Source organism: Onychostruthus taczanowskii, unplaced genomic scaffold (genome assembly GCF_017590055.1).
Source record: "Onychostruthus taczanowskii isolate IOZ18803 unplaced genomic scaffold, ASM1759005v1 scaffold10, whole genome shotgun sequence".
In the NCBI taxonomy this organism is placed as follows: domain Eukaryota; kingdom Metazoa; phylum Chordata; class Aves; order Passeriformes; family Passeridae; genus Onychostruthus; species Onychostruthus taczanowskii.
In genome coordinates, this window is record NW_024496526.1 from 2532964 (window position 1) to 2671021 (window position 138058).

At 55.3% G+C, this 138058-nt stretch overlaps 6 protein-coding genes and 1 non-coding gene across 7 annotated transcripts; 4 read left to right on the forward strand and 3 right to left on the reverse strand.

Moving 5' to 3' along the window:
• Positions 1-13236: 13236 nt before the first annotated feature.
• Positions 13237-21677, forward strand: LOC121335786 (motor neuron and pancreas homeobox protein 1-like). Its single transcript, XM_041404269.1, has 3 exons — positions 13237-13672; positions 20693-20853; positions 21369-21677. Exons 1-3 carry the CDS (start codon positions 13237-13239, stop codon positions 21675-21677), a joined length of 906 nt encoding a protein of 301 aa, XP_041260203.1.
• A 3808-nt stretch (positions 21678-25485) lies between these two features.
• CFAP65 (cilia and flagella associated protein 65) lies at positions 25486-56489 on the forward strand. Its single transcript, XM_041404000.1, has 32 exons — positions 25486-25554; positions 25839-25993; positions 26662-26764; positions 28183-28349; positions 29439-29638; positions 30312-30457; positions 31537-31756; positions 32065-32330; positions 33557-33757; positions 34174-34536; positions 35272-35409; positions 36277-36522; positions 36938-37162; positions 37405-37557; positions 38912-39077; positions 39636-39764; positions 40247-40472; positions 41398-41526; positions 41802-41978; positions 42674-42740; positions 46559-46669; positions 47465-47656; positions 48406-48564; positions 49894-50031; positions 50461-50577; positions 51167-51304; positions 51800-51865; positions 53497-53708; positions 54064-54213; positions 54720-54998; positions 55658-55795; positions 56363-56489. The coding sequence occupies exons 1-32, from the start codon at positions 25486-25488 to the stop codon at positions 56397-56399; spliced, it is 5283 nt and encodes a 1760-aa protein (XP_041259934.1). The 3' UTR covers positions 56400-56489.
• Positions 56490-71100: 14611 nt separating this feature from the next.
• On the forward strand, positions 71101-74118 carry CRYBA2 (crystallin beta A2). Its single transcript, XM_041404279.1, has 5 exons — positions 71101-71132; positions 71705-71878; positions 72272-72413; positions 73466-73608; positions 73889-74118. Exons 2-5 carry the CDS (start codon positions 71718-71720, stop codon positions 74034-74036), a joined length of 594 nt encoding a protein of 197 aa, XP_041260213.1. The 5' UTR covers positions 71101-71132; positions 71705-71717; the 3' UTR covers positions 74037-74118.
• Positions 74119-78193: 4075 nt separating this feature from the next.
• FEV (FEV transcription factor, ETS family member) lies at positions 78194-83440 on the forward strand. Its single transcript, XM_041405148.1, has 3 exons — positions 78194-78245; positions 79083-79286; positions 81825-83440. The coding sequence occupies exons 1-3, from the start codon at positions 78194-78196 to the stop codon at positions 82334-82336; spliced, it is 768 nt and encodes a 255-aa protein (XP_041261082.1). The 3' UTR covers positions 82337-83440.
• A 7003-nt stretch (positions 83441-90443) lies between these two features.
• On the reverse strand, positions 90444-91474 carry CDK5R2 (cyclin dependent kinase 5 regulatory subunit 2). Its single transcript, XM_041404233.1, has one exon. The coding sequence runs from the start codon at positions 91472-91474 to the stop codon at positions 90512-90514; it is 963 nt and encodes a 320-aa protein (XP_041260167.1). The 3' UTR covers positions 90444-90511.
• A 29399-nt stretch (positions 91475-120873) lies between these two features.
• On the reverse strand, positions 120874-137381 carry WNT10A (Wnt family member 10A). The gene is made up of 4 exons (XM_041404163.1): positions 137323-137381; positions 134339-134601; positions 126122-126498; positions 120874-121341 (listed from the first exon to the last, which is right to left on the reverse strand). Exons 1-4 carry the CDS (start codon positions 137379-137381, stop codon positions 120874-120876), a joined length of 1167 nt encoding a protein of 388 aa, XP_041260097.1.
• Positions 123786-123858, reverse strand: TRNAV-GAC. The gene has a single exon. It is a non-coding gene; the product is annotated as a tRNA-Val (tRNA).
• Positions 137382-138058: the final 677 nt, after the last annotated feature.

Below are 138058 nucleotides of genomic sequence, written 5' to 3' on the forward strand. Positions count from 1 at the left end.
GGGCATCCTGTGGGGCTGCTGTGACAACGTGGGGCACTCTGGCTGGCAAGAGGGGCTACAGAGGCAGACACATGGGCAGAAAGGTGCAAATGCCAGCCAGGCATAGACACACTGGTAAGAGCAGGGGTGGGGAGTCAGGGCTGCAACCCCAGCCTGCTGGAGCCTGAAGAAAGAGGCAGTGGAGACAAAAGCCTTTCCCCACCCCAAAGCTAAAAAAACTCCTCAAGCTTCATGCCCTGGCTGGCCTGACCTCCCCAAGTCCCCAGTACCCCGAACCCTCAGGGTAATTCATTGCTGCTCACCCACTCCTGGGAACTGGGGAGAGTCCCATCAGAGCTGCAGCCACAGTTCCCCCACTCCAAATCCTAGCTAGAGCCTCAGCCCCCTCTAGCTCCACAAAAGTGGAGGGGAGGGGGCTGAGGGAGGCAGTGACCCGTGTCCCCCCTGTAGCATCACGCGTCTTTATTTATTTATCTGCTCTTTGTATGTACCATAGATGGGAGGCAGTGTGGGCGCGTGCTTGACTGCAGTGATGGTGACCTGAGGCCAGCTGACAGGCAAAAAAGCAGAAATTATTTAAAGATTATTTTAAAGCACAGCTTTTATGGTGTTTGTTGTCCAGGATGAAGTGAGGGAGCGTGAGCGTGGCCGATGGCAAGTGTGTTTTTGTCTCTTCACTGGATGTACCTCTCCTGGTTGGGGACACAGCCCAATAAATCCATTGTCTCCCCAGTGGGAGCTCAGAATCTGGTGTAGGGAGGGCAGGCAGGGATCAGGGGAGTTTACTGCACCCATTGTTAAAGGGCAGGTGGGGCTAGAGGGCATCATGTGCTTCTCTAGGAGCAAGGTTTGGTCACCCCGCTGCCCTCCACCAGAAGGGTGACATCTCTCTCCTCACTATTTCATCCATACCCAGGGGAGGTGGGCAGCTGCAGGCTGTGGGATTGACCCAGTCTACACGGGACCAGTGTCATTAGAGCCACCTGGAAACTAGGGCAAGTGGGGCAGGATGTAGTAGGGCCAGCCACTGTGAGACTGCCAGGGATACCCGTCCACCCCAGTCTGGACTCACCACCTCAGTGCCTGTCCATCCTTCTGTAGCACCCCAATCACCACAACACCCATAACCCAGAAGATGGAGCCTGTATCCTGTACACAGATTTCCAGTGTCACTAGAGTTAGTCAGTGCTGTCCCCCACGCCCTGTCAGCCCTCTCCCTCCTCTACCCCATCCCCATGCCAGCAGAAGGAAAGTCCACCAGCCAGCACCCCACAGAGCCTCCCCACACGTGTCCCAGGCACACATCTCTCTGAACACCCCCTGCCCCATCTCCACGCTGCCCCGCCGTGGTCTCCTGGGCCCTGCTGGGATCAGGATCTCCCCAGGGCTTTCCCTGGACCCCCCAGCACGGCAAGTGTGAAGCAATTCGGCAGCAGGCTGTCAGCGAGGGCCCTCATCACCGCGCTAATTTAAAGGCTCTGCAAGGCGGCAGAGCTAATTTAATTAGGTTCTTATTACAGAGAAGGACAAATTGGTCCCCGGGGGGCCACGAGGTCAGGCTTTCGAGAAGTGCTTTATGGAGTGAAATTTCAATCAGGCTGTTGTCGCAGGCAGGGGGAGCCAGAGGCAGAGGATGCATCCGGAGGGGATCTGCTCTTTGGAGCGCCCGCTGCGGGAGATCGTCTCCCGGTCCAGGCTTTTAGAGAGTGAGTGTGGGGGAAGAATTCTTTGCCCCATTAGGAGGATGCTGCAGGGTATATGGCAGCTGCTTTGGGATGGAAGCAGGGAAAGCAGGGAGGGCCTGGCTCTGAGCTGGCTTCAGGGCAGTGAGAGAAGTAAGTAAGTAAGATGCTAGGGTCTTTCTGAAGCTCCATTAACTCCCCTACAGCTCCATATCCCCACATGAAAAGAATGTTGAGGACAAAATGATGTCCAGCTGACGGACAGGACTTATGGGGGTCTCTTCCTTGCCTGAATGTCATCCTCTGTCTTGTCACTCAGCCCCAGGAGAACCAGGACAGCCTGGGAGCTGCCCCACTGCCGGTGGGTACGTGAAACAGTCCCATCTCCCAGCGTGCCAGGCGAGGGGTTATCCCAGCAGGGTCCCAGCTGGGCAGTGATGGATGGGGATGCTGGTGGGTGGCCGGCAGAAGGGCTGGGCTGGAGTGTCCCACAATGGATGTCTCTCCATCAATTTGTCCTCATTACCATATAAATGGTGGGTGGGAGGGAGAGGAAGGGCATGTGGCGACAGGAGACACCCCCACATGTTCCCATCTGGGGTACATGTCCCCCCTCCCCATCCGTCCAGCCCTGTTAAACCAGCTCCGACAACTCCGGCCTCTAATTCAGCAGAAGAGAGGTACCACCCCCTATTCAGAGCCTTGAAAAGGCTACAGGGTCCGGCGCTGTTAACAAGGGGGGACATGGTCCCCGTCCCCGCCTCTCCCGTCTGTCCCTCTCCCCACGGCCTTCTGCCGTGGCAGCGCCCGCCAAGCTCATTCCCGGCTCCCGGCTGACCCGCTGGAAGCTGGGATCCGGGCAATGGAGTGCCAGGGCAGCACTGGGGCTGGGGAGTGGGAGCGGAGCCTCCTGAAAGAATCCCGTTTGGGGCAGCTTGGGTGCACGAGGCCGACAGCAGGGTGGGGTGCTGCCAAAGCTGCCCTGCCGAGGGGCCGCGCGTCCGGGCATGGTGGTGCTGTGTCCCCATCGTCCCTGAGCTCTGGGTCCAATCGGGTCCCTGTGGCCCGGGCGGTGACGTGATTGGGGAGCGGGGGTCACCCCAAAAGATCTGTGCCTGCGGACACCGGTACAGAGGTCCGCCCCATGGCCCGGGCGGTGACGTGATTGGGGAGCGGGGGAAAAGATCTGTGCCTGCGGACACCGGTACAGCACAGCAGCTTGCAGGGCCCCTCCTCCCAGCGAGGGCTGACCGAACCAGAGTCGCCCCCCAGAAATCCCAGGAGCAGCTGCCCTGCCCGGCCCAGCCCTGGCACTGCCCGCAGCAGGGGCTGTGCCAGCCCCCCGCTCTCACTCGCATCACGGAATGAACCTGCTGGCTTTTCGGGGCGCTGCTGCTCCGGGAGCCCTGCCAGCCCCCCGCTCTCTGCAGCGCTATTCCGGGGGGAGGCGGGGTGTCCCAAGACACTGTCCCCGAGCCCACGGAGCCCCGGGGCAGCGTGATGTGTGCTGCTGAGCGCATCCTGCTCCCCGAACTTCCTCCACCAACCCCTCTGTCCCGAGCCCCCCGCCTCTTGCCCCTCTCTCAACCGTGGCACCTGTGTGACAGCCCCACCACAGGTGCTGCAGAACCCCTCTGCCTGTGCGTGGCAGCTTCTCCCGGGCAGGGATGGAGGTGTTTTAGCAGGCAACAGCCTCTGGGTGTCAACCGGAGCCTGCTGTGCCTGTACAAACACGGCGGACAGACAGACACATGCACGCATCCCGCCCCCTACACATACCTTTATCCCCCGGACAGACACCTGCCCACCACTGCACTGGACACCCATCAGCTCTCAGAATCGCCACCCGATGCCACAAATTACTTTCTTTTCAGCTTGTATCCTTTATATCCCAGGAGCACTCACATGCCACTGCATCCCTGTGTCCCTGATCTCTGTCCCCTCCAGGAATAAGCTGGAGGGTACATGCTACTATAGGGACAGCAAGGCACTGTGAGAACAACAGGACGGGCACACCGTGGCAGTGCCCACCCCTGCAGCCATGCCCACCCCACGTCTGCCAGCTGCAGAGAGTACTCTGGACCCTTGGAGGGGCCTGACAACCTCTCCCACCACACAGGGCGAGCCCTGCCAACCCTCCTGCTGGTGGGACACTCCTTAGCTCCCGCTCCCACAGCTGGGGTACACAGCTAACAGGTCAAAGCCACCCTGTCCCTTCCCTTTCCCCCTGCCCCGTCACCAGGACACACTCAGTACCCACAGTGGGTCCCTGCTGCAGAATTGGCAGAACTGGGGGTGATGCTGGTGGTCCCCACCCTCCAAAGGAGTGAGAGGCAGGCAGAGGCGGCTGGGGACAGTGCGGGGGGCAGCCGGCATCAGTTGCTAGCTCATGTCTCAGTAGGAGCTGGGGACTCCCAGTGCTCTGAGGGCACTCGGCAGGATACAGCCCCAGGGAAGCGTCACCGCCATCCGGCACCGACTGCCACGAGCCGCTGCCACAGGGGGCGTCGGGATGGGGGCTGTGTGAGTATGCAGCCACACGCTGGGGACGAGTCAGAACCTAATCAGGGTCCTTTTCCGTAATAAATCATTTGTCTTAATCCAACGCCCTCCCTCCTGTTCTAATAACTCCCAGCGCTGGGCCCCACAGCCACAACAATGCAGCTAATGGAACAATTTATTTTCATAATGGTGCTGGTGGGGAGAAGGGGCGGCCGGGGTGGGGGCAGCATGGTCTAGGGCAGGAGTTTCTAATTAGTGAATGAAATTTGATGTAAGGCTGGAGGAAGATGGATTTGCTTCCTGACAAGGGGCCTTTCAGCTCATCAAAGCACCCGAACAGGGAGGTAAATTAAATTATTTCTAATTCTTCACTAACCTCCAGGGAGTCACCCTTCCACCAGCAAAAGATGGGTCCATTCCTGAAATGAAGAGGCACTTGAAGGACTGAGGTTAGGTAGAAGGGACCGAAGTAAGAGATGGGGATGACAAGATGGGATGGGGTGGGACAGAGGAGCAGGACAGGCTGCCATTGACTTTGCTGGAAAAATAGGGAGGGAAAAGGTGGTGATGGAGGGAAGAGTTGCAAATGGTCAATAAATAAACAACTCCAAGGACTAATGACTAATTTGCTGTGAGTTTTCCATCCATCCCTGTCACCTAAACTAGACCTGGAGCAGGGCTGAAACACAGCTGGTGCTGGGATGGAGCAGAGCAGCCCAGCAGGAAGGAAACAGCACCCCAACCCTCAGGGAATTTGAGCAGGGACAGCACTAGACTGTGAAGGGGTGACTGATGCTGACGTAGGCAAAGGGCCCAGTGTAGGGGATTGCTTCAGCAAAGGCTCTTGTTCTCATGTCTTTGTATAATTTAAGGCAAACACCAATGAGGTTAATTAAAACCTTGTGGCAGAGAGCTGTTCTTGGGACGCACAGTATTTTTTTCGAAATGCCCAGCTCCTGCAGTCCCATGATGGAGACTTGTTTTACAGAACAAGTGCACTCCCTCCCAGCTCTCCCTATTTTACAAAGAACAAGGGCACTCCCTCCAATTTTCTCCCTCTTGCAGAGAGACCTTCCAGTGTCAACCTGCCACTAGCCCAGATGTCCCCAGTTCCAGAGTGGAAAGAAGTAGTCTTGGTGCTGTGCTGAAGTCAGCCCCTGGCTCTCCGTGGAGCAGGGAGCATTACAAGCTGTCCTGAAAGCAGCCAGGGCTGTGTCACAGCTCCCCTCCCTGCAGGGCCAAGGAAGCCCATTCAGGAACAGCAGGTGGGTTCCTGGGGGACTTTCCCTGTGAAATCATGGGCTGCATTTCCTGCAAGACCTGCTCTCGCAACCATCCTCAGCACTGCCAGGCAGTCCCACTGCAGCACAGCCCAGTGAGTGACACAGGGGGATTCGGGGGGCTGTGTCTTACTGCAGGGAGTGGGGAGGCAGGGCAGAGCCAGGGCCCCGCAGCAGTGCCCGGCTTTGCTGCAGGCTGGGCGGCACAGTCCCCTCCCCACCACGAGCTAGGTGGAGCTGGGACAGGCGCAGAGCCGGCCCTGCTGACCCAACACTCCAGGAATTTAATTTGTTTAATATATTCCCTGGGAAAGAAGAAAATAAATAAGTGGCACCTTGCTTGCCCCCATGTCTCACTCCCACAGCGGAGGTGTCAGCTTAACGAGCCGAGGCCCTCAGCCTGATTAAGCAGCGCCGCTCCCGCTAACAGGGGCGGCCGAGCAGCGTGATTGATGCACGGAGAGCATCAGCCCAGCCTGGTGCTGCACGGCGGCACCATGCCTCCCCACACCTCTGCTCCTGCACTCCGTACCCAGGCCTTGGTCAAGGGCATGGCAAAAGTTTCCTCTTGCCCCAGAGATTATCCTGCCCCGTGGCTCTGTGGCACGGACAGTACCCAGGAACGTGAAGCTGGGGCTGGTTTTGACTCTGGAGGCAGGGATGGACACACTGGTGGCTTTCCACTGCTTGTTGGTCTGTGTGGCACCTCATCAAAATAGGGGCTGAGGACCAGAGGTGTGCAGGGCCTTTGTGCTGGGCTCTAGGTCTGATCCTCACTGTCCCTCGTGGCTGGGGTAGGGACACTTGGGGATACTGAGGCAGAGGGATGTGCTAGAGGTGACGGCGACAATCCAAGGGGATCCCACAACTCTTGGTAGTTCCTTCAAGGCTTTTACCAGTGAGCCCTTGCCAGACTGCTGGGGAAAGACACTCCCTCTTTTCCCCATCAGCTCCTCACTCAGGCTCTTCTGCAGTCCTGTTTGCTGATGCCTTCATCTCCCCCCTCCCTGGTGTCCCTGGTCTCACTGCAGAGACACCACTGTCTCCCAGCATTCCTGCCCCATGGCATCACCATCCCCTGCCCCCACCTTGGGAAAGGGTTAATCAGCAGCCAGGGAGACAGGGTAATAAATGGCTGTTATCTTGTTAATGAGCTGACATTAATTAGAGCCCAAGGTCCCAGGAGGAGCAGCTGATTTATTCTGTCATCCCGGGAGCAGGTTAGGTGCTGACTCCATGGAAAGGCCATTAACAGCAAAGAGGTGAGGCTGTGTTTTTGGGGGGGAGTGGTGTGTGTGAGGGTGTTTCTCCCCCTCACTCCTTCACCCCCAGACTCCAAACCTGGCTCTGTCCCCCCACAGACAGCAGTTCTGGCTTTAGGACAAGACACAGTGAAGCCAAACCAGAAGATTGTGGAGGTGACAGGAAAGATCAGAGCTGGGGGATCCCCCTGGTGCCAGGGGGAAGGTGAGCCTGGCTGTGCCAGAGATGTGTGACACTGGACACCATGTGCTGGAGTGCTGTGCAGGGCAAGGGCTGTGGAGTGGGGCCGTGGGGAAGCAGCAGAAGGGACACAGGGCATTCAGTCACTTCCCTGCTTTCCTGGATGATGCTGAGCTATGGAAGATGCTGGCTTGTTTAGTCTCTCCCCCCAAAAGACAGGGCCTGGGGTGAGGACAAACACTGAGGATGAGCCAAGGTGCTGCTCCCTCATTTGGGGGCAGTAGGATGAGGGAGATCTCTCTGTGCATGCTGTGTGCTCATGGTGTTTCAACTCAGATGTTGCAGAGAGGTCAGGGGCCAACAGGATTGGAAATGAAGTGGTTATACTCTGAGTCCTTATGAGAAATGGATCCAAGCTGACTGTGTCCCTGTCACTCCAGCCCATGTGTGGATGTGTCACCCCATCCCTGTATGTCCCTGTTGCTCCATCCCCATGTGTTTCCAAAGGGACAAGTCCTCTGTCTCCACACTTGAGTACTTTTGCAGTGCATTGCTAAATCCTGGGAACCTAACAGCCCTAGGGCATCCCCTGCAGCCCTGTGGCTGGTCCTGAGGGATGCTGGTGCTGGCAGTGTGGCGGGATCAGGTGTGACACTGGATCCAGAGCTTCCCTGGCTGTTTCTGCTAGGGCAGGCACCCTCCTTGCCCTGCCAGCGCTCCTGGTCTCCTTGCTATCCCCCTGCTCCTGAGTGGGAGCTGTTAACACGTTTTTCTGCTCAGCCTTGCCATGTCCCATCAGAGATGAGGCTGCTTATTTGAGGAATTGCTTGGCTAAATAAACAGCTGCCCAGAAATCTCTGCAGGAGGCCTGTCTGGGAGGGACTGAGCCCTGTTTGCTTTGCCTGTTAACCCCTTCACTGGGGCCGCTACCTGGGGCTCCCTGTGCTTGGAGGGTGGGTGTTGGGTACAGGGCTGGGCAGGGGGATGGAAGCACGGGGATTTCTGCATTCCAGCACAGATCCCCACCTGTTGGACTGAGCAGCTGACGTGGCAGGATGAAGAAACCCTCAGGAGCCTGTGGCTGGCTGGGAAGTCTCTGAGGTGGGTAGGGTTAGGCCAATCCATGTGAGAGGGGATCCAGACAGGGACAGAACATGGCAGTGACTGAGCACAGGACCTTGGAAGCAGGCAGGGAGGTGGCTTCACTGACTTGTCCTCTGTCACCATCAGAGCAGGGGGAGTCCCCTACAGACAGATGAGATGCCCTATGAGAATGCCCCGAGAGCATTTCTGCAGGCAGCTGCTCTGCTCCCATGGCAGTGGTGTGGATGCTTCTACCAATGTTTCTGCAGAGGGGACAGCCCCCAAACAAGCTGGGACCTCAGAGCTGGCTGTGCCAGATCTGACACAAGGTAGACTCAGCTCCCACCACTGCAGGGCTGATTATGACCTATTATCTGGTTGGTTAATGGCCCCAAGCCACTCACAGGTGACTTAGACTGTTCATTTAGCCACAAATCATCGCTGGGCTGGCAGTTTATTTACCTTCCCCACCAGCCTCCTGTGGCTTCCCAGACTCTGGAGATAGCGGGTGGCCTGGCTGTAAGGGGCAGGGCAAAGGCAACATCCTGCCGTGGGCAATGGTTAGGGCTCCCACAAAACCTGGGACACCCCTAAAAGGGGCTCTTGCACCTAGCACTTCTTACCAGGGGCTCTGCCTGCTCAGGGATGAGAGTGGGGTGCTCCTACAGCCTCTCTCATGGAGGAAGAGCTAGAAAAACACTTCTGAGCAGGCTTACATCCTGTCTCCAATATTTGTGGTGACTCCAGGCTGTATTTTTCCACTAGCTGGCTACAGACTTTAGAAAGGCACAAGATGACCTGAGGCACCAGGTCCAGAGCAGCGAGATCTCTGCTTCCTCAGAGATGCTTTAAACAAGATTGACACACCGTGGGTTTCTTATTGAGAAGTAATTTCTAAAGGTGGAAAGCTCTTGGGGCTGTGACCTGGTGAGTAGTTAATGCTTAGCAAACAGGTACAGCCATCCTGGAGACAAGACAGGGAGCTCTTTCAACACCTGAAAGCCTAAATGGCCTGGTTAGAAATCAGGGTTTCTGTCATCTCTCTGGGATGGGCTAAGCACTGATTCCTCAGTCTCTGTGTCAAAGGTAACTTCTATTGACTCAAGGCAGGAGGTGACCCAAAGCTGACAGAAGGACCTGGTGCTAAATTGTCTGCCTAGGAAAGTCCAAAATGAAAGGTTAGGTGAAAATCAAGACACCCCAGCATGGGTCATGTCATATATTGTGTGTGGGATGAAGACTCGATCCTGGGAAAATGGAAGTCTGGTCCCAGTTGGGAATTTTTTTATCAGGGTATGGATTTTCCTCGGCACCCTTGGCTTTGATCTTGGGGCAGTTGGATTTGCTGAGGGACATTACGTTGCTTCCCAAGGTGATACTGAGGAAGTAGTGGGGCTGTAAAACTGAACTGTGCTCCCAAATACTACCTGTGATCCCCGTGGCTTGTTTCTGAGAGCTCAGGAACTGCTGGCAACAAATTGGGGAAGTATGTGAAGTGCTGTTGGTAGTGTTGTGGGACTCTAGGGCTGCTGAAAACTTGTGTACGCCAGACCTGGCTGTCTTTGGTGGCCGTGTGGGGGTTTGTCCTTTAGTTTTATTCCTGGTGCTTGACCTTACATGGATGGGAGTCACTATGGAGTCAATTCACTGGAGCCTGTGGACACAGTAAAGAGCTCTAGTTGTCTAGCTGTGTACCTTCCCCACTGCAGTAAAAGGCTTTGCAGGGCTCATGTGTACCTGCAGGGCTGCTGCTGTGAGTGCTGCTTTCAGGCCACTGACGGGGGACTGAGCTCTCAATGTCCAGCTGAGACACAGCCAGAAAATTCCCCCCAAAACACCTAGTCAGATGAAAGAATCCCAGGAAGCTCTGTGCTGTGTGAACACTCCTGGTGATGCCCATTGCCCAGCGTGGGATGCTCTGATCAGGGTCTGCCCCAGAGAGGGGGAGGAACTCTGGGGAGGGAGAGTTCCTCTTCTCCCTCCCCAGAGTTGAGGGAGTTGAGGAACTTTGCTGTTGCCTGGGTAGCATGGACCTCTTGCTGGTCTGCACTTTCTGGACAGAAATAGTCTGAGTGGTTAAAAGTGGAGGTACTTTCAGGGCACACTGAACACGAGGTGCATCAGGCAGGGGACAAATGGACATGTTCATGGGGTAGGTTTTAGCACAGAGGAGCTGTGGGGGGACTGGGAGCAATATGATGCTGACTGGGAACATATCCCCTTGAACTCCACCTCTTGAACATCCTGAACTGTGGTGGTTTCCTGGGAGAGTTTCTGTCCATAGGGCCCTGAACCCTCAAACTGGAGATGTTTCTCTGGCTGGTATCTTGGGGTCTGCCACCTGTGGCTGATGTTCAGGGTTGCCTTACACCCTCCTGTGGAGGAGGGATGCTGGGCAGAGGTGAGGGACCAGGCCACAGTCACATTCACTTATTACAATCCTCTGATTTAGTTAGCAACCAGGTGAGCTGTCACTGGAGGATCTGATGGATGGGAAAGAGAGTTCCCTCCTTCCTGAGGCGGGAAATGAAGCTAATCAGACCTCGGACACCTTAATCCAGCTCTGATCTGATTAATGACCCTGAAGACTGTGAACTCATCAGCACCCTGGCATCTATCACTGCCTTGCATCCTGCCCCTTCTGCTGTCCACCAGCCAGCCCAGCTCTTCTGCACACAGCCGTGGACACCATCTCTCTGCCCTGCGTGTCGTGGGCTGTGTGCCAGCTGCTGTGGTCCTGGACAACCCTCTTGTAGGGTCTCAGGGTCTGCTCCAAATATCACCACTCATCATCCCTCCATGATTTCTCTAGATTTCTTTATTCAGGTATCTCCAAATAAAGAAATAAGCCAGGTTCTACAGCTCTGTCAGCAAAGATTTCTTGCTTGTGCAATTCAAAGGCTGCAGCTCGGCTGGTTGCACTTGCATCACCCTGCCATCAGTGAATTGGGCACTAGCATGAGCTGCTGATCCTTGGGAGAGTCGCTTGTCTTTGGAAAACCTCCTTGGGTTTTGTAGGGAACTTCCATGAGGACAGTAAGGCTGTGACTAAGAGCTGTGACCCAGACCCCTCATTCAGGCTCTCCTCCCACAGCCTGAGCTATACACTGGGTACAGTCACAAATGGTCTCAGGGCTCACCAGGCGTTACCTGGGCTGCCTGCCTGCCTGCCTGTTACCCCACGGGGGTGATTGAGGTGGTGATTTCTCTGCCCAGTCTCTGCTCCAGGTCTCAAAGCACATTCTCTGTACAGAGCTAACAAACCATTGCAATCCTTGAAGGCAGTCCTGAGGGCTCAGGTGAGGAAGTGATGGCTCCCTCCTTCCCATGCAGGCTATTGACCTGCAGTGGAAGGCTTGTCCTTCCTTCACTGTGCTCTCTGTTCCCTGGATATTTCTTGTAGCTTTCCCCTGTGCTAGGGAGTCTGTCTGCTCCGTTCCTCCCCAGGTCTTGTCCCATCTATGCCTGCTGCTTGGCTGTGCTGGCACTTCCCATGGGGGGCAGAGAGTTCTTGGTGTCCTTTTGCTTGTGGGGACATTGGCTTGTGTCCTGGGAAAGCAGAGGGGGATGGAGTGGGGGGAGAAGAGGGGAGACCTACAGCCTCCCTGATGACAGACAGGTTGGAGCAGCAGGCACAGCTGAGCTGAGGGGAAAGGGGCTTTCCATGAGGCTAATTCCTGCCCTTCTGTTTCCCAGGGAGGCATTTGGCAAAGGGATATTGTGTGTTTTCCCACAGAAGGATCTTGGGCCACTCAGTGAAGCTGTTTGGTGCTGGGCTCAGGCAATGGAAGGAAGAAGTTGTTGCACACATTGGACCTTTGCAGCTCCTTTCATCAGGGTGTGTGTGTGCAGGGAGATCAGCAGGCAGCATACCAGACTCTGTTGGTGCTGGGAAGAGAAGTCCCTGGGGTTACTGAACAGAGAAAGCAGAGAAGGCTGAGGAAGGCCCAGTATGGTCCTGCCTTTCTCCTCTCTGGGCATCTCCTTGCCACCTCTGTGACACACAGGATTCAGTGTGGTGGACCCATCTCTTGCTCAGGGAATAGAACAGTGCTGGAAATGCTGAAGGGACAAGAAATACAGGGACAGAGATTTCCTTCAGCCATTATTATATTTAGACAGGGCAATAGCAGCTGCCCTACTCCTCTTCCTAAGAGCAGGACCCACCACAGGGTACAAAAAATCAGAGGCTTGTGTCACTGTGTCAGAGGACACAAAAAAGTGGGAACCAGAGACACACAGGTACAGACCCTTAATGACAGAGATTCCTAAAGCACTCAGATGCACTTTGCCTCTCCCTGAAGGCCAGTGCCAGGGGATCTGGACCAGCTCTGCTCCTGCTTACCCACCATTCCCAGACCAGCCAAAGTTTTCCTCTCCGTCCTTTCCAGGTGTTATTCTCTAAGCTGTGTCTTGCCTAGGAAAGGTGAGACCAGGCAAATGAGTAACAATCTGCCTGTATGCACCTGCTGGGTTGCATCTTGGACAGACATGGGTGACGGAGGGTGCTGGTCCTTTGTGTGTCCAGCTCAGGCCTGTTGATCTCCCTGGATCGCAGCAGTGCAATGGGAAACAGCACAGCTGGGCACAGGATCCCAGAGCACAGGATGCAGAGGAGCCTGCTGGTGAGCGAGCGCCTCTCCTGCCCTCCCAGCTGTGCACTCTGCCCTCCAGGTGCCTGGGGGCTCCACGGCAGCACTGGAGCCCAGCAGGGCTTTGCCTACATGTGCTGAAGTCTGTCTGTCTCTCCAGATCTCCTCCAGTTGCTGCAACCACAGACCTGCTTCCCTGCCATGGGGCGCTGGATCAGGATGATGGGCTCAGCGCCCTGCGTGGGTCCTGGCGGCTGGGGGACCGCTGGCTGTGGAGGGGCTGGGGAAGGGGCAGAGTAGCCCGAGTCAGTCCCCGGCGTTTGCCCACAGCCGCGTCCGGGGGCTGCGGCAGCCGGGGGAGGGCGGCCGGTGTGGAGGGCGGCGGGGCGGGGGTCCGGAGCGGAGCCAATGGGGAGCAGGGGTAGGTGGAGAGGGGGTTAAAACCCACCCCAGTGCCGTCGGGCGAGCGAGTGCCCGGGAGGCGGAGCGGAGAGGAGGGCTGCCCTCGAGGGCAGCCCCGCTGAGCGCGGCGCGGCCCCGCGGGTGAATGCCCGCCGGTGCCGGGGCTCGCCCGGGGCTGGCCGGCCGGGCTGTGCCCTGGCAGGGGAGCGGTGGGGCGCCGGAGGGCTCGACGGCTCCGCACGGGGCAGGGCCATGCACAAGCCCATGGAGAAGTCCCAAAACTTCCGCATCGAAGCGCTGCTGGCCGAAGAGCCGGCGCGGAGCGCCTCCCCGCCGGGGCTGAGCCCCGGGAGCCCCGCGTCGAGCCCCGGCCCCGCCGGGCGCTCCGACACCCCCTCACCGCGGGCGCCCCCGGCCGCTGCGCCCCTCGCCCCGGCCGGCTTCGTCCCCAAGCCCGGCTTGCTGCATCTCTCTGGCCCCGGGCTCGGCGCCCTGCCGGCCCTTTACCCTCCCGCCGTGTACCCGCTCCCGAGCCTGGGGGGCCAGCACCCCGCGTTCGCCTACACCGGCATCCCGCACCTGCCGCCGCCCGGCGCAGAGCACCTGAAGGCGGCCGTGGCCGGCTCCTTCCCGCTGGAGCACTGGATCCGAGCCGGGATGCTGGTGCCGAGGCTCTCCGACTTCAATGGTGAGTGACCCGGGACCGACCCTCCCGTCGGGCGGAACACGGCTCTGGGCGCTCCAACCCCCGGGGGCAAGAGCAGGGTGCGGGTTCCCTTTGACAGCCCGGGACTGAGCTTTCCCGGCCCCACCCCTTCGAGGCCCTCCGGTGGTGCGGGTCGGGAGCCCGCAGGGACACTGAGCCCTCCGCGCTGACCCCGGTGCGTGGCTCTCTCTGTACCCAGACCCTCTTCCTAGCCCGGCAGGGCTGGGGTGGGGAGGCCGGGTGTCCCACTGCTGGGGAGAATCTGACTGGCCCTCCGGAGACCTCCGAGGGCTGGAGGACCTGGGGAACAGATCCGAAGGGCAAAGTCTCGCCTTATGCCGGCCCGGTGTTCCGGAACAGCCACAAAAAGCACTGCCCACGCCGCTGCGGGCAGAGCCGGACCGCGCCTACCCAGGCTGCTGGCCCCGCACGGTGCCGCGGGTTCCTGCGGGCCGGGAAGGAAACGAAAAGAAAGGAACGGCGGCAAAAACCTGCACTGGGAAACGAATAAATCCCTCCCGGCGCGGCTGGGAACGAATCCGCCCCGGTCCTGCTGGATGCGCGGCCGGATCGGGCCCCGCCATCGGCGCTCCGGTCCTGCTCGCCCCGTGGCCGTGAGGGCCCGGTGAGCTCGTGCCTGGCGGCAGCTGCGGGAACCGGGCGGCCCCGCGGTGTGCTCGGCCCCAGCCCTGTCCCGGTCCCTCCGGGGCTGCGGGCAGGCACCGGACCCCGCACGGCTGCGGTGGGTCCTGCAGGGCACGGACGGAGCAAGAGCTGACTTCAGGCGCTGGTCCCGATGGGGTCTGGCACCCCTGGCAGCGTGCCCTGTGCTCCTCAGTGCAAAGATGGGCATTAAACCGAGAGTGACTGGTTAATAAAGCCCTGTCAGTGTATCCAGATTTGTTAGCCGAGCGTAAAAAAAAAAAAAAAAAAAATCTAAAAATTTGGAAGCCCATTTGCAAAATAATAATAATTTTAAAAGGCTGGATAAACAACAGTGCAAAAAATACAGATAATTACTTGAAAAAAAAAATCACATTTATTACTCCTATCTCAAACTGTTCCTGGTCAGGTTAAAGGGAAACAGGCTGGTTTTTTTTCCCACACCGTCTCCCTTTACCTGGCTTTCCTTAGACTTTAGGAAGGATCCATCTGTGAATCTAGAGGTGTAGAATAAGCCTGCAGTGCTATGGGTTACATACAGTCTTCAAAGATGTCACTAAGACAAGAAAAAAAAATCTTGATTAGTTAGAAGTCTTCATTATTTATTACATCTTTCTGCTCCTCTGCCGAGGCCATGTTATCTTTGAAAGGTCTGGGTTTCTTGGTCTGTCTCAGCATCCTGGTAGCTTCATACAGGGCTGTGTTTCACCATAGTGGGAATGCTCCTCTGCATCTGATCCTGTATCCCAGCTTCTGGCTGGGATAACAGAGATATTTGTACATCAGCCCCATTCCTTTCAAAAGCAGGATATTGATCTTCAGCTGGTTGTATCCAAAACCTCACCAAAAGGAAACAAATCCCAAGTTATTGGCATGAGAACAACTTGCTCTGCAGAATGTGCTGGACCAGAATGTCAGTGGGTCTTGTGGGAAACACTGAGCAGAGCTCCTATGGAAGTTCAGAGGGGAGAAAAGCAATTTCTGACCCAAGTGTTACTTATCTGGGTTCTGGAGATCCCAAAGCAGGGTAGACACGTGGAGGTGTAATAAGGATGCAGCAAAAGCTGCCAAAACTGTGAATTTTTTAATCAGGATGACCACTGCCTCAGTCCATGTCCTTACTAAAAGGTGTTCCAAATTGCAGGGAGGCCTTTGCAGTGGGGATTCTTTCTCTCCAGAGTGTCTTGTCAAATACTTCAGCAATTCTTCTGCTGTGCAGAAGAGAACCTTATCCATCTTCACATCCTTATTTCTGTCCACTGCTAACCTTAGGGTTCTCAAGTGTGTCTTCAGCCCTTGCTCCTGTGGGTTCACTGGAGCTCTGAAATCAGGGTCATTTGCAGCATGCCTTCTCCTTGTACTCACCAGGACTGGCTCCAGCTGCAGGCTGTGCCTGTGTGTGGGCTCAGATTGCCCCAGTGTGCTGGCCATGCTGGGGCAATCTGAGCATGATTTCCAATCGTGAGGGACAGGAAAGGGCACCTGATTAGGATGTGCTGCCTCCACAGCCCTTCCTCATCTCTCTGAGGAGGGTGGTGGTCTGAGGGACAGGATTAGGATTGGAAATCATGCTCTGATTAGGATGTGCTGCCTCCACAGCCCTTCCTCATCTCTCTGAGGAGGGTGGTGGTCTGGGCAGGAACTTTCCTTCCATTGCTGGCACAGGGCTCCTGGGCTGCCTGTAGTTTGTGGGAGCCCCTGTCCCACAGCCCAGCCTAGACAGACAGCTGGACGGACCTGCCTGGCTGAAGTTTCCAGAGTGACCAAGTACCAAGTGTCAGGGATGCTGGTGCCAGTCGTGTTTAACTCTCCCAGGAGCAGTGGACAGATGGCTGTAAGAGATGAATCTGAAAGCCTTCTAGAACATATTATGGATCATTCCAGGAGGTGATCGCCCTTGGGATTTATTTAAAAGGAATTCCAGGAGTAAATTCTGGAATAAATTCTTTGGGTGCATGTGTAGCTATGTTTTGCAGGTGTGGTCTGGTTCAATCTCCTGAGGACAGTCAGGAAGGGGGAAGCAGCAAGACAGCCCATGAACTGTAAGCTCTGTGGGTATTCATTGCACACATTCCCCCTGCTATCACCTGTGTCTGGGGAGGTGGGATGCCAGGGAAGTGGTCTGAGACAGTTGGTACCCCCAGGGGCCTGGGCTCAGTGAGAGCAGTGCCCTGCTTGAGGCAGGGTGAGTGCCTCCCTCTCCAGCTGCCTGTGCAGAGCCGCACGCGGTGCCTGGCTCTCTGCTGCAATGCGGACTGAGGGGGCTGTGCAAGGCCTGGGTGCAGGAGCAGGCGTGCCCTTGCTGCAGCAACAGGGATGCTGCCTGCCCAGGTTCTGCTATCCCCAGCCTGGATCCCTGTCCTGGGGCTTTGAGCACCTTCTGAACCACCCAGGGGTAGCATTTGGCACTGCAATGCCAGGCCTGTTAGTTTTTTGGGGAGCTTTGTTTTATTTGCCTTGTTTGTCAGTGTGGTGCAGTGGTGGGAGCCAGTGCAGAGACCCACTGCAGCTGAGAGCTGTAGAAGTGGGGAGCAGTGACATACAGCTGTAGATTCTCAGGGAGAGCAAAGGATCCTCTCCGAGGGATCCGGTGCTTAGATGGCTTTCCTCGCACACCACTTCATTGCATCACCCACTCACTAACTTGATGGTCTGGAGCCCAGATCAGATCCTGCCCATGATGGCAGAGAGCTTGCTGATGGGCTGTGCAGGGATAGGAGAGCAGGCAGGATAACTCTTATAAAATTGTGCAAAAAGCAATGCCTTCCAAGGCTCACCAGGTGTACAGTGGTCTGGTGTCCGCTGGAAATCTGGGCTGGGAAACAGCTGGCAAGCAGCAATGGAAATTTAGTGGTGGAGCAAGCAAGGGGCTTGCAGAGGTAGCAAGTGCCCTTACTCATGATGCCCCACTGATAATGGCCAGGGCTGCTGGCAGGTCAGAAGAAGCCTCTGGTGATGGCCATGATGCTGAAGCTACCTCCATCTCTTCCAGCTCTGACATCTAGAAAAACACCTAAAGCAGTCAGGGTGTTAATTTCCTCTCCTTTATCTGCCAGACCACAAAGTTAAGTGAACTATAGTTAAACAAACCAAATTAAAAACAAGTGAGTTAATATCAACCTAGGATTACCCCTGTTATCAAGTAGGCGGAACTGTATCAAATAAACCAACAATTCTTTATAAGCTTTATCTAATTATCCAGGAGGCAGCTGCCTTGCAGAGCTCCTGGCCTCAGACTCAGAGGGCATTCCTGGCCCCAGGCCAAGCAATTTATTTACTGATACTGCAGCCAGATGCCAGGCACCCATCAGGGGGTCCAAGCCCTGCCAGGCTGAGGGATGTTGAGACAAGCTCTGATCCTGGATGGAGTGGTGGAGGAGGTGGCTGAGCAGAAAACAAATCCTTTGGCAAGCAAAGATGTGACACTGGGGCAGTCACTGGTCTTCTGGTAGGAGCTGGATAAGATGGAGAACCTTCCCAAAGGGTAGTACTTTCTGAGATGCTGATTGTGATAGGGATGGGTTCATAGTTTGGTTGAGTGGAGAAGGTAAGCCCTGGAGGCATGCTTGCTGTGCACCCCTCGGGAGGATTCTTTGTCCGTGTGGCAGCCTGTCACAGGACAGGGAGGGATGGGACTCAGCAGAGCATGCTGGCAGTCTCAGCTTCTACCTCCTTCCTTTTTTCTTTTCCCAGTGAGAATCTGTGTATCCTCTTCTGCCATACTCTCCACACAAAAGAGCTAGAGCCCTTTGGGAAAGGTAACAGCAGAGCTGATGCCAGAGATGTTGATCATTCATGTCCATGAAAGCCTGCTGCTGTGGGTGGCTGAAGGTCAGCTGCATTGCCTTGGGCTTACTCCACCTGGTGTGGAGGCCAAATCTTGAACAAGTCACATTGGGGAGCAGTGGTGATGGATAATTATAGCTGCTGAAGGATTGTCAGAGGATGTCACAGATAAGGTGGCCAGCCACACTCTGTAGGCTGGGCACTGGACTGGTGGTGGCTCAGGCTGTCTGACAGCATGACAGAGGGGTTTGAGGATTGGGTTTGGTGTTGGGGTTTTTTTGTCAGCACTGGGGCAGGAGGCAGGGTGAGTTTCCAAGGAAGTCAGGCTCTGTACAATATTTGTAATAGGCACACTGCACTGCAACTGAATTGGACACGGAGAAGGAGGAATCAGGGCTGGCAGCAGGGCCATGCTCCAGAAATCAGTCCCGTGGATTGTTAGTAATTTGGGATATATCCTGTATGGATTTATTTGACTTTTGGACAAACGTTCTGTTCTTCTTTTACCTGCTAGACCAAGCAGTCCTCAGCAGCTCACCTGGGGAAAAGTGAGTCTCTTGAGAGAGTGTTGTCAAAGCAGGCTGCCTTCCAGGCTCCTCTGAAGCTGGACAGACCAAACTTGCATTGCTTTTAGCATTGAGATTCTTCTGTGAGGCACTTCTGTGCCTCTGCTCTTCCTGCATCTGGTTTTAGTCTGGTCACATATGACCTTCTAGAGGAGGCACAGAGGAGTCTTTCAGGTTGATCTGAAGGATTTCTGTGCTCCTTGGAACCAGGACACAATGCCTTCAGAGCTGAGCCCTGGACTCTCCACTTTGGAGTGCAGAATTCAGACTGGGAATATGATATATCTTGACTCCTGGACCCTCCAGCTCCAGAAAGCACAGAACTCCTGGATTATTGGATGCTGAGAGGGCACAACATCTTCCCTTCTCTTTCCCCAAAACATTTTCTACAGACCATGCTCAGAAAGAGGAACTGCTCCGAGGGGCTCTTCCCTGACCTGGTACAGCAAACTGCACAGTGTAGCCTCATTGCAAAGAGGGATTCTGGGGCTCCAGATGCTCCAGCCACCCTCCTGTCTCTGTCAGCAAAGGAGGCTCACTGGGATCCAGAGTCTTTGGGCTCGACACTGCCTGGGGCTTCTTTGTGTTGTGCCCCCACCAACATAATGAATTTCCCCTCCAGTTGTCTCTGATGCATCTTTGGCCTTTCCCTCCCCGAGGAGCTGCAAAGGGTGTTGGCTTGGGCTGCCCCATCCCTGCAGATGCTAGTTCCCATAAAACCTCCTTTTCTTAGCCTGAGGAAGCCTTTGCAGACCTGTTTGGTCCCATGTCTCCATGGAGGATTTGTACGGCCAGAGCATCCACAGCCAGTCAGAGCCCAGATGCCAAACTCTGCAGAGCTGAGACATCTCTCATCTGTATTTGTCCTGGAAATCTTTTGAACCTCTCATTCGGTTTTAGCCTTGAATATGTTTCATATGCAAAGTAATACATCCTGTCAGAATCATTGGCACAGTGTGCCTCTGTTCAGTCAGTCCCTCGTTTAACTGGCCAGTGGCTACAAGGTGGGTTCCAGAGACTGTCTCTCCTAGCACTGAGGGGCTACAGGCAGAAGAAGGGACTGTGTCCATCCTGCTCCCATGAGGCATTTGCACAACCCTAGCCCAGCCTGTGTTCCATCTGTTTGACCCAGCATCCAGGTACTTGGGATCAAACCTGTGTTGTGATCAGTTAATGGCTCTTTCATAAATTCCTGCCTCATGCGTCATCGCTGTGTTTGTGAAGGGCTTGGTGGACACCTCAGGAGATGGGCAGGTTGGGATCAAAGCTGGAATCTGGGGGAGATAACATGAATGGTGCCCCATGCCCAGCGAAGTGGGTGAGTTGGAGTGGCCCTTGCCAAGCACGGCACACTTTTGGTGCCAGGATGCTCCAGGATCTTGTTGCCCAAGATGGTTCAGCAGGGATGTGCCAAGGTCCTTTTGCATTAGTGCCCACCACCACCACTTTCCCCCTCCTCCCCCACGCCCCTCCCTGCTGCTCCAGCACCTTATTCCCAGCTGCAAACCCCTGGGTTTGATTGCCGCTGTGGTGCTGGGAGAAGCAGTAAAAGCTGAACCCCAGGGGGACAATAAAGCCAGTGGAGAGGAGATAAGCAAGGATCAAACAGAGTGCGGCAGCCACCCCATGCTGGACTCTGAAAGGTCCCTTTGTTCTGCTGCCTCCTGATGCAGTGCCGCTGTGCCTTCAAGGGCTGCAGGCGAGATAGCGGAGCTCACGGGCAGCCCCAGCACAGCCCCTGGCCGTTGAGCTGCCACCTGTGCGGCCCAGCAATAAAAAAAGAGAATTAATTTCAGTCACAGCACTGATCCCAGTTGTACACCGAGGCCTGATAACGTATCTCACTGGTTCCTATCAGGCAGTAAAGCCATTATTGGGGTGGGAGATGATGGAGACATTCACCTTCTTCCTCATCCTGGGTTTGCTGAGGGGTTGTGCCCCTACCAGTCTGCTGTCCCCTGACTCCCACCCACTGTCTGCTCCACAGCTGCCCCGCAGTCTGCTTTGATGGGGAAGTGCCGTCGGCCCCGCACAGCATTCACCAGCCAGCAGCTCCTGGAGCTGGAGAACCAGTTCAAGCTCAACAAGTATCTGTCCAGACCCAAGCGTTTTGAGGTGGCCACGTCGCTGATGCTCACTGAGACACAGGTACCTTGGCCCTGGGGGGATGGAGCGTTGCGCCGTGGAGCTGCCAGGGGGGCAAGGCAAGGTCATGGGCAGTGCTAATGCCATCAGCCCCACACCCCAGTGCTCCCATCAGTGCCCCTTCCAGGGCATCTTCTGCAGAGACCTGCCTGGTGGGCTCCAGCCTGTTCTCTTGTGGAGGGCACCCTAGAAACACTGCTCCTCTTTTCATGGCACCCCCAACTTGGGTTTCAGAGCCTTCCCATCCTTCAACGTGCTGTGGGAGGGGTCTTTTTGTGGGGGTAATATGAAAATGTACCTGTGCATATCCTTGGCTGGAGGCCGGATGGGGGAAAGGCAGCAGCCCACATTATTCCTCCCCCGTGACAACCTCATCCTCTTTGTACATAGTTGTAGCACCATGGGATTCCCCATAATGAAGAGGTTTTTGAGGGACCCTCCATGCAGGGAAGGCGAGGGGCTGAGTGGGGACAGGATGCAGCAGGGTAATCCTCTCCCCTGGGGCGTTCCCTTGGCAGGTGAAGATCTGGTTCCAGAACCGCCGCATGAAGTGGAAGCGGAGTCGCAAGGCCAAGGAGCAGGGGGCTCAGGTGGAGGCTGAGAAGCAACGAGGGCTCAGCAAGACCTGTGAGAAGCTGCTGCCCAGCGAGCCCCAGGGACAAGCTGCCGAAAGCCCCGAGTTCATGGGGCACAGCCCTGACTCGGGCTTCCTGCACTGCAGCACCGCCGAGCTGAGCTATGGCCCGGACTCGTCTTGCTCGGGGGGCGAGGAAGAGGAGGAGGACGAGATGGGTGCCACAGAGAGGAAGATTGGTTCTGTGTTGTGAAAGGCAAATGGAGCCAGCTGGGGAGAGGGGCCAGGCTGTGTTTTGGGGGTTCTCTTTGCTGGCAGACACAGACTGTGCCTGGAAGGAGCAGGGGGCTGCAGGGCACCTGCCACCCTTTAACTTATGTATGTTTGGATCCTATTTAACTTGTAATTATTCCTCTGTGTGTATCTGGAGGAGTCCCTAGATCCCTCCCCTATAAAGCTGTTATCTGGATGCCTGTGCTTTTCCTTAGGGGACAGGAAAATCCCCTGTCCTGCTACTCTGCTGTCCTACCAAGTTTCTGGGGAAAAAGGTGGGGAGAGCAAACTTGGACAGCTGGCAGCCTGTTGGCACAGCTGGAAGAGAGACCCAGACTCTTCTTTGACTGCTCTGCCACTTGCCTACAGATCTGACAGCGCCTGGAGCAGCACATCCAATGTGGTCCCAGCTTGTCCTTCCCCTTCGTGGCATGAAGAGCTGAGAAGGATGCCCAGGTTGCATGCCAGCCTGCCTTGCCTCCTCCTGCAGCAGTACATCCCTGGCAGGGTCTGTGCTTTGCAGGGCAAAACTGTCTGGGAAGCAAAGCTGATGCTGTTTTCCGTGCTGCAATTAGCCTGCTTGCATTGGTGTGGCATTGTCCCAAATAAACGGGGGGGAGGGAGGCAGGAAAGTGCTCAGGCTGTAAAGGATCAGTGCTGTGGTGAGCTCCCCTTTTCCCAAGGTGATGCTTAACCTCTCTTAGGTTATTTTCTGGGCTTGTTTCATTATGCTCTTGGGATCTTGCTCACTCTGAGTGGGCTGAAATCAACCCTTGGTGCCAGGATGATGACTGACACCCTCTACAACTTCCCTAGAAATGCTAGGGGTAAGCACTGACTCCCCATAAGTAAGCAGGCTGCCCATGTCCTCACAGGATGCTGGAGGGTCCTGGAAGGCCCTATAGATCTGCCATGCTTCTTGTGCCTTACTGTCTCTCCCCTTGGGGTGCCGAGGTGGCCGTGAAGGCAGCGGGGGCAGCCCTGCTTCACCACTCCAGTGCCCCAGGAGCTGCAGGGGTGGAGCAGGCTGGGCCATTCCCAGACAGACCATGATGTCCCTCCTGTCCCCCTCTCTGCCTGAGAGTGGCAGGGAGGGCTGTCTGCCCCGGGACTCGTGGTGGGGGTGGGAATTGCTGAAGCACAGCAGCCCCTGTGGGATCCTGGCCATCTCTGGCAGCCAGTGCTGGAAGGGACAGGTGAGCGTTGGTGCGGGGCTGGCACACATCGCAAGGCTGGGGAAAGCCTGTCAGTGTCTGGGCAGGGGGACAGATGTGATGGTTTTGGGACGGAGGGGTGGGCAGGGGAAGCAGGTGACACGAGAGAGGAGCATGGAGACGGACGGGCGGATGGACGACGGTCCTGTGCAGGGGGACAGTGACCCGCAGTGGCTGCTGGCAGCTCGGCAGTTTCTCCCTGGGTACATGGCATCCTCACTGCCCAGGTTCCCTCTCCCCAGGCAGTCCATCTCAAGACACGCCGGTGTCCAGACCCCTGGGATTGCCCAGTGGGGTGCTCTGGTTCTGGGGAGGCTGCAGCCCTTGCTCCAAGGGGTAGGTATGAGCTAGGATAGCAGCAGGTGCCAGGAGCCTGCCGTGGTTGGTGTAACGTGGGGCAAGAGAGAAATAAAGGTGGTGTGTGCGGGGGAAGCATGAAAGGATGGCACCTAATTCCCTGCCATTGCTCCAGGAGAGCTGTGCCAGCTCCCTGCAAAAACACAGGGCACAGGAATGCTGGCACCTACCAGCCCATGGCTGCAGGAGCATGAGGGCCAAAGATATTTATCACCTGATGTGCAACCTGGCTCAGCAGGAGACCACAGGGAGTGCCACACACTGGAGCAGGGCTGAAACGGGGGGACAGGAATGGTAGAGGCAGAGACGAAAAGGCAAGAAGGAAAGCAACAAAAGTGCCAGGAAGGAGGAGGGGAGCTGAAGGCATGTCACAGGCTTAAAACGTTCACCTTGATGGGCCGTGACAGGTTTAATTTGCAGAGTACAATCATTAAAGTGATGGATGGGAGGCGTTCATCTCGCGCCTGGTGCACTCAGGCCCACCGTGGCTGCAGGAGGGTTTGTTTTGTTGCTGTTATTTATGAGGTTGTTTCTGGAGGAGCCAGGCACTCATCCAGAGCTAGGGGGACAAAGGAGGGGACACAACTGATGCTGGAAGAGTTCGAGTGCTGATTTACAGCTGAGCTGCTTAGCTGGATGACTCATTTGTAAACATCGACAAATGCCATTAAAGCTGCATCTCCTTCCTGCCTCTGCCCGGGCACCCTCCCTGTGTGGTTTGATGCAGCCAGCCCCACTCTCCACCACAGCTGCCTGTGCATCCCGGAGGCGCTGTCTGTCCCTCCCCACCGGAAAAATGAAGGTCCTGTCTCCTTGAGGGTCACGCAGGGCACTGGGAAGATGCAGGACTGTCCCATGGGGGTGGTGGTGCCCCATGAGAATGGCACCTGATGGGCTCATGCAGCCAGGGCTCCCCACCCTCTGTGCCTTTGCTGGTCTGGGCCCCATAACTATTTTGGCAATGATAACCACTTGTTACTTGTGCCACCAAGGCTCCAAGGAGCTTAGGGTGAGCTGGCCCCATTAAGGTGTCACTCCATCCCTATGAGAGCACTCTCCAGCCTGCTGCAGCCTGCGACCCCTTGCCACCCTGCAATCCCCGCACTGTCCTCACTCATCCATCCCATGTACTCACGGAATCCACGGCCCCTCTTTGCTGGCTCAGCTTTATGCTGCCGTCCCCCTCCTCACTAATCCTCAACACCCCTCGCCCCATGCTCTCTCCTGCATCCCTGTATCCCGGTATCCCTGCATCCTTCCCTGTTCCACCCGCCCTCCTCCATCTCCTTGCCCATGAGCGTCCCATCTGCCCCTAATCTCTATCTCCCCCCTGCACCCCTGAGAACCCCTCACCGGCCTCCTTCACCGCTCCGTGCTCTCCTGCCCCGCCTGTCCGCGCCCTCTCCCTGCGCCGCTCCCGTTCCATCTCCCGGTCCCTGCGCGTCCCTCCGCCGCCCCCTGGCGGCCGCCGCTGCCCGCGCGGATTGGCCCGAGGCGGCCGCCGTCGTCTCTCCGCGAGCCGCTGCAACCGCGTCCGGTCTCCACGGCAACGCGGGCCGGCCCGCGCGGCGCCGAGCGGTCGGCACCGGCACCGGCACCGAGGTGCCCCGGGCTCCCGGTGCTTTAGGGAGCCGGGCTGGGATCGAGGGAGCCGGGCTGGTGGTGACTCGTGTCCCGAGCTTCTGCTCCGCTGCGGGGGCAAGCAGGGTCATGATGGAGCGGGCTGTCCCCAGGGAGCTGGGCAGGCGCTCGCTGAGGGAACAGGGCCCTGCCAGGAGCGGGCTGTCCCCAGGGAGCTGGGCAGGCGCTCGCTGAGGGAACAGGGCCCTGCCAGGAGCGGGCTGTCCCCAGGGAGCTGGGCAGGCGCTCGCTGAGGGAACAGGGCCCTGCCACCCTGATCCGTACGGGGCTCGAGGGGCCAGGCCACAGAGCACAGCCCTGCTGTGCGGGGCTCCGTGGGCCGATAGTGGGCAGGGCTGTGCTGCCCCGCAGGGGCTGGGCTGTGGCCCACAGGTCATGGGGACAGCCGTGCTTTCCGGAGAGGGCTGCACCCAGCTGGGGACACAGCGGGGGCTGCTCCCCTGCGGGGAGGGGGCTCAGCGCCACCAGGAGCCTGAGCAGGGGCGTGGGGTGGCTGGGAGTGCCCGGCTCCTGGCAGCAAAGGCTTTGTGGGTGCGGGAGCAGCGCGTGTGAGGACTTTTCCCTCTTGTTTCTCAGATGCTTGCTCAGACGCATGACGAGCTCCGAAACTCTGACTCTTTTCGAAAAAATGGCTATGGCAGGAAGGTGAGCGGATGAGCAGAGAGTGCTGTTGACTTGGGTGGGTTGTCTGGCAGGCAGGGAGAGGAGAGAAACAAAAAAACGTCCTTCGTCACAATTTTTAGTATCTGCTGTTTGGGCTGTGGCCAGGAGGTGTCCTCTTTGGACTCCAGAGCAGGACTTTTGGAGACTCGTGGAGTTTTGCCGCGGGGTGGCTCCTCTTATCCAGAGTCAGAAACCCTGAGCCTAGAGAAAGGGCTGTTTGTTTGAGTGATTTCTCCTCCCTTCCTCCCAAACTGCTACTCCCTAAGGTGTCTGCAAGAGAGGCAAAGAAGAAGAAAGTCGTATTCTGTGGCATTGAGGTGCCTGAAACACTCAGTTGGCATGACTGGGAACTTGGAAAAGAGACAATCAAACACCTGACCTTGAAAAATGTTCATGGGAGAGCCCAGAAGCTGAGTTACAGGTGCGTGGGAAGTTTGTTTGTCCTTTGTACTGCTAACGCTCTCTCTGCATCTTCACTCCCCCTGCTGTATCAGTCACGTCTGAACCTTTTCTCAGATTCACCTTCCCTCTCTCCCCTTGAGTGCTGTGCTGGAGACAATGTGTGCACCCTTATGTTGCAGGACAGAAACCTGCTAATTCAGAAACACAGGCCTTGTTCCTGGCAGAAGTCTGTTAAATGAAATGCCTTGTTTTAAATTCTGTTTTGCTGATACTTCTGTCTGTGAGGCATTTCCAGTCTAGTGAGATTTTAATTGTGGATGCATGCCAGCCAGTCACTAGTGTGACCTAAAACCATTGCTCCCGGAGTCCCTCTGGGTGCTGAGCCATTCCAGCAGTCCCTGTGACCCTCCCTGCTCTGAAACTCAAATGTGTCTGTCCTATGTATTTTGTTCATACCCATGTCCTGAAAACATAAAATATTGTTCAAGGAAGGGGTACTTAGAGCTGGGAATAGGTTCTCAGGACACCTGGGTTCTGTCCCTCTCTTTTGCTACCAAAGTACCCTTGGGGTCCAGTGTGTAAAGTGCTTCTAAATTGTGGGGTCTGGAGGTGTTGGTTATTCTCTTTTCTGCTAACTTAAGCTGCCCACCCTCAGACAAAATCTCTTGTTTTGATTTTGTTGTCTAGAGCTCCTTCCACGCCATTCTTCTTCACTGTTTTCCCGCAGCCGATTACTCTGAGCCCTGGTATGTCTGTAAGTCTGCCCGTCATTTTCCGGCCCAGTGAGAAGGTAAAGCAGCAACATCACAACTGCCCTCAGTGCTCAGGCTGCATTCTGGGCAACAGCAGCGGGCCTCTGCCTCTCTTGTCCTTTCTTTTTGTTTTCACTTGAATGCATGAGTCCTTGGGGAAATTCTCGCTTAGAAGGAGTAGGCAGAATGACCTTCCTGATCTGTCCCCATCTTCATTACCCGAGGGAGCCCTAATCCCTGACTTCTCTGCAGAAGTTATGAGAGGAATCCTCACAGAAAGTATTATTCCCAGTTTTTCATGTAGTACTTCTGCCTTTCAGCTCAGTAAGATAAAGTGCTTGAACTGTCCACCCCTGGTTTGATCCCAAAAAAACACCTCTGGGTGGTTTTAGTGCAGAACCTTGAGTTAAGTGGCTCACTTTCTGCCTTCCTACAGGAGACTCCTGAGCCTCTACATTCGAGGGCTACCAGTTTTTTCAAGGGATATGTCAGGGGCCACCCTTCTTTAGGATGGAGGGTGTTTCTGTAAGCTTTATTTTAAACAGCAATGATTCTTTTCATCCAGACCCTTTTCTTATTTTTCAGGTTGTTTGTAGTGTCTGTCTTGGCTCTGAGTGTTGATCTCTGGCTCTTGTCGATAGCTGTGTGTCTTTGATGTGTATCTCTGTCCTAGCCATAGAGCATGGTCATTGGACAGATTCCCAATACCCTGCTCTCTTAGTATCATGATTTTCTGATGACTGTTCAGTGTTCCCTTTATGAAATAAGCTGCTGGCCTTGTTCCATTTTCAGTGAATAGTTTGTCTGCAGCACATCAATTGCTAAATCAGGAGGCTGCCTTTCTTAGAGAGAGCAAGGACTGTGTGTGCTGCAGTGTCCAAGGGCTCTCCTTACCTGTATAAGTGTTACTCAGGAGGGATGACAAATGGGAAGCATAGAAAACACATATCTTTCAATTCCTTCTATCTTGGCTTGTTTAGCAGATGTCCTGAGGCTATTTCTACACAGTGCTGTCAATGCTGCATCTTTAAGTTTTGTGTTATCTGCTTGGATCTCTAGCTGACAAAGCATTTAATGAAAAATTGATACTTCTGTGCTCAAAGAAATGGTGTACATGCTTCAGTTCAGCTGAACTGGGATCTTGAAAATACTGAAAGAAATCTATCTGCCTGAAACAAACCGGGTGAAACTAATGTGGCCTTCAACTGCTCTTCATGAGAGTATTTGTGTGTTCTCTGACACAGGAGTATGCTTGAGTACCTTCCACACTGCCTGCCTTTTCTGAGTGATTCCTATGCTCTCTGTCCTGCACAGAGGCCTCCACTGGTGCCTCTGTTGCCAGCATTTTTTTCCCCAACCCTTGCAGTGGTGAAGGTGACAGGTGTTCATGGGGGAGCTGCAGCACCTGCAAGGTGGAATCCATCTAACTGCTGTCTCCCTTTGCTTCTCTGTGCAGAGGGATTATGAAGACAACATCCTCTTAAAGAAAGCTGAGGGCGAGTTCTCTGTGACCCTGCATGCTCTGCTTCCACGCTTCTGTCTGTCCGTCCCGGCCGCTGTCCAGCTGCCTGTCTGTGCTGTCCACAGTGCTACAGAGGCGGCGTTTCCTGTGTGCAACGTTGGGTGAGTGAGAGGTGGCTAAGCAGACACTCTTTCTGTTTTGCCAGGTGTTTTGCCACTTTCTTGGACTCTCCAGCGAATGCAGCTCATTCCAGTGGTTATTAGTTCTGTTGGCTGCCTTAACAACAGGCAACTCTGCCTTCCCTAAAGTCTTGGCAGAAAAGGCAGCAGAATGGTAGTAGAGGTCATTGTGGGCACATCTTGGCATCTCACATCTGTTTGTTGCCAGCACAGGCAGAGAACAATTCATACACAGGAACTAGGTGGGGACAAGCACAGAACATCCCACATTCACTGGAGAGGCCTGGGCTTCCATTTAACTGAAGGCAGCCTGCCCAGCATGAACAGGGAGAGATGAGCTACCAGCTGGAAACATTTTAGTCATTTAGGAGCAAGGATGCTCCCAGTTACCAAGGTTTGTCCTATTTTAATGAGGAAGGTCAGTAGTGTAGAAAGGAATGCAGTGAAGTTCCCAGGCAAGGAGGAGGTGTACCTCCAACCAAGTGATTCCAGCCATTTCAAGTGTTTCAGTCTCCACTTGGAGAAATAATTTGCTACAAGTGATAGGCCCAGGATGTTGGAGGATAGGGATGGTATCAGCACACATCTTAGATCAATAAAATAGAAAAAGCTGATGGCATATCATGTTCTTTGCAGAAATCAAACAAACAAAGGGTTTTCTAGAAAATTTAATAAGGTATTAGGGAAATGGCTCAATCCTCTTTTCTCACCTGAGCATATAACACAGGAACAAATAGTCATTTAAATTAAGCAGCTGCAAATTTAGATACAGTAAAAGCAAATATTTAATTGTGGAACTGATTTGCTTGCTATCACCTAATAGTCATTAATAAAGTTCTTAGCTGTAATAACTAAGATTCATTAGGGTGTGAACAGAGCATTTGCAGAGACTAGGGACAAATTTCTTCACAGCATCACATATTTGTCCAGCTGCATTTGGGGTTCTTCCATTCAGCACTGGTTGCTTCACATCCTAACTGAATAACCCATTGGGAAAGGCCCACCCTATGCATGATTGCACAGGCAGCAAATGATCCATTGATCTGCTTAAAATGTGTCTCCATTTCCTAGTGATCTCGGTAGCATCTTTACCTGGGAGACTTCAAGTCCTTTCTCCATGGATCCTGAACGTGGCACACTGAACCCAGGTGCTGAGTGCATGGTCAAGGTGATCTTCCAGCCCGAGGTGGCTGGGGTGCATTATGCAGCAGCAACATGCTGGTTTGGAGGTGAAGTGAAAGAAAAGAGGACAATCATGCTAAAAGCCCTAGGTGAGTCCTTCTTGCATTTAACCCTCAAAGAAATGTGTATTACCCCTAACTCTGGAGTAGCATTCCACAGGGATACATAGAGGGCTTGCATTCTGAGGCTCTGCCACACTTGGCTCAACCCAGTGATGAGCAAGTGAAGCCCACAGTTTGAAAGTGGCCTGTGGAATTCTGTAATGTACTTTTGCCAATTTGGAAGTGTTATCTGAAGAGACAGAGGGTCCAATATGCCCTGTGGCATGTTTTGGCCAAACCAGCATTTTTAAGGCCTGCTTATGTTGACAGGGGGGAAGAAATGAGAGGAATTCACTGGAAAAAGCCTCCACAAAGTCCTGGCTTTGTCTGCACTCAGTGTCTCCTGTCTGTCCCTGCTAGACAGAGAAGCAGAGGGAAATTTCTAAAGCTTTCTTGATGCAAGCTAAAATAAGCAATGATTTCATTAGCAAGTGCATGCCTGAAGTGACTTGTATGGCCACTGACAAACAAAAAATGTGATTCTGAGTTAAGTAAATTAGATCTAGAAGGGAGTTTATGTGGTTCAAAGCAGGGCCAACTTTGAAGGTAGATCTAACTTCAGAGTTATCTGAGGTTCTTCCTTGTCCAGTTGAGTGTTGAACATTCAAGAGTAGAGGTTCCACCTGTCTTTTCTAATCCAGTATACTATTCTCTTTAACAGCCAAATACCCCTGCCTGTGTGTGAACGTGACAGGAAAGAAGTCAGAAGATGTACAGCCTGAAAAGTTTCAAGATGTCCTGTGTTTTGGATCAGTACCAGTGGGGACAACTGTGGAGAAGTCTGTGGAAATCTTCAACATGTCTGTGGTATGGGGAGAAGAAGATTGACTTCTTGTGAGAAGCTGGCAAGCTGACACATTTCCCTGGCTTATGTGGTCTTGTGTATCTCCCTTAATGCTGTGAAAATAACCTAAGTGTGAATGTGAATGAAGCAGAGGTGATGAGCCTTCCCATGCCATTCACCCTTGCCTTCCAGCTACAGTGCAAGCAACTTAGCCATTTGCAGCATGGTAATGCAGTTTCCCCCTGCTTCCCTTCTGTGCTTAGTCCAGATCATCAGGTCCTTTGCATCCTGCAGCTCTCCTGCCCACTCTGGACAAGTCCATCAATCCTGTGTGGCAGTTGTGTCAGTCTCTAATTGGTGTGTGCGTGTCCCAGGCAACTGATGGATCTTCCGCTGCCCTCTGTGGATTGCAGCCCAGTGAATTGTTCAAAAGTCAAATGGATTTGAGCACTTGTTACCTGTGCCAGCTCAGCCCATCCCAGCCTCTTAAGTGATGGATGTACTCAGAGACTGCTGACATAGATGACAGCAATGCTGACTCCTCCACAGGCCCTGCAGCTTGGGAGTGGGAAAGACACACTCATTTTTGTACTGTTATTATTCACACTGCAGGTGTGCTCAGCATTGCCAGGCAAGAATCAGAACAGTTTTTTAAAGGGTCTTGAGTAAGGTGTCAGAGCACCAGCTTTGTTTTTTTGGGAAAAGAAGACCCATAAACAGGGTAGAACTGTGGATAGAGGGAAATAAGTTACCTGCCTGCATGTTCCCCTGGTCACAGCAGTCATTTATGCTTTTTTGGCCCCATGGGACACCTTGAGCCATCTTTCCACCTACCAGGAGGGGCATTCCAACCCCAGAGCTCACCAGGAGTTTTGCTGCAGCCTGCTGATTTCTGAGCATGTTGAGGGAGCTTGTTGCCACCTGTTCTCCATCAGAACAAGATGGCAGAGGTTTGCTGCACAGTGGTTCTGTGGTGGCCTTGGTGTTCTTGGTGGTGTTCAGCACTGCTGAAAACTACAGTTCTTACCTGATTAGTGTCCTTCATTCAGCCATCCTGGCTCATGTTGGCTCCTTTGTTAACCTGTTGCTTTTCTACTTGTAGGTTGATGCACCATGTGAAATAAAACGAGCAGAAGACCCTCTTCGTGGTTATGTTTTCTCCTGTGATGTGTCCCATGATGTTGTCCCTGCCAAAGGGAAGTTGGTCTTGTGGATACGGTTTCAGCCCCAAGTAGTAGGAGAGCACAGTACTGACTATTTCACTATCACATCTGCTGGATGCCACTTGAAGACTGTTCTGAAAGTGGTTGGCTCATGTAAAGGTACCAAAGCCTTTCCCATTTCTCCCTGTCAGCTTCTCTGGAGGGAAAAGGTTAGTGCTTGGGGAAGGACTTGAAGTTATCATAGCCTGAAGTCGCAGACTAAACTCCTGCTGGGATCTGTCTGTCCCTACTGGGACCTATACTTGCTTGACTGCTTTAAGTGAATGTCCAATTGTTTGCTAGGATGAGTAGGTTTTCTGAGGAGTTTAATCTGTTTGGGAATATCAGTTAAGTGCAGCAGTGTCTTGTGACATGTTGGAAGAAACAGCTATCACAGGTCCAGGATCTTATCTTGCATGTTGTGCCAGGTCCTTCCGTGACCCTGCACCAGCATTCTGTGGACTTTGACTGGATCAATCTTGGAGAAAGTTTGATGCGGACACTGAAAATCAGCAACACGTCAGATGTCCCAGCCTATTATCAGTTTGATATTGATTGCAAAGGGAGCGTCTTCTCCTTGGATCGGCCCTGCGGAGTCTTGGAGGGTGGAACAACACTGACACTGAAGGTGACCTTTCGACCTGCTCACCCGATGAACTATCACCGCAGAGTCGCGTGCCTCGTCCACCACCAGGTACGGGAGGCAAAGGGTGGTTTCATTGCTGTGATACTTTAGAGGCATCTTCAGTGTAATCCAACAGGACTGACCTGTCTCACTTAGTGGTCCCTGCAAATCTCTTCCCACTGCATTTTCATGGAGAACTATCATAGAATCATTAAGATTGGAAAAGACCTCTAAGATCATTGAGTCCAACCGTTAACCCAGCACTGCCAAGTACACCACTAACCATGTCCCCAAGTGCCACATCTGCATGTCTTTTAAATACCTCCAGGGATGATGATTTAACTACATCCCTGGGCAGCCTGGGGTGACAACCATTTTGGTGAACAAATTTTTCCCATTATCCAATCTAACCACTGCCCAAACACAACTTGAGGTCATTTCCTCTTGTCCTATCACATCTTACCTGGGAGAAGAGACCAGCTTCCACATAGCTACACCCTCCTTTCACGTAGTTGCAGAGAGCAATAAAATTCCCCCTGAGCCTTTTTTTTTCCCCAGGCTAAACACCCCCAACTCCCTTTCCCATTCCTCATAAGATTTGTGCTCTAGACCCCTCACCAGCTTCATTGCCCTTCTCTGGACACGCTTCAGCTCCTCAATGTTTTTCTTGTACTGAGGGGTGCAAAACTGAACTGATAGTAGTCAAGATACAGTCTCACAATTGCTGAGTGCAGGGGGACAATCACTGCCCTGGTCCTGCTGGCCACACTATTTTTGATACAAGCCAGGATGCCCTTGACCTTCTTGGCCACCCAGGCATACACTGGCTCATGTTCAGTTGTTGTCAGCCATCACCCACAGGTGCTTTTCTGATGAACAACTTTCCAACCACTCTGCCCTAAGCCTGTAATGCTGCCTGGGGTTATTGTGACCCAAGTGCAGGACCTGGACTCTTGTTAAGCAGAATCCCGATGGTGCAGGTTCCTATCAGCACTAGGATGTGGACAGTCAGTAATGCCTGTGGATAGAGTGAGGTGCATCCTCTGTGGCTCTTGTCCGTTTAGGTCTCTCTCCTAACTTCGGCTGCATAGCTGTGCACTGAGTGCCTTCAATTTTCACTCCAATTTCAAGAAAGTTCTTGTCTCACATTGAGACATAAAGTAAATGGTAGCCTAAAACTGCAGATGCTAAGCCTTTCCCAGCATGGTTATAGAAGTGAGGTACTGGTATGGTGAAACTCTCAAAGCAATCACAGGACAGTTTATTTCTTATTATCCTGTCTTGTGTTTTCCCAGGAACCCCTGTATGTGGACTTTTTTGGTACCTGCCATTCAGACACAGCTAAGCCAGCCACCCTTCAGAAAAGACACCTCTCCTGGTACCGAACCAACATGGTGAGGGGACTGACCTTCTACGCCCCTGATATCCTGAGTGAAATGCTGAAGGATGGGAAGTTGCAGATGGATGAAAAGGGAGCCCTCATGCTGCCCCCTGAGGTATGAGCTGCCCTCATTGGAATCTAAGACACTTCCAGCTTTTCTCTATATATGCTCTGTTGTACAGAAGACAGATTTAGAAGGGCTGTGCCAGGCTTATTTCTTTAGTATTTCTGCTGTTGATGTTCCCAGTACACACCAACGCTATCTTTGTCAGCTGGCTTTTACCCTATCTCAGCCACAAAGCTTCTTTTTGGCTTTAACTCAATCATGGGGTAATTTTTTGCTTCCTCTTTCATTTCAGATTGAGGCTTACAAACAGAAGCCTCCTTTAAGCCTAGACTTTGAGCTGTCCTAGGAACTCTTGCTGAAGTGCATCTTGCTGAAGTGTCCTCTTGCTCATGAAGGCAGTCAGCACCTGGTGTCTCCCACAGGCACATTTTCCTTACTCACACGGAGATGTTTCCATCCTGTAGATTTCTGAGGACCAGCCGCCCAAGGAATATGTTGAACCCAATGCCATGGATGAATATTTCTACAATGGTGTAAGCAGCGACCTGGCCTTGTTTCCTGCTCATGTTAGTGTCAGCCCCAGGGAGTATGATTTTGGATGCTGCATGCCACTACACAAGGCAAAATCTCTTTCTCTCTGTGTGACCAACCACACCAAAGGAAATATCATTGTTGCCTGGACTCCAAGCGATGGCAGTGCCTTCCAAGTGCGCCCTGAAATCTGTGACATGCCACCATTGAAGTCTTCAACCTTCCATGTATTTTTCAGGCCTACTCAGGTCAGCAGTCTTTATGCAGCAGAGCTGGAAGGTTTTGCTGTTTATAAGGTTAGTAGGAATTACTAAGACTAGAGATGACCTAGCAAGAAACTTTTTGCAGAATAAGTATTATGTGAGAGTTAAAATTCAGCTTAAACCCTTAATTTTGAATTTGAAAAACTAGCACCTCTATTAACTCTTTGGCCACTATTTTGATACACTGTTGGGTTAAAGTTTCTCTTTCACCTGTGTCCTGGCAGAGAAATGACAGAACAAGTCACAGCTCGTGTACATGCACAGGTAGACTTGCTCTTACCCTAGGAAACATGAAGCATGGTACACCTCACTGAAGGAGGAATTACTATGAATTATTGCACTATTAGTATAGATGTGAGCCTGCACAAGAATGGTTATTGTGGCCTGGGTGAGGGGCAAGAACTTGGTCTTTGTGTCTGGCCCTCCACAAGTAAAGCTGCTGAGGGCACTGTCTCTATTTTCCCAAGTGATGTGGGATTCGTGTTACACGAGTCTGCAACTACAGGAGATTTAGCTCCCAGAAATGTCCTGGTAAGTGAAACTTAGCATTTGCCAGTTTCTCTCTCTTTGTTTCTCATCTGGCACTGGTCAGTCCTTCTTCCCTGAAAATGTCAATTCCTTAGCCCCAGGGATGTCACTGAACAAGCAGCTGCTTGAGGTAGTATGTGCACTTGGTCTCTTCCAACTCAGATTAATCTGTGATTCTGTGAAGGCACCTTGCCACCCTCCCTTCCTGCACACACTGTGTTGTCCCTTGTGTGTCTGCAGGTGATGAGACGCTACAACAACATTGAGAACGATGCCACCATCTGTCCGTCGTGGTGCCTGACTGTGAGGCTGAGAGCACACACATATGAAGCAAAACAGGAGCACATGATTCCACAGTACATCCTGGATATTCCCAAAGTGTGTAACTGGTTGACCTTTGGATCTTTGCAGAGACACTTGCTGTTCTGAATTCTTCACTTTGTCTCCCATTGCACTGAGATGTGACTTTAGTGGTTTCTGATGGTGTGGAGGCTCCTGCTGTGGTACAAGACTCGTATACTGTTTCTCCTGCATTAGCTTGCCAGCCTCCACCATGTCAGCTGTACTAACCATCTCAATAGCTCTGACAGAAAAGCTGTTGGGATCACCTTCTTTTCTGTTTTGGTGGACCTAGGCACTAACAAGGGTGTTGAGTCCCCTCCCAGGAGCCTCAAAAACTGCATGCACTTGGGCAAACAGAATCCTTACTTACGAAAGAGAAGTGGTTGTAAGATAGAGGGGAAGATTCTCTCTCTGTCTTCCTGCTGTTTCTGTAGCACAGTAAGGTATTTTTCCTATGAGGTAAAGTGAAATCTGATCCCAAGACATAAGAAGAGTCTTGAGAAATCTCCTCAGCTAATCTAGGCCATGCAGCCTTTATTTGATGTGCATGAAGTGGAGCAAATTCTAGTCTGCTGGAATTCTTCATCCAGGATGTCACTGTGCACACAGAAGCTGCAGGCACCAGCAAGTAGCTCGCTTAATGGATGGGCATAAAGCATGGCATGATGGAAAATAGGTTCACTAGTCCCATGAGCCCATGAGGGCCACTGTGGGAAGGGAAAAGACCATAATTCGTGTACCCTTAGGTGGTTTCATTTCTGTCCTTGAAAAGAAGCAGTTAGAAAGTTCTCCATAGACTCAGGATAATGCTTATTGGAAACTAGGAATTTAATATAGTGAAAACATTTTTTAAGCTGGTTTTTGAACCCAGTGAAAGCAACCCTTTTTGCTTGTCTCTACCAGAGTTTTCCTCCTGTGGTTTGTTACAATGATACCCACTGCAGCATGCTGTTGTCCAACACGAGCACCTCTTTGCTAACCTTCAGTGTGAACCAAACTGCCTGCCCCTCTGTTTTGGTCAAGCCCAGCTTAGGACACATCATTCCAGGAGGCCACCAGATTTTCTTTCTCTCCACTCACCCAGTTAACACAGTCTTGCAGCAGCATGTCCTGCCTTTGGAGCTGAACTCTTATCCTGCATACACCAAGGTAAGGAGAGGGAAGTGAAAGATGGTGAGCAAAGTTTTGTTCCCTTGTAGTTGTCCCTTTTCACAGTGACTTGCACTGGGATGCTTATTATGTCTCCTAATGGTTAATTTAGATTTTTCTCTTTGGAAATAGGAATGAAAGAATATTTTCAAAATTTAATATGGAGTCAACATTGCAGAAGGAAGGCCTTTGTGTTGCCAAACATCCTGTACCCCTTGTTCCTTGCATTTCCATCTTTTGGAATACACTGTATTATGCTAAGGGCCTGACTTCACAGCACAGCCTAAAGCCCTTCCCCTCCTTATTAAGATCCAGATTGTTCTTGCTTCTGTCTCAGAAGGAGCAACATCTTTGTAAGGTTCCTCCAGAGGTAGCTGAGACTTCTAGCTAATATCTTTTTCTCTTAATTCCATAGGAGATTGTTCTCCAGAGTTGTGGCCAGTCCCTTCTTTTGCTCTTAGAAGATGATGGAATTCTCTACTTCAAGCCTCTCCATATAGGGACCTCCTCTACACGAATGTACACCATTAAAAACTGCACAAGGCTACCCATGGTTTTCACATGGAAGATCCATCAGTCAGACAGTAAGATCCTGTCTGTCAGCCCCACTGCAGGGATCCTCCAGCCCTATGAAACCATGGTAAGTTCAAATTCTACCAAAGTTGTAGTTTGCTCTCTACAGCTCAACCTCAGCCTGGCTTTGAATATCTGGATGTTCATTCCCAGTGTGAATCTTTGACACAGATGGAGGTGGTGTGTCTGTAGAGAAGTAGGTTAACTATAATGGAGGAAGGGACTGTGCATTAAATGCAACTGTGGAGGTGTTTGGGTTTATCTCTGGACTGGAGCTCTTGTGGGCACTCTTCCCTCTTGTGGTTGCAGGCTCAGGCATGGACTTTTACTCCTGACAAGGACACCAAGTACGTGCTGCGAGCTAGGGTGTTTGTGAAGTGGAAAAGCCCAGAGCCTGTGTCTCCCAGAGATGTCCATTATGTCTTACGGGTCATTGGAGAAGGGGCACTGGGCGTGATCAGGGTAAGGAACAGGGGCCCACTGACTACTAGTAGGGGGGACCAGGGTGGGATGGGGGTCTCGGACTTTCCCTTTTTGCACAATCTGTACTGGAGGCGGCCAATAAGGATTCACAGCAAAATTCCCAGACACTGTTTTCAGTGTAAATGACAGTACTCATTCTAGTGGCCTAATGGCAACATGTTGTAAATGTCCTGCCAGTTCAAATATGACCTTAACAAATCCTCTGGGATTGCTCTGCTCCAGACTAAACCAAGCAAGACATTTGGCTCCTTGGGAATCACTGTTCTCTCCTCTCATTCTGTCTGTTCTCCTTCTCCATTTGTTTTGCTGTTAGTATGATTTCTAAGTGTAGTGGACCTTTTAAAGTGGTATAGCCAGCACACCTCCACATGGCTTTCCTCCTGTTATCTGCTGGTCTGTGCAGCCACCTTCATTTTTAGTCAGGTTTCTTAACGAACCAGAGATAAATAAAATAATACTTTGTAAGTCATTGCCCAATGTCAGTCATGTTGATTGATAGGTGATAATGTCTTCGAGGTACTTAGTCATTATAAATTGTATGTGAGTGCACAACTAGCCAGAAGAGAGGCACACTCTTTAAGCAGTCACAAAAGGAGCAGCAAAAATCTCTCAGCCTTGACCCAAGTGCAGCTGGCCAGCTAGTGTTCTCACAGCCCTGAATATGCTACATCCTTCCCAGTAAACAGCCTGAAAAACTGCAGGAGAAAGCATTTGGAGGAGGGATTAAGTCCCTCGCAGACCTGTTCCACATTTTATTGTGCTTCAACTACCTGAAAGGAGTTTGTAGCAAAGTGGGTGTTGGTCTCTTCTCCTGAGTAATAAGCAATAAGGCAAGAGTAAATGACTTAAAATTGCACCAGGGGAGGTTTAGATAGGATGCTTGGAAAATTTTCTTCAGAAAAGGGATTGTCACTCATTGGAATGGGCTGCCCAATGAAGTGGTTAAGTCTTCATTCTTGGAAGTATTTAAAAGACACGTAGATATGGTACTCAGGGACATGGTTTAGTGGTGGCACTGGCAGTGTGAGGTCAATGGTTGGACTCAATGATCTTAGAGATCTTTTCTGACTGTAGATATGGTACTCAGGGACACGGTTTAGTGGTGGCACTGGCAGTGTGAGGTCAATGGTTGGACTCAATGATCTTAGAGATCTTTTCTGACCGTAACAATTCTATCTCCCAGGGCATGCCAGGTCCTACACAAAGCAGGGAGTCCTTTGCACTGCACTGCATGTGCCCAGGGATCAGCATGTGGTGAGATAGGTGCTGGCTACACTCAACCACTATGCTTGACATGTAAAAGTGACCTCAGCATGGTGGGTTTGTATTCCAGGCACAAAACCAGTATGTGGACCTTGGAAATGTTCTAGTTGGTGATCAAAAAACCTACAGCATTGTACTGCTAAATGATGGGATCTGTACTCTGAATTACATCCTCATTGTGGAACAACTCTTCACAGGGCCCCATGACCATGAGGAGGTCTGCAGCGATCTTCTGGGTACTGTAAAGGAATTAACATGGGACAGGACCTTAGTTTTCCCCTCTTTTCTCCAAAACCAATCTAGAATTAACTTGGAGGTTGGACTGCTTGCTGGTTGGCTAGCACAGATTCTCTCAAACCTTAAGTTGTCTGCCCCTTTGCATAGGACATGACTTTTATATCTTGCTGGAAAAAGCATAATCCAGAGTCTGACAATTGAAGTTAGACCAGTCTGGACCTTGAAATAAGATAAAATTTCCCAGCAGAGGAGGAAGTTAAATAAAGGACCTTAGCAGAAGAAATGTTGGAGCTCAGCTCTTAGCTGCCTTTCTAGAGGACCTCCACTTGGGAAGTTCCCTGCTCTTTGCTGGCCAGAGGCAATCTGGGTACTCCCAATGAGCTGCCTACAGTTGTAGTCTGGGAATCCCAAATTCAGCAATTGAAGCTAATCCTAACTATTAGGCAAGGGGTGGCAGTGGCTAGAGTGCAGGTAGACTTAGTGATCCGTGTGCCACAACATGTGTGTCTTAAGAGACAGCAATGCCAAGAGCTCATACCACCTCTTGTATCCTACAGCTCTAGAGCTGGAACACTCCAGAGGAACAATTCCCGCAAGATCAAAAGCTTTTGTACGAATAAAAGTAAGGCCAGCCCGTCGGTTGCGTTACACCTGGAGAATCAGATATGATAATTGCACACGCAGAGGTGAGATGGAAGTTTTGGGGTGTTCAGGGTTGGGGGACAGTGTTTGTAAAAGAAGAGAATAGCAAGATAAGGAGTTTTCAGCTTGGAAGATGAAAAATGTAATGCCATATGAATGAAAGGGGAACACAAAATATAAATAACTGTTTATGATTTTTCAGTGTGAAAACAAGGGGCACTTCATAAAATGTTTAGGCTGTAGGTTTAAATCAAAAAAGGTTTTTCTCACATAGTGCAAAACTAAATTGTGTAAAGGCACTGTTAAAAAGGATCACATTCATAGTCTTTTGGTGATGTCTAAATGTAGAAGTCAAGGTACAACTAGAAGTCAGTGGTTTAGGGGTTTTGAGAACTGCCAAACAAAAGATTATGTACAATGCCCATTCTTTTGTTGTTCTCTTTCCTCTTTGCTGCAGTCAAAACAACGCAGGCAGCAGCCCCTTAATGGTACATGACTACTTCTTGGTGTTTCTTTCTCTCCCTAGCTGCAGGTCTTGCAAATTCAAAAGAGAAGAAGCAGTTCCTCTGCTGCATTGCAGTAACAGGCGTCTACCCCACTTTGCGCATCACAGACGCTTGTACAATAGGGACTGCCCGCGGTAACAGCAAGATGCACATCTGGAAGCTCTTCTCCTTGGACACACTGAATGAATTCTTGGAGCAAGACCCAACTCCTGGCGAGCTCACCTACAAAGTCCCCACAAGGCACAGGTGAGATGAGGAAATGGCTCAGTGGATCTTTGAGTCCCTTGCATGAGCCAGACAGAGATGCTGTGGCTTATTGGCATGTTTGTAGCTCCTTGCTGCGTGGCACCCTGTTTTTCTATCCTAACTGCTGCAGGCAGTTGCTCACTTTCACTTCTCTGCTTAAGCTCCCTTGAAAGGAGCCACAAAAACAGAGAATAATTTAATTGCAATAGACCTCCAGAAGTCTCTGGTGTAGTCCCTTGCTCAAAGGAGGGACATATAGATCAGATTGCCTAGGGCCTTATTCAGTTCAGTGCTGAATATCTCTGAGAATGGAGAAGCCACACTTTGTCTGAGCTCCTGTTTAACCATTTCCATGGTAAAAAGCTTTTTCTTAGTATCTCATCAGAATAACTTGTATTGCAACTTGTGCAGTTGCCATCCCTGACCCCTTGCTCCATAAGGCTGAACAAATCCAGGTCCCTTTGTCCATCTTTGTAATCACAGAATGGTTTGGATTGGATGGGACCTTAAACATCATCTAGTTCCTACCCTTCTGCCATGGGCAGGGATGCCTTCCACTAGACCAAGTTGCTCAGAGCCCCATCCAGCTTGGCCAGTGTGCTCCAGCTCTTAGCCATTTTAGTGGCCCTCCATTGGACCTGCTCCAGTATCTTAGTGACTTCCTTATACTGGGGAGCTAAAGAGAGATTTCAGGCTAAGCAGGACTCTCTTATATCACTCTCTCATTAGACATACATAAAAGATTTTGAAAAGAAAATCGGGTCTGCCTTATGCCCAGTATCCTTTCTCTCAAAAGGGTTAAGAACATAAGGTCAGACAAGAATTATAAGAAAGACAGCTAGTGTGGAATGACCTTTCCCCTGTCATTCCCTGATGACCCTTCCTCCTGTTTCAGTTTAATATCTTCTTTCTCTCCTGTGACCAGCACATGCTTGATCCCTCCAGTGTATACCCCTCTCCTGCTGGATTTTGACTTTGGGTCTGCCCCGATAGGCTCAATGCCTACCATTGTGCTGCTTCTGCTGGAGAACAAGGGTGTGGTACCTGTGGACTGGTAAGCAGTGCTCACTGGAGCTCAGCCTTCTTTTTGGGGGTCTGGAAGTGCTCAAAGGGCTGTGAGAAATTTGCAGATTAATAAAGTGGGCTTTGTAGGGACAGCTGCAGCTGTTGATGAGTCTAGGTGGGGAAACAATCAGGGAGATGCAGATCACACCTGATGAAATGTGATGTGTCTACTAGCTGGGCTGAGCCCATTTGGATTGGATATGCTGACCATAGCCCTGGGGAAGTTGCATGTCCTTGTTGCTGACCAGCTGATTGGTTCCCTAGGGCCTTCTTGTTTCCTTCTGATCAGAAGATGGACATAGAGCGCTGGGCAGAAGATGTTGACTTCACCCCCCAGGAGCTGCACCAGATGAGAATTCAGGATAACCAGCTCTTCAGTGTTTCCCCAAAGTCAGGAAGACTTCTTCCAGGGCAGGAGAAATCTGTCCAGCTCTCACACAGGTGATACAAGCATCAGAGCATCAGAGCTTCATGCTGTGTGCCAGAGCAACACATGCCATCAGTCCCCTGAGTTTCCATGCCAGATTTTCCTTCCTCATCACATGTTCCTCAGCAGAGGCTGGGCAAGTAAAAAGTTTCTGAACATGTCCAGTTTCTGGACCTCACAGAGCTGATCTTCCCCAGGAGAATGTTTTAATGCCCTTTAACACTGCAGAGCAAAAGGCATTTAGTGTGACATGCTGGGGACACTGGTCTGCCTTGACCTGACAGTTGAGGAGATGAACAAGATGCTGCACTTCCTGTGCTTTTGATTATGTAAAGATATTCTTTTTTCTTTTTTCTTTTTTTTTTTTTTTGTCATCAGCTAGAGCTACTAGCCCTTGCATGCCTGTAGAAGGTATGAAGAAAGCTCAATGCTTCCCCTCTCAAAGCAGACCATATCTGAGAAGTTCTGGCATTTTGTTGACCTAAAAACTTGGGTCCCTAAATAGATGTATGAGTAAAATCAACATTGTATCACTCATTCCCACCCAAACACCACTGGGTTCCCCCCCACCTCCCCGTGGCCCTTACGCAGCAGTGACTCTTTAGCTGGGAAGTGAATTGTCTCTAATGTTCTGTGTGACTCTGACTCTATTATCCTGGGCACAAGGTTGATTTCTACTGTTTTCCTCTCTCTCCTCTTTCACTGATAGACATGATTTCATTGGCACTGATCGCCTCCCTGTCCTGCTGAAGATTTCCTATGGCCATGAGATTCTGGTAAGATAGCAGGTGTCCCTTCCTTCCATTTGCTGATCAACAGCAGGTAGGAACTGAATTAATAGGTGTTTTCCCCAGAATCTGCATAGTGTACAGAGGGCTGTGGCCTTCCCCTGGAATTTGCACTAGCCAGGCAGTAAGAGAGGGCCAAGCAGAGACATAAAAACAATGTTCTGACAGACTTGTGGTTCCAGCACAGGGTGATGTGGGCAGTGCACTGACAGAGTGGCCCTTGGATGTTGCATCTGCTGGATTCTTCTACAAGAGGACTATTATTTATTTGTTATTACCTTTGTATTTTATTAATGGTGTTAGTGCAGAATTGCATCTTCCTTCAAGACAATGCCAAGTCCAAAACAGCCTTCCCAGGTTTTACGGTCCCTGCACGGTTTCCACACTCTGGTGTAACTTATGGTCAGGATTCCTGTGCATGTCTCCCCTCATTTCATCTGCCTCACTGTGAGTTGTTTCATGCAGTTCCCGGAGTTCAGATCTGCAGTCCATCTGCTTCTTTCCTATGCTGCTTTCCTGAATCTCTCCATCTCGTCAACCCTCAATACTCTACAACCCCCCTGGAATGAGCTTTTCTCCAAATATACCACCATCACCTGCTGTGATGGTAGTTTGGGAATGCACAGGGTGGCAGAGCGTCCTCCACCTCTGGGGTTACAGGGTCAGCTCCTTCCCCAAGCCCAGAAGATACTCCCTGGGTTCCTGGTTGGCTGCAGCCTTTGTCCACCCACTTATTTCTCCTACCAATGATGGAGGAGATTCTTACTCATCCTTCCTTCTTGGCTTCTTTCTAAGGCATCCCAGAGCTGATCTGTGGTGTGTTTTCCCTGAGATCTCCTCAGGCTTGGAACTAATTTCTCTCTCTCCCCCTCTCTCAAACTGTCAGTTAGAGTCAAAGTCACCTTGTGCTCTGCCAGGCACCACTCATGCCCGGCTGAGCCTTCCTGTCTGTCTCTGAAGTTTCCTATGAGACCATTGTGTTCACATATCTCTTTTATTTTTCTTTTCTTTCAGGACTGTTGTCAGCTGAAAATCCAACCCTTTGACCAAGCTGTTCAAACAGTGGCTTAACTGTGCCTTCCCTCAAAGCCCTTGGATAGGCTCCCTGTGCTCTGCCTGCCTGGCACAATCCTGAGAGTGACTGTGAGCCTTTCACCATCTGGCCAGTGAGGGAAGAGGCTTTGGAGCACCAGAAGCCTATAGGGCATACATCCTCTCTTGCCATATAGCCAGTGGCTTTGGTGGCTACCAGAGGCCTCCACCGTCTGTCATGCTGTCCCTGCAGAAAGGGCTAGAAAAGTGTGGGATACCCTGGGGATGAAAAGATCCCTTGGTGCTTTTGAGCTCTGGCAATAGGAGCTGTAGAAGCCAGTCCAGAGACATGGAACAGTGCAGGTGGTTGCAGCCTGCAGAGGTGCAGTGCCACTACTGAACTGCTGACATCAGAAAGTAGGAATGGGAGATACTTCTTCTGCAAAGAGGGCAGCTGAGGGACTGAACACAGTGTGCCTGCTTTCCTTGCAGTCATGGCATGAAGTGCACAGAGTTTCCAGCTCCTGGGGCAGAAACTGCCCTAAATATGCTCACATTCCAGGGCTGAGTAAATCCTCACCTGTGATTCTGGTTAAATGTGCAGAGCGTATGCTAACCTTAAGCATATGTTAACCTTGAGCAAATGCTGTAGTGTCACCCCAAAAGTTAAGCTTTGGAAATTTCCAAAAGCAACAATAAACAGAGGAGGGGCCCATTGGGCTGGGGTATTGCTTGGTTACTCTGTCAAATTCCAAATTATTTGGCTTCAGAGCTGTGTGGTTAGCCACCTGCAAGCCAATGCCTGTTTTTCCTTTGGGTTTGAATTCACTTCTGTGATGACTTTACCTACATGGATAGATTTTGACCTCCTGCTCCTCTGTTTCCCCAACTTAATTTTCAGGAGAAGCTTCTTCTCTTTTATGTCTTCCTCATTCAGTGGCCAACTTTTAGTCCTCTGATGATTTATAGGTACACTGAAGGACCCAAACTAATTTCCCACTGGCAATTTTTTCTGGCTATACAAGGAGACATGTGTGTGTTTCCAATTCCTTGTGCAGCAGGGAAAAAGGCCTCCCACAGCCTAATGCTTTCACAGATTGTCCTTGCCTCTTCACCTGTAAGACTGCCTGTTCTCAGAGCTGAGATTGTTTGCCAGGCAGAATTTGCAGCCCCCCCAGCAGTTTTAGTAGGAAAAGCCCAGCCAGCAGCATGTGTTCCAGGCTGAGGTAGGCTGGTTCACAGACCTCCCTGGATCCGAGGAGAATCCCTGAGCACACAGGTTTTATGAACTGCAAGTGTTTGCACTTCACTTCATAGCTGCTAGTTTGGTATTGTGAGATGTTATCACCTGCAGCATGTGTTCTCCAGGCAGCTCTCCTCCCTGGGGAATCTGGCATCCCCTGGCATCCGTCTTATGATCTTAATTTTTCACTGTGGGATGAAGTGTATGCACTCTAGAATGAGAATTGATTGCAGCAAGTCTGCACTTTTCTCCATTTGTCTCTGTTTAACTGATAATCCTCTAATTGTCATATCCTCTCTGAAATGGAAACTGATGACAGTTTTTCCTTAGCAGTTCTGGTCTGTTGGAATGCACGGTGGCTTTTTGATCAAAGTTATATAAATGAATGTTTCACTCCCAAAGCTCAGGGAGGTTCCTATCCCTTTTTCCCTTGAAGTTTGAAAGCAAAGCTTTTGTCTTTCTCCTACTTTCACTTCATCTGGCAAGCTGTGGTTCTCAGGAGGCTGGACACTTATGTAGTGCTTTGAAAAGATCCCATGTGAGACCTTGCTAACTTTGTATTTCTAGTTCTTTCTCCCTCTGCATTTTGCTTATAGATCTGATCTGGAATGGGATTTTTAAAAGGAGTTGTCATTCTCTGCTCTTTTTTAAGCAGATGATACAATATCTCCTGCAGGTGTCTATCTTTGCAAATATTCTCTCTGTCTTTTACACTTCTGTTTGAAAAATAGCCATGCTTCAGGCTTAACTTACTGTGACTTGCAGCAACTTGGCTCCTGTTGGCCCATGCAGAGACATTACTAGGTGACTGCTTTGCAGCCTCTACCCCAAAGCAGACAGCTCAGGGGTACTTTGGAGTGATCCTGCAGAAAATAGTGCATCATCAGTGCATCTTCAGCCTGTGGTTTTCTCAAAATGCAGGAGCCTGTGTGATTGCAAAATCCTTTCTGTGAAATAGCTCTGTAAATCTCTCCACTTGGCTTGGAGTGCCTGGTGGCTGCTTTTCCACCAGGATACTGTTGATTATCAGTTGATCACTTAAAATTCAGCTGGGATCTTCTTGCTTTTGGACTTGCTTCTAGCTTTTGGGCTGCTAAATACATTCTTGAAGCACTCTAGTGGACATCCAGATGATCCTTTCCAAGAAGAGGCCATTATTTACCTAAATCCTATCTTTCGAAAGTATTTGGCTGTGACAGCTGCACACTCTTCTATACAGTCCAGACACTTTCATTCATGGAGAATTCATGGAGAATTTCCACCATACACTTGCACAGACAAGCACTGATGCTGGCATAGCAGAGAGAAAAGTACAGTCTTTCTGATAAAAGAAGAAAACCTTTCAGAGAAGATCTGGAGTAGGTTCTCCATCTCCTTGATTTTTGTCTTAGGACACACTATCCTCATATTACCAATTAAAGTTTGTAACTGTGTGGCCTTCCATTTGCAAAGTACTTCAGAGTCCTTGTGCAGTTGTTAGTGATGGGACTAAAGCCCTGTGAGGAAGTGACTGCATTTCTTTCCCCTGTAGCTGACCTTCAGCGGTGTGACAGTGGAACACAACCAGCGGTACGTTCATTTCGCATCCACCAAGCACGTCTTCGCACCCATTGCTGTTGGACGCTCCCAGCCCCCCACACAGGTGAGCATCTTGGAGCCAAAGCCAGCAGCCAGTGTAGGGAAGGAGCTAGCACTACTTTGTCCCAAAGACAGGCAGTGTCTGAGGCAATTCTCAGAAAATGGAATGGCCTCCATAGTGAAGCATCACAGGAGAGCTCTGAGGATAGTTCTAGGCAGAGTTTGGAAATAGCTGCTGGGACAGCAACAGGGAAAGTACTTCTCACCATCTGCAGTTTGACAAGATTTGGTGTTCACTCTGTAATCAGAATGCTTGTAAGGCATGGTGGGCTGTTCACTTATTCTCTTGCATTGTATGTGAGTGAAAACTTGCCTAACTGCTCCAAGTACTCTGGAGATAAACCCTAATTAGTTTTTTAGTAAATTAATTTAACTTCCTTAAACACTTATTCAGCAAAAAGGCAGCTTTGATTCTGTTCTAATCTGCCTAATTTACGTGGGAAGTGAACAAGTCTGAATTGAATTAAGAGCACTTTAATACAAGTGTTTTTGCATTTTACATAATCTGCTTTACAATGATCCCTTTAGCTAATCTGTATTAATTTTTCCGCAGTGTGAATTGGCAGGACACCATTTGGAGAGGCACTTTGGTTATCAATGTTCATGTGTGGTGATAAACTTTCAGCACAGCTGCCTATCAGAGCCTTGGTGTTAAATCTTGACACTATGAGGTCTTCTCATTCTTAGGAGATGAGCTGATTAATTAAATATTAATGCTTATCAGCATCCCCTGGGTAGATGTTAACTAGTTTAACTTGTACCTGGTATAAAAAGCACTGCGCTTTCTGACTCACTTCAGATTTATAAACTCTACAATGGTGGCTCCGTGCCCGTGACATTTGAGGTTCAGCTGGACAACATTGTGAAGATACAAGAGAAGAATTTTCAGCATCCTGTGTTTGTCTGCCTAACTCCTAGAGGAGAAATCCCCCCTGGTGAATCAGGACACATTGGGTGGATCTTCTCACCACTGGAAGCTAAAACGTACACGGTAAGAGTCTCCTCATGACTGAAAGAAACAGATTCTGTTGTTGACCTAAAATTCTTTAGGTTTCTTTATGGTGGTTGTAATGTAATGCTACAGCTGAATTGAGCCCTATGCCTCCAAGAAGCAGAGTCTTGAAAGAAAATGAGTGGCTGGTCTGGAAATGGAGCAGATAAATTTGTCTCATAAGTTTTTTCTTCCCAAGAAGAGATATCTTTACAACCAAACTCATCCCAGTATATATTTTCCAAGTTGCAAACAGTGATTGGGGATATCAGTAATATCTGTTCAGATTTCTGGTTCATTGTTGGTCTCCAAAAATTCCCACCAAAGAGACTGAAGTCAGTGCCTTCTGTCATTGCAGTGCATGCTGCTGCAAACTTCTAAAGCCAGCCTTCCCAAAGACCTCTGTCCCGGGCTGCAGCAGGCAGGCAAGGCCAGAGCTCTAGCACTGCTTGTTGCTTCAGTCTGTGATGAATGCATGGATAAATAAACAAATTTAACTTTAAAACTCCAACCTTTGCTCCACGATGTAGTCTCCATCCATCTCATACTGTAACTGGCTAATTGACTACTTAACCAGCTTTCCTGGGCTAGCAGGAAAGGCCAAGGCCTGAAAGAGCAAAAGAGACTGGATTTCTCTTTATCCATGCATGGGGTGTATTTAGACCAGGCCATTAGCAGGTGTGCTAGCTTATTGCACATCTCTCCCAAAAATGACTCTGGACTCAAAACTTTTATCTTGTCCGAGACAGGTGGACGTTCTCATCCAAATCCCGCAGGGTGACTCGACCCAGATTACTTTCCAGGGAGTAGGCTACAATCCAAATATTGTAGAAGAGGCTGCCACATCCAGACAATTTTTTTCTTCTGCACTCGTTCCAGGTTCTGCCAAGCTAACTATGCCCGGACAGGTAAGTTCAAGTGTGGGATATGAGCAACATGATCAGTCCAGAAATGTGTGAGAGACTGAGATATACAAGTGGCCCCATCTTGCAGTAGTCTGTTTGCAGGAGAGTTCATTTGCCATGAGACAGTACAAGACATTTCCCTTCCAGCAGGTGATCTAGAGCTTAACTCATGGATGCTGAAAGGTGTCTTCCTTCCAGCTTGTCACTTCCATAGCCATTAGAACAAAAACGGGTTTGGGTTTGTTATGTAATTTTTTCTTAGAAGTTGCCTCCCATCACAGCTGCCTTTCTTCTGTGCAGCTACAACACCTTTTTCTTTCCTAAATCATTCTCAAAAACACTATTATACTCCTGCTGTGCTCTGTCAGGGCTTGGCTGCCACCATTTCCCTGCCAAATTCAGGTAATTCATAACCTGAATGCTGACCTGCAGGGTGGTCACCTATTCAGGCATATGCAGAGGAATGCACTTGTTTGACCTGCTGCTGGCTCAGCAGGAGCTTGTCTGGCCTGGCTGGGGCTGGCCTGCCAGCCTGGACAATCTGTTGTTAAACTCACCCACAGATCCAAGCACAGTGAATGAGCATTTCACAGAAGCAGCAGAGGCTTTCTCCTGGCAGGTAAAGGAATTCAACCTGAGTGACATTAGCATGCCTTCCTTGGAGCCAGCCACAGGTCCACGTGCTCTTTTGCTTCCAGCAGGGCAATTATATTCCTGAGAACAGCAAAGAGAAGACGATTGAAAACTGCCTCAGTCTGACAATGAAGATGGCATTCTGCAAGACTCTGTTGTCTGAAATCAAGTTTCTTTCTCTAATGATAACTGTACTTAATTAGAGACTGCATTGTGCCTGGAGAATGGGACAAACTGGTAGCATATTAGTAGCAAGGTGTATTAGGGATCGACTTCCTAAAACTCACAGTCAGATTGATAGGGATTTTGCACAAGCACACACCTCATGTTTCTCAGCTGAAGTAGGAAAAGAACTGCACTGCAAGTGCTGCAGAGAGAATTGGGATATTACTGGTCCTCTGTGCTCCTGAGATCTTCTCCTGTCCAGCACCAGTGTTATGTCTTATTCATTGCTCACTCAATCCCACTGCAACCCAGCTGGCCTTCTGATGTAAAGCCACTGTAACCAGAGCAAACTTGAGAGAATTGTTACACTCTCTCAAGCTGCTAGAGTAAAGATGCCTGTTTAATATTATCTGTGAATTGCTGGATTTAAAAATGAGTGTGACTTAGAGATGACTGTATGACTCCCCTTCCTCAATGGCTAGGTCCCATCTTCCTTCCCTGTTGTTCCTTGTGATTTCTCCTTGCTTCCTGCAGGCAGCCACCTTGTCCCATCACAGGATTTCCCTTGGAAATATCCCAGACTGCACCAAAGCTTGTCGACTTGTCTTTCTCAACAACATCTCGAAGACCAAGGCAGTGGTGTTTACCTGGCAGATGAACTGTAAGGAAATGGTGAGTCCTCCTTGATCTACACCTCCCTGCCCATCTCTATTGTGCCATGAAAGCTCCATTTTCAACAAGACACTCAGTTCTAGGGAATTGGCTTTCTACTAGGTGATGAAAGGAAAAGTGTAGGCAAGGGTTAGGACAGGGGGAACAACAGGGATTCAGAAGGGAAATCCAAAGACTTTGGTGAGGTTATATGAAGCTGGAACTACAAAATGCTATAACAAGCCTCAGGGCTCTGTCTGCCAGCAAAGGCCATGTTTGTTCTTAGAATATATCAACTGCATCTCTCTCTTGCCACATACCTCAGAGGAGAGGTGTGTTTCCTGCAAAGAGAAAGCACACAGGAAGGTCCCAGGACAGTGAAATAGTTCCTCTGGTTTTTTTTTTCATTTTTTATTTAATTTTGTTCTCCTCCTCCCGACCTTCACCCAGGTGTTCCAGATTGCTCCAGAGTCAGGGGTTGCACAGCCTGGAGAGAGTATCCCTTGCTTCATCACGCTGCAACCTACAAGGAATCCCTACTTCTGCAGAGTAAATCTGGTGTGTGAGGTGAGACCCAAGAGGTACCTGTGTATTGCCATGACCTGGGAATATTATTGTGGTTCCCAAATCGCTGACCCCAGCAGTGAGCTACCTGCTGCTTCCAGCTGAAGGAATCCTTCTTTGATACACACTTGTCACTCCTGAAGACACCTAGCTTCAACCTTCCTGATGCTTTAAGCATCTGTCTGTCTGTGTGGTTCACTAGATGAAGTGTAGTTGTGCAATGTATAGCTTTGTGAGGGGAGCCCAGCTGCTAGAAGTGATTGTTTGAATGAGAATGGCTTTCAGTGGATGCCAAAGACTTGATATCTGTAAAAAACAAGTCTTGCTGCTTTAATATTATTGGGAGCACAGACCAACAGCAGTGTCCCCTCAACACTTCCCAGATTTTCTTTGGCAAGAGAGTATATAATCTCTGTCTGAGACTTAAAATACTACTATTTTTTCCTCTTTCTGCCACTGGAATACATGAAAAGCAAGTGGGTTTCTTCCTGGGACCTCCTGAAGGGGAGAAACAGGCATGGACTTGAGCCACAGACTGTTATTTGCACCTCTTTTCTAGCCCTGCTCCCTTCAGTTCTGGTTTGTTTCCTAGGTGTACATCCAGGAGTCCCTGGTTCAGTACGAGAGGGACCTGCGCGAGTGGGAAAAGGAGAAGGAGCGGCAGGCTGTGGAATTCACCATCACAGAGAAGGACCTTGAGACTAAGAAGAAGCTAACGTCCCCTTCAGTGGTAAGTGCTCTCAAAACCTTGCACCAGCTTAGCTTGGCTCAAGAAACAGCAGCCAGTGTTGACAAGGAGCATTCTTTAGGAAAACCTAGGCAGTTGTTAAGAGGACATGAGACTCTGATCTGCTAAAGACCTCAAAGCTGATCTGTGGTTAGAGGAAAATGAGATCTTGTTTTCTAGCCAAGAATCATCTCACAAACTCTGAAATTTCTAGTGACCATCTGAAATTTGGAAGTGCATGAGAAGCCTTAGGAAAAACAAAGCCAGTGGCTCTGGAAACCAGTGATTGGATTTTTAACCATGAATAAACACTGGAGGAGAAATGTGTAGCCACCAGTAAGAATGTGATCTGAGTGAAGAATGGAGGATGAGATCATTGACTCTCAGCTGGCACAAAGTTTAAAAAAATCCTAATGTCTTTTTCTGCTCTGTGTCTTTCCCACGTGGTAATTCTTCTTTCCTTTTTTTATTTATTTAATATTTTATTTTATTTTTCAGAGGTTATCAGATTCTGCTGAAACAGAAAATCTTTCTAAATCCTCAGCTGTGATCAGGAAATACAAGGTAAGTCAAGCCTCTCTCACTCGTGGTGGAATCAAACTGACTGCTTTAGAAAAAAGGCAAATGCTGGATATCACAGTGTGGGAGTCTGGACAGAGAGCACAGCAGGATTTGTAGCTTCAAGGCTTTGGGAGACAGACTGTTTGGAGGAGGCAGAAGAATCACACTGTCTGGCTGTGTTCTCTGGCCAGTAACTTTCCAACTGTGGTGAATGTGAACTGAAAATGGCATCAAATGTTCACCCATGACTGGAGAAAGGAGGAAAGGTTTCAAATAAGCAGAAAAAATGCACACAGAGAGGGCAATTGGTACCTGTACTGGTTTTATTTTGGGGGCACAATGGAATGTGTGCCACAGCAGAAAACAGCAGGACCCTGGCAGAATGTGGTGCAGACTTTGCCCTCACCTCAAGAAGAGCTGTGTTCTGTTCTTCAGGAGAAGCTGCAGACGGGAACTGCCTTGGTTTAAATACACAGAAAGCTTTGAAGCTCAATTTGCCTGGTTCATCAGTTTCCACTCAAGTGCACAACTGTATGCACTGCTGTAAGACGGTTTTCCAGCAGTGGTGGGAAGGTGTGAAACAAGGTCCCAGTGAGTGCTCTGCAAAGCTACCTGGGCCCAAAGGAAGAGCCAGCAGTGACCTATAGCCATCAGCAGGATGTGCTGTGGGAATGACAGGGCTCAAAGATAACCCAAGATGTGGAAATATTTAGGGGAGCTGAGGGGAGGCTGGGCCTGAGAGGACTGAGGCAACAAGGAGATGGAGCTTGTTAGATCAGGAATGCCTCCGCAGTGAGGCTGTAGCAGTGCTCTTGAGACCCCACGAGTGCCTTTGCGTGCCTTGCACTGTTCTGTGTGAAGGAATTAGCCCAGGGCAACTCTAGCTTGGACTGTTTTCCCTGTGCTGTTTGGTGTCTTTAGGGATGCAGGTCAAAGCATTCACTGGGTGAGCATAAGGATGGCTGCAGAAAGGTAAAAAACAGTTTCATTTAGTCCTCTAGGGTTTTAATCTCTAGTGATAATTAGGAGCCTGCTGTGTCTGTGTAAGGAGCAGTGCAGGCCCCTAACCTCATTCCTGGAGGCAGGACAGCTGTGTGCCAAAGATCACTGAAGTCCTGTAATTCCTGAGGATTTCTCCAGACCTCTGTGGTGTACTTCTGGCCCAGGCATCCTGCCTACTGCTCTAAGAAACCCCCAACCTGGCTGCTGGTAATGCAACCCCAAGTTGGCCCACGTAGTGTGGCTGGAGTCAGTTCCTGGTTTCCCTTCAGGTTTGTGGGAGAACAGTTTCCCCATGCATTCCATCCATGTATGTCACTTCTCCTGTAGCACTCCCGGTGTGCTTGCAAGAGCTTCCCCAGTGATGGATTGGAGAACAACAGCCCCAAGTACCTTAGGGAGACCCTGAAACCCTGTTGACACTTGGGGCTGGCACACTGCTCGGTGAGAAGGGAGCAGACCTGACTTCCACTATGCCTGTTGTCAGTACTGCGGTGCTAAGATCTTTTTGACACGCAGGACCTGGTGGCTCTGGTTGCTGGGCTTTCAGCTCTCGTGCCTGTGCTCAAACCTACACCAGCCTACTTGTGGTGAGAGGACCAACTATATGCCTGCCATTTCTTTCTCTCCAACAGACATTACCCCCTATTAAAAGCCACCCTCCATCCCGTCAGCCACCTGGACACACTGAGAGGGGGCTGCTGGACAAAGACGCCAGCCAGGTGTGGGCCAAACCAGAGCCTCCCACGCCCATGTCCTTACACCTTGATGTGTCAGCCAGGTCCTACGCTATTGAGGACTTTCTCAGCAACTTTGCCTTGGATTTTCCCAGATACTTCTTGTCCCGGTAAGAGATAAAGTTTTTTGGATTGGCAGCTTCATCTGAGCTAGGGCTGCCCATGCTCTGATATGCACTGAACTTGGTGCTCTACTCTGCTCGTCTCCAGTGCCTCAGTATTAAGTAAGAGGTCCCCAGCATTAGCTGACATGACCTGTTTCTCTCCCCACCTCAACTGTCAGAGCTCAGTGTTCCTCTTTTATGACAGTGTCCCTGCTCCTGTCAGAAATACAACAGCTCCCACCCCTCCCCTGCTTGCCTGCGCTGCTTGCCTGACGTGCTGCTGCAGTGCTAGGAGGGTGCTGGTCTTTGAGAGTTTGGTTCTGTACTGCTGTCACTGATGGAACAACTTCTTCTTTCTCAGCCCTTTCAGTGCCCAGCCCTCAGAAAGCAAATTGGTGGATGGAAGTAGTCACAGAAACAAGATGGATACGGAGAGCAAACGGCTGTCCCTGGCTGCTGCTTCTAAACAAGAAATGGAGGTGGTGACTGACATACTCACAGGTGTCATCAGGTGTGTGTCCCTTCACCCTCACATGGTTTGGAGCCCCTGTACTCCAGAGAACGATTGCAGCATGGTCAGCCCTCTGCTAATCCTGAAGGAATCTGTGCACTCTTGTTGCCAGAATGGGGGATCCACCTGCATAAAGCTGTCTTGGAGACTATGAGCTCAGACCCTGGAGTGACAGCCAAGGCAGGGGCTTCCTCCCCAGCCAGGGGCTGAGTCCATTTTTCCATTGTTCTCAGGGACCAGGGAACTCTACCTACTGTGATCTTAGAAACAGGCTCCATTGGGGTACACATATTCAGTTTGTGAGCTGTGCAAGTGTGGGGAAACAGAGTAGTTTCACTGACTCAAGCCCTCTTGCTGCTTCCCTTAGGCCCAGAAAGCAAGAAGGTACAGACTAAACACTGATACCAGTCAGTGATTGCCTCTGATTTGTGGTGTCTTGTAATAATCCTCTGGGTCATACAGAAAGCCAATTTGCTGGAACTTATCCTTTATTTTCCTCTTCCTAGAAGCCTCTTGGAGGACGGCCACTTCCAGAAGTCAGTGAGAAAAATTGAAGATGAGCCTATTCCATATTTCTCCCAGTTCCAGTGTGCAAAATTAGTAGAGCTCCAGGACAGTAGACAGAGCTCCACGATCCCTTCCAGGGCCTCTGCTTCGACAGATCTTGACCTTGAGAAGGATGGAGAGCGGAAAAAAATGAGTCAGGAAACCTCTCCCAGTGATTTGCTGGAGTCTTGCAAGGCTTTTCACCATAAGCAGTTGATGGTAAAGGAGATAATAAATAGGTGAGGAAGAGCTCACACGTAAAAGCCAAGAGCTGCACAGTCAAGAGAGCCATGGCAGCACACTGCCTAGCCAGAAATCCATTTCTCGTTCAGCCTTGCAGCATTTCTGCTGGTGTATTATGTGTTGTCTGAGTGGAAGTCGATGCTAGCCCACCAAGCCACCCTCTCCCAAATGTGGTTTGTGGGGAGAGAAGGTTTACTGTGTCTGGGGTTGAGCCGTGGGCAATGCCAGGATGCTGGTAGTGAATGATGTCCACTTTACTCTCAGGCAGTCCAGGCCATATTAGACATTAGGGTGCAGTATGTGCTTACCTTACCTTTTATTTTCATGGCAGTATTCCATCACCTTGCATTTTGCTGTGGCTGCTCCCTTGTACACTGCTACAAGCATTATTCACTAATAGCAGCTTGGAAGGAGAAAGCAGTAAAACTATAGTAACCAAGCTTTGTCTAAGGTCAGGGCCTGACACCAGCTGGTGACAGTTCTGGGACAAGGGTCAGCAACCCATTGTTCAAGTCTTTGGTTCATTGGTCTCAGCGTGTAAGAAACAGTGTGTGCTCCACTGCTGTGCCTGGTGATTCCTGGCAGGAGTCACAGCAAGCAGCCTGCCTTATCTGCTTTCTGATAGCTGTCCTCTGCTGTACTTCTGTCCTTCTAGGCAGCCAGCTGTTGGGAACCTTGTGGAGCTGCTGCTGGAAAACACACTGCAGAATATCCTGATCGAAGCCAGTCGTGGGGAGGTGGTGCTGACGGCCCGGCCCAGGGTCATTACTTTACCCCCCAACGCCTCCCAAAGGTAGCAGAGTGTATCTGTGCTCGGTGGGGGACAGGACCTGTCCTTAACATGTCAGGCTGAAGCACAGCCCATTTTCTAGACCATGTGGGTTAGCTGAATCCCTGCCTATCAATGCCAGGTTGCCTGTGCAAAACGAAGAATCCACTCCCAAAGTGTCTGCCCCCTCTTAGCTTGTCCTGAGCCTCAGAGCAGAAGTGGTAACAGTACAGCCTTTCTGTGGACCTGAGACCCTCATACAGCTCTGGGGCAGGGCCCTGTGGGTGAATGGTTGGCCTGAGGCACTGGAGAGCCTAGCACAAGGATGGTCCTTTGCGAAAAAGGGTCAAGGAGCAGGCAGCACAGCCTCTGACAGCAGAAACGGAGCAAAGCTTTCATAGTCCAAGGGGGTGTGGGATCTAGTTAGGTTGAGGGAATGGCACTGGTGGGAAAAGTAGATTGGGACCTGAGTGAAAAAGCATAAAGGTTTGCCCTAGCTTGGGCAGAAGTGCAGAGAGATGGGATTGAGAGATAATGGAAGAGGGTTGTTGGATGTAGATGTAATCTCCAGAGCTGCCATCTCTTCTTCAGATTCACCAGCTCAGCTCCCCCGCCCTCCAGAGCGTAGCTGCTGGTACTGTGCTGCTTAAGCCCCTCAAGCACATCAGCTCTCTCCATTCTTCATGCCTGTGATGTCCAGAGCAACTCGGACCCTCCCACACCATGACCTTAGCTCATTTCTCTGAGGAGGTATGTCCTGATTATGTTCTCAGCACCGATTTGAATCCTCTGACAACTCCACGGCAGAGTTCATGAGATCTCTCCTTTCTGTGGCTGGCCACATCGGAGAAGAGCTCCGTGCTAGAGGGAGCACATGGACAACCACTGTGACAATTCCCACTGTCCTCCGTCTGCACCGGCTGAGATGAGTGGAATCTGCTTTGAAATGTAGCTGAGAAAGGACTGACATCTGGGCAATGAGGTGATGGGATCAGCAGGATGCAGGTACTGAATCCTCCTCTCCTCCTTGCTCCAGTGGCGACTGCAGGTTCCAAGGGGGCAGCTGCAGCACAGTCTGTACACGTGGCAACCCAATAAAAGCAACTTGACCTTCAGACACTGACACCGTGTGTAACATACGTAATTCATGCGTCTGGGTTTGTGAGCCCTGGACAAGGTCTTCCCCTTCCAAACTGCAAGGCTGTCACCTAGGGAAGGGGATCCTCTGAGCCTTGGCTCGGCCTGGGGCGTGCGTCAGGCTGCAAGACGTGTCACAGAGAAGGAGCATGTTTGTCACAGCCGGGAGGTGGCAGCGTGAGTTGTGAGAAATCCCAGTGGCCAGCACAGAACAGGCTGGTGCTGGGTTCCAGCTGCTGCTCCCAGACAGGAGCTGCAGGATGGCTGTGCCAGGCAGTGGGCTGTGTTTGCAGCATATCCCCTGTTCTGCTGTACCACTATGGACTCTGCAGCTTGGGGCTCATGCAGCCACCCAGCTCTGGTGAGGGTGCAGCTTTGGTGTCCCCCTCCAAACCCTCATGCCTTGTTTCCCAGTGCCGGGACCCAGCCAAGACCAGAGCTGCATATTCTTCCCTCGCATCCTAAGAGAAGACTGTGCAAAAGGCACTGTGGAGGGCTTTTGCCCCGCTCAGCAGAGGGCAGTTGCCTGCTGTGCCTGGGGTACTGCAGCTCACCCAGCTTCACCCCAGCACTCCTCTCCGTGCAGGGGCCCTGTGTGCGTAAGCGTTACTAAGCCCCAGGGCCGAGCTGTTCCTGTTGTCAGAGATACAGCAGAGGCACTGCCAGCTCCTGAACTCAGCCTGAGTGCCTTGGGCCTTCACATGGGTCCTTCTCATGAGAAGTGCAAACCCTCTCCTCCCTTCCCAATACTCTGCATGCCAGGTCTCCTACATCACGGCAGACTCTCTCTATTCCTCTGGGCTTTGGCTAGTGCTGAACAGGTGATGCAGAAGCACTTCCTCCCTCCCTCCACAGCTCAAGGCAGCAGCAGGGCCTGGCTGTTCAGTCCACTTGGACTGATTCTTCTTGGTCCAGGCTCCTCACTAGGATGCTCTGTTGCCCCACAACAAAGTTCCCAAATGGATAGTAAAGGCAAGGGCAGAAACCTCACTGTTGCCCTAAAGCAGTTTGAATCCAGTTACCCAAGGGCAGCATGGAGCAGTAAAGACAGGATCAGTCAGTTTGTCCACCCTCAGACCTGCTGTGTGATCTCATGCTCTTTAGGCTGCATCACTGCAGCTGCACCATTGCATCCACTACCTGGAGGAGTTGACATGGGAAATGCTGTGTGTTAGTCTGGTGTAACACCCAAAAACAAATGGAGAGAGCCTGAGTACCATCAAATGTGCAGGGAATTTTTTATGCCATTAAAGCTCCTATTCTCCCCACTTTCCTGTGCTCCCAGCCTGGACCTGGAGAAAACACAAGTCATACTGTACTTGCCTGTTGGAGCACTATTAGAGGGAAATTCACTTGTTTGATAAGCATTACTCTAGTAGGAGAGATCTCAAAGATGATGCCTTAAACAATGAGTGAGTCAGGGAAACAGATATGAGAGTTATTTACACCTGTGAGAGAGAAATTTGTCATCTCTGAGCTCTTTTTAGGGGCTGTGAGATGGTGGTGTGCCACCTCTGTTGTAGGTCTTCTCTGGTGCCTGTCAACCACAACCACTCTGAGTGCACTGAGCAAAGAGTGTAGCAGCTCTCACACACTTTTCTTCTTTTATCCTCATCCTAAAATATAAATACACCAGGGGCAGCCTCTTTCCCAGGTTGGGGAAATTCCCAGTTCCTCTTCTCAGCTGGGAACTAGACCCTGACCTGGTTTTGGAAAGCACTTCAATGTGTGACCGAGCCACATCACTGTCCTGTTAGCAAAGAGAGACAGCAGCACTCCCAGAATAGTGCTGGGGGTGAGCTCTGCATAGTGTGGAGCTACAGTGTGGATGTTCTCACCCGGGGGCTTCTCTCTCACTTGGATCTTTGGGGCAATGGGGAGCTGGAAGTGAGGGGAGGGCAGAGATGTGCAGGCTGGCAGGGAGGGACTTTCTCTTGGCAAGAGGTTTTGTTGGTAGCCACTGCCAAGGGCTATGAACTTGTGAGACTATAGACTCACAGCCCAGCTCAGCACCCAAAAGAGGGGAGAAGTCCTGTTTCTGCTAATGACATTTGGGGCTCAGGCAGAAGGAAGTTTGAGCTTGTTGTACTATCTCCCAGCGCTGGATTTGGCCTCTGCCTAACAGAGCCACGTTTCTAATGCACATCTCTCCAACAGAAATACTGTAGGTACAGATCCTACTTCTTCCCAGTGGTGTTTGGGCAGTGAAATGGGTGATGTTCCCACTGGACTGGGGTTGGTAGCCAGGCCAGGCTCCCGGCAGGTATGCAGCCAGCACGCCTATGGCTGAGCATGAGCTCGGCAAGCTAATAGGACTCCCCCTCTCCTTGTGCGAATTGTCGGGAGCACTCGGTCATCAGACAGTTAATGCACCCACAACAGGCGCTTTCTTCTTGGCTCTTACTCCTGGCTCCCAGGGAGGGCTGAAATGGCCTTGGGGCAGGTGGGCAACAGAAGCTATCCTGAATCCCATTAAAACATTTAACACCTGCTGAATCGTGCCATTGTGTGGGAGATAAAGGGAAGGGAACAAAGCTGCTCTTGGGCTTCCCAGACAGGATGCCTGCTAGGCTTTGTTGTCCCATTGCAGCTGGGGAGCCTGAATCTCCTGCAAAGCCCCACTTGGCGTGTCTCTGTGTCAGTGTGGGGAAGGCAGCAGTGTTAGGGGCCAAAGAATCAACCATTCCCTGGCTGGAATCAGCCTCTTCTCCCTCTGTACAGTGTATGAGATAGGAACCTGGAAAAGTCCTGCCCTGGCCAGCTTGCAGTGTCTGAAGAGCAGAAGTGTGAGGGTGATCCTTCCAAAACCCTTGGCAAAGCTGGACAGATCCTTCACCCCTGGCCTCCATCTCCGAGATACTGGGCTTTGCTGGCTCAGCTGTGTCACTTTGGTGTTTGGGATTGGGAGCCATGCTCAGGCCAGGCCAGGGCACTATGCTGGCTCCTGACGGACACAAGAGGTACTCTAATGTGACCTAGTCAGTCCTCATGGGGCAGTGAGACAGAACAGGCCCTTGGCTGATGCAAGAGTAGGATGAAGCTGCCTTTCCAAGGCCAGCCCTACTAAGAGCTCTGTCCCAGTGCTGCACACCTGCCTGAAAGGGAAGGGCACAAACTGGTAAATGCTGCCCCAGAGATGCCAGAACAGGTGCAAGACATTCCCCAGGGTAGCAGTGCAGGGCAGGGCACTCTGCAAGCTCAAGGGACCCACTTTACTCGTGTTTTCTGTAAAGCAGCCCTGCAAGGACAGTATTTGCTGCTATTTAGCAAATAGTGGGGTCCTGTCCTTGAAGGAGAGAGGTTGGGGTGAAAGAGCATTTCTGACACAGCATATAGGCTTGGAGATATCTGCTGGCACTGAAACAGCACCTGTGGTATTTGAGGCTTTTTGCTTCTCCAGAAAGAGGGGGCAGCCTATGCCAGGAGCTGCAGCTCTGCTATGCTGGCGCGTGCTGGGGCAGGGAGGGGTGGGAGCCCTGTCCAGCACACTCCCCATACCAGGAAAGGAGAAATATGTAAGTCCAGGCATCACAGCCTGTACAGCACCAAAAGGAGGGGGACATCACACTTCTTCACTGCACCACAACCCGGAGTATTGGTGGTATTGCATTTCCTTTGCTGCCAAAACTATTGAAAAAGGACCAGGATGAGCAAGGGCAGCAGGTTGGCGTCACTCCAGCCAGGCTTGGGGTACCCCAACCTGCAGAGGCAGCAGCAGGCAGGAGGGATGGAGCTTGCCTTTCAAAATCCTGAGTGTGAGAGGGTCAAGTCTCCAAGGAAGAAGAATTAGGTAGCAGTGGCTCCTAAGGATCTGCCATTATCCTTTTGCATTTGGGAATCCGTTGACTGCAGCCTGCAAGTACACTGCAGCTCTGGAGGGAGCGATGGTGATGGTTTCTAAAGCACACCCAGGACCAGGATTGCCGTGGGGGTTAAAGCAGCCTTACCCCCTTCCCCACCCACAAACACACCCATCTACACAAACAAACAGGCCACTGCACTTGCACAAAGGAGCTTCTCCTGCCACCGCTGCTGCACTTCATGCTCTGTTATCCAAGGAGTTGTGGGTGCCAGAGTAACTGGGAGAGAGAGCCCAGCTCCTGCTGGCTCTGGCTGAGGTCAGCACAGGGCTGCCAGGGCTGAGCAGCGTGGCTGGGCACTGTAGGAGTGCTTCCAAACTTCTCCTGGCTTCCATGAGCTCTGTTCCCAGAGCCAGCACGGGGACGTCTGCTCTGCTTAACCTGCTGGGCAGTGACACAGCTGGGACACAAGGGTGCTGTGACTCTGGGATGCAGTGACCCACGGGGAAGCATGTGCACATGGAGTGAAACATCCTGCTCTTGCTGCTGCATTAGGACAGCTGGCTCCTGGCCTGTGTGGCCATGCAGGGAACACTCCCAAAGAGAGTGCTCCCAAAGTTTATTTGAGCTGTGCTTTGCTGCCTAGCTCAGAAGTCTGTGGACTGCTCTAAATCACGCGTGAGCATTGTGCTGGTGTGCCATGGGGATTTTCAGCATGAGTAGGGGGATTGGGGTAAGAACAGGGAAGACTTTTCTATCACTGTAATTCAGACTGCTTGGGGTAGGCACTGGATTTGCTTCTCTGCCCAGAGACTTCACAACTTCCTGACCTTTCAGCAGCCTAAAACACTGCAAGAAATCCGCTGCCATCCTAGAGCTGCCCAGGTAGGGTATCCTCACACCTGCTTCCCCTGGCCCCCTGCTCTCCTCTCGTCTCTGCTGCAAAGTGAGCCAGGCAGGTGGGTGGAAAAGTGACAGCTGGTGTTGTTCCAGTGCAGGTTAATGAATGTCTCCTCCTCTCCCCCCCCACCTCCTCCTCCCCACCACCCCAGCACCCAGGCTCCTGGCTCCTATCAGCCCATCAGGCTCCCATTAACAAAGGCAGCCCTGGAGAGTTTGCATAGAGACCTGCTCTGCCTCTAATCTAGGTGGGCTAATCGCCTCCCTTGCCCAGCCTGCCTTCCCTGGGTCAATATTTGCTCTGAGCAAACACAGAGCTGTGACAGGTGTGCTGGGGAGAAGGCTCGCCGCCGCCAGCCCAGCCCTCTTGCCTGTCTCTGCTCAGTCACATCTCTCCGGCCCCCCGATCGCCGGCCAGCCAGCGCTATTTTTATCAGGACTATAAAAGCCCCATCCAGCCAGCGTCACCCTCATTTTCTGCTTGTGAGCCAGCGGGGGAAGGCGAAGCCACTCACCTGACAGCTGCCAGCGTGTCACCGGAGCCAGGTGAGCTGCTATAGCCCAGCACACCTTGGCCAGGATCCTGCCTGCCTGGCTGGGAACAGGGTACTGGGCATGGAGAACATCCTGGGGGCTTTCCTGAGACAAGTACCGGGAGTCGGGTCACACATCCGAGCTCCCGGGAAGGAAGGGGACGGGTTCAGGGGACACCATCCAGCCTGTCCCCTTTCCCTAACTCTTCTCTCTCGCCTGTATTTTCCAATCCTTTCTGTTCCCCTCCCCTCTTCCATTTACTTTTCCTTTCTTCCTTTCTGCCTTTCTTCCTTTCTTCCCCGTTCTCCACCCTGCCGTGCCAGTTAACCTGTCCCTGCTCTGTTTGGCTTTCCCAGGCAGCAGGTGTCAAGCATCCACTTTCCAGACTTTACCCTGGTTTGGAGCAGCATGTGCAGCGAAGGACACCCAGCCTGGAAGGACCCAGCTCGGGAGGAAGGGGCTGCTGACAGCCCAAGGCACAGCACCCCTCCAGCCCACACTGTCCCAAGTCGGATCATCTCTGCACTTGCCTGGCGTCGAGCCCCACGTGCAATACCTGACCTGAACGTTTTGTTCGTTCGGCTCGCGTTAGGCAGGTCCAGCCCATCTGCGAGCGCATGGCTGGCGCTGGCCCCGGCAGCACCGCAGCCCTGCAGCGCGGCCGTGGCCCTGCAGCCGCGGAGGGAGCACACGCCCGCTTGCAACTGCTGCGTGCCAGGTGAACGCGCAGTCTGTGTGCGGAGCAAAGTGCGCGAGGGACGTGCACAACACGCAATCTCACCCAAACACACGCAGCACCGAGCAGCCAGTGCACACAGATGAAGCAATCCACACGTAGCGTGCAGGAACGCCATGGGACTTCCACATGGCACTGTGGGACGTGGGACCCAGGTGACAGTGGTACACATGGCCTTTCTGGCACTCAGCTTTGTAGGCTGTGACGTGCAGGGCCCATACCCATGTGCCCACGGCATGGCAGGCACATGTAATGCACTAGGCACACGCATCTTGCCTGTGTGGCTGACTGCTGCTTGTAGCAGCCTGCTGGGGAAGGGCAGCCTGGCCCTGGCAGCACTGCAGAGCCATGGCAGGCACACAGAGCCCTGGCACCGTGCTGGCCCAGGGTGGAGTTTGGCAGGCTCTGCCAAGCACCCAGGTAGGTCTCAATGGTCTGCTGGCACCAAGGGAGCTTTAGCTGCTGACAGTGAAGCAGTGGGGAGGGAGGGCAGGAGCAGGCAGCAAGGAGCAGGGCAGAGGACGAGGGGTGTCACATCCTTTCTCGCCTCCCTCTGCCTTGATTCACTCTCAGGACCTGCACTTCCCAGCCCTTCCAGGACTGTCTGACTGTCCAGGGCAGGTGTTTCCTGTTGTGCACCCAAAGCCTGCAGGCCAGGTGCCAGATCCTGCTGGTGGCAATCCCTCTGCCTATGCTTGCTGTGGAAGGGTGTGGGGGGTGGTGCTGGCAAGCCAGTGGGTCTCTTCCAGACAGCCCTGCTCACTGCCTGCCCTGCTTTCCAAGCACAAGTGCTTAACCTGGACTCCTGTCCCATTCCACATCTTGTCCCTTCCCTCTCCCCCAGCAGCCAAAGACATTCAGAGCCCAGGGCTGCTCCTAGGGCCATGGAGGCTGCAGAGAGTCACGGAAAGCTATGAGAGGGACAGCAGCAAACCTGCTTTCCTCCCACCTCAGGATATTTTTTTGGGAATGGAAAGATCCCTCACGTCCCTACTCTCTATGCCTGGCTCTGCCTTCGATTTCTCTGTCAGCCCTGAGCTACTTCTGCCCTGCCCTCAGGCACAGGCACTCCCATAGCCCAGGATCCAGTTCTGGTCCCACTGTGCTCAGGGATGCTCTGAGTTTACAGGTGGATCCTGAGCCCATCTGCAGCCTCTCTGCAAACACCAAAAAGGCTCAGCCCATCCACCCAATGTGGATGGAGGAGAGATTGGAGTGTGCTAAGGGACATGATGATTCCTTCTGCTTTCCCTCACCCCCATGCAGCTATGCACAGGACAAAGCTCAGCAGCCGTGGTCCTGAAGTGGGAGAGTCCTGTTCCCTCCTTGGGGTGCCCTTGGAAGGGGCAGAGATGAGGCACCTCCTAGGCATCCTGTTTGGGCAGATGCTTTAGGAAGTTTCCATCAGGTGGTGTAGGTAGGGGCCAAAATCAAAGAGCATCTCCAGGGTTGCCGCACTCCCTGCATCCCCCAGAGCTAAGGGTCCATCCTAGCCTGGGAACAATATGGTGATTGGCCATCATTGTGGTCATGGGCCCTTGGGGCTGTGTCTCCAGGCTCTGTGTCCCCTGCTACCAATCCTGCCAAAGTTGAAAAGCTGAGAAAGCACAACACATCCCCTGATATGCACAACCCTCTGCAGCTGCCCTGCTCAGGCTGGGATCAAACAGAACATGATTAATAACTCTGAGCAAAGCCAGACCCTGCTGTCCATGTGCTCCAGTCACTGCACGTGTGTCCCTGTGGGGGCAGAGCCTGGTGGAGATGGTATCTGGCAGAGCAGGGCTGAGGAAACGCGGCCATGCCGCCTCCGCTTTCACCTGCCTGCTCCAGCCCCTCTGGGCTCTCTTATGCCCTATGGTTTACTTGCCCCCTGCCGCCTTCCCAGCCTGCTCCCACTGCCCCAGCTCTGCCAGCCCAGGGCACCGGGAAGCTGTTCAAAGGTGGGATGGCCCCTGGCAGCCACATTGTCCTGAGGGCTGTGTTACCTAGGGAATGAATGACTCTGTCAGGATTAGCACCCAAGGGTGAGCTTCTCCTCACAACAGGCAGAGCCAGAGGCATCAAACACCCACTTTTACATGTCAGAGCCAGTGCTGGTACCACGGGTACCAAGGCTGGCATGGGATGGGGCACAGTGGGGTATTGCTGTCTGTGCTGGGTGGTGCTGTTCCCCAAACCCCAGGCTCTGCATGGCCAGTGGCATGGCTGTGGGGCCCTTGGGACCTGGGCTGGAGATTTCCGTGGCACAGTTCCACACCAGGAGGATTTGCATGGAGAGGGCAGGGTGCAGGAGGAGCACTGGGGAGACACAAATGCCCGGGTTTGGATTTGCACATAGGTGTAGTTTCACACAGGTGTGTATGTGCATGCATGCCCGTGTATTTGCACAGGTGTTTCAGGAGTGTGCCCTCCCCGGCAGGCAGAGCAGAGCTGGTGCATCCCTGTGCTGTGTGTGCACGTGTGTGTGCTCTCCTGCTCAGCTGAAAGGTGGTGCTGGCCATGCCCCTGCGTTGCTGCTCCCTTTCCTGGTGTGTGCAGCTGAAGGTGTGGGTGGGAGCAGAGGTGTGCACTGTTGCTGGCAGCCTCTGGGCTGCCCATGTCCTGCCCAGCCCGGATGGGGTGTGCCATGCTGGGGCAGGCCCTGCTTTTCTTCAGGATGTGGGAGAGGCAGCTGGTTATCCTCAGCACACCCGAGCTCTGGAGGGCACCAGCCCACAGCGCTGTGTGGGCACCTCAGGGGCTGAAAACCAGGGTGGTGTGAGCATCTCTAGACCTCAGCTGACCCCACTCAGCCCGTTTGGCACATCTCTGCTGTGCCTGAAGGACGTGCCCAGGCAGAGCAGGAGCTCCCTGCCCCTCCAAGTCAGTCTGTCCCAGCACCACTGTGGGTACCCAGAGAGTTTGCACGAGGAGACAGGCTGCTTGTGACGCTGGGGATGAGCTGATGTTGGAGGCCAGGGTGCTGCTCCAGCCTGCTCCTGGCATGGCCAGACCTGGGGCAGGGAGCACAGGGACTGTCCTTGCTCTGTGTTGGAGTCCTGCACTCCCCTTGCCAGGCTTCAGGTACTGTCACCAGGCAATGAATCCATCCCACACACCACTCCCTGCTGCAGACAATAAGAAGAGGCAGTCTTCAGTCTCCCTGGACTCCGGGACAAGCTTATCCCTCTTTGTCAGACAGGGTGGAGGGGAGAGGTGGGTCTCAGGCAGGGATCTGCATTCTGCTGTGGTGAAACTACAGGAATTCTGCACACTCCAACCCATTCCTGGCCATGGGGAGTATCAGAGATAGCATAAGTACAGCCTGGCATCCTCCCCCCTGCACCCACAGACCACTGGGGTGAGGGGACATGTTTTACAAATGTCCCCAAAAAATGTCTTTGAGCCCCCATAAGAGAAAGGGATAAGGGAGAGCCCTGATGAAGGAGTCAAGATGCTGGGGTGAAAAACCCAGAGCTTATACTAGTCCTGCATCTTGGAACACATCAGCCCCATCCTCCCACGGGGCCTGCAGGGAAGGGGTGAGTGATGGGGCTCCTCTCTTCCCAGCCAGTGGCTCTGGGAAGTGCGTGGGCAGCCTGCCCAGGGGATGGACACTGAGCAGGCTGCCAGGGCTGCTGCTTCTGGCCCAGCTATTGCTGGCTTCAGGAGCCCTGGGGCAGGATGTTCTGTTCCTGTGGCAGCGCCTGGCTCAGCCCCCGCCTGTGCTGATCCTCAGAGCTGCTGGAGGAGGGGACCCGCCACTGCCAACCTTTTCATCTGCCTCCTGCATGAGCATCACTCAGCTTGGTGTGTCTGCCACTACAGATGAGGCCAACAGGGCAGTGGAGGAGCACTAGGGTGGAGTGGGACCTTGGCCAGGTGCAGCTGAGCTGGTATCCCCTGGCTCTGAGGCTGCCAGGGGCTGCCAGCCTTAATCTTGCACTCTGCACCTCCAGGACAACACCCTAGTTGCTACAGGTAAAGCTGGCATCTGGGAAGCTGTGCTCACCCCGTGGTATCCCTCCAAAATGACACAATGTACTGAAGGAGATGCATCAGCAGCTGCATCCAGGCCAGGCTGGGTGCAGGTCGGGATGTGCTCCCCTGTCTCCATCGCCGCAGCCCTGGGACTGGTCTGCACTGGGGACTCTGAGGACCAGCAAGCTCCTCCAGGACACTGAAGATATGGGGTGCCCTGGAGGTGCCAGGCTGAGGTCACCTGTGCTAACAAGCAGGAGGTCACAGTGGCTGGCACCAGCAGGCTCCCTTGCAGGTCAGGACCTGGACCAGAGGACCAGACCCCAGCTCCTCTGCCCCAGTGCCTGGCATCCCGACAGGGTAAGGTGTGACAGACGGGACACCTCAGGCTGAAAGGGACATGCCACCCTGGCTTCCCTTTTGGAGCAGTCTGTCTTGGTTTTGTGCTGCTATCAGTTCCCTCCTAGGGGTGGGCTAAGCTGGGGAGGCAGCCTTTTCCACCTGCTCACACCCAGGCTGTAATCCACAGGCAGGAGGTAAGCAGCTGGCAGAGCCTCCCTGACCTTCAGGTGGGATTAGTCCCCATGGGAACAGTGGGGAGCAGGCAGGTGAGGCCACAGCTTCCCTGGCAGTTCGTGGGGACTGAGCACACCCCCATGCTGGGGACAGCCAGACTCAGGTGGTGAATGGGTGGCACAGGGTGAACGTGTGTCCCTGGGACTATCCTTGTCTGGGAGGGTTGTGCAGGTGCACCCCCAGAGCTGTGGGTGCCACAGGGCAGAGTGGGCAGCCACGGTCCCACGAGGAGGGGGTGAGCAGCGTGCCGGGGTGGCCACAGTGCCAGGGGCATGGAACAGCTGGCAGCCCACGCTGTGCGTGTGCACCTGCGTGGGAGCTAATCCCAGCAACATCTGCCGGGCTCCTGCCATCCCAGGAGCTCCTGGCTGCAGGGATGGATGGGGTGGCTGCGTGCACAGGGGACACGTGCCTGTGGGGCAGCTGGCAAGTGCCAGGGCTCCCTGTGCGAGGCAGCGCCTGCGTGCGGAGGATTCTGTGGCAGATGTGTGCTGTACACGTACGGCTCAAAGCTTCTGGAGGGGACAAGTGGCACTGGGGATCCCAGCAACCCTTCTGGCTCTGGGATCCAAGATTCAGAAGGTGGAAGTAGGGGTTTTGGCTGGGATTAACCAGTCCTGGTGTGGCCATGTTCAGATCAGCCCCAAAGCACAGGTGACTGGAGAGAGAAGGAGGGTGTTTGCATCCTTGTCAAGGAGGATGATTTCCCACAGAAATGAGGCTGGAGGAGAAAGCGGAGGCAAAAGGGAGCAGTGGGGCTGTGTGGGGGCAATGACACACCACCCCTGATCTAATCAGCCGGACCCTGCAAATAAAAGCCACCTGTTTTGGCCCTGACAGCAGGAAGCCATCCCTAGAACAAACAGAGCACCAGGCAACTGGAAGAAAGACAAACAGGGGCCGGCTCCAGCTCCATCTGCTCCTGCTGGGCCCAGCCCCCAGACCTCCAGCCCCCTGGAGTGCTGGTCCAGCCCCCAGTAGGGCTGGGGAGAAGGAGAGAGCAGCTAGAGGTCCTGGCAGGGTGTGACCAGGGCTCAGCCCTGGTGTCAGCTAGGCGGACCACACACAGCTGTGCTGCCTTGGTCAGCCAGCCCAGATGTTCCATCAATGGGTACAGTATTTCCACAGATATGGCATCAGCCTCGGGATTCCTGGGCAGCGCCTGCCTCGCCTCTCTTGTGGCTGCCCTTCAGCCTGCAGGCTCCCCCAGCTGTGCCCTGTCCTGGGACCAGTGCCTGCACAAGGCACGGGGTACAGCCCATGGCTGGCATGGTCTGGGCTCGGCGTGGAGCACTTGGGTGACCTTGTGCTCCCACCGTGCCCCCGGGCTGCCGGCTGCCGCGCTGTGCCCAGTGGCACTGGGAAACATGATCTGTTTTGCTAGTGCAGGGAACAAGCTGAGCTGGGAGCTACGAGGGGCCCTTATTAAATTAGCCTATGCAGGAGGCCCTGGGCGAGTGCTAACCAGCTCCCACAGCCCGCATGAGCAGCTGCCCTTGAGCAGAGTCACTGCCTGCCCCCGCACCAGCCTCCCTCTGCCCCTGTCCCCAGCTGGGCAGCTGTGGCTGGGGCCTGCAGGTGACCCAGCCAGGGGAATGCTGGCTGGTGACAGTAACTACCTGGAGATGGCCCAGGGAGGACAGGCTGCATCAGCATTCTGGGATGCAGCCAGGGAAGGCTCCTTGTGAGTGACCCCACTGATCCACTGTGGCTGTGGCTCCCGTGTGGCTGCCCTGAATGTACCAAGAGGGAGGTGAAGCACAGCCCAGAGAGTGCTGAGGAACAAGGGAGTGGCACTGTCTGCATCTGGGTTTCTCCTCTGCACCATTCACCTTCCAGGGCTTTTATCCAAAATGTTGCATGGGGATGGCTGAGTGGCTTGCTTGCCCCTCATGGCACACCCCCAGTGCCCCATGGATGCTGTGGCACACCATACAGTGCCCCACACATGCACAGCCTATAACAGCTTGCAGCATCCTATGTGTTCTGTGGTGCCTCACGTACTGGGGCTCTGTAATACACCCACAGTGCCCTGCACCTCAGAGTCCCCAGCTCAAGCACCCCAAACTAACCAGTGCCCCACACCTCTGTTCTCACAGCCCAGGCAGGGCATGGCAGCACCGTGGGGAGACCCTGCAGTGCACTAGCTCTGCATCTTGCCTTGCCTTTGCCAAGGTGATGGCTTCCCTAAATCCTGCCCAGACTTTTCTCCCAGCATTCTGAGAGATGCCTCGAGGCCACCAGGCTGCACTGGGCTTCTTTTCCTTCTCCAGGGAGCATCCCTATCCTTCCTTCCACCTTCTGCTTCCCCAGACAGCTCCAAGAGGGTCTCTCCCTCCCGGCTAGGAGCACTTCAGGCAACGCAAGCTGAGGGTCGCCTCCCCAGCGCCCGTCCCCTGCCAAGGGCCACTAATGTCCCTGAGCTGGAGCCTGCTCCAACCGCTGCCAGGCTGCACCCTCTGCTGGGATCCGCAGGCATCGGCGCGGATCCGCACCGAGCCTCGGGGCCGTCGAGCAGTGGGGAGGTGACAAAAGGAACCCCAGAGTCCTGCCCCCAGCCCGTCCTTGCTGTCACCCCTCGGTCCCCTATTTGTGTTGATGCCAGGCGTACTAACACCACCCCCAGCTGCTCACACTGCATTCTCCATAACCAACAATGTCCGGGTCTCTTGTGTGTTGACCCCATGCCCAGGACCCCCAGAAGGGCTGGAGTTTTCCTGGGAAGGTTTTAGGTGCAGTGGTCTGACCCTTGCCCAGTGACCAGCGTGTCACCTGCCCAGCTGAAGGTGGTGAGTGCCCAGCCTCACCACAGACTACACAGGAATGCTGCAAGGAACACAGCTGCCTAGACACCCAGGATTGCACAGCTCACAGGGCACTCTTCCTCCTTTCCAGCCTGTGTTGGCCTCGTCCGTCCCAGGTCCTGGTAGGAGACACTGGGGATGGCTGCGTGGCATGGTGCAGTTCCAGGCAGGGCTGGTCCTCCTCTCCAGGTGAAGGACACAGCTCTGTCCCAAAGCTGGTCCCCTCCTGCTGTGCACAGTGTCCCTGGCCCAAGTGGAAGGTGAGTGGGAGCACAGGGAGATCTTTGTCAAGCCAGGGGAAATGCTCAGGACATTTCAAGCTTTTAACTGGGGTCCATTAAGACCCAGTCTGCTGCCAGCACAGGAATCCCTGCAGGGCCCGGCTGGAAAAGGATGGCAGAGTCCCACGTGGAGGGGCAGAAGCAGCCCCAGATAAGCCCTGAATTCCAGCGTGAGGACATCAGTGCCCCTCAGCTCCCAGATGGCAAATCCCCACTTCACCCTGGCACCTCCTTCCCACAAGCCTCAACCCTGGCAAAGGCCGCGGATGCCCTGGGAAAGGCTGGGTCCCTAATCCCTGGGCCAAGCGGGGACATTGTCCGGGGGCAGAAAGGAAAGCGGCGCGTCAGGCCCTTTGCCCATTGTGCCCTGAGCCCCTGCGCAAACACAGCCCAGCACTTTCATTGTCAGCCCCGGCGGGCGCGGGGGGGCCGCTCTCGCCACACTGCCTAAGTGGAATGGACAGCCGGAGTCTGGGCCGGGGGAGCAGCGCGGGCCCCCCCATCCCTGCCTGCTGACACAGCGCCCTGGCCGCCTGCACCATCGGCACTTCAGCGCCCGCCTATAAAGGGCGAGAGGAAAAGCGGCGCCGGCACCGCCACCTCCGCCTCTGTGCCCTGCCCTCCGACCAAGTAAGTACCGGGCTGTGAGCCCCAAACCCCGGTCAGTGCACAGGCGCTGCCCCGCTCCCTTCACCCCACAGCAAGCCCCCCACCCAGCACTCACCCCTGGGAAGGGCAAGTGGAGGGGCGCTGTGTGGCACAGCGGGGTGCCCTGTGCGGGCAGGAGGGATGGAGGAGCCGGGCTGCTCTGCCCCAGGGCTACACTTGCACCCGCATCTGAGCTGCGGGTCACCGCCGCCTCCCAGCAGTGGGTACCAGTGCCACCGCAGCCAGACAGCTCCCGGAGCCATGGCAGGGAGCTTGGGAGAAGAAAAACTGAGGCAGTCCTGGGTACATCACATGGAGAGATGGGGCACTGCAAATTCCCCCTGCAGCTTGGGGTTCACTGGACAGAGATCCCCCAGCACCGAAGGAAAGGGAATGGGAAATGTCCTCATGCCAGCCTGGGAGGGCAGGGGGCCAGTGGCATGGGATGTGTGAGGGCAGCACCAGCGTCATCCCAGGCTCAGCAGCAGGCAGTGGGGTGGCTGGGGCTGACGGTGGGCACCTGCCCTGGGTGATCCGTGGGGCTCTGCCAGCAGCCGAGCGACCCGCATGACCAGCAGTGAAGCCATGGACACCCTGGGGCAGTACAAGATCACGGTGTGGGAGGAGGAGAACTTCCAGGGCAAGCGCTGCGAATTCCTCATGGAGTGCCCCAGCATCATGGAGCGCGGCTTCCGCAAGATCCGCTCCATCAAGGTGGAGTCTGGCCCGTAAGTGCCCCGCCGGCCCCGCGGCACACCCTGCTCCAGCAAACCCACTGCTCCCAGGGGACTGTTGGGAGCTGCTAGGGAGCCAGAACACCAAAGTTCTTCCTCAGCTATGACACAGCCTCATCATGCTTGTGCTCCTTGTGTTTTCCCATCTGCTAATCAGGGAGACCTTACCAAGGCCATGCATAGGTTGGAGGCAATGATGTGCCTGTGGGGAATGAGGTCCCTCTTTCAAAAGGGACATTTGCTGCTAGCAAGGACCCCAACATCTGTGACAGACCCATAGCCTGCCAGGATGTCTCTGTCCCCTGCCCAGGAAGGAGAAGGTGACCCCTGACTGATCCTGGGGACTGTGTCACACATCCCTGAGGGTTTTCCTCCTTTTCCTTCCAGCTGGGTAGGCTTCGAGTACCCTGAGTACCAGGGACAGCAGTTTATCCTGGAGAAGGGTGACTATCCCCGGTGGGAGGCCTGGAGCGGGAACAGTGGCTACCGGACCGAGCACCTGCTCTCCTTCCGGCCTGTCAAATGCGCAGTGAGTTACTGGGACACCGCAGAGGGAGGGCTCGGGGCAGGCAGAGCCTCCTCCAGGTAGCCCAGCATGGAGGCCATGAGGGACAGACTGGAGGATGACTTACATGGGCATGGGATGGAGGGGTGAGCTGTTCACAGGGGTACGTGTGAAGTGGAGGAGTAGCTGCACCCACCAGCTCCCACCTCCCTGCAAAGATCCCGGGATGCTTTTTATGTCTAAAATTTAGCCTGAACTACAATTCCAGCTCCTTCTGCTTTGTGCTTTGGAGACCCACCTCCCAGGCTGGGGTTCCAAGGCCTTGTCCCCCAGCCCTGATTCCCGGGGATGGGATGAACAGAGAGGAGCTGGCGGGACCGCAGGGACGCTCGGAGCGCAGGGCCCGTCCCCCTCCCAGCCAGGGTACCTGAGGCGTGCCGGGCAGCCGCGGCTCTATCGCTCCATCTGCAGAGACACTGCTGCTCGCAGCAGCGGCACGTCTGCGCCTCCGAGCGGGGGGTCCCCCCCCAACTTTTAATAATCACCAGGCAGATATGTTCAGGCTTTAATAAAGGGGATGCGATAAGATCACTCCTTGCTGGCAGGACTGCTCCTCGGTGCAGATAGATGCATGTGGGGGCTGGGCACGGGGGACAGTGCTGCATCACTCAGTGTCCCAGCCATTAACCCCACCGTGTCCAGCACCCAGAAAGGCCCCACAGAGCTGAGGGGACCTCTCTCAGCATCCTGCCTTGCCCTGAACCCTCCTGCAACCTTGGGGAGTGTGGTGATGCTGAGGGCAACAGTCCGTGTGGGTCCAGAAGTTGTAGCCACTAACTCTCACTGGCAGCTGTGTATTGGGACCACAGGGACATGAGAGCAGCATCCTCGGGGCAGTTCTGGGGTGTCCCAGTGAGGGGGTGCCAGGTTGAAGGACATCCCCATGTACTGCACAAAAGCTGCTCACGATCCCTGACCTCTCAAAGTGCCTTGGTGTGTGTCACACTGATGCCACATCCCATGTCCCTGGGCAAGCCAGCCCGTTCCTGCTGACCTCCAGCTCTGTCTCTCTGCAGAACCACAATGACAGCAAAGTCATCCTCTACGAGGCTGAGAACTTCCAGGGTCACAAGTTTGAGCTGAGTGACGACTATCCCTCGCTGCAGGCCATGGGCTGGGGCAACAAGGAGGTGGCATCCATCAAAGTGAACGCCGGAGCGTGAGTGCAGCCAGTGGGGCAGGGACTGGGGGTGCCAAGAGCAGGGGTTCAGAAGCACCTCCTTGCATAAAGCACCTCCTTGTATAAAACACCTCCATAAACCCCAGGATTTGGAAGGGGGACCCCTTCATAAAAGGGATGCATTCCTGCTACCTTTTCCTTGAAAATACAAGCCATTGGGTATTTTTCTGTCCCTCTCCTCCCAAGGCAAGCAGAGGGATGGGATGGGATGGGATGGGATGATTTGGCTTGGGGCTCTGAGCCAAGGGTCTGCCTGCAGGTGGGTGGCATACCAGTACCCAGGATACAGGGGCTACCAGTACGTGCTGGAGCGGGACAGACAGAACGGCGAGTTCAAGAAGTACAATGAATACAGCAGCCAGGCCCACACCAACCAGATCCAATCCATCCGCCGCGTCCAGCACTGAACAGGAGCAGGGCTGTGTGCCCTGCAGCCTCCAGGCTGCTGTGCAATAGACCTCTATCCGGTAGCAAATAAAGGCATTTGTCAAAAAAAAAAAGAGTTCTCCTGCCTCTGCTCTGCTCCTCAGGGGCTGCCATGCTGGGAAGGCCATGGTGGCAACCTGGATGGTTTCCCCTTCCCCAGGCAGTTTTGGGCTCATGGCCAGCTCCAGCCTGGGCTGAGCTCTCTGCATCCCACCTCTCGTCCATGCACAGTTCCACTGCTGTGATGCTCTGACTGGGAAAAGTGGAACTTACTGGGCAAAGAGAGTGCTGGAGGTGGGAGAGGACACCAAGAGGGCTGTGCCCTGGGAAGAGGCATCCAGCAGGGTTCTACCTTGGATTCTCCTCCCAGGATCAATGCCAGGGAAATTAGTTGCTATAAAGTCTGTGAAAACTCAAGGTCCCATTCCTCTGCACGCCTCTGGAAGAGAGAAGGGGGTCTCTGCCTGCTGCAGGCATGGGAAGGAGGAAGAGCATAGGGGTCATCTGGGGCAGGATGGGACTCTGACAGCACACGGGGCAGCCACAGTTGTGTCAGGTCTGGGGGCACTGGCACAGAGGGGCTGGGGGGAGGTGGTTGTGCAGGGGTCAGGGGAAGGAGGGCAGTGTTCCACAGGTGGTAGGGGGCCTGGCTTGATGCTCACAGGTGTGTGTGTGTCCTCCCCCAGCCTTGCCACGCCAGCATATCCGTGCCAGTATCCGGCTCCGGGACACCGGGAGCCCCACCCAGCCTCCTCCTCCTCCTCCTCCTCCAGCACCCTTTCCCAGCCTCTTCCTCTTCCATCTGGCTCTGAACCCTCCTGGGGTGCAGGCTACCCATCCCGAGGTGCTCCCTGCACCCAGCACATTGCTTCCTCCTCCTCTCGCCTCCTTGTCATCTGTCCTGCTCTGGCACACCAAAGCCCTCCTCGGGCACAGGCTTTTGGTCCCGAGACGCTCCCCACACCCAGGACATGGATGCGTGGTGGAACAGTTCTGAGTGCCTCAGATGCTGGGGTTCCCTGATGCCCACCCTGCTAAAAACATGCTTTGCCCAAAGAAAGGGAGTGTCCCAGAAGGCTGCTGGGAAACTGGGTTGGGGGTCAGCCTGTGCACACCCCTCACCCAGCAGCGTGCAGAGACCCCAGCCCTGGTGTGTGTGTCAGCATGTGCATGAGTGTGTTTGTGTGTGTGTGAGAGAGCTGCACACGGCTGAGCACACACGTGTTTCCCTGCATGCCCCCTCTCCCCTCCAGCCCCAGTGCTGCTGTGCAGAAGACCCAGCAGCACCATCCCACATGGCATTCCGGCTGCAGAGTGCCCCCCAGCCCGCCCCCGTCTCCTCCGTGTCCCCGCTGGCCCCACCCCACGCCGGCCGCACGGCCTCTCCCCCAGCACAAACACATTCCGGCACACCTGGCCAGGTGCAGCCAGCCCAGGGCCACGTCAGCTCGGCTCCGCTCCACAACGCCGGCTCACAGGTGAAGCTTTCCCGGGCACCTGCACATAGGGCTGTGATGCGGGGCAGGGGTGGGCTGTGGGGGTCATTGCAAAGTCTGGGGTCCTTATTGCTCCACCTGGGGTGGGAGGAGAGCACTGGAGTGGGGGGTGGCAGCCGGAGGGACCTGCAGCTGCTTCCAGCTGGGTGTTCCACATGTCTGGGCTCCATCCCCAGAAGACCCACAGACCTGAAATCTCATCTCCTAGATCCCACTCAGACCCACGGCCCAGTCCCTTGTTCCCCCATGGACATGGGCCCCTGTTTCCTGGCTTTCTCGTATACCCTGCCTTCCTCATCCTCTCGTCCGCCCCAGCTCCCCCATGATTCTGGGGTCACATCACTCTGGTCCCCAAAGCTCCACATGGACACCGGGCTTGCCAGCTCTTAGGATCTGACACTCCCTGTCCTTCAACACACCTCTGACCCCAGACTACTCAAAGATCCCAGTCCCCTCACATCCCACTTTAAGCCCCCCACCCGCTGGCTTTCCCAGGGACCCAGGTGTCCACTGGGAACAGTGCCCTCCAAAGCACCCCCTCCTCCAGCTCCTGCAGCCCTAAACCAATTTCTGAGCCTGACCCCTACTGCACCCCTGCCCCCTCCCCACTCTGGGCTGATGCAATGTCCCTCTACCCCCCCTCCACACCCTCCACCATGCAGGTTTGCTGGAGGAGTATCATGGTCCCCGGGCTGCCAGAAGAGGACGGGTTGGTGGGTCTGGCACGCCCCCCGCCTCACCCCGCTGTCTCCGGGGCTTGTTTTCTGTTGCCTGCGGTTTGTTTCAGTGACTCAGGCAGCGAAAGCAAGTCTGGGAGGCTGCGGAGCCACTGCTGGGAGAGCTGCATTTTGGGGGGCTGGGGAGGAGAGGGATGAAGGGAGCAGCCAGGGCTTCTGGGCTGTACAGAGAGCTGGACACCCCAATGAGAGGTTCAGGGGAGCTCAGGAGACAAGTTGGGGGAAGAGAAGCTTTTTAAGGGCTGTTACCTCCAAACAGGATTGCTGGGGAATTGCTGGGGGAATACGATGGTCTCTGCCCATGGCTCCCCTTGCCAGCATCTGCTCTTTGTCCATGATGGAGATGGGCAGCAGAGGTGGAGCACCTGGAGCAGAGGTGGAGCTCAGTAACTAAGGGACCCCCTATTTCCTGAACCCTTGGGACACCCCCTGCCAAGAGGAGACACCAGCTCTGTTGGGCTGTGCCACCCCAACTGAGCATCACTCCCCTTGGGTTGCAGCTTCTCATGCAGGGCAGGCACATTTTGGCTGCAGTATAAATAAAAACTGTGAGTCTGGCATGGCTGTACCCTGATTTCCATTAGGTTCATACCTTGTAATGTTCACTTTCCAGAAAGGCAGCTAAATCCAGCATGAGGGCTCATCCTTTTGCCAGACATCAATGAAACACTACAGAAGAAGTTGTGAGCTTGGCTGTACAGGGTTGGACTCAAGGAGGAGAACTGGTTACAGCTGCTGGCACACTGCCTGGCTGCCTCAAGCTGTGGGATCCTGTGGAGGGTCCACTCCTGACCTGGGGGACAGAGACTCCAAGAGCACCCCACAAGCGCATAAAACAGCTGAGGCCATGGGTGACAGGGAAAAACCTGGCCGGATGTGTCTTTTTGGAGCTGGTATCACATTTCTCCATCATAAATTTCTCCATGAAATGTCCTCCTATCTTCAGAATGTACCCAGCGCTGCCAGGACGAGCAGATGAAGATGGGGCCATCCTGGTTTGTGTGGGTGTTGGGGTTTACCCAGCTTCTCTGGATCTTAATAAAGATGTGCAGCAGGTTGGGACAGGGCTGGGTGCTGTGGGATGGTCACAGGCTTGACTGTCCCTGCGGCAGGGACTATTCAGGAGAGCACAGAGGAGCCAGGGAGGTGGCAGAGCTGTGGGATGACCTGGTGCCACCAGCTGCTGGAGATCCCCGTACCACCCCAAAACTCTGGGCACTGCAAAGGAGCCCCGTGACCACTGTCCTGGAGGTGGAGGGCCCTGGTGGGGACTCACCTGGCCCACGCCAGGGCTCTGTGAACTGCACGGAGCCCCCAGGACTGCGCTGGTGATGCTGGAGCTGGGGCGGGGGCAGGGGCGGACCCCCGGGGCCAGCAGCGCTGCGAGAGCCCGAGGCCGGGGCGCCGCGGGGGCTGCTGCCCGCGCCGTGCCGGGGAGCGGCTCCGGGGCCCGTGGGCGGCTCGGGAGGCGAGATGCGGGTGGGAGGCCGGGCCCGGGCAGTCTCCAGGCAGGCAGTGGCCGGGCCCGCTCCCAGCTGGGATGTCAGCGCCGTGTTTGCGAAGAGTTAAGGAGGCGGAAGAGGCAGGAAGCGGCCCGAACCGCTCTCCATAGAAACCCGCGGCCGTGATTAAAGTCTGATGCGGGCCCGATAGCGGGGGGAGGGAGGGGGGGGCAGCGCCCGCTTTAATTACAGCGGAGGAAATTGCTGGAGCCGGGGCCCCAGCCCCTGCGAGTTGCCTGGAAACTCCCCCTTCCCCCGCCTCCCCCGGCCCCTGCCCGTCCCCTGCCCGTCCCGCTGCCATTTATTCGCCATCAGCTGCTCCCTGATAAAGTGGAATAATAATAATAATAATAGGGGCAGGAATATTAAAACATGCAGCCCGCGGGCCGCCCCCACAGCTGCCATGAGACACGGCACCGGAGCGGTGCCACTGCTGCTCAACATGTACCTGCCAGGTACGGGCGGATCCCTCGGCCGCTGCCCCACCGCAGCGCCGTGCACCGCACAGCGCCCAGCCCTGCCCACCCTGTCCCGCTGAGGCCCTGGGGCTCTCCTCTGCCCCATCTCCTTCCAGCGCCTACCCTGTTATCCCCTCTCCCTCTGTCCATTTTCTCTTCCTGCCTTCCAGCACCACAAACATCCCTTCCTTCTTCCTTTCAGCTGCCCTCACAGCTTTCCACACCTGCACACTCATCTTCCCATCCTTCATCCACCCACCGTAGCCCTGTCCTTCCATCTCTGCATCCACCCTTCTTTTCTTCCAACCCATCTTTCCACCCACCCACCCACCCTTCCCCAGAGCTTCCATCCATTCTTCCACCCCACCCACTTGTCCCTGCATCCCCCTTTCTATTCCTGGTACCAGCCAACCCCTCCATCCACCCAACGTCCCTTCCATCAGCCTGTTTTCCCATCATCTTATCCATTACCTGCCCTTCCATCCATCGATCTCTCGCACTTTCTTTCCTCCACCTACCCACTCACCATCATCTCTTCTGTCCTTCCATCCATTCACCCATTTCCTTCCTGCTATCCATTTATCTCTCCTTTCCACAGCAGTGCACTCCCCAAATGCCGACAGACATCCTTGCTTCCACCCGCCGCTCCTGTCACCCATCCTGCCACCCACCCGCCTCCTCTTCTTCTCCCCCTGCCCCACACCTGTCTCCCTCACTCCCTTTCTCCTCCCTACCCCAGCCCACTGGATCGTCTATTCCTATTTAAAAGCTTCCCCGGCTGGGTCGGAAATCGGATTTCCTTTTTCCTGGACGCGTTTCCTGGCTTCGCCGCAGCGGCGGGGCAGGCAAGGGGGAGCGGCCGGGGGCTGCGGGGACGCTGCCCGCGGGTGGGCGCTGGGGTGTCGCGGTCCCGCCTGGTTCCAGCCCTCCCTCCACACCACCCGCGTTCCCTTTTCCCCCCAGATCCAGTCGGGGAAACTTTGTTCAAAGACGGGAAGAGCCAGCCGTGGGGGTCTCTCAGCCCCGGCGTGCAGAAAGGTAAGAGCACCGCTGCCCCTTGCCCTGGACGGGCCCCGCTCCCCTCGGCCGGCACGGAACGGGGACCTCGGGGCACCCGCATTCTCTCCCGTCCAGCAGCCACCGGAGACCCTTTCCCGTCCTTTGCCGGGCACTGCCCTTGCAGGACGCGGCCACCGCGGAGCCCCCGTTCCCGGCTGCTGCGAGTGCCTCCGGCTGGGAGCATCCCGCCCCAGTTCCCACGGGGACAGCGGCCAACCCCGGCGGTCGGAAGCTCCCGTCCGTGGCATCAGAGAGGAGCGGGGAACTCATCTCCCCGAGCCCCGCAGCGGGCAGAGTGCGGGGTCCTAACTCCGGTCTCCGGGGAGCTCCGGGACATCCGACGGGAGGGAGCTGCCAGCCATCCCGGGAGTGGGGCGGGCTAATCCGGGCTCGGGAGATCCGTTCCTGCGAGTGGAGAGGAGAGCTGAGACATCATTCGTGAGGGAACTGCCAGTGAAGCGCTGGGGCTTGGACAGGGCTCGGAAGTGATGTGTCCCCGGGAACCGGAGCCATCCATCTGAAACACCCCGCGCAGGGGTCAGGGGCATCGGCCAGCGCTGGGCAGGGAGCAGCCTGGAGCTGCCAGCGCTGGGCAGGGAGCAGCCTGGAGCTCCCAGCGCTGGCCAGGGAGCAGCCTGGAGCTCCCAGCGCTGGCCAGGGAGCAGCCTGGAGCTCCCAGCGCTGGCCAGGGAGCAGCCTGTGCCTTGCTCGGGAGCGCGGCAGCACTGGGCGTCGCGGGGCCAGCACTGCAGTGTTTGGGCCGTGTAGCTTGCCCGTTTGCTAGGAGGCAGGGACCAGGGACTCCTCTGAGCAGGAAAAATGGAGCCCTGCTTTAGTGGTGGGAGGGGGAGAAAGATGGAAATGGGGGAGCCCTTTTACCTCTGCACTGCAGACTCTGCCCAGCTGTACTCTAAACACTGCTGCAGCGAGAAGGATCTTTTTGGATGCCTGGATATTTCCTTCAGGAGCTCTCAGGTGCACTGTCATGTGCTGCACCGTGCAGCAGCCAGGACTGAGCCTCACCACCCCACCCAGATGCACCCCCAAGGTCTCCCTGACCTCCTTGCATGGGGTGGAACACCCACGGGTGGCAGATAGCTGGAGGCCAGGGTGGGGGCTGTGGTGATGGAGAAGAGGCAAGGGCTGCAGGTGCACCCTAGGGAGGAGAGATCCCCTGCCTTGGTCCCAGGATGGGGAATTAGGAAATACAACACCTTGGAAAGACCTGGGCTCAACTGCCTGGATCAGGACGTCTGAGTGGGTTTTGGTGGAATGGGAATGGATGGGGAATGGCTGTTCCCTGCTTCTTCTAGAGCAAGATACAGGGAGAACCAGATAAAATAGGTGGGTCTAAAACAAGCAGAACAAGGTTTCTTTTGTGGGAAATGTAGAAGAGCTGTAGGACTTCTTGTTGCTGAGGTCATGGGCCCTAAACCTCTGTATAAGATCCAAGAACCTTTACATGAAATAACGTTAGAAGAGCACAGGGATAACTGCAAAGGCACATCCTCTGCTCTGGAGGGAGTCTGTGCTGCAAGGACTGGCACCAGGAGCAGGGATGTGCAGGGGATGCTGCTCAGAGGAGGCAGAGTGGGGTGCCTAGGTAAGGAAGGGCAGGGCTGCTCTGCAGGGTAGCCTGGTCCCAGCAGCAGGACTCTCCCTTGCCCAAAGGTCCAGATTCCCTCTCATGGAGAGGCCACACACATGGAGCATGTCCTTGTGACTCACCATGGGTGTGTGCACAGCCTGGCACAGGGGCACCACGGGCACCCACTGAGGATATTCCTTGGTGCAAGCTGCAGATGCAATGGCCATGGCTCAGGGAGGACATTTTTCCTCTGGAAACAAGGAGCATCATTGATGCCTGATTCAAAGCCACAGTAGGTCGTGCTCTGTCCTTGTCTCTCCCTGCCTTACACCTGCCTGTGTCTCTCTGTGGTGTAGTTCATCTGAACTACAGCAACACAGAGTGTTGCTCCCTGACTTGAGTTGACCACGGAGACACCTGTGCAGGGCACAGTGTCCCTAAAGCAGGGGCTGTGAGACCAGCCCAATTTCAAGCAGACATGGCGGGGGGGAATGTTTCTGTTGGGATGGATCTGGGTTCTGCCAAGATATGTTCTTCTTGTGGCTGGCAATAAAAGGACAAGGCCACATCCTCCCACAAAAACAAACAAGCAGGTATTCATCTCCAGTGGTGTGTGAATGTGGATGGGAGGGAGGGAGGGGGAACTCTGGATCTCAGAGTCCCACTGCAACCTGTGCTGACCTCTGAGCACTCCTACTCCACCTCAAGGCTCAGGGGAGTGCAGGATGGGGTTGGGATGTTGCAAAGGAGACACAACCTTGTCACCATCTTATGTGTCTCTAAAGCAGGGAAGAGGCAATGAGGTGCAGGCAAAACCTGGGTGTGGGAGAGGGCAACAAAACAGTGTGTCAAGGGGACTGGGGCACATCCTGTCCCTCACCTTGTGCCCTGGGAGGGAGCTTTAACCTCTCTGGCGCCCGGCCTTGCAGGCAGCGGGCAGATCCAGCTGTGGCAGTTCTTGCTGGAGCTGCTTTCGGACCGGGCCAACCTGAACTGCATCGCCTGGGAAGGCACAAACGGGGAGTTCAAGCTGATCGACCCTGACGAGGTGGCGCGGCGCTGGGGTGAGCGCAAGAGCAAGCCCAACATGAATTACGACAAGCTGAGCCGGGCGCTGCGCTACTACTACGACAAGAACATCATGACCAAGGTCCACGGCAAGCGCTACGCCTACAAGTTCGACTTCCACGGGCTGGCCCAGGTGTGCCAGCCAGCCACCCCCGACCACGCTCTCTACAAATTCCAGGGCAACCTGGCACCGCTGCCCTTCTCGGGCATCTCCAAACTCAACATCATGACCTCGGGCGTGACACCGGCTGGCTTCTCCTACTGGCCTGGCTCCAGCCCGTCCCTCTACCCCGGGCACGGGCTCCAGCCCTCAGCCTCATTCAGCGCCATGGCAGCCTCCCACCTCAACAACATGAACAACCACTACCATTAGAGGCTCAGCTGTGCCACGTGGATGCTCCATGTCCCTGACAGCATGGGGCTGTGGATTTGGGAAGCTCATCGGGGAGGGATGGGGATGGGATTGTGCCCTGCGCTCACTTGCCCCCTTTTATGTTTGATGTGGTGTGGGGGATGGGGGGTGCTTGCAGGATAGCTGGGTTTGTTCTCTGATGTGGGTGACTGGAGGAGGGAAGCCATCTAAATTTAAGATGAGGAAGTATCCATGACCCTAGGAACACATGTGGATACCTGAAGCAGGGTGTGAATGGAAGGAAAAACCATGGGCTCCTCTCCTGGCAGGGACATTGCCCCTCCTTTCCTTTACAACACGCTGCCCACACCATGAATGTCCTTAGCTCTGCCTCCAGCTTGGGCCTGCCCTCTCCATTCCCTGCAGAGAGGAGCCAGGAGCTGGGGCCCCAGGCAGCTGTGTCCATGAATGAGGGTCCCACTGAGCAGGGACAAGGAAGAGACCTTCCTTGATAACTTGGTCCCCTCACCTTTGTCTCCAAAGGCTTTGTTTCCTCCATCCCTCCTATAGCTGTTGCCTGAAGGTGACTTCCTTCAGACCTCAGGAGAAGCCTTGGTCTGGAGAGCAGATGCTTTCTATGGGTTCACTCAGACCCGGGGCAGGGCTCTGGGGTTGGAGGTGCCAGGGACAAATGTGGGGCTCACTGCCAGTCCTCAGGGCGAGACCAGAGCCTGGAGGCAGCGTAGCCTGGTCTCTGCAACTCTGCCCTCTCCCCAGGGCCCAAGGCTCACACCACAGACAGTCCCTGACACTCTGCACATGAACTGGTGTCCTGCTCATCACTTCCTAGATTAAGGTTCCAGTTTTACCCTCTCACATGCAGGGCTTGGTGGGACACTCTCTATAAGCGGGAATATCCCCAGGGACAAGGCAGAGTGGGTGGTGGAGCAGAAGAAGGGATGACAGCAGGTCTGGGAGCCCCAGGCATCAAGGGGCAGCCCTGGGTCACTTCCCCTGGGTTCAAGGAGCTGCCCCCATCCTCTGGAGCAGGACTTTGGCCCAGTGGATGCACAAGAGCTGGGCACGCTGAGCTCTGCACTGGCTGGGGGTGGGATTGGTGTTCAATAAAACAGAGAGGTGCTGTGACCTGTGTCCTCTCCTGTCTGAAGGGAGCTGGTGAGAGGGGGAATCACTCAGCAAATCCTCTCCCATCTGAGCCAGAACACCTTCAGGGCTGGGGTGGGAAGGATGTGGCCATTGTCTACATCATCTTTTCTCCAGGCACTCCCTCTGGTTCTTACAATCCCCAAGAGACAGGACAGAGCTGGAAACCTCTGTGTTACTGGAGACTCCCTTTCAAGAAAGCCATGTACGCTGTTCTCAGGCTCCCAGGCTTGCAAAAGGGATCAAACTGGCTGTGTAGGGGGAGTCGTGCAACTCCCCAGCCCATGGAAGGAGTGGTCAGCCCCCACCTGCTCTCCTTTCATGCCCCCGCCCACAGCAGTTCCCAGGTCTGGGGTCTCCATGCTGCCCTTCTGCATCCCTCCAGGGTCTGCTCACTCTCATAGCCCTGGTGGCATCTGCTCCAATGCATCCTTACTGCCCTAATCAGCTTAAGGGAGTGGGATCTGATGTCAGTGTGTCCTCTGGGGAGGGCTCAGGCTGTGAAGTGGGGCGGGCTGATGGGGCAGAGAGCCCGTGAGAGCAAAAGGAGTTGCAGGGACTGGGCAGGGGGCTGTCCCTACCTCCAGGGTTTCCGAGTGTTGCACAGACTGCTTCCCAGGCACGGCAGGAGGTGAAGTGAGGGGGAAAAGGAGTAGTTACCCCCAAGCACCCAGTGCCCGGATAGGCTGGAGACATCCCCTGCCCCCAAATTTCACTCCACGAGGACAAAATGGGGGAAATGGCCACAACTGGCTCCCTCAGAGAGCGGCAGAGGGCCGTGCCCTCGCCGGGGGAGCCTGCTTCGGGGCTTAGGTAACTGCGTGACGCAGGGCAGGACACGGATTAAGGGATGTGGGTCATGTGGGTCACTAGTAGCTCCACCCAACCCCCTTCCCGTCCCTCTGCCAGGGGCTGCGCTAGGGAAGCCCAGGTGAGTCCGGCCCGCGCCTCACGCCCGACCTTGCAGCCCGGATCCCCGATGGATTGGAGGCGGGACGTGCTGGGGAAAAGAAGGACTTACCTTCTCGGGAGGGGGAGGGCCGCCGCACACCCCCGCCGCAACAGGCTGCGGCTCGCTTGGCTCGCTCTGAGCTCGGCTGGCACTGTCGCACCGCTCTGTCCCCAGGGTGCAGCGCCAGGAGCCGGGCAGCAGCCCTGCTCTCCCCGGGGACGGCAGCCGGGAAGGAAGCGGAGCGGGGAGCAGCCATGCGGGGCTGCACCAGCGATGCTCCCGCCTGCCTGAGGATGCAGCCGGTGTCACCATGGCAACTCGGGATGCTCCCGTCCCCAGGCCCCGCTGGGAGCCGCCTCCCCTCACATGTTGAGCTTATCGGAGGGCTGAACAGAGCACCACCTTCGCCCAACCCAGCCTCCCCCCTCCCCCGAGCCCTGTCTGACCCAATCCACCAGCAGTGCTGCTTTCTGCAGGTTTCTTCAGTCACCAAAACCACCGGCTCGGAGCAGACTGCAGCAAAATCCTGCCAATGGGCAAGCAGGGCCGAGCCCAGCACAGCTCCCCGTGGAACATCATCCCTGCCCTGGGCAGGGGTGCCCAGCCGGGGGGCAGAGGGGGGAGCACCGTGTCTGACTGTGGGGTGCACCAGCTGGTGGGGAGCCCATTTTATGTGGCTGACAGCTGCACTCAGTGCACCTCTGGGCTCCCAGCCTACCTGTGGGGAGTCCTTGGGTGCCCTGTGTAGGGTGAGATGGAGAACACAGTCTCAAAGGGCTTCAGTCTTCGCTGGGAAGACTGAGGGAGCAGAGCACATGGCCTAGCAGCTTCCTCTGCTCCTCTGTGATTAAAGGAAGAAGGAATTTTTTTTTCCTACTTAAAAAAAAAAAAAAAACCCAACAAAGTATCTTTGTATCTGGCTTTGCTCAGCTGGCAAGAGGGCTGCCCTGACCTCAACCTGTTGCCAGCATGACAGGGGCACCTCTCCAACTCCTCCAAAGTCTTCCAGCCCCACTGCAATGTATCAGAGGGGGAACGGATTAGTCCCTCTCCTATTTTAGTCAAGTCATGTTGCCACTTTCTTCATTTCTCACGCTAGGAAAAGCCTTTGCAGTACAGCCAGGCCATGTCTGCCCTGGGGGACACAGTCTGCCTCCCTGCCCACTCCTGCACTCTCTCCAGCTCTCCTACTTCCCACCTCCTTCCTTCTCTCCTCGTCCCAGCTGCACTGGCTCCTCAGCCCCCTACACCCAAGCTGCTGACTCACATCCTCTCTCCAGACACCACCTTCTTTTGGCCTGGCTCCCTGCAAAGTGCTTTGTGACTTAGCGTGGCTCAGCCAGAGCCTGCAGGTGCAGGCAGCCAGGCTCCAAAACCCCGTGTGAAGTCCCTCCAAGAAAGCAGCAGTGATGCTTCCAAAAGATGCTTTCTTCCCTTGGCAATGTGCTGAGGGCCGGGGCTGTACTGCCCCCATAAACCCAAACCTTGTCCCTGGTGCCCATCAGGGGTGGCCAGGGAGAGTGTCCTGGTGCTGCTGCTGCCCAGCTGTACACTGAGACCTTGCTGTGGACTTTGCTCAGGGCAGGAGCTGAGTAGCAGGAGGGCTGGATTAATGCACTAATGCCAGATTATGCTCTAATGCAGGCCTTCTGATGAGGGAGCAGCCCCTGCTCCAGCTCAGGGGACACCCACTCCCTGGGGCAGGCTCCCCACATCTGCCCTGGGTCACAGCCTGGTTCTGCCTGGCTGTCCCCTAAGGAGCTAAGTCCTCAGAAGTGAGGAAGGACTGTGAGACAGGCAGGGGACACAGCACGGGGAACCTCCATGCTCAGCTCTCAGTGAGCTGGAGGTAATGACCCAGCCTGTGCAGCCCTGGCCTTCTGCTTTGCCAGGCTCTGTGGCAGAAGGATCAACTATCACAGCAGGGCTTCAGGGTAGCTAGTTCCCCTTCCTCACCTGCCCCAGCTTCCTGGCACCGAGCTGTTCCCAGTCTGTGCTCCTCATTCCCAAACACATCAGCCAGGCAAGGCCACAGGCCATGCTTTGGCTACAGTGGGAACCAAATTGTTTGCCATCCCACCTCCCTCAGTCCCATGCCTGCCACTGGGCCACCCTAGGCACAAGAAGAGCTCTTGCAGCCTTCCACCCAACCTGGATGTGTCTTGCATCAGATGAGACCCTGTGGCAGCATCCTGCCCCTCTCTGAGTACAAATATCTCATCAGCCAATTTAGTCTGGGACCCTCTGCCTCTCTCTACCCTTTGCTGCCATCTCCCTGGGTCATTGTGCCCACGTGCTCCCCACAGCCCCCCGTGGGCAGCTGTGACTGACGTGCCCTGGAGCAGGGAGGTGACCAGAACCCTGCACCCACGAGCCACCCCCATGCAACAGAGCAGCAACAGCCCAGAGCTGCAGTGGAGCCAGTGCTCCAGTGGCTCCCACGGAGGCAGAAGAGAGACCTCCCACTCCCATCTGCCTGGAGGAACATCATCCATCATCCTTGCAGGCAAACGAGGAGAGGCTCATGCAGAAAGCTGGGCCAAGGCAGGTCCTTCAGCAACCAAGCAGGTGCTGGGTCTGCATCATCCAGAACATTTTCCTCCCGTGGAGCATCTCCAAGTCATTCTGGGGGATGATGGCAACTCTTAATAGCAAAACCATGGCTTCCCTGCTGTTTGTCTGACATGGAAGAGGCATGGCTTGCCAGGCTGGCTGCCCCAGTGCTATGGCCAGCTCACCCAGCCCATGGAGTTGGCTCCACAGACAGAGCAGTCAGGCAAGGAAAGTCCCACAGAGCTTTTTCCATGACTCCAGGCAGAAACTCCCTTTTTCATGCGTGACTATTCATCCTTGGGATCCACTGCCACCCAGCGTGCATCTAAGAGCCCCATGCACCTTAGAGAAGGCAGATAAGGATGCTTTGGCCTGAGAAGGGAACTTCTTGGGGCAGGAGGGGCTGAACCCACTGCGGGCTGCAGTGCCCACCTCTGCTGCTGCAATGTGGAGCAGATGGGGCACCCACTGTGAGGCATGGGAAGGAGATGTGCTGCTGTGGAGGAATTTCAAACTAGGAAAGTTCTGTGATCCCTCACCTGGATCTCTGCAGTGATTGATCACTGATTTGGCCCTGTTGCTCTACCTCCAAGTCCCAAACACGATGTGAATCCTCCCATCACTGCAACCCCAGACCCTGCTGGGCCCTGTGGCTGGCAGCACAGGGGCTGCTCAGCCCCTCCTGGGAGGGTCTCAGCTCCTCACTGTCCTCAGGGAGCACTGCAGGGATCACAGATTTGGACACAAGCTCTCTCCATTCCCCTTGTTGCTGTCCAATAGCTGTCTCCTGAGTCCAGACCATCAATCCTGCAGCAGCACAGGAGATCGGCATGTCAAATCACCGTTTTAAAAAGGGGAAAACCAAGCTCCCTAGCCTGAGATTCTCACCCTCAGTACCCAGCCCTGCTTGTGTTCTCTCACAGGTCTCCTTTGCCTTGGGGGGGAGCAGAAAGCTCCCAGACAAGGTAAGGTTAGTGCTACCCCTGCCTTGCTCCCCCCCCGGCAGCTCTACAAGGTCCTCTGGGGTAGAGAAAACCAGACATGTCTCCCTCCCTCCCTCCCCCCAGTAAGGCTCTGGCTGAGCCAATGATGCATATTTAAATGCATGGGAGCATCTAAGCTCCTCTCTCATTCCTTGACATTTCCAGATACTCCAAGCTGTCTTCAATTACCAGTCTGCAATTAGCTCTTCCTAAATCCCCCAGTGAGGCCTAGGACTCTTAATCAATGAAACACAAGGGAGGAGGGGAAGGACATGGCCTCACTGCAGCTGGAAGCAACTTAAAAGGCTGGGGCTGAAAGCTGGAATAACCCTGTGAGTGTCTCTAACGAGATCTGTAGGGTGGGAAAATCCTCCAGTGCTGGGAGGTTGTTCAGCTCTGGGAGAAGACTCCATAAAGCTCTACAGCTGGGAATAGAAATCACTGGACAAACACCACAGCTCAGGGAGGAAATTGCTGGTACCAATGGCTCAGGTGTTACCCTGTGATGCAGACCACCTTGCATATTCATCTCACTGTGCCTCAGTTTCCCTCTCTGCCAAAGGCTGGTACAGGAGAGTGAGGGCTCTCCCAGCAGCCCCATAGGAGCTATAAGGCTCCAATTCCACCAGTTGAAGCCAAAGTTACCTTTCCCATGAAAAGATGTGGGTATGGCCAAAGTTGGGGTGGGTTGGGAATGCCTTGTGGCCCAGACAGCACACCACAAGGTCACATGAATGTCAGTCTAAAGGCAGACAAGAGCATCCATTGGGAGAGGGAGGACAGGAGCAGCATGGGTCTTGTTGGGTTTACAGAGGCACAGAAAAGCCTTGCACAGCGCCCTGCCAGGTCAGCCCCGTCACAGGGACATCTGTGCTGTCTTCCTGGCAGCACAGCTTTGCCTGAATGAGCCAGATTGGGCCTAATTAGCAGCTCTGCTGATGCACACAAAGGTAGAGAGAATCCAGCTTACCCTCCATGACCTGCAGAGCCAGCACAGCTCTTCCCAGCAGAGGGGAGCCCAAATGCCTGGCTCAGAGGGGCTGTGAAGCCCTGGATGCAGACCCCAGCCAGAGAGCATGTGCAGCAGCTTCTGCTGAAGAACTGGAAAATTCAGCACCCTGAAGCGTAGCAACCAGTTTTAAAAAAGGCAAAGCTTCCCCACGCTCCACCCCTCTCCCTGGAGGTCTGCAGAAGCACAGGGCTGCTAACAGGGATAGCAGCACAGCTCCCACAGCCTGCTGCTGCCAGGAAAAGGCAGCCCAGCCCTGCAGAGCAGAGGTGGGGAGGAGTGAGGTGAGGGAGGGCACAGCTTCAGGAAAAATAAAACTAAATTTAAAAAAAAAAAATGGTGGTGACATGAACTGTGGCATTCTGTTTAAATTCAGTGTGGCAGACAGGCATCAGGAATTTCCATCTGGAATGGAGGAGGCCGAGAGAGCTCACAAGGGTCCAGAAGACACTCAGGTGAACCAGGACTGGCCTTGGGCACAAAAAGGGGTGAAAATTTGACCCCCCAACTCACACCAAGAAGTAAAACCCCTTTGGGAACCAGGGCCCCCCATCCCTCTTGGGGAGCAGTGGGTCATGACCAGGAGCTTGGGGTGTTACCCCAATTGCCCTTGCACCCCACAGCCCAGCAAGTCCAGGAGCCACTGCCAGGCCCATCCAGGCCACCTCTTTATTCTCCAGTGAAGCAAAGCAAGAGGAGAGGAGACCCCCCTCCCATAGCAGGCCCCTCCGTTTGGGCACCCTAGACCTCCTCTGGCACAGACCCCTCTTCCCGCAGCAAGCCAAGGAGGGGGAGGCATCATCCCTTGTTTCGGGGGGCACACGGGGGGGGGGATTTACCCGAGGGGACGGGCGTGGACGCCCCCCCAGCGGCTCGAACAAAGAGGTATGCGGGCGGCTCCCGCGGGGTGAGGGCAGAGTCGCCCATGCTGGGGGAGGGGGCCCATATACCACACGTGGGTGGGGGGTGGGGGGGAAGGCATCGCCCACAGAAACCCCCCCAGCCTTGCCCGCAATCCCCGCCTTTGTCTGCTCAGGCGCAGCAGCTCCAGCACCACGGACAGCACCGGGAGCGCTGCGGAGGCGCGGGGCGGCCCTGCCCGCGCCGAGGGACTCGTTCACATGCACCCTCTGCACCCCAAAATCCACCCCCCGAGCCCTCCTGCCCCCGGCCCCCACATCCATTTTTTCACCCTTTTTTTCTAGAGAAAACGCATCCAGGAGCCTCCGCTCCTCCGCAGCCCCCCCGTCCCCCCCTTGGCGGAGGTGGGAGGGGCACCGCTCCCCCTCCCCGGTCTTCACCGCCGCCTCGGTGCTCCGGAGCGCAGCCCCCAGCTGGGGTCGGAGGCGGGGGAGGAGGGCAGCCGGATCCGGAGCAGGGAGGGTCCAAGCAGCGTCTCCGTGGAACTGGCGGCTGGGGAAGGGGGAAGGCGAGGAGGATGCGGGGGCAGGGGGGGGAATCCGGCAGTCCTCCGCCTCCCCCGCCCCTCGGTGCGCGGCCCCTTCCGCCCCCGGCGCCGGGGGCCTGGTACCTCCCTAACGGTCCAGGCTGATCGTCCAGTGCTTGGACCCGTCTCCGCCCTCGCCCTCGCTCTTGAGGTCCTGGAAGAGTTGCGTGAAGTAGTGCGGGTCCGCGTTGATTCGCAGCATCTTGGCGCTGAGGCGCTGGATGATGCCCAGGCAGCGCTCCCAGAAGCGCCCCTTGTCTCCCTCCACCAGGAAGGGCTTGAGCGGGTAGGAGATCTCGTTGCCCATGTAGGAGTAGGCGAGATAGAGGCAGGTGAGGAAGGCGGCCTGCAGCTCGGCCTGGCTCCCGATGTCTTCGCCCCGCAGCGCTTCCCGGCACAGCAGGTAGACGAACACCAGGTTGGCCGGGGTGATGAAGCCCTGGTCCTGCCAGCCCTGCAGCAGCAGCGAGCGGTCCACGCTGCGAAACCATGAGATGAGTTCTCCGGGGCTCAGCTCCTTCAGGCGGTAGCAGCGGCGGCACACGAAGTCCCCCAAGCAGCGCAGCAGCTCTCCGGTGGACGCCTGCACCACCACGCGGCGCGGAGATCCCGGGGGGCGGCTGCCGGCCGGCGGCGGTGGCGGCGGCGGCTTTCCCCCGCCGGAGCCCGGGTGCAGCTCCTGCGGCGCCGAGGGCACTGTGGGCACCGGCACGGCCAGCGGGCCCTGCTTGGCACCGTCGGCCGGCCCCACCACCGACTTGCGCAAGTTCTCGCGGTTGCGCTGCACCACCAGCGGGTCGGGCTGGCCCGGGGCCCCCCCCGGGGCCCCGCCGCCGGGCTTCGGCGTCACCTTCTTGGTGCTTTTCTTCTTCTTGGCCGAGGCGGCCACCAGCCGCTTCCAGGTTAGCGCCGAGATGAGCACGCCGGGGCGCTTCAGCCGGCTCTCGCCCTTGCCCGGCACCCTTCCCGGCGCCTTCTCGGCCAGCAGCCCCCCGCCGCCGCCGCCCTTGCCCGAGGAGGCGGCGGGGGAGAGGGAGAGCACCGTGCCCATGCTAACGCCGAGCGGGACGGGCGTGCGGGGGCCGGGGCGCCGGCACCGCCCATATGAGGCCGGGAGCTGCGGGGGAGGCGGCCCGCACCGGGGCCGCGGTGCCCGAAGATGCTCCGCCGCGCCCGCTCTGGGCTCCGCGCCCGCCGCTGCAGCCAGCCGCGGCCCCGCCGCTCCCCCCGCCCCCCCCCCGCCCCCCCCCCCCCCGCCGACAGCCAATGGCCGCCGCACGGGGCCCCGGTGCGCCCGCCCCTCGCCGGTGGGTGGCGAGGGGGGAGAGCGCGGCGCGGCTTTGCCCGGCGGCCGCCGCCCCGGCGTGACCTTCACCGATGGGGGCTCCTTCGGTGCGCCCGCCGGGGCGGACGGGCTGGGAGCTGCGATGCTGTCGCAGACCCCCAGCCCTTTGTCTGCGGGACGCGGGGGGAGCCCAGAGCACAGGGGACACGGGAAGGGTCTAGGGAGGGCTTCTGAACTCGGCTGTTCCTGCCAAGTCCTGCTCTGTTTTCTTACCTACAAGGGGAGGGATGAACCTTCCCAGACCAGCAGAGCCCCCTGGCCCAGTGGTGCTAGGGGTGGGGAAGAAGCCTTTGAAAATGCCTTTGAAAATGCTAGAGGAAATGCTGAGGAGGCGTGAGGATGAAGAAGAACGGGTGCTCAGAGGGAAGCTGGAGAAGGCTTGAGGTGGGTGCAAGGCTGGCTGTGGCTCGGCAGCCAACATGAAAGGCTTAGGCTTGGTGGCCGAGCCTCATCTCTCCTGAGAACCAGCCCAGCCCTGGGCATGGCTCCACAGGGAGTCAGAAGGTGCCACGGGGCAGCACTCAGATGAACTGCTGTGCAAGCGTGGGGTCCTTGACCCACCCTGCCTCTTCCCACTCAGCTGTGGAAGGGAGAATCGCCACCAGGCTGAGAGTCACCAGCATCAGGCAGCAATCAGGGACCTCAGAGAAATGGGACAATACCACCTCCATGTTCCCAAGGCAAGACCAGTCAGCTCTGCTGCCCAAAGCTCCCAAACCCACAGGGAAGGAGAGAAGAGACGCTGCAATTCTGCATCATTGCAAATGGAGTGCAATAAACCAGCCACGTGCATGAGCATAGCTGCTGGTTCTCCCTCTATGGATCAGAGCACGCCATAGATGTTGCTGTGCCTCTGCTCCATGCAGAAAGATCCCCCTTGTATTTCTCATGAGCTGCAGCCCTGATTTCTATGATGGGTGCCAGGCATCCATTAAGAACAAAACATCCCAGATGCAGGGACTGCTCCCACAAGTGAAGTGCTGAGAGTGGCAGCTGGAAAAGGTTTCAGGGGGAATGTCTCAAGGATGCATTTTGATACAGCATTTTATGTGTGAAATGAACACATGTCGTTGCCAGGATGTAGCTGCTGCAGGATGGATCCAGGCTAACAGGCGGTAATGAATTATCAGCTGGGAGGAGCTAAACCAGCCCACCCTCTCCCCTCCCCACTTCCTCCTGCACTGCCGATGCTGGAGGTGTTTGCAAAGAAAGCGCAGACTCGGAGCCATGTTTCAGGCTGCTAGACTGGCCTCCCGATGCTTGGGGATGACTTGCCCCTCTGGGGGCAGGGGAGAGGCTGTGCCCTCTGGGCCATGGCAGGGAAATAGAGCAAAGTTTCATTCCCACATATCCTGCACTGTGGCCAGCCGCCATCCCTGCAGTGGCATCTGCAGAGAACAGGCACATGTACACGCAGACCCTCAGATGCCGAGGTTTGCTTTGGGAGTGGCAAGAACCAAAGTGGATCTGGGCCAGCATTACCTACTCAAGGCCAGCTTAGGCTGGGCTGAAGTAACCATGAGGATTTGGTAAATGGGTATAAATACAGATGAAGAAAATCAGGACAAGGTTTGTGATGACAATTAAGTCAGCACCTTTAGATATACATAGCTGGTTTCAACCTAGCCAAGAAGATGGAGGAGCCCTAGGGAGGTGATAGGAGGGAGCTTTGCTCTCTTTGCATGTTTAAGGATTTTCTGGTGTGCACATGTGGTCTCGTCAGAAACCAACAGCTGAATTTTTCAGGTGAGGAAGCAGAGACCTTTCTGCACACTACTTGCTCCTGTTGAAGTAAAATCGCTCTCAGATCGCTTCACACAAAGCCTCCCCCATGCTGTGTGAGCTCTCCCAGTCTGGCTTCCCAGAACTCATTCATAAAGGTTATTCCTATTTGGCAGTGATGAGCTGGACTGCACAGCAGAGGCCAGAGAATTCCCCAGCCCTGGCTGGGCTTGTGGCTGCTGCACCACTCCGCTCGGTGTGCATGCACCTCCCACCACTCCCAGGAGGAGACATTTGGCTGAAGCCTCTTTAAAAATCCAGCTCAGGGCTGTTTAGTGATGCAGCTTGAGGCCTCAGCTATGAGCAGCACAAGAGCTCCAGGGCATTATTCCCTTCTTGCTTGCAGCTTGTGTCCTGCTGCGGCAGCAGCTCTGGGGTAGAGGAGGTCAGCGGGCCCCTAGTCCTTCTCCAAGACAGCATTGCTGACAGTGGCAAGAGCTTCCTGCAAGCACTGTGGAATTACCCAAGCCCACAAGAACAGCAGGATGTTCCTTATGTGGGTAAAGAAGCAGCTTTGCAGCTTACATGGGAGGCAGCTGCACTTCCATGTGAAAGAGGAGGATCTTTTCCCCACTCTTTAGGCTTCTTCAGGCTCAAGCCCTGAGGCTGGCAGGCAATGCTACAGCACAAGCTACATTCCTGAGACCATCTCTTCTTGGCCTCTTTCTTGGTCAGCTGGCAGGGAAAGGCACAAAGCAGGAGAGAAGGGCAGCATTTCCTTTCCCCAAGGAATTTGGGTTTCCACTCCAGGCAGCAGGAATGACATGCCCTCGGATGAAAGGGAGGAATGAGGTAGATCTTCAGGCACAGTCAGTCTCAAAGCTCTCAGACTTCTGCCCTTGGCTAAATCTTCACCCAGGTGGGGTGGATTTGCAGGGACACTGTTGGCATACACAGACCTTCTGTGACTAAGGGTCACTCTAGCAGGGCAACACACACTTCAGTGACCTGCTAGCACCAACAAAGGGATGCTTTCTTGTCCAAGACCCTAATCTGGGCCATGTAAAGGGGTATCCCTGTCCAGAATCAGGGATGTCTCAGATGGGAAGCTGGAGCACTCTGGTTCCCAGCAGAGCTGACTGGGCTCTAGGGATGGAGACAGGTGGGAAGACACCAGCACCAGGGGGGAGAAGCTGTTGTAAAACCAGTCCTGTAGGCAGTACTGTAAAAAGTCTTAGAGAGAGCTAGCACTGACCTGCAGGATCCACACAGTTCCCTGCAGGTGCCTGGCAGTCTCGCTCTGCTTCACCTGACCTGAGCCTCCCAGCACACAGAGCAGTGCAGCTCTGTCTGCCTGGTTCAGGTGGGAATGGGGGGCAGCTCAGGCCTTGGCTAGGCTCATGCCAGCTGTCACATCCTCTCCAAAGTGTCTCTGGCATGATGTTCTCATGCTGGGGCTCTGGCTCAGAAATGCATAAGCTCTCAGCCTGGGGCAGGGCAGCTCTCCCAGCACCCTCACGACATAAAAGGCATTTTGAAGGGTCCAGGGCCCCCTAGTCAGCTTCCAGGCTACTGAGCTATTGGACACAGGCTTGTGATGGGTCCTGGCTTAAAGCAGTTGGCACGTCCCCCTGCCTGCTCCAGAATGATGAATGAGCATGTGTTTGCTGGCTGGCTAGAGCTGTTCTTTAATAGCTCACTTGCTGTGCCGTGGTCTGTCTGTACTGGCAAAGGCAGGCAGGGAAAGGACTGTCTCCCTGGCAGCAGCTGGCCAGCCAGCTCCTGCACTGCCTTGCCCATGGAGATGTCAGTCTCGGTACATCCCTCAGTGAGTGGGTCTGACAGCCCTGATGCTGCCCCTCCCCAGGCCACACAGCAGACAGCTTCCAGAAGTCCTGCCTGTGTTGGCAGCCCTGGGGCTGGGAAGCCTCAGAGGACCTGGCTGGCAGGATGTCTGCAGTGCCCAGGGAGGAGAACTGGCTTGTGCTTCTGGGCACCCCAGCCCAGGCATCTCTCCCTTTTCCATTCCTGGTTACCTTCCACCTGTCTCCTGTCCCTGTCCCGGCCTTTAAGGGCAGGAGGCTACAGCCGTGGGTCCACCACAGCTTACCCTGCAATACCTGCTTAGTGTGGCTCAGGGTGGGGAGCAGTGCCCACCTATGGTGGCTGGAGGAGCTTGTGCAGCCCCTGCTCCGCAGTCGGTCCTGGATTCACACAGCAGAGTGAAGCAGAGCACACTCAAGTCGAGCAGCCCTGTTGCAGGCCCTGGAGAGAAGCTATTTTTGTCCTGCCGTTTGCTGAACGGTGGAGATGGGAATGGCTCAGAGAGCTGGAGAAATGCAGCTTCTCTGGGTGGAAAACAGGCAAGGCAAAAGCGGGCTTGAATCCACATGAAAACACATCTCTGCATCCTAATCTATGGGCAGACAGATGGGTCCTAGCACTGGGCTGCTGCTGGAGAGGCAAGGCAGTCCTTGCTGGCATAGGGGTGAGGATGTGGATTGATTGCCACCAAAGCGATGCTTCAAGCCCACATCCCTCACAGGACTGCAGCCACTAAAGCCCTTAGGGAAAGAGCTCTCAGCGCTGAGTGGAGCAGGAAGGAATAACTGGGAAGCACCAAGTATCGCCATGGGCTGCTGAAATGCGTGCCAGCACACCTGTAAGGTCTTGTGGCAGGAGAAAACCCACAGAGCGGCAGGGTGATAGAGGCTGATGAAGGGCTAAGGATACTCCCTGCAACCAATTCAGGCTCCGGCTGCCAGCCCAGCGCGGGGAGGTGAGGTGTCTCTGCGCTGGAGCCCCCGGCAGGGTGAGGTTGAGGCGGAGGAGGGCGAGCCCGGCGCGGGGGGCTCGGGGGGTTCGGGGGGGGCCGGGCCCGGCTGGGCTGCGCTGCCCTCTCGCGGCAGCCGCCCCCGCAGCTGCTCCAGCGCCGCTGGGTCCCCCCATCTCCAGGGTGTGTCTCCAGCGGCTGCGTGCCCAGCCCATCACCGTAATTCCTTGCCTCCCTCCGCTTTGGGGATACTGGCTGTCAGGGGCACTGGCATAGCTGTGGGAACATTGCACGGCTCTGAGGGAAAGCGTCTGGTTGGCCCATTTGGTGACTGATTCCTTCCTGCCATCTGTCACCTGCGAAGACCCAGTACTTCCCAGCCCGCCCGAAGCTCGGAGCACCTCTGGGGTCTCCTGGCAGTGAAACGGCTGAGGGGTCTGTGCTGGGATGGAAGGGATGCCAGAGGACGCTGTGTGTGTGGAGAATCCCGGGGGAAGAGGCCAAAGGGAAGCATGGGGCAATGAAAGCATCTGTGCAAGGGTCCTCCTTGGCAGTCAGCAAAGATTTATCCAGGATCATGTTGCTGCCGGGTGTTGAGCCCAGGACCCCTGGTCTCTAGGTGAGAGTTGTTCCCACATCTCCCTGGACGGCAGGAGCTGAACAACCCCGTCCCCCGGGATTGCTTCATCTGGCAGGCAGGCAGCTGCCTGCCTTTAAGCTCTCCCAGGCACACGGGACACTCAGTACGCCAAGGCAGGTTGTGGGGGCACAGCTGGCTCTGCACCAGCTCTCCTGGTGCTCTCTGCCCCGGCCGTGTGCATGTGCAGCTGCATGCTTGCAGCAGCGTGTGCATCCACATGTCAGTGCTGCCTCAGCATTCCGAAGTGCTGGGGCATCCCAAGCGCTGGGATGAGCCTGCATCCCCCGATTCTCTTTCCCAATGGTGACTGGGAAGGCAGAGCCGTAAGTTCCACCTCTTGGGGTGCCTTGTCTCTGTGTGGTGGCCAAAGGGACTCGGTGACACTGGCGGGGGGGGCTGGCTGTCCACCAGGTGGAGCTGCACCCCACGTTTTGATGCTGCTGGGGTGGCCCTGGGCCAGACCTGGTCTCTTCTTTTCCCACCCTGGCAAGGAGAGACCCTGGCTTTCCCCAGCCCGCCAGGTAATGCACATGTGAAGGACAAGCATGCACATCGTGTACATATGCTCTGGTGACAAGTGCTGACCCCCATTAGCCCCACTTGCCCAGCAGTCACTGCCTGCTTGCAGGTGGACAGTGGGTATTGACACAGTCTTTTGGAAGCCTTCTCCCCAACAGCAAGTCAAGGGGACTTGGGAGATTGTCCTCAGTGGTGTTCTGGCCTCACATTTTTCCAGGGCTTGGGGCTACCTGCATTCACTGTGTGGAGGATGGGGTGAGTCCCAGCTCCTGCCAATCTCCTCATGTAAAGTGGATCTTGCCCATTCTAGTTGTGTGTGGGTCCCCAAGGATCCCCTGACACTCTGGAGCTGCTGCTGGCCACGCCATCGGCTCTGCTGTGACCAGTGATGGAGAACTGCAGGCTCTGTGCCCTGTGGCTCTGTGCTCGAGGTGCATCTGCTCAAGCACTGCAGCCCTGTGAGATCAAAAGGACCGTGAGCACCTCTGGGAGAAGAGCCTGCATTTGCCAGTCCTCAGCAGCCCCGCACCAAGGGCTGCCAGCCTGAGATCCAGCTGCCTTAGCTTTTAGGGGTTCAGGGGTAATTGTTTCAGTGATGACACCAAGATAACTCCCAAAGATAGTCTGACACCCACCAGACTCCTCTCAGCCCTAGACCTGCCTCATGAGACTGGGACCTGAAAGATCCCGTGGTCAAGAAATCCACCACATTCCTTATGCAACCCACCATACCTTCCTTTCTCCCCTAGTGCTTTCCAGTCCCATGAAGGGTCCCCATCACTGATTGCCCCTTGTCTTTCCGTGGCTCCCCCAGTGTAGGACTGGGAAGGAAGGGTGCTGGAGAGGGTCTGTCTGCCCTCGGTCACGGCCAGGCTGGGGACCTGGAGGAGAGCCTGCTCCTTGCCTGGTGGGATGCTGTCAGGCCTGGTCTGTGGTGGAAGCGAGGGAGGCAGCTGTACAGGAAATAATCATGGCTTGTTCCAAGATTAAATCACTGGCGGGAGTGCGAGAGAGGATAAAAGGAGCCGTCTGTCGTTAGAGGGAATATTAACCCGGCAGCGGGTCGGGAGGGGGGAGAATTTTATTCCTTCCACTTGCTGGCTGCCAGGCCCGCTGTGCACACAGGGCTCAGCACTGACAGCATCTCTCAGCAGGACGTGTGCCCTCCCTCCCCAGTTCAGCCCACGTCATTGGCCCTTTTCCCTCCCTGCTCCAGGAACGTAAGCTTCTTTGAGCAGGGCCAGAAGAAAGATTTTCAGAGAAGCTGGGAAACTGAGGCAGGATCATGCTGCATGTCTGACACCACATGGAGGCACCGAACCACTCTGTCCCTCTGTGCACTGCTCTTTGCCCTGCCCAGACCAGGTCTTCTCCCAGTTCCTGTGGATGAGCTCAGCATGGCACAAAAGGTTCTTGTTTGGTCTGGCCCTTATCAGGGACCTGCCTTGGGCATGGGAGCTGGGCTGGAGCTGGAGCAGGTGAGGCCAAGGAGCAAGGGACAGGGCAGAAGGAAAACAAGACACCAGCTGCAAAGGGGTGAGCTGGCGGGGAGATAAGATAGAGGGAGAAATGCAAAATATGATGGGTGGCAGGTGGGAGGAAACGTGGGAAACTACCGGGCACCTTGGCCAGCTGGGAGACACCCTTAACAGGTCAGAGCCCTTGGGGTGCCAGCGAGCCGTGGTGACACCTCCCAGCCCTGCTCGTGTCCCCTCGCCCTTGGGCTGGGACCTGCTTTCACATTTGTGACCCCAAGACACTGTGCCCTGGTGAGCCTGAGCTGCTCCAGGGCTGCGTGGGGACTGAGCACGGCCCTGGAGAGCTGTCACCGCCCTGCTGCTGGGGCTGCTGCAGGGAGGCAAGCCACGTTCTCTGGGCTGCATTTTACAGGGTCTCCTGTGCCAGGATAAACAGCCCCATGGGGTTCGGGGTTTGCAGCAAGTGATTGATGAAAGCCTGTGGCCCTGAGCTTAGGACTTCCTTCCCTTTGAAGGAAGAGGCCTGGCAAGTTCCCAAGCAAGAAGGTCCCAGCCCCTTCCCCCTGGTCTTTTCTTTCCCCTCACAGCCCATTCCCTCTCCAGCTGAGACCTGGGCTGAGATAAGAAGATGAGCTATCCTTGGCTGCCTGGTCCAGCCTGGTGCTACCCCACAGAGTCAAGCCCTTGCTTCCATGCAGGTTGAAGCCCCCAGCCTTTCCACATGTGCAAGCCTGGCTGTGTGCAGACTACTTAAGCCTGGCCTGATTTTGCCTCACCAGCTTCCCTTATTAGCCTGCTCCCCCTTTAGGGGAAGTGATTTGAGAAAGGCCAGTGCTGTTGGGAGCAGCCAAGGCAGCCATTCCCCCCAGCAACACAGCAGAAACAATCAGCATGCGCAGCTGCCTCCTCAGCACCCACGGGCAGTGCTGGCAGTGCCAGTGGGTGCTTGCTGCTGGTTGCTGCCCATCTCTTGAGCTCCAGATTTACCCTTACTTGCTAAGGGAAGGCTCCCATGGCAGCAGCTCCACGGTACCAGGCGTGGCTGAGCTCTGCAGAGGTGTGCACATATGCCCCCCAGCACCCCCAGCAGCTCCCATCCCTTGTACTCTGCACAGAGAACCTGGAGTGGATGGAAACCCTGCAAGCTCCTCCAGAGATGACTGCAGGTTTGCACCCAGGGCAGGTTTGGCCCTGCTGCACACAAACCCCAGCGAGCAGCCGTTGCCAAGACGCTGCAATTTCCAGGCCGACATCAAAAAGCAGCTGGGGATTGGCTCGCACGCGCTCCCACACAGCACATCCTCTCTGCTTTGTGAGGGATGTTTTACAACATAAGTGCTGCTATATTAAGCCACGCATCTAACTGGAAAAACAGGAGATGGAGAAGCAAGAGCAGCTACCTCAGTGCCCGCAGATGCTTTAACAGTGTGTGAGTCCTCCTCCTGCTCGGGCTCTTGCCCGCCTCTATCCCCCTGCCTGGCCTTACGCAGGCAAGAGGGCACCTTGCCCCATACAGCTTGCCCCTGGGCTTTGGATGGGGTGTTTTCCTACCTGCTGAACTCCCCATCCCCCAGCTCTGCTCCAGGGGTGGGCAGGAACAGCAAAATGGGGACAGTCCCCATCTTTTGGGGCAAAACTGCAGGCTATCAGAGGCTTCAGCTGGCACCTTTCAGATCCTAAGCAAAGGCTGGGTGTTTGGGGAAGGCCAACCCTTCTCGCTGCCACGCAGGTGGAAGGAGAAGGGGATCTCCTTCCTGGTGGCTCCAGGAGGGGCTGCTCTCTGCCCCCAGCTGCATGCACACCTCTGTAGCACCCCTGCACCCAGAGGGCTGGGGCACTGCCCTGTTCTCCCTGTGGCACTGAGAAGCAGGGGGAAGCAAAGGGCCTGGGCCCATAATCCCTGGATAGACCCTGCTTTTATTCCTTATGGCTCCCCAGGTAAGGGTTGGCCCAGAAAGCCTAGGTTTTCAACAGCTCACATTCATTGACCCCTGACCTGCACCCCATCCCTCGTCCATGGGGGTGGGCATAAATAGTGTGGCCGTGCTGTGCTCTACCTGGGGACAGTGGAGGGAGCGGTCTTTGGCAAGCCAGGACCCTTGCAAGAGAGCAGTAGAGTTGATTTATGCTCCTGACATTTCTCTCCCGGTCAGGCAGAGCTTTTAATAAAGAATGAGTGATTTATGGCTTCTTTTAAGTGGGAAGGAATGTTACCTAAGGCAGTCTGCCCCCAACACCCCTGCCTCTCTGTCTCACAGAAACCCTAGCATCTGGGCTTGCAGGAGGGGAGCAGCCACTCTCTCTGCTCCTGTCCTCTCCCAGAGTCCTCCCCACAGCCATGGCAGCCCCAGCATCCTGTCAGCAGCACCCCTGGCCCTGCCTAGGGATGCCCTGGCACGCTGCAGGGAACGGTGCTGTATCCCCTCCAAATAGCCCAGCCCTGGGCAGTGGGGCAGTGTGCAGCCCACAGGCCACCTCACACACAGCAGTGATTCAAGGGAAGCTGCTGTCCTGAGACCGCTCTGAGAAGAGCCCTGTGGTGGCTGGCCTGGGGACAGGATGACAGCTCCACAGCAGTTGTCATGGTTACTGGGTATTAATGGATGTGGGCATGGCTGCTTCCCAGTGATGAGCAGCTCCAGAAGGAAAGGGCTGCCCTTAGCCTGCCCAGCTGCAGCCACTGCCATGGGGGCTTGGCCATGGAGCCCCACCATACACATCCCCAGCTGCTCCAAACCCTGGGCCAGTGGTGGCCTAAGCCAATTCCAAACCCAGAGGTGGCAGCAGCTTGCAACTACAGGAGCTTCTTGGAGTCTGAAATTATTCTGGCGTCTTCCAGGACAGGAAGGAAAAGGATGTCTCCCCTTCCCTCCCAGTCCTGCTACCTAGGGACAGCTGGAGAAGGCCATAGGGCTGGGGGACACGGTGGTCAGCAGGAGCAGCGACACAGCAGAGCTGCAGCCAGCCCCTTTGCCCTCTGGAAAGGGCTAATGAGTGAGGACAGGGGATAAGAGCTGGGGCGGAGGGAGCATCACCCAGACTAAAGCTGCCCCAAGAGCCTCCCAGCTGCTAATGAAGATAAAGTGCCCAGTTCCTTTTCTTCTCCCAATGAAATCTGATGGCTAAGGGGGAAAAAATGCTTTCAAGTGTATTCATCTCTAACTCGGCCTGGGAGGCAGGGATTCCAGCTGAGGCACTGATCTCACACTTCACACACGTGCACACACACATGCATGTGCAAGCAGCCCCCAGGCAGGCTGCACACAGGCTGTGTGAAATGCCCGCAGAGCACACGCACGCACACATCAAAGGCCCGTCTTTCTCTGCATGGAAACCGCAGCCGTAGGTGAAGGCAGGTGTTGAGCAAAACACCCCCTGCCCACGCCAAGCACCCGCATCGGGCTGCCAGATCCCACACGTGCCCTGAAATGCAGATGGCAAGTGCAGTGCCAACACAGGCACACGGCACGCCAGGGGCGTCTGCCCAGCACGCACACACACATGTGAGTGCACACACACACGTGCATACACACACAAGCACACACGCAAACACACACACAGACAAGCACACACATGAGCACACACACACGTGCACACATGTATGAGCACACACACATGCATGTACACACACATGAGCACGCACATGAGTGCACACACACATGCACACACACATGCATGTACACACGCACAATACACACATGTGCGTGCATCCTCACCCCCCTGCTCAGACCCAGCAGGTGTGCAAATGCAGCTGGTATTGTGTGGCCATGATGGGAGAGGGCAAGTGATGCCTGAAAAGACCCAGGGGGTGAAGTCCTTTGGAGTCACTCTAGTGTTTCATTGAATGTGTAAATAATCTTGTTGCTATTGATGTGTGTGGGAGACAGGTTTAGGGGCAGATGGGTTGAGGCTCTCCTGTGTCCTGGATGGATGAATTTCTACCCCATCCCACCAAGAGATTCTGTCCCAAGCCCTTCCCCTTCCTGCAGTCCCACAGTCCAGCCATTGAAACTCTCCCTAATCCTCATCCCAACCCTGACTGCACAATACCTACAGAAAAGAATCACACTCCCATCCCTGGCCTGGGAGAGCATCCACTCAGAGACCCCTCCACATCCCTGGAGCAGACATGTGCAGTGGGGCTGCAGTCCAAAGTATCCATTCCCAGTCTCTCTGGGAAGGATTCCCTACAGCCCTACGCTAAATTAAACTCGGGAATTCTCTCTGCCCCTGGGGACCTCTGTCACGGACCAGCCCTCCTTCAGGCTGTGAAATGCATCCTGCAAATGGGTAGCCTGTGTGCCAGATCCTGCTGGGATTGTCCCTGACCCAGGCTTACTCCTAAACCGTGAGCAAAGATTGTCTGGATCGCTGCAAGCTGGCCCAAGACAAAGTCATAAAAGGACAGTGCTAAAAATTCCCACAGGGACAATCCCAGTGCTGTGCCTGGCAATGCCCGGGGACTGTTGGTTTTACCAGTGCAGATATAACCAGAGATTCCCACTCCTTTCCTCTGGAGGCTTGGAATTATGCAGCCTGTTTACAGAGAGGCAGTGAGGGAATAGAAGGTATGTGGAGGGGGTAGCAGCTCCTCCTCAATGTATCTGGCAGCTAAACGTACCCCAGACCCATCAGAGACCCTCTAGGCATCAAAGCATGTGACTGGAGCTCCTCAGACAAGTAGAGGTGCTGCAGAGAATCTGAATCTGGCCCTGTTGACACACTTCTGCCTTCTCAGCATCATGCAGGGGGTCATGCCTGGCCAGACCCCACTGGCTTGCTGCAATCAGCTGCTGTATGAGCTGGGCATGAAGGCTGGGAAAAGTGCCTCACAAGTCTGGGGCAGGGCAGAGGGGAGCATGGGTTCTGCTGGCAGCTGCATCACCACTCACTGGGGCTGGCTTGGGCAGGTACACCACTATCCCACAGCTCCAGCTGCTGCCAGCAGATTCTTTGTGCCTCCCAGCTCCTGGTTATTAATTCAGATGGATCGACTTGGCTGGGGCTGGGGGAAGCAAAAATGAGGTGGATAACTGCACACACACTTCAAGCGAATAATGGGAAAGGGATAGAGGGGGACCAAGCTCAGCGAGAAACTAGGAAAGGTTTGGCAAGGAAGGCTGGGAATGGCATGCGACAAGAGCTGAGGGCGAGGGATCAGAGGACTGGGGCCAGCAAATAACACCCGGTGAGAGACGAGAGGGGTAGAAAGACCAAAATCAGCCCCGGACGAAGCTGCCGGTGCCCGTGGCCGGCGGCTGTCGGGTCCCAGGAGCCCCGCAGGGCTCAGCCCCGCTGAGCTGCCCGCGCTCCTCAGCAGAGGGCAGTGGATGCACACGCACCTGCCTGCACACCTGTGCCGCACAGCCCTAGGCACCCGCACGGCCCCCCGTGCCCGGGACACGGAAGGACACGGCAGCGCCGAGCAGCTCTCGGTGCTCCCGACGCTGCTGAAACCATCGGGAAGAAAAAAAAAATCGGGAAGGAACGGCCTGGCAGCCCTTGAGGGACAAACGGGGCTGCGAGGACTGGCAGGAGAGGTCTGCAGGGACTGGCAACACTCCCGCGGGGCAGCCAGCAAGGGTCTCTGCTTGCATGCCCCCAGCCCGTGCCATTCTCACGGGGTTTGTCACGGCAGCAAATCAAAGTCCTGGGCAGCAAGGATGTGGCCATAAAGGCAGTCCCGAGGACGGGAGGGGCAGGGGAAGTGTCCACATGACACTGTGGACTGTTGAACTGGAACCCCTCCTCTCTTGCTCTGCAGGGGGAGGTGAAGAAGTGTCTGCATGAATGTGGGCAGCCTCGTGGGCCAGTGATCCCCATCAGAGTGTAAAGGGGTGTCCCCTATAGCTGTATGAGCAGAGGTCCTTACAGTTATACCAGGAGGAGCACTGTAACCATATAAGCAGGGCCAGTTTAGTGGTCTAAGGCATATGACAGACAGCCTCAAGATTCCTCCTCCACCTGTGGGAGAGTCCCCTGTGCCAGCCCATCCCTGGGGGAGACAAAGCACCATCGCCTCCCAGTGCACCCCAGCCTCCCCCAGTATTTCTGGTCTCACTGTCTTGGTGATGCCTGGCCCACTTGGGCTGGGAGAGAGAGAGGGCAGGCCTGGCAGCTGTGGAACATTCAGGCCAGATGTGGAAGGTACACTTTACAGCAGCAAGCCATGAGGAGGCTGCTGAGCTGAAGGCCTGTACTTAGCCGGCTGCGACATGGCAAGGGAAGAAAGGACATTCCTCCCTCAGGAACAGTTTGCACACATAGCGTCATCCCCTCGTTATTAGGAGGGAAGCCACAGAGAGGGTGTTCCCAGACCCCAACCCCAGCACTCCTCTTCAGGCCAGGGTGGCCCCACGAAGGGTGGTGGGAGCTGGGCAGGGAGCAGGGGTCTTGTGGGATGCTGCCTTTGCCATCAGATCCCCAAGTCTGTGTCACTCTCAGCCTCTTGGGTTGCTGGAAGTGTAGGAGCTATCCTGGCCCACATTCAGCCAAATCAGCACTTTGGGTTGAGCCCAGCTGTCACTGAGCCCAGGCTATGGCTGAGCATGCCAGAGCCTCACCAGATGCTGGAGTATGTATGCCTTTGCTGGCCATCCACTCGTGGCTTTCCTGGGTCATGGGGAAGCCTGCAGCAGCGCTGGCTGAATGTGATTCCCAGCCCATCCTGACAGAGGCTGTTGCCTGCCTTGCCAGGAGAGGCACGGTTTGAGGAGCTTGGCTCAGTGTCTCTTCCTTGGAAAACCCTCCCAGGAGAGATGCCTGCACTGGCCCAAGGTCCTGAAACCCTATTTGGATGGAAGAGTCCACATCTGGGGCAAGGCACTGAGCCGCTCCATGCTGGGGGTGGGACATGCCCTCTGCTCCTGTTCACAGTCCAGCAGAGCTCTGCTAAGACAGTGGGAGCTGAGCATGCCCCAGACCCCAAGGCCTGTCCCACGAGCCCTGCTTCACAACAGACACAGTCAACACTGAGAGTCCAAGAATTATTTCCCTGCTAGGGAAAGACTAAGCTACCCCACTAGCCCTGCCTGAGATCCTGCTCCCTGAGCCCTGCTCTAAGATTACACAAAGCCCTGCCATGAGATGGGGCATGGAAGGTCAAGAGATGGAACAGAACAGCATGACTTCAGAGCCAGGAATTATAAATTCAAAAGGATTTTCAGAGACCAGGGAATCCTGGAAAGTAGACCAGACAGCTTGTTCCTGGCTCTGCCAAGGAAGGTCATCAGTTATCAGAGTAGCAGCAGGAGGCAGACCTGGTGATTCAGAGCAACAGCTTGGGTATAGGATCTTACTTGCCTAAAGCCAAAGGATGCTTCAGAGTGATGGGACAGAGGGAAGGGCAGAACAAGACTGCAGCCTTTGCAGCTGGTTTTGTCCTGTCGGGAAAAAAGCTGCCTTGGTAATCTTTCCACAAACCCTGCATGTTTGTTTGTCTCATGACCTGTGTGCTGGGAAGGGTAAACCCTGAGCCGATACCCATGCATTGAATCTAAGGTCTTGGAGAGAAACAGACCCAACCTCTCTGCCAGTGTTTCCAGCAACCACAAGGCAGCAGCCATGCCCAGGTGTCGGGAAACATCAGAGCACGTGTCTCCTGTCCGCACGGTTGAGAGCGGCGTGTGGGCGTCAGGACACACCTGTCCAGAAGAATCCCAGCAAATTACTTCTCCTTGATGTCTGCTGGTTCGTCACGGCAGAAACACGGCGTGCAAAGGGCTTGGTTTAGAAGGAGCGCCGAGGGGTGCCAGAGCTGAGTTGCTGCCAACTCACCTGTCACTCCTTGCCCTGGGGCTTTCAGGCTGGGGGGAGGCAGGTGCTAGGGAGCCAGCTTGGCCGCCGAGCTGTGGCCGAGGGAGCGAGCAGGTAGGGAGCTGCCTCTCCCAGGATCCATGCTCCCGCTCTGCCAGGTGAAATGTGGCTGTGGAAAGTGTGAGACAGATTCAGATGTATTTTCTGCCCCCTCCCCATGACTTTCACAGAGGTTCCCCACTTTTGCAGTGGTGTTGATGGGGAGCTTGTCCTGAATTGGGAGTGCTCAGTATGGGGGAACACAAGATTGTGGGGCTGAGGGAGACTTGCTCACCCCTGCAGCCAGCCAGAAGACCAGAGGCTGGCTGTGCTGGGAAGGAGCAGCAGGTAAGAGACCTGCAGAAAAGACCATCCTGTTCAATAACCAGATCTGGCGGCCATGCCTGCAGAACTGGGGTGGTTGGGGTCCATGACAGCTGCATGAGGAGGTGTCTGGATGCCATGAGATGCTGTGCAGCCTCTGCATATAACCCGTGAGGCTGTAGCACAATGTAAGCCAGACCCTCATGCTTTTCCTCCAGTTCCTATGAGCCAGCAGAGCCTTGGGGCAGGCAGGACCAGAGGGGCTTATACACACCCCTGCAGCCAAGCAAGGAGCCTCTCTCAGGCTGGCTTTGAGCACAGGACCCTGCTCAACAAAGAGGCATCACACAGAGGCAACTCTCCTGCACTAGACCTTCCCTGTGTGGGCACAGATGAGGAGCAGATGTGTTCTGGCGGGCGCAGACCCCAGGTTAGAGAGATGTGCTGCACTGAACATGGGCCCCAGCCCAGCTTGGTGAGGGTAAGCATGTGAGCCAGCTAGGTCCTTGCCTTTTTTTGTGAGGTTTTAGTGCAGAGACATGCAATGTGTGTGGTTGGTGCTAGGGATGGGTCAGGGTGATGCTGGGGATGTGCAGCTTGGGAGGGATGTCAAGCAAGACCAGGAAGTGTGGGCAAGGGCATGCTTGCAAGGACAAGGAAAGTCCTGGAGACACTTGCCAGTTGGATTGAGGTGCCAGCAAACAGAGAGGTGGCATCACCACCAGCCAGATTTGCTGGTGGGTGCTGGCAGGGAGCAGCACAGAGCCTGGCTACTCGGCTGAGCCCAGCGTGTGCCAGGCAGTGCCAGGAGGAGGACAAGGGCAGGATATACCTGCAGGACAGGAGGCTCTGCTTCCATGACATGTGACAGCAGAAAGGGCTAGGGGAGCCCATGGGCACCCCACAGGCTCAGCTGGGGCACACACATGGCAGCTGAGACTGCCCATGGGGGGCAGCTGGGCATTGCTGCATAATCCAGTTTTCTGCTAGATCCCAGTGTCAAGGAGATCTGGCACAAGAAAGACCTGATCTGTTTGTCCAAGGCATTGATGGATCTTCCTTTCTTAGTTGAGAGCACTGCAGGAGTAAAATCTTCCCCTGGCAAGGAGGGGCCGTATCCCAGCACCATAGCCATCTGGACATCAACATTAGTGGGCATGGACATGCATTTGGATGCTTGAAGGCTAAAGGAGCTTGTCCCAGCAGCCAGGGCCTGTCTCCTACCATACTGTGGTAGGAAAGTCCATGGGGCCTGCAGGAGTCCATGAAGACTGGCCCAGCAGATGCTCTTCAATCTTGGAAACCCTGTGGCTTGGGTCTTTGGCCAATGTGGACCAAAACATCTGTCCTGGATGATGCTTTCTCTGGTATTCAGAACCGTCAAAATGGGGGAGGTTACAGCCTCCACCCCACTGCTTCTGCCCTCAACCTGGCTTCCAGATAAAGGCTGCCAAGACCTGGTCAGGCAGTGGTCACCACCTCCTGGTTCAGATAAGGAGGCTTCACCATCTGTACCCTGTGCTGCTCCCCCAAGGGCTTTTGAGGCCTTTGTTCCTCAGGGATCTGGCACCAGCATTTGGGATAGAATTGAGGCAGTCCTGCCATGGCCTTCCTGTCAGTGCTTTGTCCTGCTGAGGAATGGCTTTTGGGGAAGGTTTTGCAAGGCTCCACAAAGTAGCCACCTGGCTCCTTGTCATCCAAGCAGCACAGGATGCTACCTAACAGCCACGAAACCCTGGGGAGATGCTGAACAAAGCTCAACTTGTATAAACCAAGCCAACCCTGGTGAGGTGTCTGCCACCTCCCTGGCCTCCTGCCCTCCCTGCTCAGCCTATCTCAGCCCACATTTAACAATTACCTCCTCTCCACACAGCTCCCCAAGTGCGGTAAGTAATGCGGGCCAATTCCCCACTGGCAACTCCTGTCTGCCTCCCAGGAGTTACGTCAGTGGGGAGTTGGACCATGCACATCTTCTGTGCAGCACCTGGCTACGTGGGAGCCAGCACCAGCCCTGGGCCTGCCAGCGGTGATCCTGGGCATCAGCTGAGCATTCCCAGCAGGCAACAGCATCCCTTCCATGCCCCAGCAAGTGAAAGATGGTGCCCTGCTCTCGAATTGCAGGGAAAGGGGTTCTGGCAGGTGCATTTATCTGAGCTGGAAGTGGTCCAGGGGAGTGGATTTAACACCCTGGCTCTGGTTGTAGGGGAGCATCAAGACAGCAGGGCATAAGGCAGTGTGTTGTGGCTGATACTTGGAGTATCAATCCCAACACAACTCAGCACTCCTGCAGACTGTGCTGAGATAGTCTGACCCACCCACAGTGTCCCTGCCCTTGGCTAACAGTGCAGAGACACTGTGCAGAGTCAGTCTGAGGTACTGGGAAGCCACCACCCACATGTCCAGCTCTGTCCCCTTGCTGCCAGCATCACAGCTCAGCACATGATATATGCGTCTTATGGCCAGCAGGAATCACTCCCACAAAACCAAGTGTCTCTCAAAGCATTGCCACTGCCTGTCCTGGGAGAGCCATGCCCAGCTGGCATGTCACAGTACTGGACTCAGCAGCGCTCAGCCTGGCACTGCCGCTGGGTGTGGCAGTGCGGGCTGTCCCCGTCACTCCCTCTCCCTGTATGGACGCTGTACTGTCACCAGGGGAGACAGTGGCACTCCTCCCCATGCTGGCAGGACACGCACCACCTCCTTTCCCCAGAGGGACTCAGCTCTGCCGGGCTCGGCATGGGAGGCTTCTGGTGGCACCAGGCTGGGCGAGCAGCGAGGAGCCCGGGGATGGTGAGGCAGCACCGGGGCAGGGGCCCCAGCTCAGGAGCATCGTGCTCAGGGCTGAGCACTGGGCAGCACTGGAGGGACCGGGAGGTAAGGCAGGGAGCAAAGGTCTTCTGCACCCATCTCTCCCAACTGGGACAACCCTCCTTCAGTCCATCTTTTCTCCCAATCCTCTTCCATCCATGCAGCCTCCTCAGCCCCTGCCTTCTGCTTCCCACACATCTCCTCTTCTCTACAGTGGTACCCAAATCACCTCTGGGTTTGGCTGAGAGACTGGGGCAGGGGACTGGACTGGGGGATGCTGAAATGAGGTAACATCCTCGTGCACAGAGTGGGGCATCCCTCATGTGATAGTCCAGGCTCATTCTGCAAGAAATGACATCACTGGGGATCTTCTGGTGATCTCTTATTTTGGGCAGCCTCTCCTCCCTGACTGGCCTGGAAGGGTGTCCCATCACTAAGGTATCTAAGTGCACACGCTTACTCCATTGGCTCTGGAGCAGACACAGCCCTGAATGGTGGGGGGAGAGAGTGAGATGGGTGGTGATGTGGCCCAGGGTGGTGATGTGGCCCTGCCATCCCCTTGTGCCTCTGCCTGCCCTTCTGGGCACGAGATGGCTCTTGCGTCTCCTGGATGGCTGGTGCTAGCTCTGGCCTGGCTTTTTGAGATTCCCTGTGCCCTTACCCATCCTGGCAAAGGAGAGGGAGCCAGCAGCTGGCCCAGGGGCTGGAAAAGGCAAGAAGACTCAAATACCCACCGGGAGGTGGAAAATGGCCCAGAGCAGGAGGCACAGCAAGGTGGGGTGTTGATGTCTGCCATCTATTATTCCCGCTCTGCATCAAAAGGCTGAGATGAAAGTCTCTGGCCACAACCCTCACCACAAAAACATGGACCCCTCTCCTGAAATTACTGCTCCCCTTGAAGGAGGAGAACAATTTGCCTGAGCGGTGGAGGAGAAAGCCATGTTTACATGCCAGGTTTCAAGTGCTGCTCACCAGCTGCTTCACTGTAATTACGTCGTTAGGAGGGGATGAGTTTCTGGGGCTTGGTTCTGGGGTGTTTGTTTATTTGCAGCCCCAGTGTGGGGCAGCTGGCAAGGGAGAGCCACTCTGCTGGCAGCTGGAGCACCAGACTCCCACCGAGCCTGGCTGAGGGATGCTGTAGTCCCTGCTGAGCATGGGGCCAGGCCAGCCCCAGGCTTTGCAGAGGCATAGGGGAGGAGAAAGGTGCCTGGTGGAAAAAAGACATCTCCCCAGAAGAGCAGGGATGGAACTGCATCCCCAAATCCTAAAGTACTGGGACTGCAGCAACCTGTGACAGGAATGGGGAGTCAGGAGGCTCCAGGAAGCACATGGACCAATTGCATCTGCAGCTCTGCTCGCAGCTTGAGCACCCCTGAATTGAGCATGGGCTGGTCCCCAAGTCAAGAAACAAAAGCGCCTCACAGCCCTGCCCAGTTCAGCCTTGATTAAGAGCTATGTTTCACTGCAGGGCATACGTGCCATGGGGCATTTACCTCACAAAATGCCTCTGGGGATGTCTCGTCAAGGCATCTCCTACAGCAGCAGCACCAGGCTACAGACTACACAAGGACCTGGCTCCCCCTCAGTCTGGGTGACATGTGGCATGAAAGTGGCACCAGGAACAGGATTTCTGGGTCCTATTCCTAGCCTGGCTGTTTCTTGCTGTGTTATCCTTAGGAGCTCTTGTGTGTTGGCACCACAGCTGACAGCACGCGTCTTGCAGGCAGGTTGCAGGGCTAACCTACTGTCTGCTAAAGGTTTCCAGGGAAAAACTGCCTGTCATCCAGCACATCCCATTGCTGTCAGGCTCCTCTCTTGGCCCAACCAACACCACCTGAAGGGGAGCCCCTGCAGGTCTGGGATATCTGCCCTGCAGCCAGGGCTGCTGCCAAGGGACCTTGCAGGAGTGGTTTCATCAGGCAGTGACATCAAAGACAATTCAGGATACACCATCCCATGACAGGCTTCAGCATCCATGAACAGTCAGCAGGTCACATTATGATAGCACAGGTTACTTCCCCTTGTAAGGCTGGGCAGGCAGTGTGTGCAGGTAGAGGGATGTTGGGGGCAGTGGCAGTGCTGCTGACCTCCACTTCACAGCCAGTTCAGGTTTACTGTGGGTTCTACATCTGGAGGCACATGGCAGAGGTCTTCTCCTGATTTTGCATCTCTCCTGTCACAGCCTCCACCTTCTGAGGACCTGTGTCCTCAAAGGTTATCAGCTCACCTGGCTCAAGCTCCTCCAGCACTGCAGATTCCTTGGCCCTGGCCAAAAGCGTTTCAGCATTCTGGTGCCTTCTTGCTAGCCCAAAAATAGAGAAATTGAGCTCCTAACCCTTGTCTCTGAGGAGGTTTGGAGCACACCTATACCCAGCTCAGAGCTATCAACATCAGCCCAGCTTTGCACAGCAAAAGCCCCTTCCTCTGACAGGTATTTACCCCAGCTGCTCACAGCAGAGGACTTGCACTGGCAATGTCATGGTATGGTACATCCTTATTTTTAGGCAGCTGTTGCAAACAGCTGGAGATTTTGGCATCAGCTTTTTCCTCATTCTTTACTTGGAGCCAGCCCTTCAGGACGTCTCCAGGGACATGTGCATCAGTACTTGGGCCGAGAGCACAATTAAGCACAGAATCTGGGGACCTCTTGGGATGACGCATGCTCCTGGTCTGGTGCAGGGAGTGTGGTCAGTGCTGGCAGAGGGGTGCAGCCTGTGCCAAGCAATGGGATCCTGCAGCAGCAGAGGAGCAGCTGTGAGTGAGCAGTACGGTGAGGCTCACATGGATGTATCCCCGTGCATGTGACAGGCATGCAGTCCATGCCCATGCAAGCAGCAAATGACAGCAAGTCACCAGGCACCACTACTTGTGCTTGTCTTTATTCTTTCGCTATGTTGCACATCTCCTCATTTCTGATCCTCACTCAGCAACTCCCAAGGCAATTAATTCAAACAGCGATGCTAAGGCTGGAGGGACCCAGTAAGACCACCCAGCCCACTCCACGCCTCTTGCACCCCCTGTGCCAGGGAGAAAAGGGCATTTTTCCTCCCTGCTTCCCTCCGCAGGACCCGTGCGCTACGTGCAGAGTGTGATGGGGAAGCGGGCTGCTGCCGAGAGGGAGCTTGCCGTTCACCAGCGGGAGTGGGAGGGCGAACTGGAAAGAGCCTCCTCTCCCGGTGAGGCACCACCGCCCAGGCTTGACGAGGGGTGAGCTCCTGCGCCACCCGTACACGCCTTGTGTGCCTCTAAGTGTCTGGGACAGGTATTCACGGTCCTGCGGAGCGTGCCCTATCATGCCTTCGTGCCACGGCACCTGGCAAGCGCCTCCCCTGCCTGCAGCTGCGGCCGTGCTAGAGCATTCCTCTGGGGAGGGCTGGCTCCTACCTGCAGGGATCGGGACCTGCGGACAGCCACCTCCTGCTCCCCAAATGTGCTGGGCTCCTCTGCACCGCAGCACCCTCATCACCTCTTCAGCCTGGTCCCTGAAGAGAGACCCCACTGCAGCCGTGGAGTCACCACTCCCAGCCAGCAAGGAGATGTGGTCCCAGGAGCAATTCCAGGTCTGCTGTGCAGTTGTGGGGAGCACTCTGGGATAGCTGTGCCCCTTCTTTCCTGTGCATGTGGCTGGGGTGGTGTGACCCTCCCCAGCTGGCGCAGAGCAGGAGTCAGATGTGGCATGGGCAGGGACAATGTATCAAGGCTGGGACCTCCCTGTCCCATGGAGGGTCCCCTTGCTGAGTGTGGATGGGGTAGTCCAGAGGAAGTCAGGATGCTTCCAGATGTAGCCAAAAAAAAAATGGAGTTAGATGGGATCTTCCCAGAGAGGCAATACCTGTGGAGCTGACAACAGAGAGCCTTTGGAACAGGAAGGTCCTACAGAGTGACACTCACTAGGGGCTCAGAGGAGCTCACTGGCCAAGCTGCCTCTTTAATCTTGAAACCGAAGATGGGGAGAGGAAAATCCCTGAGACAAAAAGGCAAAGGCAGCTTCTGGTGCTGCCCAAGCTGTCAGAGTGATTTCTCGCTGAGCTCACCAGGTTCCTGTAGGCACAGGAGAGAAGGGGGGGTTGGGCAAAACTGAGACAAGGAGGAAGGGAGACATGGGACACCCTCCATGGGCACCAAGTCTGCTGCCCCACCTCCCCAAAGATGAGAAGAGAGCCTGCATCCCTACTGAGCCCAGCATCCTTGCAGTCAGCAGTGGTGAACAGGAGACTTCCAAGCAGCAAAGTCATCTGCTATGGGAAAGAACCCCCCTGTAATGGGCTGAGCTGGGATAGAGAACAGAGATATCCTAGGTAACAAGTGCCTTGAAAGTGCTGCTTCAGTATCTGCAGCGGCCTGAGTTTTCAGTTTGCCTTGGAGCAGTCAAACAAACGACCCAGTGACCCACCAGGATGAGTTCCAGCTCCATATGCCAAACCCTGCTGCATCCCTGGTACCCAGAGCCAAGCCCAGCAGGCAGTATGGCACTTAACAGAGAAATCCAGAGAGAAGGACCAAGCCCATATGGCCCCTTCACCCCCCACCTTTGTGACCTCAGAGGGGTCCCTAAGAGGCCACCCCATGCTGATGCAGGTTCTGTTTGAGCTGTGCTCTCCCTGGCTCAAACAAGCTCTTGCCTGCACCTCATGGCTTTGCCCCTTGACCAGCCAGGTTCGTACCGCTTTCGCCCTGCCCTGGGCCACCTTTCCCCGGAGCAGAGGGGACCGCATCTGCCATGTGGCCCCGGCCCCGCTGGGTTGTGGCATCTCGGGGTGTGCCGCGTAGCAGGGTGCCCCCGGACCCCGTGTGCGCAGGGGCCTGGCAGGCGCTGCTTAAGTCATGTGTTTTGTGTTGGGTTTCTCCCCCTCCTGGAAAGTCCCAGTGCGGAGCGGTGGGGCTGAGCCGACCGCACACAGCTGCGGGCCACCACATGAGAGGAGCCAGCTCCTCGGGGATTACAGAGCCCCGGGAGCCTGGGGAGGAGGCAGGAGCACCCGCGCCGTGGCCCTTTCATCTCTCCCCTGCCTCACTCCCCCTTTCATCTCTGCCTCTCTGGCCACGCTCTCTTTTCCTCCGCTGCCTTTGCTCTCTTTGCACTTGGCCTCTTTTCTCTGCCTTCCCCCCAGCCCTTCCCACTGCACCTGGCTGTGCTGGCTGCCTCTACACTGCTCCTGTCACTCCCTCCTCCTGGACCCTGTGCTTTCATCCCCTGACCCCCAGCTGCCTGCTCACACCCCCTGCACCGGTGTCCTGCCCCTGTGCCAGATGTGCCCCTCCATCATCTCCCTCCCGAGCCCAAAACCTCCCCTTGCAACTGGGAAAGGAGAGGACTACACAAGATCTTCCCCAGGTGTTCTCCATCTGTGCCCAAAAAGCTTTTCCCCTTTCCCCACCTGTCCTGGTGTCCCCATCAGGCTACTTCCAGACTCACATCCTTCACTGGCAGGTCCTGTGCTGTCACAGCCAGGCATCCTCTTGCCTCCTCCGTCAGCCTCATGGAAGCAATGAGCTGGGAGTGCTGGTAGGCCCTATTCACAGTGGCCAGGGTTGGGCATTCCCTGTGACAGATCAAGGGATAAGGAAAAGTGTTGGGTACCCTATTCTTGCATGCCACAGGTTTGTGCCACAGGCCAGTGATCCTCACACACTCTCCAAGAGGCCTGGGGTGTCCCTGGTGTTTTCTTGGCCAGAGGGCCACATTTAGGACCAAGAGAGTAAAGAGCATTTGGGTCCAACCGTAACTGCAGCCATTACAGCAGGGACACAACACGAGCTAAGTGGTCTGATGGTTAGAGCTCTCCCTCTACCCAGAGGCTTTCTAGAGAGACCTGGTGCCCATCTGCTTGGTGAGGATCTCAGGCACTGGGGTCTGGGCTGTGGAGGATCTCCACATCACCCCCTTCCCAAACAATATGCATCTTTCGCACGCATCTCACCACCTGCTCTCACTCCAGTGTTCCCACTGCCTCTGCTCAGATCTCTTTTCTGAGGGGCTCAGTGCACCCCAAACTCTTCTCAGCCCCTATCTTTCCCATCCCTTACCTAGCCTCCCCCTAGAAGTTATCCTACCCCAGCCTTTGGCTCCATCACAGCCTTCAGCCCAAACCCTCCCTCTGCTCTCCATCTCCACATCCCACCCGTGTCCAAACCCTGCTGGCCCTTCTGCAGGCATGTGGCAGCCCCGTGGCCAGGGCTGGTGCAGCTGTGGCTGAGCTCCTGGAGTCTGGCTGCTGCCAGCATATCTGGTACCTCAATGAGCTTAACACAGTGGTGGCTACAGCCTTCTCACCAGGTAGGTGACCCCCTCACGATGGAGGGCAATGCCATTGGCATGCTGTGCTGGGGGGTGGTGAGCAGGAGCTGGGCCTGGTGGGGGGAGCACAGGACTCCTGGGCTCCTCTCCCAAGCCAGGTGCTGCCTCGCTGTAGGTACCTCTCCTTGCCAAGCAGGTCAGTCAGGGCCAAACTTTTTTTTCTTCTTCGGGGGCTTGCACAGGTGCTGGTGCCAAGCATGACATGTTGGGGCTGAACGTCAGGAAAGGCTCGGAGCACCTCTCTGCATGTCAGCTCACAGAACAGTGCCAGCCAGGCTCTCAGAATGCGTCTCAAGCCATGGCTACTTGCTTCTCAAGCAGAGGAAGCATGGAAGCCAGCTGCCCAGAGTAAAGCAGGAGAGGGGCTGCCCTCTGCTCCCCTTGGATAAGCAGGCACAATGAGGCTTTGCTCTCTCATTACTTCCAGTAGCCCAGGTGCATCTGGCTGCTTTTGTGGGTCACCAGCTGACCAGGCTCAGCCAGCCAGCACTGCCAGCCCTGCCCACATCCATGCTCGTGCCACCCCAGTGGGTGGCATGGGACGGGGGTACCACTGGGACAGAGCTGTCCACTCATAGCTGTACTTCATATTGTGAGCTCTGATGGGAGCAGGAATGGAATTTGGATGGGGCTGGGCGTTCCCATATACTGATTCCCCCAGGCAGGATCTGGCTCTGATGACTGTTCTGTGAGGGGAAGAAATACCAGAGGAGTTACTCATGGCTCATTGGGGCATGATGTAGCAACTCCTCATCGGTTCCCCCCACCCTCCAGCCAAAGTTCCTCCTGTGATCTCCTGGGGAAAGTCCCAGCCCCCCCACTACTCCCCTGCCACCCCCAGAGACCTTCCCCACCCTTGGTGGAGCTTTCCAGAAGCAAGAGACGAGCTGGGGCTTTGGGTGAGAGGAGAAAGGGCCCAGCAACCTGCTGTGCTGGAGGGAATCCACTGTCCCTTTGGCTCTTCCACATGGCGTCTGTTGGTGGGCACAAGGTCAGGGTCTGGGAGAGCACCAGCCTGGGGTGTCCACATCTGGACAGCCACAGATCTGGCTTCAGACCAGGCAGAAGCACAAACCAATCAAAGCAGCTCAGGTCTCTCTATTGCCTTCTCAGCAGTCACACTCAGGTTTTCCCATCACTCTCCACAACCACAGGGGCAAGAAGTGAGACATATTTTCGGTTTACTAGAAGGATCTGAGAAGCTTTCCTGCCCCTGGGACCAGGAGTTCAAAGTTTGAGAAAACCACTGGACTTCACACGGCTCTAGCAGAGCCACTGGGCTGGTGGTTCCCTGGGCATCAGGGACCCTCAAGGATGGAGGAATTTCTAGAGCTTGGGCCAAAATACTTAATGAAACTGGAATAAGTTTTACCTGGTTTTGTCAGCATGGACTTGTTGTCTTCTTTAGAGCCTTCAGCACCCTTTTATGACACGCAAGTGAAAGGAATGGCCATTTCCTTTTTCAGTTTTGGAACTCCCTTAAGTAATTTGCCTCCGTAGGAGGATGACTGAAGAAATTTGGTCTCCTCTACTGGAAACCACCTTTATCATCTGCCTGGGTTGTTCTACACTGATGGTCACTGTTCTCTCTTGGGTGAAGCACCTTGAACCTTCCCACTTCAGCCCAGAACTGTGTGCAGTGCTCTGCAGGGTGGAGATGTCCCTCATGGGGCAGTAGGGGGCCATGCACCAGCATGTGCAAGGCTGGAGCTCAGCAGGCTCAAACAGTCCCTCTGTATGAGGAAACATGGGCCTTTGGTGGGACTGGGACATATCCCATTGGTGGATCAGGGAGGGTGTCCACGGAAGAGAAGTTTGGAATACCCAGACCTCGGGGAGCCAAGCCCTCACTGGCAGCTGGCTCTGGAGGCTCAGCAGCGGCCGTGGGGAAAGGAGGTGTCCTGCACGCGCTCTGTGCAGCACTGTGGTTGTTAGGACAGCTGCCCAGTGGCTGGTTCCTAGCTAGGGAAGCATGGGGACACTGTTTTTCGTAACCACAGGCACATTGGCACCGTGCCTGTGGCTCCCAGACACTCAGCAGAGAAGCCACAGAGCAGATATTGAAGACTGGTATTGCACTGGGAGCCAGCTGGCCCCAAGAGGAAAATGAGATGCTGTAAGCAGGATGCCTGTGCCCTGGAGCTGCCTGCACCCAGAGCGTGCTGCCTGCAGCCCAAAGCACCCCTCCAGCACAGCTCTTGCACCCCAACCATGCCACCTGCAGACTGACAAAGATCAAGGGATCTTATGTTTTCCTCTGAATGTCCCAGGGTCACCAGCTCACACGGGGTCTCTACAGAACCAAAGAGCACTGGGCACTGTGCTGGGAGTCTCAGCCAAGGTGTGCTGGCATTACTGGTATGCTCTTTCACAATGCTATTCCTATAATTGGCTGGCAAGGCAAGAGCAAGCTGCAGTCTTTGCAGATCCAGGATGCCCAGAGCCTGGTGCCTCGCTGGGGGATGTGATATGTCCCTGGGGGGAATGGCCCTGCCCTGCATCGCTTCTCTGCATCATCAAACACACCTTGTCCCCACTCTGGTCCCATTATGGGCGAGTCATATCCTAGGATCCTGCTGTTGCAGAGCAGGTGGTCTGGGATTAGCAAGCAGGGGGTGAAAGGGCCAGTGCAGTGTGGTGAGAGCTTCCGTGGTGAGTCAGCCATCACCCCAGGCAGCCCTGAGATCACAGGCATCTGCAAAGCAGCCCCTGGGAGGTGGGAAGCCAACGTCACCTACCAAGTGCTGGAGCATGATAGATGTGCAGAGCTCCACTGCCCTGCGTAGCATAACCTTAGGGACACAGGGTTTTGGCCAGCCTGGGAGGGAGGGGAACCTCAAGGGGTCCAATTAGTCCTTGGGGTAATGGCCAAAAGGCAAAAGTCTTGGGGATTTGGAAAAAGGGCCTTGATTCTGAGATGGGTATTGGAGATGGAAAAGGAGGATCTCAGGAGGGAAAATGAACTGCTGGAGCATGCCCTGTCAGAGTAAACTTGCCCCACGGGAACAACATTGCTTTCATGCCTCACAGGGCAAGCCTGGGTGCCCCAAAGCCCAAGCTGAGTTCCTGTTCCCTGCAGGAGCACCAGGCCAATGTCTCTGCTCCTGGGAGCCACTGTGGAGACCGTGTGTCTTGCTGTCCCTTCTGCGCTGACAGACAGAGCCATGCAGGTGCCGCAAGGTCACTGAAGCTCCTGTGCTTCCTTCCAGCACCTACAGCATTCTCCTCCTCTCCTCACCTAGTTCCAGAAACAAGGACCCCATGCACATGGTCTCTCCTGGAAGGGAAAAGCCAGCCCTCCCGTCCAGGGGTGGTGAAGGGCAGAGCATCCCTCCCAGCCGATCCAGCTCCAGCTGCGCACGTGAGCGTTATGAAATGAGGACACGGGCCACTCCCTGCAGGACCCGGGGTGCTCACTTCCTTCCAGCCTGGTATTTTCCTCCTTGATTTAGTTTTTTTTTTTTTAATTCACTTCTATTTTTTTTTTTTTTTTTTTTTTTTTTTTTTTTTTTTTTGTGTAGCCCTAAGGGGTGCACAGCCGTGGGAGGAGCAGGGAAGTTATCAGCCAGGAGACAGCAGCAGCATGATTCACTGCCTGGCCCCTGCAGGCTGCTGCAGCCAGATGGGTGCCCTCCCCGCCACCACAGGAAGCTGCCATTTGTGGACCCCCACTGCCTGGCCCACTCATGCTGCCTTCCCCTCTCCATACTCTCCAGCCCCACCATCCTTCCCCAGGAGTGTGGGAGACAGTGGGGCAGCTCTCAGCCCCTCCATGGTCACGGACACAGGGGCAACAGGCAGGATTCCCATGGGATGAATGGGGTCTAGCATGCATCCAACTGGGCAGGAGCTTCCCAGCAAGCATCTTGCAAGTGTCTGGGACGCCTGTGGTGCGTCCCCACCTCCTGCCAGTCTGCAAACAGCTAACAGGACAGTCATTATGGGATGGCAGGAGAGCACCCGAGAGAAAGTCTCACACAAGTACGTCAGCAGCACCAAGGGTTCCCCTCCATCCTTCTGTCACCCTAGAGGAATGGAGAGCCCTTGGCAGCAGCAAGAGCAGGGTGCTGCATCCTGAAATACCCTATGCTGTCTCCAATCCACTTTTATTCACAATCAGAAAATAACTTACCATATAATAACACAGACACACACAGCACAGCCCGGGCACCCGCCCCTCCGGCCGCGAAGCCCAAGCCAGCCCAGAGGTGAGAGGTGAGCCCCAGCTCGGGGAGCTGTGCCCCTTCTCCATCCCGTGGGGTGCTCCAACCCCATCCTGCTCCGAGCACAACCTCGCACGTGGTTGGAGGAACTTGTGCACAGTGCTAGCGTGTGTCCCCCCCACTTCCCTCCCACCCTGGGCTCCCCATGCCCTGCTGTCCACGACCCCATCCTGCTCCATACCGCTGGGTGCCAGCGGGCAGTCCCCCACCCCCACGCCCACCCTCCGTCCCCCCGAGTGGTGCTGGTGCCGGCGGTCTGTACAGCATGGCCGTGGGCTCCCCGGGGCCGGGAGCCTCGGTGCTCTCATGTGGGGTTGGGGGGCAGCGGGCAGCCCTGCCCTTCCCAGGTGACGACAAAGTGCTGATTTTGGAGGGTGCTGAGCATGTCCTCTCCCGCTCCCTCGGAGCGGAGGGAAGCGGGTATCGCGGCTCCACCTCCCCCGGCGCCAATCCCCGCCTCCCTCCCCTGCCGCAGGCAGGCGTGCTTGTCCCTGGCACCCTGGGGTGGGCACCCGTCCCTGCCTGGCTACTTGCAGACGCTGACCCACTCGGTGATGCGACATTCCTCGCAGGCCACGAAGCAGCACCAGTGGAACTTGCAGTTGCAGCGCTCGCTGCGCGTCTGCCGCAGGATGTTGTGCCCGCGGCCGCAGCACAGGCTCTCGCAGTTGTCCATGCCCGGGCTGGTCTTGTTGCACAGGCGCCCTTGAGTGCCCAAGGAGTCCAGGGCCGGCTCTCGCTCGCAGAAGTCGGGTGACTTCTCAAAGTAAACCAGCTCGCTGATGCCAGCCCGGCGGCGGTGCCGAGCGTGGCCCGGCTCCAGCTGCCCGGCGTTCCGGTTGTGGGGCCGGATGAGGGTGGCCCCGTAGAAGCGGTCCTTGAGCAGGGACCCCACCAGGCGAAACTCAGGCGTCACCTGCCAGCATGTCTTCAGCTGGCAGCTCCCTGAGGTACCGTGGCATTTGCACTTTCTCCTCATGTTGTCCATCACCACCTGGGTGGGGAAGGAAGGACAGAGCAGTTAGCATGAAGGAGATGCATTTTGGGGACCGGAGAAGCCACAATGGAGCTCTGTGTGGGTTGGCACTACGGGAACATCAAGGGCTGGCATGAGTAGCCATCAAAGCTCTGGAACTGCAAAGCCAGCAAGGCTGCACCCTGTTGCTGTACCCAGTGCAACTCATGTCCCACACCCTGTCCCTTCCCATCCTGGTAATACCAACTGGCTTTTATGTTTCATCAAGGGATTGGCACCTAAAGCAGAGGGTGAGCTCTTTGAGCACAGGGAGGAGAAGGAGCCTGGAACTCACCTCCCACTGCTGCTTGGCTCCAGCAGCATCAACCTGATCCTGGACCCCAGTTAAAAGCCAGCATGGAGCATGGCTGCATCTGTGCAGCCATACTGGGACCTCCCCAATGCAAGGGTCTCCCAGCACCTCACCAGGCAGTAGCACTGCAAGTGGGGCAGGTGGGAGGGATGCTTCCCCTTCCTTTCCCCTCCCCAAGGCCTTCATTCCATAAATCCCTGGTTCTGGGAGTCCTATGAGCAGTTCTTCTTTTAGCTCGTGCCTGCTTTCCTTCAGTCAACCTGGCCACAGTGCCAGGGGGCTTAGGCATTGCCTCCCAGCACCACCCGAATTCCAAGCAGGGATCACATCCCTGACTTACGGTTTGTAGAGGCTGCAGTGCAGCCAGTGCTATCCATCCACCCCCTTAAAGGGCCAGGGTGCAGGGGCTGGGCTCTGGCTGTGGTTTGGGCTAGCCTGAAAGCACAGCTTGTGCAGGGGACAGAGGCCAGTGTGGGGCTCCTTGAACTCCCTGGGCAAGGCTGCTGGGCCCCCAGGCTGCATGCTGGGATCCCCTACATCCCCCATCCCTGTAAAGGATACTGCTGCGGTCAAGCCAAGAGAAACAGCTCATGCCCATCAATCCTGAGGGGCACAACATGGCCACACATCCCCACACAGCCTGAAAATAAACATTTTATAATGTCCTCTGCTATGTCCCAACAAGGATTCCCTGCTAGGTTGTGTGCCCCCATATCCATGTGCTCACACAGACTTCATCGAGTTCCCTTCCCATGCGGACACCCAAACCTCACCAGGAGTTCAGATGGGGCTTGCAGACTATCACAGGCTGATCTCCATACCCAGGGCCCTACTCCAGGGCTTGTGGGGGATTCCAGGGGACACCTGTCCCTGTGAAAGGTGCTGTCCTACAACGCCAGTCCTGCCCATCTACCTGGCTTCATGCCTGTCACATGTTGTCTGTTCCTGCCCGCTCCCTGGGAGGGACACATGTAACAGGAGTGCCTTGTTTAGGTAGGGGTGGGTAGTTTTTATTCCTTGTTTTCTTGTTTTTGAGTAAATCTCCAAGTTGCTAAGCAGTTATGGTAATGAAGGCAGGCCAGGGAAACACGCCTGGAGCTTGGGGCACATGGCGGAGAGGTCTGGGCTGGGCTGGAGTTTGGCTTTCATCCTGCTGCTCCTGAGAGTCCTGCTCCTGCTGGGAAGAGCCTCCACCTCACAGGTAATGAGGTACCTGGCCTCTCCACCACGTCCTGGGTGTGACACCAGCTGCTCGCCACTGTTCTTGTCACTATCCTTGGGAACACACTGACACTGGGACACTTTCCCACATTCCCTCCCTGCTGGCTTGGCTGGACCAGGAAAAATCTTCATTCAGGGCTGTGGCTGGCAGGCTCACCATTAGGATGGAGGGGACAGTAGTGTGACAGCTGGACAGGGGTTCATTTGGGCCTACAGCTGGTCACAGCAGGGTCTGAAGAAGGTGCCAAGTGTGGCCATCTCCATCACCCAAGCCATCACTGCTGAACATCCCGAGCCCCAGCACCACAACACCCGTCCACCCCGACCATTGATGGCTGATGGTCTGTCCCTCCTGCACAGGCAGCACAGAGGGCACAGGACCCTGAGGGAGCTGGGAGATGCAAGAAGGACCCATCTGAGTCCCGGCCCCATGCTTTTGTCATTGCATTTTCTCCATGCACCCTTACCCGTCCTTTCCCTGTCTCATAGACACCCAAGTTCGACACATGCCCGGACTCGCTGGTGCTTTCTTTCACACATTCCCAGCTCCTCCCAGGCACGCTCATAAGAACTTTATCGTAGGTCTTTGTTGTGAGGGTAATGGGTAGTTCCTGGCTTCCTTTCATCCTCTCTTGCTCTCTGATCTGGTGAGTTAGGAGGACCTGTAGAGTCTCACACTGCTGCTGCTCCTTGCTGGGGAGCTTGCTGCCTGCCAGGGATGCAGAACACCCACCTCAGTCTTGACTTGGACCAAGCAACGATTGTCCCAGGGCTTCCTATTGCTCAGGAGCAAGGCCACCACTGCCACCATCAGAGGATGCTGCGCATCCCTTGCAGCTGCAATCCCCTGCCCAGCTTCACAGATGGGTGTGAAAAGGAAAATTCAGTGTGTTTCTGCCTGGTTTCGAACCAGGGACCTTCCGCGTGTCAGGCGAACGTGATAACCACTACACTACAGAAACCACATCTGATGGCACCTGGGTGCCACTATTCATGCAATTGTCACCTCCCTTCAGCATTGTAGGGTCTGAGCCAGGAGACAGGCTTACCTACAAGCACACAACACCCTCGGGATACACAGGAACCACAGAGAGGATGCTCAGAATCAGTGAGGTGCTGGAGAGCTCTGGGTGCTGCAGCTACCTGGTGTGTGGAGAGGGATGGTGCATGGCAGGGCATGGCACGAGGCGTGCACGTCCACGTCACGGCTCTGCTAAAGAGGTTCAAGCCTCAGGACTTGGAGGGGAGGACCACAGGGCTGCTGCAACCAGCACAGCCATTCCTCTCCTGGGAAACCCCAGGAGATTGTTCCTTATTACAGCAGGAAAATTGCTCCTAGTAGTAAGTGGGGCTTGGGTGAGTGTGGGACCCACAGCATTGCTGTAAGAGCAGGTGGGGAGTTGGAGAACCCATCCCCAATGGGAACCCATCCCCAGGACCAGCCATGGCAATAAGCATGGCACCAACAGGCACAGAGCAGGCACAGCATCACCTCCTTGTTCCAATGCCTGGCACCCACAGCCACCACACATGGGCTCACACCTTCATCTCAACAAGGTCCTGAGCTGGGCAGCCTGTCCAGGCATTGCTTCCCCACCTGCACAGGTACTGTTCCCTCCTTATTCCTTTAGTCTTCTTCTGCCTCTTCTTCTAGCTCCCACTCTTCTTTCATCAGTCCAGATCTTGTCTCTGAAGCCACCAAGAGCTGACATTGCCAGTCTCGTGCCTGTTTGTCCTCAGGGACAAGCAGACCCCAGGCATTTTCGCTGTTACTGGATCCCATGGGAAATGTTTCGTGACATCCTGCCACAGCAAATATTCCTCTCTCACCTTCCCTTCCTTCTGCAGGCTGTGAGGTTTCCCTTGGGAAATAGGGAACACAGACTACAGGTTTCTGAGTACTGCCAAGAGTCCCAGAGATCTGGGGCATGGAGAGATGTAGGGGAATCAGGAAGAGCCCTGCAGTCAGAACTGGAATGGGGGTCTTGCCCAGATTGGGCCAGAGCAGTCTGCAGAGGATTCAGCTGCCTAACACTGAGTGAGCTTTCACCACACACAAGCAAGCAAAGCCAAACAAATCAAAAGCTTTGGTATTCCCCAGGCATTTACAGCTTGGCCTAACTGGGGTGGCTTCTCCAGGGTGGTAAAGCTGAGCACCAGCATAAGGGTAAGCCACACATTAAGGTCCTGCTCTGCAGCATCCTCACCTCACAGCCGGCTTCAGACATGCTCAAAGCAAGGGACACATCAAAATGTCTGAGCCATCCCAAGGAAATATTCCTTGAGGAATTCTGACCTTTAATTATTTATTCCTGCAGCCACCACACATCCCTTGCCACTGCTCTGGCAGCATGTGGCTGGGGTCTTGGGGACATGTGTCCTGTTGGAGTCAATGGATGTGATCTCTCACCTGCTGCTGAGCAAAAGGAGGCAGGGAAATGTAGCCATCCTCCCAGCCCCTCCTGCCTGCATGCTTCTTGTCTCCAATGTCAGGCTGCTTTTAAACCTCAGCTTCCAGACAGAGTGAGCTACTAATTAGTACCTTTAACGAGACCTGACATCATAAGAATGGAGGGGAGGCTGTCCTGCTTGCCTGAACAGGCTCCAGCACACTGCTCGAGATGGGGGACAAGGCTGTGGGCTGTCACCTCTGCTCCCAAGGGCATGCTCTGTTTCCCAGCTGGTGTAGGAGCCCACTGACTAACTCAATCTCATTCACATCTGCCTCCTCTGGGCACTGGCTCCCTTTCTGGAGGCAGAGACATGTCTAGGTGCTGCAGAATCTGTGCTGTGGCCCCATGATGCCAGTGACGTTCTCCTCCGTGTCTTTCGCTTTCCCCCACTGCAGCTGCCCAACACCAGTTCACCCATTCCTGAGAGGCAGGAGCCAGAGTCATTGCTGTGCCACCCCAGCAGCACCACTGAAGCACAGACAGGTGACAGTGGCCTGGGACAGCATCCCTTGGCAAGGCCATAGCAGCAGTGCTCAGAGGTTTTGCTCCCAGCAGGTGTTGGGCCAGCATATCCTTGCAGCCCTGTCCCACTAAGGGCATCACTGCCTTGGTTCCGGGCAAGACTGGGAGAGGAGGTGCCTTGGGGGCAATCCCAGACTCACAAATGGTCCCACAGCAGCCAGCACGAGTCCCTCACAGCCTTCCCACACATGTCCTGGGGACCCTGTTCCCACCATCACCTCCCCACAACCGTCACCAGCGCCCCGCTCACCTGCCGGCCCACGCGGTTGTTGTGCAGCCGCATCCGGGAGTGGATATCCCTGTAGGTTTCCCGGGAATCGAGGAAATCCTTGGAAAACTTCTCTCCATAGTCCACATCAGGGCTGCACCCTCCCCATTCCCAGGAGTCCTGGAGGCCAGGGGTCTCTGCCGGCATGTGCTCCATGTGCACGCCGTGCACCATGCCCTTGCCGCGGTTCATGGCTTCCAGCTGGAGACGGTGCAGCTTGCGCCGGAACGCCTCCTCATCGCCACGGCGCTTCTGGTCGCAGCCGCAGGCCTGCAGCTTCCCGAGGGCACAGGCGTTGGACACGGCGTGCACCACGCCGGCGGCCGCTATGGCGTAGGCAAAGGCGCTCTCCCGAAAGCCTGCAAGGAGGAGAGACCGGGGCTCAGGCCGGGTGGCGTGACCCCCGTGGGGGGCTGGATGAGTTCATCATCACGCTGGCGTGTAGGGATTTGGAGGTTCAGCTTGTGTCTCGCTTTTTCCTGATGCACCAGCTCACACACAGGCCATGAGGGAATCGCCACTCTGCTCTTCAGCTCCATCCCCCCCAGGACACACTGCTACCCTGAGGGCCAGCCCGGCCCTAGTTGGGACCCCAGCTTCCACCACCACCCTGCTCTCACATCACTCCAGGAGATGCCACCACAGCACTGCTCAGGCATCAGCGTCATGGCTCTGATGGGAAAGGCAATCCCTCCTTCCCTCTCCACTCAGAGTTTCCTACTATACTAAATCTAACACTGGCCGAGAGATATTTCTGCTGAAGAATGGGCCACTTCTGCTTACTCACAGGGTGCAGATTAGGCAGTAAAAAGAGCAGGCTGCACTGCCTGTCCAACCCCATTCATCTGCCCAAATCCCTTCCCACCTTGAACCCTGCCAGGTCCCACAAGAAGCTCTAAATGAGATACCAGGCTGGAAAAAAATGAGTATCCCGAGTCAGTTAGAGCATGCCGTGACCACACCGTGCACTGCCAGAGCCAGCAGCTGGTTGTCATTAACAGTAGGGAGTGAAGACATCCACAAGTGTCATTAGTTGGGGACAGGGCAGATGGGGACAGGGACAGGTCTCACAGAAGGGGTTCCATGGGGCTCCACGTGGCTGTGAGCAGGGGATACCTGAGAATCTCTTGGCTTCGCTGAAGCCAGGTGAGGACCCTCTCCTCCCCGGGAGTTTCTATTCTATTTGAAATGCAAAGTAATATTTTTGTTTGTGGTTCCCAGGTCAGGCGTGGAGCCTGCAGTGCCCTTTGCTTTGGTGCACAGTGACTGGCCCCAGCATGAGGCAAGGATGGAGGGAGTGCCAGATTTTGTGCCGTGGCGTCACATGTGAATAAATAAATAGCTGGAGCTCCCAGCCTCTCTCCCTCTGTTGGACATGAGCAGTTTGGCTTTGACACAGCTGAACAGAAAACAGGTTTTGGGTGTTTTCTTCACCAAATGCATGCCATCAAACAGGGGTCTTGGGTGAGCACCGCAAAGCCCTGCCAGCTCCCTGCCTGTGCCACAGAGTCAGGAGAAGTGAGAGTGCCAGCGCTGCTGTCGCCCGTCCTTGGCGGCGCTCCCCATCACGCACGTCTCCTCCGCGGTTCGCTGCCGCCCGCTGAGCAAACGCTATGATCTTATTAAAGGAAAATGAAATGCAGCCCGGAAACCTGCATTTAAAGTCGTGCTGCTCTTTTGTGTGTTAATTTGACACTGGTGCATTTAAAAAATTAACGAGGCACTGCTTAAAAGCCAGCAGGAGCCTCTCCCAGCTTCCCCTTGGTGTGGGACAAGCTTGCTCTCAGCCTGCCTCTTTCCATGCACAAGTTGAACAACATTTTTCAGCGGGCAGGTAATGGGGCCGCTGGTGCGTACACTGTGCCGTGCAGCCTCCCCAGGGAGAGTGCTGGCAGGCAGTGCCTGCAACACACCCACAGCGCTGCTGGAGCATGAAGGCCCACATCTGGGCAACTTCAGTCCCCAGGTGAGCAATGGAGGATGGAGAACCAGCACAGAAAACTCTCCTGGATTCCCAAATCCTCCGTGTGTCAGTTCTCTGATCCCACCATCTGGGCCAGCTTCAGCCCTTCATATGCCAAACCTGGGCACAGCCCAATTCGTCAGTGCCACCCCACTGGGCACCCCCAGCTCCTCGTACAGCCAGCGCCTGGGGACAGGGGTAGCAAACCCTTTACCCAGCACAACACCCTCCTCTCAGCCCTGCCTCTTTCTCACACATTTCTCCAGTCTAAAAAATAATTTCCGGTGTGGCATGTCCTTAAAATCTCTTCTGGAGCCCAGACACAAGCTCTACCCCACCCAGTCCGTCTAGCAAGCCCGTGTCCTTACAGGTAAAGAGGTCAGGTTGATTGGGTGCCCTCCATGGCTGGGAAACCCGTGGGCTAAAGCCTTCTTCCTCTAGTGCTCTCCAAGCACATGTGAGCTGAGGGATGATGTATGGGTGCTCTTCTCTGGAGCTGCCTTTCCCCAGGCTGTGGGCAGGGGACAGACTGGTCCCCAAGACACAGCATTCAGGAAGTCTTGTTCCCATCTCATCACGGTCCTTTCCTTGCTCAGTATCACTCTGCATGGCCCCACCATTCTTCCCTGCCTTCTCCTGTTCTTCCCTCACCTGCTCTCATGGGCAGCTGTGAGCAAAGGGGAGGAGGGGTCAGGGCAGCACTGGGATCATAGCAGCCGTGCCAGGACAGTTTTGCTAGGAGGTTCAGTTTACATTCCTTGCTCTATCCCAGCCACACCAGACAGAGGATTTTAGCAAAGCAATGAGCAACATGGCTGCAACAACCACCTGCCTCGTGGGCTCAGCAAGGGTGGAACCTTCCAGGAACTACAGCCGAGAGTGGTGTGTGGACTCAGCCCTGAGCCCTTTGGAGGGAGGCTCTCCAGCTACCCCAGCCACCTAAGACCTCAGCAGTGATTTTTGAGTCACCATATTCCGCCAGAGACCACAGAAGAGGTGTAGCTGTGGGAGGTACAAGAAGTATTGCACGCTGCAGGGAAGAGAGAAAGGAGGACACAGTCCTGACACCACCACCGGCATCCAGCCTGCTGTGTACTTAAAGACCATGCTAGGCAAGGAGGACGGGTCTGAAATCTCTTCCCCAAGTCAAATCCCAAAGCAGCTTTCTTAGGAGGGAAAGTTTTCCCTGTCAAGCTGTGCCTAAGAGGGGGGGGGTCATTTAGCAAGACCCTAAATCCCAGCAGCACTGGCTCTGCCATGGACGCTGCAGTTCCTCCATCTCTCAAGCAGATGTTCATGGGGCTGGCTCAGGCACAGCTCCAGGCTCTACAGTCTCTAGACCAGGGAGAGCTGGAGGCATGGCCTTCCTCCCACAGCCTCACCATCACATCCAGGCAGCAACTCTCTCCCAGCACTCCTCACTGCAATGTCTGGGTGGCACTGAGGGAGCCAGGACAGCCTCACGTAGGCCCACCCTAGGGTACCCCAGGGATGCTCAGCTGCTCCCTGCATGGCAACACCCCCCAGGAAGGGGGTGCAGCTGCCAGGAGCTGTGGGCACATTGCCCCAGCCCTGATATAAGGCAGAGGAGAACTTCTCCCGCCACCTCCTGCGAGGCCTGCTGAGACGGCCAGTCCCGACATGCTGCCTCTCCCCCAGCCCCGCTCCCTCCCCTCCCCTCTCCCTAATTAAACTGCAGGTGAACCTGCCAGGGTCTGGCCCAGCACCAGGCACTAAATGCCTCCCTGCAGATCCCAACTTGCCTCCCTGCACCTTCTTGAGCGTGCCAGGGACAGCCCGCAGCCTTCGCTCCTGTCCGCCCACGGCGCTCTGAGAGAGCAGCCCTTGCTGCTGTGCAGGCTGCAGGGAGCCGAGCTCGGCCCCACATCGCCAGGAATCCTGCCTGGCCCCAGGGTCTCACTTGCACCATCGGTGGGGAGCAGGTCCAGGGAATGGGGGAACCCACAGGGATGAAGCCAAGCATCCACAATACCCGCATGTGCTCCGGGGCCAGGTGGGCAAAGCCCTTGGTTTGCCTGGGGGTACACAAAACCCTGCCAGCAGCCCAGCTGCAGGTGCGCCAGGCCAGGCGCTGCGGTCTGCGGGCACCAGAGCTTGGCTGGGGCTCGGCAGAGCTGGGTGCCGGGGTCCTGAGCTTGGCAGCATCTCCCTGGATAGCTGAAACAGCACCTGCATCCCTCAGCACGCAGCAAAGCTTCCCCAAGCTCTGTTTCACAGCTGGCTGGGCCCCAGCACCTGGTGTTTCCATCTTTGCAGGGAGTTCCCCACTCCCTGCTGGAAGAAATCAAGATCTGGCCATGGCCATGCAGAACCTTTGTCACCAGTGAGCCCTTCTAAGGTGGGCACAGGGCATGGAAGCATCACCCATCTCTCCAAAGGCTGCAGGAACCAAGACCTACTGCACTCCAGAGTCATGTCCCCTCCACCGTGAGCCTTTGAAGGCCTTCAAGGACATCCCACGCCTCCACAGGAGGTCCTCATTTTTTCAGAGCTCCATGTAGACGGGGCTGGGGTTGGGATGAGCAAAGGGGAATAGCAAGTCCCATAGCACACCTCAGACAGCCCCTGCCCAGCAGCCAGACAGTCCCAGCCCTGATGGCATTGTACCCACCCATGGGTGCACACATACTGGACAAGGACCAAGACTCAGTGACCCACCACCATCTGCAGCTTGGTTTTTGTCAGGCAGCCAGGCATGGGTCAGCCCAGCCAAGCCACACAATGCCTGGCAGCCCACAGATGCTGTGGTGGGACATCAGGCCATCCTGTCCAGTGGGGTGGGCACGATCATGCTGCTCACCCTTGGAGCAGGGGACCTATTTCCACTGCTGGTATAAATGCAGCCACCTGCCTCGACCTCACTGCTCCATCCCCCTACCTCTCCTGAGGCCAGAAGAGAATGTCTCTGTCAGCCAGGCGAGCACATGGAGGGAGAGGGAGGTACAGCAGAGAAAGATGGGACCAGGGACAGCACTGGAGAGTCCTGGCAGAAGTGACAGTGCCAGAGAATGGGCAGGAAGGTGGTGAGCACAGGCAGCCAGTTGGGGAGCCAGGGAAGATGGGCAGAGGATTTGCAAGAGTACTGTTGAGCCTGGCTTAACATGAAGGGGATATGGGCCAAGGAGGATGGGGGATGCAGATGGCACTGGAGACTCAACAGAGGTTACAAAGGACATCTCATACCCCAAGGATGCAGCATCACAAGACCAGACCTGAACAACACATAGACCATGGTGGTGTCCCAAAAGAACCCAGTCGCTCTGTAAGAGCAGGGATGGTAACCTCCTGGGCACCCTCCTTGCCCTGCACTAACCTGCTGCCGTGTCTCACAGCCACTGTTTCCCGTGCCCCAGGGATGGCAGCATCTCCCAGGTTTGTGCTCTGCCCAGGATGCTGGCAGCATCCCTGTCTCTAGCTGTGCTGCTCTGAAGCCACCCCAGACTCTCAGCCCTGTCCAGTTTGAAGCCTCTCCTTCATGTCTCCCTAGAGCTTGTACTCAAACCTCTGGGGTCAGCTCAGCAGGATGAGGAGATGGGCACTTATCTGCTATTGTCCTCATCTCTGTCCCCAGGGGATGAGGTCCCTGGCAGCACTGAGTGCCTGGATACTGGGCAGTGTGGGATGGGCACCATGGGACAGCTTGGAACAGTGTAGCATCCTGTCTGGCTCATGCCCACACTGGAGAAGATGTGAGAGGACAGGACAGAGTTGGGGAGCGAAGCCAAGCGGGGAGAGCGGGAGGGAGAAGCCAGCTACAAATAATTTAAAGTGAGATTCACGCACGGCTGAGCTGATGGCAGAAGAAGTGGGAAAAGGAATGAAAGATTAAAGGGGTCTGTCACTTCGGGTTACAAACAATGATCCTAAGAGCACGTTGCGTTCCCAGGCACGGCAAGGATGGGGCAGGGCGCCGAGCAGAGACCTGCTCCCTGGAGGTCAGATGCATTAAAGTCTGCGCCATGGAGCCTGCACCCCTCACTTCCACCACTCGCCTCTCCTCCAGCACTGGGCTCCTGAGATGCATCCCCTCTCTGATGGCTGTGCCTGTAACAGATGGAAGGCAAGGCTCACAGCTCCAGCACTGCTATTGAGGGACATGAGTGGGTTCAAACTGGGCCAGGGCTCTGGTATCAAGGCTCGCTCCTTGCCAGAATGGCTCCAAGCAACTACACGAGATAGCTTGGGTGCTTGGGGCTCATCCTGCAACCTCTGCTGCCAAAAGAGGAGTGCCGTGAGATGCCTGCCTGCTCCGATGCTCCAGCCCTACCTCCATCCTGCCCTGCTGCTGGACGTTGTGTCTCCATTCCAGAGAATGAGATCCCACCAATGCTGAGAGGCTGGGCTGAGCCATATCCAACAGCTCGAGACAGGGGCAGGAGTCCAGGGTCTGTGGGAGTCCCCACATCCATCGGTCTCAGCCTTGACAGCAGGAAGGGCTGCAGGAGCATCTGGGACACAAGTGAGGCACCAGGCACTGGGGCCACCAGCAGACAAGGTGAGCTGAGGGAGGGGTGCAGGCCAACGCTCTCTGCTGCTGGTGCTTCTCTCCAGCCTGGTGGTACCCAGAGCAAGGAAGGTTGTCTGGGTGTGTGAGCAACTTGAGCCAGCAAGTCAGTGTCTCCTGCCGCCCGAGGAGACTAGAAGTGAACCACATTCCTCAGAGGACCTGGAAATACCTCGATGCTTATCAGGACTGACAGTCCCCACCCTTCCTGCCAGGCCCTAACCTGGGCACTGCTCACAGAGGGAAGAGACACTGCCCTTCTCCAGGCACTAAGGTCCTGAGAGGGACCAGAGCTGCTCCATGGCAGGGCCACAGCCCTGATGCCACACATGCTCCGAGGCAGCATTCCATCCAGTGAGGCTGTCCAGGCTGCCCTGGACATCTTCAGACACCAAACCACTTCTGTGATCCCCTCTCCAGCTTTCTCCCCACTTGCTGCAGCTGCCTGTGGGCTCCTGCCACCACATCCCCTCAATGACATGTAAGCCTCAAGCTGCCAACCTCTCCTCACTGAGACTCTCCTCACAGTCCCAGGGAAAGAAGATGTAGGATGTGGAACGATGTTTGAAGAAGAGTGGATGGTTGCAACTCTCTGCTGAGCATCAGGCTGAGAGGCTCACAAAGCAGGTATGTGAGCAGTTTCTTAGGTAGTTTTCACCTTTCCTGGGAGATGCAGGAGTGGTCTGTGTGCTGAGCAGCTGGCCTGCCCTCAGCACCCTGACTGCTGGCCACTGGCACCACACTGTCCTTCCTGACCATGGCCCGTGGCAATGGGCACTTAGAAATATGCTGAGGCACAGGTTTCAAGAAAGGGTACTTGGGTGAAATGATACATTCAAGTCCTCTAGAAGATCCCATCAGCTCACAACCCTAATCTGCACCATGCAGGCCAGCCCCTCTGCACCCCCAGAGTCTGCCCCTGAGGGAGAGAGTATCAGCCAGGGAGGCTCTGATACAGGCAGAGCCAGACATTGACTGCGAGGGAGATGAGATCCTGGCACCAGGATCCTTGGCAGAAGGTGGAAAGCTAGGACAGTTCTCTCAGCAGCACAGCTGGGGGCTCTGTGGGCAGGTGAGCTCCCAGGACAGCCTGTTTCCCTGTTCCCTCTGCCATCATGCTTTAGGGTCCCACAAAACAGAGACGCCTTAGCCCTCTGCACTGGAAAGCCAACACAAGGGCAAAGCAGCAGGGTGACGGGCTCACAGAGCTACATCCCATTAGTTAGGGGCATTTCAGCTCATCACAACACACTAAAACACCATCCCCAGAGCAAGACTGAGCCAAGATGTTCAACTGTATCCACCAAACCAAACCCCAGAGCATGGCATCCACCTTCAGACCCATCAACTATGCTGCACACCCGTGGCACTGCTCCAAACACCAGCCTACACCACATGGGGAGAAGATGCCAGAAAGCAGGAGGGCCTGGAAAGAGTCTTAGGAGCAGCTGGAGTTGGTCAGGGAGGAGCAGCTTAGGACAAGGGCCAGTGCAGGTACACAGGTACATGGAGCAGCTTTGCCATAGTGCAGTGCTCCTTTGTCTGGCAGGCCATAACATTTGTCGTCTGCCTTCATCCACGGGGATGCTGAAGAGCTCACCTCATCATCCCCTGGGCAGGGAAGAGCTGTGCAGGGGCCCAGGGGAACCCATGAGGGCTTCAGAGAGCAGGTGCTGGATAGTGGGATAGGAGGGAACCGTCCTACCCTTACCTCTGCTGAAGATGATGCTCTCATATGGAATCTTGTTCTTGGTCTCAAGGCTGGAGCAATTCCAGCGCTGGTCCCGGAACTGGTGCTGGCACTCATGGATGGCAATCTGGATACCCTGGATGGCCGAGGCAGTGACGTCAGGGTGGCGCACACACACCTCCAGCTGCCGCCGCGTCAGCCCCGGCAGGGTCAGGCACACCGTGTTGGCATTCAGCACTGGCTCTGACGGCAGCTTCAGGCCCAGGATCTCATTGGAGCAGGAGCTGGGAGGGAAAGAACACCCTGGAGCTCAGAACAAGCGATGTGTCAACCACTTGGTTTTCCATTTGGGGAAGGGGAAATGTCTGTGAGAGACACACACAAGGAAGGGAGAGGCTCCTCAATCCACATGGTGCCCATTGCCTTTAGGGAGGGCTGGAAAAACCCTGTACTCAATGGCATCTTATGCAGGCAGAGAAAACCAGCAGCACTGGGGCTGCAATCGCCTCCAACAACGTAAGTACAGTACAGACACCCTGGCAGCCTTTGCCCAGCAGCAGTCAAATCTGGCCATCCTACCCCTGGAGCCCAGCATCTCCCAGGCTTGCACTCCTGTGTGTGCTCCACCAGGGATCTCCCACACTGGCCATGCACTGCAGACTCTCAGCACACAATGCCCCAGCTCGCCTTCCACAGAAAGCATGGGCTTCCCCCTGGAGAACTGAGAGACCCTGGAGCAGGAGGACCACTCCAGCCAGTGTTTCTGGCTGATCCCCTCCCTACATCTCCTGTATCCCCCCAACACTGCTGGTCCTTACAAGGGAGGTAAAGGGAATGATCAGCCCTTTCTTTTCAGCTCAGCTGTGAACTACGGAGCCAAGCACTGTTCCAACTATCCTCAAGCTCCCAGGAACAATCCCAAGTCCACTGTCACATCCTAGTCCCAGCGATACCAGATACCTGTGGCCACAGAAGCACAGAGAGTAGCACATGGATGGGTGCAAGGAGAGGCACATCGTCCCTGACAGGGGTACAGGTACTTGCACAAACAGAGATGTGACCTGGGGAAATGGGGAAGTGTGGAGTGTGTGGAGATGGGATGTGGGATGTGGGATGTGGGGAGAAAAAGCATGTCCAGAAGGAGATGCCTGGAGCTAATACGGAGGTACACATGACAGACAAATCTGGAGAAGGAGACAGTAGAAAGTGTTTGCCCAGCTCCAAGGAATGGCTTGAAGGACTCTGGGATAAACAGTGTCCAAGTGGAAGACCCACAAAGCAAACAGCAGACTGTGGGATGCCCAGCAGCATCCAGCATCTCACAGCATGGTCCGCTAGGAGCTCAGCACCACCCCACTGCTTGTTCAGGAGAGCTTGGTCCCTGCTGGGAGCTCTCCCCAGGAAAGTCTCTCCCTGTTCCCTGGGACAGGCAAAAGCTGGGTCCCTGGGAGAAGCAAGGAGCTCAAAGCCCTTTGAACTTTGATTACAGAAACAAGGCTTGGAGGAGGATGCTGGAGGAAGGACTGCAGCTGCCAGGTCTTGGGGAGAAGAGTTACTCCCCCTCTGTTCCCTCAAACCCTGCAAGCCTGGTGCAGGTACAAGGACAGAAGCAGAAGTCAGGGGATGAGTTCCTCAGCTCAGCGCTCACCCAGCTCTGGAGGGAGGGTTCAGCCCCAGCTTCTCTGCTGAATTACAGCTTGCTCAGGACAGAGGGAGAACTGTCAGGATCAGGCTCCTGCTTTCTCCAGCTTCCCAAGGGTGTTTATACCCATCCCACCACTTTCATGCGTAGTATATGAATATGCCCCAGTACAAATCCACAGTGACTCCAATAGGGAGAGTCGAGGTGGAGTGGAGAAGAGACACAAAGGGAGTGAATCCCTCCAAAACCCCTACACAGGAGGGGAAAACTTCCCAGCTTCCTGCACTGTCAAGCAAGCCCTGGCTGACAAAAGATGCAGCACAAGACACAGCTACCACACCTCCAGCCCTAGGAGCTCCTGCCCCGAACACCGCAACGACTTCGTTCCCTTCGTGTCCTGAGCCTGACACAGCGTCTGCCATCTTTTCCCAGGGCATCCCGGGATGGGGACGATGCTACTGTTTTTCTCCCGATTGCACTGCAGGGAAACTGAGGCAGAGGCCCCGGAGAGTAGAGGGAAGGTCCTTCTGCCTCTCTCTCCACCCAGGGCTCAGGAGGGCCAGGGACTGGCAAGAAGCTGTCACTGTCACACTTCTTAGGAGGATACAGCGCTCCCCCCAGCTCTCTCCCCCCTTTAAATCTGGATTTAAACTTGATTTCACGGTGACAGGCCCCCAGGTCACAGGCTGCAGCGGCTGCTGCTTTAATTAATACAAGTCCCAACGTTAACAAATTATATTTAAAGGGGCTGGAGGGAGGGGGAAGGGCGGGGGACCCCCCCCCCTCCACTCGTACCAGCACCAGGATTAACCCCCAGCTGCCTGCAGCACACAAGTTTGGGAGCGGGCAGAGGGAAGGCGAAGACGGACAAGGACGGTGAATTTGGGGGTTCACTTTCTGGAAAGCAGGTGGCCCCCTCTTACCCCTCTAGCATTTAGGACAGGCGGAGCCAGGGGGAGGACGCAGGGGGATCCAGTAGGCACCGACCCCCACGACAGTGACATCCCAGCCGGCATTCCCCCGTTCTCCGCGGGCGAGCGGGGAAACTCAGGCAGTCGGGGCGGGCTCTGGAGCGTCTCTGGCCGGGGAGGAAGGGGGACAACCTCCTGGAGCGGGCGAAGCTGCGCATCCCACCGGCGTTCCGTCGGGACGAGGGAAGGCGGAGGGGCGCAGCAGCCCTGACAGCCCCTTGAACGGGGGGCCGCAACCGTGCGGGGCCGGGCTGGGGCGGCGGGACCCCCCCAGGAGCCCCCTGGGCAGACCGCCCCCGGTGCGGGGCTGGGCGCGGCGGCTCCCCGGCGCCCTCCCCGTGGGGCCGGGGCTCTCAGCGGCGGGGCTGGGGATGGAGGGGTGCAGATCCTACCTGGGTACCCAGAGGCTGAGCAGCAGCGAGCAGAGTCCGTGGGCCAGGGCCGGGCGCATCTTCGCTGGGGCAGCGGCTGTGCGGGCTGCGGGCGGGCGGGCGCCTTTGGGGCAGGGGCGGCGGGGCTCGGCGCTGCTCTCTGCCCGCTTTGTTTGTTGTGGGTTGTTTGCTTGTTTGTGTTTTCCCCTCTCCTCCCTCTCACTGGCTCCCTGCGCGCCGGGGCTCGGCTCGCCGGGGCGGCTCTGCCATCCTCCCGGGATGCGCCCCCCGCCTCCCGCCGCCCCGGCGCCCTCCGAGCCCGGCGAGGGCTGCGCGCCCCCCGCCGTGTCGCCGGGCCTCCGGCGGAGCGAGCAGGGTCGCGGCCGGAGCGCCCCGGGAGCGCTGGGCGCGGAGCGGCGGCGGCAGCGGCTCTGCCTGGGATCGCGCTGCGCCGAGCATTACTCAGCGCCCGGAGCCCGAGTCCCGACACGTCCAGACAGGAGCCCGCGGGGGAAGGACGGGGCAGAGGGTGGCAGCGGGGCGGGGAGCCGGCGTGTCGCACGCAGCCTACCGGAGAGGGAGCGGGCGGCGGGGGGGCGAGCGGGCACGGGCGGCAGGAGAGTGGGCGCGGGGCTGGGGGGGAAAGCGGCGTGGGGTGGGCACAGCGTGGGTGAGTGGGCACGGTGTGTGAGGTAAGCGTGCAGAGCGCGGGGAAGTGTGTGTGGTGGGAATGCTCAGCGCGGAGGAGTGTGCTGAG

Bases quoted from the DNA above. Each gene is read 5' to 3' on its own strand.
- LOC121335786 (XM_041404269.1), top strand. From the start codon at position 13,237: ATGCACAAGCCCATGGAGAAGTCCCAAAACTTCCGCATCGAAGCGCTG. The intron at 13,673-20,692 runs GTGAGTGACCCG...TCTGCTCCACAG, and splicing joins GAGGCTCTCCGACTTCAATG to CTGCCCCGCAGTCTGCTTTG. The intron at 20,854-21,368 runs GTACCTTGGCCC...TTCCCTTGGCAG, and splicing joins TGATGCTCACTGAGACACAG to GTGAAGATCTGGTTCCAGAA.
- CFAP65 (XM_041404000.1), top strand. From the start codon at position 25,486: ATGCTTGCTCAGACGCATGACGAGCTCCGAAACTCTGACTCTTTTCGA. The intron at 40,473-41,397 runs GTGAGATGAGGA...TCCTGTGACCAG, and splicing joins AAAGTCCCCACAAGGCACAG to CACATGCTTGATCCCTCCAG. The intron at 51,866-53,496 runs GTAAGTCAAGCC...TCTCTCCAACAG, and splicing joins CTGTGATCAGGAAATACAAG to ACATTACCCCCTATTAAAAG.
- CRYBA2 (XM_041404279.1), top strand. From the start codon at position 71,718: ATGACCAGCAGTGAAGCCATGGACACCCTGGGGCAGTACAAGATCACG. The intron at 71,879-72,271 runs GTAAGTGCCCCG...TTTTCCTTCCAG, and splicing joins ATCAAGGTGGAGTCTGGCCC to CTGGGTAGGCTTCGAGTACC. The intron at 73,609-73,888 runs GTGAGTGCAGCC...GTCTGCCTGCAG, and splicing joins ATCAAAGTGAACGCCGGAGC to GTGGGTGGCATACCAGTACC.
- FEV (XM_041405148.1), top strand. From the start codon at position 78,194: ATGAGACACGGCACCGGAGCGGTGCCACTGCTGCTCAACATGTACCTG. The intron at 78,246-79,082 runs GTACGGGCGGAT...GCTTCGCCGCAG, and splicing joins GCTCAACATGTACCTGCCAG to CGGCGGGGCAGGCAAGGGGG. The intron at 79,287-81,824 runs GTAAGAGCACCG...CCGGCCTTGCAG, and splicing joins CAGCCCCGGCGTGCAGAAAG to GCAGCGGGCAGATCCAGCTG.
- CDK5R2 (XM_041404233.1), bottom strand. From the start codon at position 91,474: ATGGGCACGGTGCTCTCCCTCTCCCCCGCCGCCTCCTCGGGCAAGGGC.
- WNT10A (XM_041404163.1), bottom strand. From the start codon at position 137,381: ATGCGCCCGGCCCTGGCCCACGGACTCTGCTCGCTGCTGCTCAGCCTC. The intron at 126,499-134,338 runs GTAAGGGTAGGA...TCCTCCTTGCAG, and splicing joins GAGCATCATCTTCAGCAGAG to GCTTTCGGGAGAGCGCCTTT. The intron at 121,342-126,121 runs GTGAGCGGGGCG...TTCCCCACCCAG, and splicing joins ACAACCGCGTGGGCCGGCAG to GTGGTGATGGACAACATGAG.